Source organism: Anser anser (genome assembly GCF_964211835.1).
Source record: "Anser anser genome assembly, chromosome: 3".
NCBI classification, from domain to species: Eukaryota; Metazoa; Chordata; class Aves; order Anseriformes; family Anatidae; genus Anser; species Anser anser.
This window is the reverse complement of record NC_139722.1, coordinates 60219782-60359983: the sequence shown is the minus strand read 5'-3', so window position 1 is coordinate 60359983 and position 140202 is coordinate 60219782. Positions and strand designations below refer to the sequence as shown.

At 38.6% G+C, this 140202-nt stretch overlaps 2 protein-coding genes across 5 annotated transcripts; one reads left to right on the top strand and one right to left on the bottom strand.

Moving 5' to 3' along the window:
* Positions 1–23212: 23212 nt before the first annotated feature.
* On the bottom strand, positions 23213–70090 carry ENPP3 (ectonucleotide pyrophosphatase/phosphodiesterase 3). Of its 3 annotated transcripts, XM_083830696.1 has the most exons (27): positions 70046–70090; positions 67379–67578; positions 66190–66509; positions 63018–63096; positions 60519–60641; positions 59225–59350; positions 57722–57782; positions 55244–55341; positions 52304–52383; positions 51591–51710; positions 50244–50353; positions 49309–49374; positions 48116–48188; positions 46013–46121; positions 45742–45870; positions 44806–44837; positions 41801–41928; positions 39847–39913; positions 38203–38290; positions 36851–37020; positions 36689–36740; positions 35792–35946; positions 31118–31253; positions 30089–30166; positions 28115–28247; positions 26652–26808; positions 23213–25107 (listed from the first exon to the last, which is right to left on the bottom strand). In XM_083830696.1, exons 3-27 carry the CDS (start codon positions 66304–66306, stop codon positions 24934–24936), a joined length of 2661 nt encoding a protein of 886 aa, XP_083686822.1. In that variant the 5' UTR covers positions 66307–66509; positions 67379–67578; positions 70046–70090; the 3' UTR covers positions 23213–24933. The 3 variants fall into 3 exon arrangements, with proteins under 3 accessions (XP_083686822.1, XP_083686821.1, XP_083686820.1); XM_083830695.1 differs by lacking the exon at positions 70046–70090 and having other exon boundaries at positions 67379–68133; XM_083830694.1 differs by lacking the exons at positions 66190–66509; positions 67379–67578; positions 70046–70090 and adding an exon at positions 64073–66154.
* Positions 70091–70523: 433 nt separating this feature from the next.
* MED23 (mediator complex subunit 23) lies at positions 70524–106982 on the top strand. Of its 2 annotated transcripts, XM_083830668.1 has the most exons (30): positions 70524–70713; positions 71620–71651; positions 71762–71849; positions 72568–72692; positions 72838–72949; positions 73741–73839; positions 74375–74476; positions 75476–75545; positions 77202–77314; positions 78542–78637; positions 79232–79249; positions 85689–85889; positions 87361–87504; positions 88661–88806; positions 89423–89668; positions 89834–89976; positions 90541–90715; positions 92431–92594; positions 93740–93864; positions 94331–94536; positions 95450–95630; positions 96461–96631; positions 97577–97793; positions 98607–98843; positions 100377–100542; positions 101515–101587; positions 101736–101950; positions 102814–102934; positions 105019–105150; positions 105860–106982. In XM_083830668.1, the coding sequence occupies exons 1-30, from the start codon at positions 70663–70665 to the stop codon at positions 106031–106033; spliced, it is 4143 nt and encodes a 1380-aa protein (XP_083686794.1). In that variant the 5' UTR covers positions 70524–70662; the 3' UTR covers positions 106034–106982. The 2 variants fall into 2 exon arrangements, with proteins under 2 accessions (XP_083686794.1, XP_083686795.1); XM_083830669.1 differs by lacking the exon at positions 79232–79249.
* Positions 106983–140202: the final 33220 nt, after the last annotated feature.

The following is a 140202-nucleotide window of genomic DNA, read 5'->3' as shown; positions in this document are numbered from 1 at the left end:
GCATCTCATCATGTATATTAGTACCTGAAGGGAGAGTGCAGTGAAGATGGAACCAAGCTCTTTTCTGTAGGGCACAAACCGGAACACAGGAGGTTCCCTCTGAACACCAGGCAGCACTTTACTGTGCAGGTGACAGAGCACTGGCACAGGTAGCCCAGAGAGGCTGTGGAGCCTCCCTCCTTGGAGATCTTCCAAAGCCACCTGGACGTTGTCCTGGGCACCCTGCTCCGGGTGTCCCTGCTTGAGCTGGGGGTTGAAGCAGAGGGCCTCCACAGGGTCCTTCCAGCCTCAAACATCCTATGAAATAACTCACTTTCCATTAAATTTTATGTATAGCTATGTATATTGAAATTAGATTTAGTCTTTCAGTTGTAATGTGATGATGGGTTTGAAATCTTAGGACTTGAGGATTATATGGCAGATTTATTTTAACAATCAATATACTCAGAAAAGAGTGGCACTTGCATGGTTTCTGATAAAATCCACACTTTCTGAAAAATAGGTACAGCGAAATGAAAATTTCCTTTGAAAGTGATTTTAATCCCTTTCAAAATGTTACTGCTCTGTTTTCTGTTTCAGCTGAGTCTCATAGTCAAACAGCCACTACAATTATCCATTAAAAAAAAAAAAAGTAAAGATTGAGCATTTATTTAACATTTATAGAATTAATGGTCTGAAGTACTACTTCAGCTCCCAGCATATCAAGGGTTACTGCGGGGCTGACTGCACGTGCCTGTCATCATCTTCTGAGGCAGGACTCTGATCTGTTGTGGCTCTGTAGGTGTAGTCTTGAACATTTCTATTCTGATGGTTCACTTGACAGAGAAAAGAAGAAAGCAACGGGAGCTGTGGGCATCAAACTCTTGAGTCTACAGTAAGATTCATCTTTATTCCATTAATGCAGCATTTCAAACAACAGTGCAACTAAGCAACTGACATACGTTTATGGATTTTGCCATGAGTGATAAAAAAAATATATACATTCAACAGATTGTCTGATAATCTTAAAAGACTCATGAAAACTGACAGAGCAGAAAGGTTTCATTCATTGAATGTGTTTTTAATAACTAGTGCAGCAAAAGGCAATGATAACCTCCTCTTTCTAAAAGTGAAACGATATTGCAATCATATGTTTTTAGTTAAAAAAAGCCATAGCTTGGTTTCTTTCAGTACCAAATACTCTGTCAGGAAATAACTTTTTTTTTCCCTCCCCAAAAAAAAAGATCAAGGAAAATTAAAAGCTTTCAGCTGATTTTTTAAAGAATTAAAGCTTCATTTTTTTTCTTTTTTTCTTTTTGTATATAGAAATGTATTTTCTGATTAAGAATAAGTCAAATAGAAATCTCCCTTCTTGTACTGTGTAAGTCATCTACTCAGAATTGCAAACAACACATTCTGGGTACTGATGATTCAATGGAAATGATATATAATTAGATCACAGACGAAAATGTGTCTTTTTTTCCATTTAAAGAAAGGCTATACTGCAGCTGGAGCTAATTTCCAAGTCATTCATTCAGTAACAATCCATAAACAGCTACTTTTCTATGTACAAATATTTTTGAAACACCCTCAATTTTACAATTTCTTTCTATGTCAATACAAACAGCTAAGGTGCTTCAGGCTAAGCATGGAAAATAATTAACCCATGTGGAAAATAATTAACCCACAAGTAAGGAGAACATTCATTTCAGCTGACTGAGAGGGTGTCAAGGGTACTCTAGCCAAGAGTAAGGGAAAGCCAAGTAGGGCTAAGTTTTGACGTCAATGAAATTATGTGAAATTACCTTTCTGTTGAATACCGGGAGAGGGGACTAAACATTTCAAGTGTTAAAACTTCAGAAATCTACAGTTGCTTCACCTCTTTGGGAGGAGATTGTGAAATACCAGTTAATACCACTTCAATAAATCTGTGACAGAAGACATAACTGTGCAATGGATTAATGGTAATGATTATGAAGTTTGCCAATCCAAATCTAAGTCTTGGCTGTGGCCACTTCAGCAGAGACTCAGAAAGCTTCAGAAGGAGCCAGGTCTTCTGTCAGTGCAGCAGTCGGCCCAAGCGCTGACTGATTCCAGCTTCCTCGCCAAACGCAAAGGATGAACGGCATTAAAAACTGCTTTGTGTTTCCAGGCCTCTTCTGCAAAGGGAGTCATCATAGCTTATCGATTTTAATTGTTGTCCGGCCATGAGCTGCAGCAGGGAAGACAAACAAATGCGAAAGATACAGTGAGAAAGAATGGCAGACAAGAGTTCTCCACACTGTTGCACCTCAATGCTCCTGTCACTTGCCGTTTACATTTTTTTTTTGTCCGGATGAGGTCCTCAGTGGATGCCCGTTTCTTCAAAAGACTGGAGCAAATACCAAGTGTCTGCCAAACCCTCGCCTGTCCCCAGTTCGTGAGTGGGCCTTAGAGCAGACAGGAACAGCAACTGAGTGGCAGGGTGAGCACATCGCGCCTCACTGCGTGAGTGGGCTGTCCCTGGCCTCCAGCCAAGGCACGGAGACCCTCGCTGCTCTCTCAGCAGGAGGCAGGTTTAGCTTGCGGGCAGAGGAGTACCGTGACGTGAGGTTGCCTGTGATAACCAGCTCTGGGCTGGCAGGGGCTTGACTCTTAAACTGCAGCATGAAGCCCCTGCCAGTGGGTGGTGGAGCTGCTGGCAGCTGTTTCTCATGGCATTATCTCTAATCCTCAGCAGAATGTCTGTAGCCGTAAAAAAGACCAAAAACTCCAGACTGATAGCCTGGATCAGCTTGTTAAAGAGCATTACATCTCAGTGCAATGCTGGACTCTGCCCCTTATGAGAGCTAACAAAGCTGTTTCTCAGCTCTCACTATAGGGACTTCTCTGGCATGCTTGTATGAGAGTTGCATTGTAAACTATTCTGAAAATCTACAAAGAAATTAGTAATTTCCATAGTTACCTGAGTTATCATTGTTGGAAGTTTTATTCAACATTCAAACGTATGTATAAAACTTTTTTTTTTTTAATTAAGGAAATCCCTTATAAAGACAAATGAAGCCAGAGGTTTATCTGAGACTGTTTCACTGTGTCCGGCAGTAATGCCTCAGATGAAGTCAGAAATTCCACGATGTTTATGGACACATCAAACCATGTGGACTGAGCTGTGTTTTTCGGATTTATATCTGTAAAGCCAGCATCAAGGGATGGTACGTAGCTGAACAAGGATCCAAGGATCCAAATGTAAGATAAAGTTTCAGGACACACATTGCAAGACTCAGAATCTGAACTTTCTATCACACTGTTTGGCAGGAAAAAACTTAGAACAATTCAGCCTTTTATAAATGCTTATTTCAGAATCTGTTAATTTTGCTCTCCAAAATGCCCCCTTCTTGATAAGTACAAAAAAAAAAAAAAAAAAAAAAACATTTTTGCAAATAACTGCCCACTTATTTGGCAGTTTTACTGGTCTTCAGGAAAAATATGGTTTAAAAATAACAAACAGATCATGTAGTATTTCCTGTAGTATTGAAAAAATAGCATAATCCTGCCTGCATTCAGTGTTAGTTTGGCATAGATTATTGTAAATTAAATAAGTGTTATTCCAACTGCTGTTAGATTACTGGCAACAATTCAAACAAACAAGCCTTTAATTTTAGCGGTTTACTTGCTTTGCAGCGATAGTCTGCCTCTCTAAGCTACATAGAAATGTCATTATTTGATTTCAAAAACAAATGTCTAAAAACCTTTACACTGTAAAATCCTGACACAGCGACAATGTGTTGGCAGTGTTTGGTGTGAAGCACCAGTTATCACCTAAGAAAATACTGGTCAGATGTTTGAATAATTTAATGGTACCCAAGCAAACATTCATTGCAAGACAATTATGCTGTTATTATCAGAGCAATCTCCCTAGAAAGTATGGTTTCAATGTCTAATCTGCCAACCATATCTAAGAGGTCTGCATAAGGAAGCCTACTACCAGGAGGAATACCTTTGTACCTACAGTGGAAAAATTGCAGAAAGTTCACAAACCGGAAGAAAAAAATAACGATACTGCATTGGAGTAAGTAGTCCAGGGAGTTCTTGAAGACGTGATGAGTTAATTCAGTGCTTGTTCTACCGAAACTGAAAGTAGTCCTTACAAATCTGAGAGGAGTGCAGAGCTTCTATCACTTGGCAATGGCTCAGAGCAATAGTAACGGTACTGTAACAGCCACTGCAGCTAGCTGGAGATTTAAAGAAGATAAAATATTCCTTCACAAGTTAAATTTTGTGTTACTATTTAAAATAGTCAAATAAACAGAAGTACTTGCGTTCTCTTCCATGTTGGTCTATGCATGATAGAGACAAGCTCCAGTGTACTCCTCTTTCAGTTCCTGCCTTAAAAACCATGTCTTCCAAGACACCTCTTGCAACCTGGTGTTTCAGGAGGTAACATAGGCCACTGTGAAACTGCATGCATTAATTCTTCTTTGAATAAGATAAATGTATTCTTAGGGCCCAGACACACCACTTGAAATTGCATTGAGAAATCCCGTCACATCTCATTGATTTTTCACAACACAGTGACCAGCAAGCCTCAACGCAAACTGAGATTGGAAAAATAAATAAATAAATAGGCTTTCAAAACAGATAAACAACTGGAGGCATAGATTTGAAAAAAAAAAATTTAAGGAACTTAGGAATGCACATGCTGCATCTCCAGACAGACTTATATTCCTAAATCATGTGGGCACTTTAAATCTGCCTTCATTTCATGCCTAAGAGTACAACAACTGCTGTATTAAGTCAGATTAAACAGCAGTCAGAGATCTGCAGCTGAGAACATTTTTGAGCCAAAAGGATTTGAAACAAATCTGATTTGTTTCAGATGATTTTTCATTACATCTAACCATTTTCTGAAAACATGCACACATTTAGTGTCTACCCCATTCTGTAGTAGGAAGTTTTACTGTTTAGTTCTTGGTATCTGAAGAAAAACCTCTTTTTATTTTACTATTTATCATCATCATGCAAAAATATGTCGGTGAATGTAATTTCATAAAGTTGTGCCCTGTAGACTAGCTTTACCATTCACATGCTGCACATTTCAGCAGCTACAGGCATTGGCGTTCATATAACCTTTTTACTGGAAGCAAGTGCATGGAATGCCAAGTTAGTATTTCACTGCTGGAACAACATCTATTTCATATGGACTTTCTAAATGTCATCTCAACTAAAACAAGGCTCTGGAAAATATATTTCAAAAATTACCCAGAACAATTGTCATGAAAAAAAAAAAAAAAGTGATTTTCACAATACAATTTGTTCCTTCCAGGGTTTATCAGTCCATAAATGATTCAGGAACTCAGTGCACATTTAAGGAAACATCTGGTATTGTAAAATATGATACTATGCAATAAAAGCCTCATAAACAATTAAAATAGTACGTGCAAGAATAACAGAAATACCATTTGTTACTCAATTTCAGAAGAAAAAAAAACTGATGAAAGCATAAGGAAGAATTTTAATGGTTTGACACGGATAATGTTAAGATCAAATGGAAAACTCAAGAGAGAAAACTCAAAGTTCTCCAGAAGGGAGGGGAGGAGCACCTGGGAGGAAAGAGAGGGGAAGTTGTATCTCTGGTTTTTAGTGCTGCAGATATTGTTTCTTATTCATCTGAATATTGGTGCTGTACATGCAAGTTTAGGAGATGATCAAATTTGACAGAACAAAACACCTAATGAAAACATTTTGCTGTTGGGATCAAATTTCCCTTCTGTAAAAGGACATCCGTAAATCTTCCAAGTAATTTGGTTAGCTGTGGGATTTCTGCGCTTCAATGTCTTGACCATCCCAGCCTCCACTAGACATCTAGTTTTGCAATCCTGACAAATCTGTGGACAAAGACTTCTGAAAGCTTAAACACTGTTTGAAAACAACATCCTTGCATAAATTTTAGTCAACCATGAATTTTAGAGCTCTCTAGTAATCTCTAAGTAGGCTGATTACTATCGTGGTTTGGTTTTGTTTGGTTGGTTGGCTGGTTTGATTTGTTTTGTTTTTCAGGAAGACAATGACTCTTCTGATGCAAATAGCTATCTAAGATTAGGGTTTTATGTGTTGTAACTGTCAGGAACAAATTTGTTTCATCGTGCTACCATATTAGCCTGAGTTTCCCTCTGGTTCACGTCTCTTGCTCACCCATTCTACTTCTGTGCTTCTTCTGGCTTGATGTACGAACAGAAAAATTCAGCCCAAAGCGAAATCTTTCTACTTGTAAGAAACACTCACACTCTTGTCTCCAAAATGAGTCTGGATGTGAGTGGATGTGATCAGCACCTGAGCTCACCCCAGTCCTCCTAAGTATTCAACTCAAACTTGTCCCCCAGCTAACCCGTACCACTTCCTCTTGGACTCCCCCAACAAAAAAAACTACCCAGGGAAATTTCTGGAGAATATCTTAGGATTATTTTTCACTCCATAGTTTGCCTCCTCTGCACAGTGATAACATGAAACTGTTTTCTGGGACATGGCCCAGGCCAGAAGTCCACCAGGAAATGGAATCTATGCATGTTTAAATGATTCTATTATTTTTTAAAAATCCTTCTGGATGGTTTATCTCAAGGATGCGCTAGGTGTTCTGGGGCAGTGCACTGCACCTACCCCTCTTTTTGAGAACAAGCATGAAGTCTAGCAGAGTGCCAGCTGCTGAACCCCTGCTACTTTATGATGTGATCTAGACCCAGACATCTTCAAAAGATTGCCCAGAGATTCACCAGAATTAGGTGTCAGGAACAATAGCTAATTCAGACTGCAGGGAATGCCAGGAAGCCCATTCTTCCAAGTTTGAATCAAGGTCTATGCAAGATGCCTCAGACATGATCTTCAGGAGATGAGAAGATCACAAGAAGATCAAATCCAAACTCAACACATTGCCCTACTTTCAGAGTAGAATTTAATTATATTTATGTAGGTCATGATTTTATTGGTGAATGAAGTTTACTGGAGACTGCAAGTGAGGCTGACAGACTCCATCAAGCAAATGTGTTAAACCAGTCCGAAATGGACACATGGCAAATTAGTCATTGCTGGCTCCACAATCAGGATAAAGGAGGAGTAAAACCACAAGTCTTTCATTCTCTACTATTCTCCTATTATACTTCCCATAGCGCTTGAGAGATGGAAGGCAATACTCCTGAATGTATTCAACAGGTAGAATAACAAAAAGCATCTCTTTTACACAGCAGCGACTCTTCTGATGATTTCATGTGCACAGTGGGTATTTCATGCAGCAGCCTCTCAGCCCATTCACTACTCGATCCACTCTGTTCCAGCTTAATTTGCAAACGAATCTTCTGAGAAATAGGGCTTACTTTATAAAACACACAAAGCATGTATGTCAGTTGTTAATAAACATTTTTTTCTGCATATGTCTACATTAAACTAGTCCTGCAATTCCGTCATATGGGCATGCCATAATCAGATTATCTTCAGATGTCAGAGACAGATTTGCTCCTTTCATACTTGGTTCCCTTGCCTACTCTTGTTTGCCTCCAGTTTCTCAGTAGTCCGTCACTTACAGGAAAGTTTGTTTCAATTCAGCGAATCTTGTCGAAGCATCACTTACTGTAGTACATGTAATGCAGACTGTGCAAGTGACAGATGCAAGCATTGCCTTCTCATATGAGCTCTTCGTGCTAGGACAAAAAAGCTGGAAAAGAGGAAAAGGCAGCATATGAAATTTATGTGGCAAAGAACTCCTTCAGAGAAAAGATCAAAAGCTCACTATTTTTCTGTTCATGTGTCTTTTTCTAAGAAGATATGAAGGGAAAAATAAACACACTGAGTGTCAGCTCTTGTGTGGATGTTTCTTTGGACTATTTAAAAACTAATATGTCCAAAAAAAAAAACAAACTATGTATTTTAAGGGAGGTTGAGTTGACTCAACCAGGATGTTAGCGGTGTCTGAAAGTCATTTTACCTTCACCCAGAAAGAAACACGCTGTAATTTCAGTCAATATTTATTTTTGTCTGGGGTTGCTCTTTCACGGAAAGTTCCAAAATTTCTGTGTACAAGATACCTGGGACACATCGTTTACAAGTTATTGGTAAATCAGTTCGTCTCAGACTAACCATTTCAGCTTCTGAAGAATAGCTTGTCTTTAGAAGGTATCTTCCTATAACACTTTTGTGGTGTAACTCAACACTTAGTCACCCTACTACTTACTCTTATCTTCTAAATTGCAACATAATTCATACTAGTGAGAGTTGAGATTTTTAAGATGAAGTGTTTGTGCTAAGGCATTTCTTTGTTAGTTACCAGTTCAAACTTGTTTAGTGTCAATAACGCTGATAGCATTCAGCAGCAACAAGTTTACTCCTGGTGATGACCTGTGGCACACAGTTAACCATTAATCTAACAGCTACAAAAAATGTTCTTATATTTTGAATCTGAAGTCATGTTTCTAATCTATCCTGTTTAGAAAAAGGTCGAGTTTACTTTTGAATTAGTCTACATGTAGAAGGGGGATAGGGCAAGCAATTCCTTAAGATGAAGTAATGTCACTTTAACTGACGGTCAGAACTCATTGCCCATAGTCTTCTGGTTTAGCAATCAACTATGCCCCATGGGCTTTTGGAAAATGTATGAACAATTATGAAACAAAAAAAGAAAAAGAAACTTTGGGCATAGCTCCATGTTCTTCTTGGCATTCTTAGAGAATAATAGTAGTGTCTAACATGATTCTGTTGAAAATCTAGTTTGCATTTACAGAACCCCGTTAATCAGCACAGACTATTTCTTCGTTTAGACGAGTCATAGTTTCTTCTCCTGATGCCTCACAGAGACCTTTCCTCCAGCTTTTGACACAGCCAAGTTTTCAACTAAGTTTTCAGCTAAGTTTCCCCAGTGAGGATCTAAGCCACTGACTAGCACAATGTATAGAACAAGAGCCCCAAACCTGAACTTGTCTCTTATGAGACTTGCATCTCTCTAACATGAGGAAATCCAACTCAAAGACTGTGACACCAATCAGGAAGACCCATCTCATAAGAAGGCCTTCTTATAAAGGATTAACACCCAGGGCTCCCACCTTGATCTGATCTCTCACCACAACCATCAGTCCCAGAAATGAACAAGCCAGCTGGCACTGGATAATAAGGTATAATATGAGACTAATCCCCAAGCACTGGTGGCCAGTCCCATCAATGCCAATTGTGCTCTGTTAGTCTGTACTTTGTCAAAGTCCACTTGTACTTTGTTCAGTCTGTACTTTGTTTACAAAAAAAAGAAACCCTGCATGTTAACAAGTATTAATATTGTTTAGCTTCTCCACTAATTACTGGAAGATAAATATTAATGGAATGGGGTTAGAGAATGTGAGGAAAACATTACTATGCTCATTTCTGCATATTAGCTTAAAGTACGTCAGACATCCATCTGCCTTTTTAGAAGTTTTATGTGAAGAGCAGAGAGAGATAAGTAGGCATTAATTGTACCCTGTGAACTATATAAATACTGAATCTTTGCAAGACTTAAATGAAAAATATTTGGAATAGCTTCTTCACAAAAGCTACAAGGCAGTAAATCTGCTCATTCTTCCCCTTTACAGTACAAAAATTCAAAGCTCCAGCATATAAATTTTAGCTCATGCACCAGCTCGAGCATGTAAACCAATTTACTTCTGATCTTCTTTCCAAGGTTACTTCTCAGTCACTAGTATTTATCCTATACATTGCGTATCACCTAGATAACTGAGAGGTGGACAGAAAGGCAGAATCTGTTATTTTTTTCAACCACTGTGGAAGTCTGCAAGCTCTCCAGCAGATAGGTCTTGCCACTGCCCAGCACCCTAGCACAATAGCTGATTACTCTTCTGTCACTAATGAAACAATGCTGCTGATAAATAGCGATCAACAGCCACATCCTGCATCTGAAACTATAAGGAGGCAGGGACCCAGCTGTTATGATAGTCACATAATAGTCTCTTAGTCAATCAGCTCTTACACCTAGATAATTTGATATGTTTAATTTCCTTTGGCCTCCTGCACTTCATCTTCATCTTCCAACTGACTGCTCTCAGTGGATATAAATGTGTGTGACCTGCAAGACAGCTTCTCTGCAATAAAAGCTTCTGAACACATTCAGTAACTACCACCTCCTTCATCATGTGTCTGAGCTCGTTTTAGCCAGGCTGCCTTGCCCCACCCTCTGTATATGTTCCAACTAAATTTCACATCTTTTTCTTATGAGGAGTTAGGATAGGATTTTGGCAAGGAAAGTGAGGACAACAGCATGGGTTCTGGATGAGCTGAAGAGGAGAGTCATGGCAGAAATGCTGTGCTTGAATGAAATTTCCTGTCCTTGGGGAATTTGTAGGACCTCAGCCATTCTCACATTCTGAACCAGGTCATAGCCATCTCCCAATGTGGACAGAAAGATAACAAAGCAGGTAGCACGTTGGCTGTTAAGACACTCACTCAAGTCCATACAAAATCCAGCATCAAGCTTGTGCTTCAGGATGCTCCAAACTACAGATTTTGTCAGCTCAGCCAGCTGTGCAGCAATGTGGCTGTCAGCCAGGACTCAATGAGTTCAGGTTGTTTGCCAAGGGGAGTCTGAAACAGAAAAGTCACGGGGTTGATATGTTGGCACCTAACATATCTTACTCTCAAAGTTCTTTGGCTGACAAGGTTGTTGGGATGCCACTGAAAGCAGTGCAAAAATGCTCTGCAAAATTATTTAATTTCAGTGAACTGACTAATTCAGAACGACAAAAACCAAAAGAGCTAACTTTTATTAAGCTTCTTCTGGCCGACTCTATTTGTGCTCTTTTTCCCTGACTAGTCAAAGGCAGTTTGTACACACATTTTCTCTGGCTCTGCACGACGTCTCCTGTCGTCACATTTCAGAGAGGTTCTCTTCACACATTCTTGCAGATGCTGTGCAAAATAGTCACTAAAGTCAATAGAGGAAAGAGATATTGATGAACTGTGTTACAGCTCCACCCTTGGAGTAATGGACATCCTCTGCCCCTATCTCCACGCCTTTTCCATCAGTCATCCACACACATACTTCCCAACCTCACAAACACAGCTGGAAGTAAAGCAAAGAGGGAACAGTTTTCCTATCCAAGCTTTCAGGAGGATGATTCACAAGAAATGAAAGCAGAGTGGGAGCTAGGACTGCTGAAATAGCAGCACAAGCAGTACTCACAGAAATCCTGGCAATAAAGATACATATTTTTTTCAATTGCAATAAACCCAAAAAAGTTTCTCAAGTTCCTGTCCATAAGGACTTTCTGTTTTATCTCCATTAAGTATTCTTGAGCACTGTTTGGTAATCAAACATCTTACATTAACTTTCTATGGTAAAAATGCCTTTTTACTCATTCAATCATTATTCATTGAGGCAAAGAACACAGATCCAATCTGAGTCACTGAGGCAGTTTTCATGGGACATTTCATGTCATTCAAGCTGACTCATAAACTGACCAAGCTCCTTCTTGTTTTTCCCACTCAACTTCCACTGAGTAGCTGTTCCTGATGCTTACTGGTGAAAATCCATCTGCTGATTTCCAGCTGGAATCGACTGCTAGTAAATTTATATATTATTCTAACTGCCAACATTGCTCTGTAGCATAGACAGCTCTTTTTCTCTTTCTGCCCTTCACCACTACAATCACTCCTAGCAATACAGCCAGAAAAAGTGGTTTATAACCTTGCAGGTACTGGGTCTCATCTGCTATAAAAGACAAGATTTAAAATATTTTATTGTTTGATAAATCATAAAAGTAGGTAAGAATATAGGGAATTCTCTTTCCATGTCATAGTAGGAGACTTCCTTTGCTCCTGCTCCAAACTGAAATCACTTGTTCAGTAACTGGAATTACAATGTTCCTTTACAGTTTGAAGTCCTCTTCACCCACTAAACTGCAACAAAAATTATTATCTCTGTGCACTAGCCAGTTTTGCATTGGCTCTGCTCTGGTTTTGTCTATAACACCTACTTCTCGAGATGATGTGGACAAGCCTTTAACAAGCTGCTTAGCTACTGACAACTAACAATCAAAGATGGGGAGGTGCCACCAGTGACAGTCACACCATTTTTCACATGTGAATGTGAAAATACATGTGAAGCCACTCAGAATCAATACCTAAAAAACAACAAAAAAAAAAAAAACAAAAAAAAAACAAAAAAAAACCACACAATTACACAATTCTATCTTTTCTCTCCTCTACTTGGCCATTAGGGCATCACTATAGTAGCCTCTCTGTTCAGCTAAGCCCATGCGGCTATATAATCATAGACTCATAGAATGGTTTGGGTTGTAAGGGACCTTAAGACCATCCAGTTCCAACCCCCTGGGATGGGGATTCCAGGGATGGACTTCCAGGGATGGGGCATCCACAGCTTCTCTGGGCAATCTGTGCCAGGGCCTCACCACCCTCTAAGTGATTAATTTCTTCCTTATATCTAATCTAAATCTACACTCTTAGCTTAAAACCATTACTCCTTTTCGTGTCACCACACTCCCTGACAAGAGTCCCTTCCCAGCTTTCTCGTAGGCCCCCTTTAGGTATTAGAAGGCCACAATGAGGTCTCCCTGAAGCCTTCTCTTCTCCAGGCTGAACAGCCCCAACTCCCTCAGCTTGTCTTCATAGGAGAGGTGCTCCAGCCCCCTGATCATCCTCATGGCCCTCCTCTGGACTCATTTTAGTACATACATGTCCTTGCTGGGGGCCCCAGGCCTGCACACAGTATTCCAGGTGGGGTATCATGAGAACAGAGCAGAGGGGGAGAATCTCCTCCCTCAGCCTGCTGGCCACGCTGCTTTTCATAGAATCATAGAATATCCCGAGTTGGAAGGGCCCCATAAGGATCATCGAGTCCAACTCCTGGCACCGCACAGGTCTGCCCAAAAATTTAGACCATGTGACTAAGTGCACAGTCCAATCGCTTCTTAAATTCAGACAGGCTTGGTGCAGTGACTACTTCACTGGGGAGCCTGTTCCAGTGTGCAACCACCCTCTCGGTGAAGAACCTCTTCCTGATGTCCAGCCTAAACCTCCCCTGCCTCAGCTTAACACTGTTCCCATGGGTCTTATCACTGGTGATTACAGAGAATAGGTCCCCTGCCCCTCCACTCCCCCTCGCGAGGAAGTTGTAGACTGCAATGAGGTCTCCCCACAGCCTCCTCTTCTCCAGGCTGAACAGGCCAAGTGACCTCAGCCGCTCCTCATACGTCTTCCCCTCTAGGCCCTTCACCATCTTCGTTGCCCTCCTCTGGACACTCTCCAACAGTTTATTGTCCTTTTTGTACTGTGGTGTCCAGAACTGCACACAGTACCTGAGGTGAGGCCGCACCAGTGCAGAGCAGTGCAGGACAATCACTTCCCTCGACCGCCCAGCAATGCCGTGCTTGATGCACCCCAGGATACAGTTGGCCCTCCTGGCTGCCAGGGCACACTGCTGGCTCATATTCAACTTGCTGTCAACCACAACCCCCAGATCCCTCTCTGCGGGGCTGCTCTCCAGCGTCTCATCGCCCAGTCTGTACGTATAGCCAGGGTTGCCCCGTCCCAGGTGCAGGACCCGGCACTTGCTTTTGTTAAACTCCATGTGGTTGGTGATCGCCCAGCTCTCCAATCTGTCCAGGTCTCTCTGCAAGGCCTTTCCACTCTCAGCCGAGTCCACGACTCTTCCAAGTTTCGTGTCATTGGCAAATTTGCTCAAAACACCTTCTAGTCCTACACCCAAATCATTTATAAAAACATTGAAGAGGACTGGCCCTAAAATGGAGCCTTGAGGTACCCCACTAGTGACCATCTGCCAGCCTGATGTGGCCCCATTTACCACAACCCTTTGAGCCCTGCCCATCAGCCAATTGCTCACCCATCGTATGATGTTTTTGTTTAGTTGTATGCTGGACATTTTGTCCAGTAGGATCCTATGGGAAACTGTGTCAAAAGCTTTGCTGAAGTCCAAAAAGATCACATCAGCTGGTTTCCCTTGATCGACTAGATGGGTGATCTTATCATAAAAGGAAATCAAATTTGTTAGGCAGGACCTACCCCTCATGAACCCATGTTGGCTGGGACCAATGACTGCATTGTCCCCCAGGTGCACTTCAATAACTTCAAGGATCATCTTCTCCGTAATTTTACCAGGCACTGACATGAGACTGACAGGCCTGTAATTGCTAGGGTCTTCTTTCTTGCCCTTCTTGAAAATTGGCACAACATTTGCCAGCTTCCAGTCTACTGGGACATCTCCAGATTCCCAAGATCATTGAAAAATAATTGAGAGAGGTCCCTTGATGACGTCAGCCAGCTCTTTAAGCACCCTGGGATGGATCCCATCCGGGCCATTGGACTTGTATGGATCCAGGTGGAGCAGCAAATCCTGCACAAATTCGGGGTCTGTTGGGAGTTTTTCATTCCCACTGTCATGGTCCTCCAGCTCAGGGCACCCTGGGTCCCGAAGCCCATCATCAGTGTTGAAGACACAGGTGAAGAAGGCATTAAATGTCTCTGCTTTGCCTATGTCATTGTCTGTGAGGAAACCTTCCCCATCAAGTAGCAGACCTATGTTTTCTTTGGTTCTCCTTTTTCTGTTCACATATCCAAAAAAACCTTTTTTATTGTCTCCCACAGACATGGCCAGCTTCAACTCTAGTTGGGCTTTGGCCTCACAAATTTTCTCCCTACAAACATGAACAGCATCCCTGTATTCCTTCATCTTTGCCTGACCCTCCTTCCAGCAGCCGTACACTTTCTTTTTTTGCCTAAGCTCCAGTAGAAGATCCCTGGTCATCCAGGCCGGCCTTCTGCCCCGCCTGCTTGACTTCCGATATTTTGGAATTGCCTGATCTTGTGCTTTTAGGAGGCAGTGCTTAAAGACTGACCAGCACTGATACAGTGCAGGGTATGGTTGGCTTTCTGGGCTGCAAGCACACGTTGCCGTCTTGCGTTGAGCTTGTTATCAAACAACACCTCCAGGTCCTTCTCCACAGGACTGCTCTCAGTCGTTCTCCATCCAGTCTGCATTTGTGCTTGGGATAAACACCAATGCACATGGAATGCCTCGTTTGTTTGAAAAGTGGTATGTAAAAGTTAAAAGCAATGCACAAATGACACTTTACAGTCAAAAAGCAGATGGATTATCAGAGACCAAGAGAAAATCATTGTTTTCTTCAGCTTAACCTCAAACCTCAATAAACAATCCAAAATGTCACACAGGAAAGTCCCTGAGCATAAACAATATACTGGTGTATCATGTCCCATGTATCATTTCTCATGTATCATTATCCCATGCTGTAGCTGTACAAAATGCTGTACAGCTTTGTCAGACAACAAGTAGACTGTGGATTCAGTGATTCATAAAACAGAAACCTTAGAACATCCAAAGTTTGTCAGTGTTATTTTTCTCTGCAGTGATGTTGCATTAATTACAGTATATAAACATATCATAGAAAACATAAGATCAATTCTTATGAAGAAATATAATCTTTCTCACAGCAGGTTTTATAAAGTTCCTGATGCATTCCAGAAATCAAACAGTTCAACAACTTCCCTTTGACCTTTATATCACTCATCAGTTGTGTTTCACTGGATGAGATTTTTCAAGCAATCCATCAGCAAATTTGTCAAACAATATTACAGCAATCTATTCATGCTCGTATTGGGTTGTTCATGACTAGAAAAGGGAACTTCCATAACTGCACTAACAGCATGTAACCAATTCTGCTTGCTACTTTGAAGTATACACAGATTGTCTTTTTACAAGACACAAAGATCTTTTATTCTATTTTTATTTCTATTTCTAGAAAGTTTTCACATTGCCTTTGTAGCACTTGGTAGCTTTTAATAATTAGAACATCTGTGAGTACCACTAACAACATTTCCATTGGATTATTCCTCTTCAACATTTTGCATGTGAGGAACATTTTAAAGAAAGTCTATATATACTTCTGTAACCCATATAGCTTTATAATATATCTCATACGATGGTGTTTACTTGTAAGTAATCACCAACAAGTCATTCAGATCAACAGAAACTTTTTCTCTAATGGTCTTTACATCAGTATACTATATTGAAATCAGTACCTCAGAGAACGGTTGTAATGACAGACACATTATCATAAAATGTCAAAGCTTTCTGTTGTTGAAAATGCTTATTCCTGGACTTCTTATAGCTCATCTTATTCCTTTGGCAGAAGCCATCCATTCTAATGACTGGATTTATCACTTTTACACTAAGCTCTCTTAAAGTCCTGAGTTACGAAAGCAGCATGTTTTCTGGTCTGAGAAAACATGGGGGGGCAGCAGTCAGAGTCCCAAAGACAGAACAGGGAGGTGGTTTACATGCTGGATTCATTCCAAATTAATTATTTAAGGAATATGGCTGGCACACGAACAGTTGGCCCAAATGCTGAGAGACAAATTGGAGAAAGGAATGGGAGCTTCTTTAACTGTAAGAGGTAACAACTGGAGAACACAAAGACCACATTGAGCCAAAGCTGCAGAACAGAAACATGATTGGGGCTAGGAAGAGAAGAAGATACACCTTGGAGTAATAAAGATGATGAGCAGAAACCATGGGAAAAAAAGTACAGATGATGCTGGACAGCAGATACAGCCAGTGAAACAGTATACAAAAGAAACTGCTGTGGTTGCATCTTATATCTAATGTGGATGGACTACAGAAAGGGGTCACTGTCCAGTCCTTCTGCCCTCCACAACCCACAGCCTCCTAGGAAAACATTACCACTTCTTTCTGAAAGATTCCCGCTCATCTCCCACCAGGCAGTGGCCTGTTTGCTGTCAGTCCATGTGACAGTGCCTTTAGGAATCGGGGTTACAGGCAATCAACTGCTGCCAAGCTGCCAGAAGCCTGTCTGATAATCCAGGCAGAGCCTGAAAGTTGTTGGCAACGTTTTATTTCATTTTAATTTATTTTATTTACTAAAATAAGTACTAGAACATATCATCTGCTTTTCCTAAGCATATGCAACTAAAATTATACGCTGCTCGTAAGATTAACTCACCACATAAACTGTGATCTAAATCATAACTGTGGAAAGGAAATGAGACAGGATTTCTCAGTCTGTGGAAAAAATTTGAGTAAGCAACAGCTTGAACTTACCTTTCCCATGAGACTGCAGTTAAGCTTTCAAAAATGCTAAGGAACAAAAGCTTGAATAATCCTAATAATCCATTTTTTCTTTTTTTCTTTTTTACATTCAGATGGCTTTTTTTTTTCTGCCCTTCTTCCTCCTTGTAACTGAAGACTGATTTGAAATGTTTAATGATGCTAGGGAAATATACAGCATCCATAATCTGAAATATATATATATATATGAACTGCTCAGATGCAAAGATGTGGACAATGTGCCTTAAGGAATTTTGGAAAAGAGGGTTGCAAACTAACCTCTTTGCAACCCGCTGCTGCATAAAAATGTGCTCCCAGATATAGAAAAGGCATCCGTTTGCCTAAAAGAGAGGAGAAATTTATAAGGAGAAATTAAGACCAACTGTGATTTCTGAAGCACTTTTGGAATACTTGGCTAATGGGAATATCCTTCAAATGTTCTTGAGAGGATAGAAATGGTATTCACAGATGTAGTTTTGGTAGTTAGACACAGATCTGTCAGCTTTTCTTTTGAAAACAAAAAGCAATGGAAAAAAAAAAACACAAAACAAAATATAACAGCTGAATAGATGGAAATTACATTCATTGGCTTGCCTGCAAAGCAAAAGGAACACTGCTTCACAAAATGTTTTTTCTCTGCCATTCCCCATCCACGCTCTTTCATTCCCTTGAGAGCTGAATACCATTCTCGAGATCTGAGAGGGATTTCTGTGTCATGCCCTGCATATATGAGAAGGAGAAGGACAGAAAGGCTGATAGTTCCTGTAGTTATTAGAAAAAGGTTTTGGTTGAACAAATTGAGGGCTTTTTATTTATAGCTGACTGACACAACTTCCATCTGTGCTAAGGGTTATACTTCTCATACAATAAAGTCTGGCATATCTGAAATGCAGGACCTCGAGAAAACTTTTATCCTGTACACAGTAAGTGAACAGGCCTATATTTGGCCACTAAGAAAATTTCATAAAAATAAATAAAATCCCTGGCTTTGGAAGGCGTCCTAAAAAGTACAATGATCAGTCTTGCAATTTTTGAGGCATTCCCATTGCTGGGTAGTCATGAGTGGTGTACTCTAAGGACTGATACTGGGCCTAATGCTGTTTGACATCTTTAATTACCTGAATATTGGAGGCAGAACATACCCTCAGCAAGTCTACAGATGACACAAAACTGGGATAGTCATGCTGCCATCCAGAGGGACCTTGACAGGCTGGAGAAATGGGCTGACACAAACCTCATGAAGTTCTACACAGAGAAGTACAAAGCTCTGCTCCAAGGGAGGAGCAACCCCAGGTACCAGCTCATGCTGGGGCAGACGATCTGGAATGCAGCTTCTCACTGGTGGTGGACGCTAAGTTTAATATGAGACAGCAGTGTGACCTTGGGACCAAAAAGGTCAACGGGCAACCTGGGCTGCATTAGGCGAAGTATTGCCAGCAGGTGGAGAGAGGAAATCCTTCCCCTCTCTCCAGCACTGGTGAGGCTGCCCCTGGAGTGCTGGGCTCCCCAGTATAAGAGAGATATGGGCATATAGGAGAGAATACAGTCATGAAGATAATCAAGGGCCTGGAGCCTCTCTCCTGTGAAAAAAAGCTGAGAGAGCTGGGACGGTTCAGCCTTGGAGAAGAGGAGGCTCAGGGAAGATCTCATCAATGTCTTACTGAAGGGAAGGTGTACAGAGAACAGAAACAGGCTCTCTTCTTTCATGCCCAGTGCCAGGACAAGAGACAAACTGAAATACAGGAAATTCAACTTAAACATGAGAAAAAGCTTTTGCTCTAAAGATGGAATTACTTGCCCAGAAAGGTTACAGAGTCTCCATCACTTGAGATATTCTGATACCTGATGGGACACAGACCTGAACAACCTGTTGTAGCTGACCTTGCTGTGGGCAGGGGGTTTGGACTGGATCCTCCACAGAGATGCCTTCCAGCCTCCACAGCTCTGGGAACCTCTGATTCCCCAGAGTGGCATATTTAGATCTGCTATGTTTGCAATGACCTAGAAAATGCATCAAATCTAACCTTCAAGTTACAAGTCTTTTCAGCTTTTTATTCCACCTTACCCTGTAAGTGGTCCTTACAGGCACTCAGACCCTCCTGAACCATTGTGCATGTCCTGCCTGGAACCTGCTGAGAAAAATTCAAGTTGTTAAGGGGTAGAATTAGGAAAAAAGCTGGGAAGTTTTGCTTTCAAGGGAACGAAAGAGCATTTGTTTAGAGTGCTCCCATCAAAGTGAGGACCTGAACCCATAGCTCATTTCTCTTTCAGCCACAAAGCCCTACAAGCAGTCATGAAAATGATTTAAAAGGCCTCGGTCATCTTTGTTGTACCTTGCATGCACAGCTGGAGTTGGTATTGTTGGTATGTGTCTGTTTGTGAACTGTTGATCCTGCTGAAGTCACAACGTAGCCAAAATTCACGTGTCCCACCATGAGGCTTATAAGAGTGATTTCTCAATTATCTCCCACTGTCATCATAACAGTAAACAACATCTGGTGTTGAGGCACGATCAGCCAGAGAAATGACTTCCTTACCACCAACTACCTACATGACTTCAGCCTCTTCTTTCTCCTGAAGGAAAGGCTGTGCCCGCCACGTGCTCAGAAGAGACCGGCCTGCCCCCCAGCTCATAGCAGGGCTCTCTGCAGTCCCTAGCGCTGTGCACACGCGTGTGCCAGGTGAGCTGTTCCCTGAGCTAACCAGCAATCTGACTCGGCAATCAGAGGCAAGCCAGAGACCAAACAAAGCTCAGCAAGTTTGCTTTTCCTTGGAGAGCCTCTGAAAATCAGGAGTCCTCTTCTTCCCACGCACATTTCTCTCGCATGGAGTAGGGCCTGGAGACCTGCCCTCCTTGCAGCTGGGCTCGGGAAGCATTTGCTCTCCTGCCAGCTTTAACCATCGCAGACAGAGCAGGCTGTGGCCAAGCTTCATTCCTTAATGGCTTCCTGGTCAGTGGGCAGTTTCTGATCTGGCACATCAGTTGCCATGTGTCCTTAATATACACCCAAAAGTAATTTGGATCCTTGGCAAAAGACACCCCCCAGCTTCATGTCTGGGTAATCCCAAACCTGAAGCTGCCCTAAATTGTAACCCTGACTGATCCCAACTCATGCTCCTCCCTTCACTTCTCATCCCTCTGAGGGCTGTCATGTTCTTTGATTTCTGCCCAAAGGGACTGAGAAGGATTCAGACTTTCTGCTATTTCCAGACTTTGGGAAGGAAAGTCATCCCAGCAATCTCCAGGGAAAAATATCTTTGGGAAAGGAAGCGTGGCTTGATCGAGAAGAGGCAGGCGCCTCCTCTTCTCCCAAGACATCAGCTCTGGATGCACAACATATTTACCTGACTCCTTATGGACAGCAATTCAACCACAGGCAGGGACTCTGCAATGCATAGAAACTGTACAGTTAGGATAGAAAACACAGCTGCACATTTTGAATATGAAAAATCCTGTTATCCTACGTGCAAACATTGCAGGATCACCATGGGAGGTGAAAATCAGCCCTATCTGTATCCATTGATCCTATTTTCCTAGAGGAAGAATGTCCAAGAAATGAGTCAAGAGTATTCTGTGCCAGTGTATTGGCACAGAATTCAATAGCAAGAGTGCTCTGTGCCATTTAAATGCCTGCACTCAACTTTGAAGGTAGCCTTCAGTGAGGTACTGACAAAAAGTTAGCAGCGTCTGTAATAAATATTAAAGGAGAAAAAAAAAATGTGTTTTTACATGGTGACAGTCTCTAAGGGTCAGGGCGTGGTGCAAGGGAAATGTGGTAGCACTTGTTAAACAAAAGTTCTTAGGCTTTTCCTTGCTCTGGCTGTAGGATTTTCTGGGGCAGGGTAAGCTGTGTTTCCCTCACCTGTTCTCTCCCATATAACCCTGCCTTGATGCAGGAACAAGACTAGCTATAGATAGTGCCAAATTTCTGTATTTACTTACAGATTTGGTTCTAATACTGAAAGAAGTCAACATAAGAAAGGGAAACAACCAAATCCACCTGAGCTCAGATTTTCAATGGCTTCAGGAGTGTTAAGTTTCTGTTTCAATAGTGGACAACGGAAAATCATGTTTTACAGAATTTATATTTTTAATTCTCACACATAAGGTGGCTATGAGAGCCAGGACTTATCTGTTTTTATAGTCAGCAGATTGATTTATATCTATTCCACTTCAGCTTGACACTTAGGTCTCCCAAAAATGGCAGAAAAACACAGAACCAAAGGTCTTGTCATTTTTGGAAAGTTATATGTACATCCCCTAGAAAAGAGGACAAGTTTTAACCTTTCAGAATCAACATTATTTCTTAGTTCTCACAACACTTTAGAGTGGTTATCAAAGGAGCAGAATGTTTGTAAGAGTAAAGTAAATATTTACTATATGCTGGTTTTATTATGTGTTATTGTCAATTTGTTGTACCTTGTACTGTTTCTGTGCTTGCATTGGTAAGCATTTCTGAGTTAAAAATATCAGTTGTATACATTCATTCTGTAGAACACTATTTTGTCCAGCTTCCCTATAGCGTGCCCTAAGAGCACGTCCTAAGTAGACTTCTGACAATGTTGCATTTAGTTTCACTGCCTGAAGTGCAATATGGAATATATCCCCCTTCTACTCTCTTTTATATATCAGAAATTTAATTATTTGATAATTTTAATGAAAGAAAAAAAAAGTATTCTTTGCATTTGTAACGCCTTCTAGAGTTGAGTAACACAACCAATGTTGAGAGTCTTGAAATGTAAGCAGCTGAAATGGTAAAAGTCAATTTTATTTGAATTAATACGTACATATTTATATTGTTCAAATGACTGTGTTAAAGTTTCTAGCTTTAGTGGCATATGAATACCGTTTGAGACATTTGAGGCAGCTCTTCATTCCCATCTCTATGCATATTGCAGAAGTTATTCTATTTCAAAAAGCAGAAGATCCATAAAAATATCTTAGGGAACTAATATAAAGTTCAGGCTATACCCTTACTGCTAATGCAACCCTATACATACAGTATTGAGTGTTTTCTTGTGAACTGGCAGAAGACTGTATTTAATAAATAAATAAATAACATTTCTACCTATGGATAAGGAATTACACTTTCAAATTTAAACAAAACGCCTGTGCAAACCTATGAACCTTTTAACAATTTAAGTTAAGGTCTCTAAAGCCTAAACACCAATGAATTTCCCTGGCACAAATCTCCAGGGTTGAAGATCTGCATTTTCTCCCATGTGCAGCTCTGATTATGTGATGCAAGGGGGTCAAACAGGGACAAATCCAACCCCTAATCATGATTCTATCAACATGATTTAAAGCTCTTTGAAGTCATTATGAGTCATAAAATCCAGATTTCTTATAATAATCAGTGTTGCACAGTACATCTATAAGTTTTCTAGAATCAAAGATTATTAATAGTAATCTAAAAACACTTGCTGATTTACTGGAAGAGTTTCAGACACGCTCACTGCTAGGTACCTATCTGAGGTTACAGGTTTGAGCACTTTTTGCGCTAGAGTTCATACTGAACGTATCAAGATGATATTTTGCCTACTTACTGTATTCTGAATTCCCCAGGCACAGAAATAAATGGGAGTATTCTAAAAATTATATGTTTACTGCAAGTGTCCTCTATAGTAATACGTATTATATATCATACATTATGTGCAAGAGAAGACTAAAAGTTCCCCCAACCTGTAATGCAGGCATTGGCTCACGTAACTGGGGAAGGGGAATTTTCCACCAAATCAGTCATAAATCCAGACATGTTGTAAATCAATTGATGACTGGGCTCCCTATTCCCTTCTACTTAGTGTGTGTGGAGGGGGGGAACAATTCCCATGTTTTTTCCTGTAAATCGCAAAGCATGCGACAGTTTCAAGGAGTTCTGTGAAACCACAAGATCAACTAACAGATGGATGTAACAGTCTTGGGGGAGAAGAAGAGGGAAAACAATACTGCCAGAAGCAATGTATAGCACCATTTATGTCACGGGGTGTGAGAGATGCTCTGTGTACTGCACACAGAAGCTGCACTGAGAAAGCTGGAGACCCTTGATCATGGAGAATACCAAGACGTCAGTGCCAGAGGAAGGATAAAGGGCTAAGAACCAAGTCCTTAAATAACTTTTTCAATTATTTATTCCTATGCAATCTCCCCCACCTTTATCTGTGAATGACCCATGACACTTGCAAACAGTAAGTAGTACGACAGTAGTACGACAGTAGAACAGTAGGGGAAATAAACCCAACCCTGGCAAAAACACTTTCAAATTTGCTTTTTTAGAATAACTGCAATTTCAGACTCCATTCACACAAAAGTTTGTTTAAAACCCATACATGTGATCCAGATCCTCTTGTGTTAGATGCTACACAATACTGAATGAGAAATACATTTTTGTCAGCCTGAGAGGCAGGGATGTTCATACAGAAGGGGCAACGTATATCAGCAGGGTGAGGTGGGCTGGGTTTGGGGAAGGAGGCGAGGGGTGGTAGACATTTGGATAAAGAGGAATTACAAATAAGTTTGTGAAGGAGGACGGTGAATTAATTTTGCAGCTATTTAAGTCTAGGACCTGCCATGTGTGGTACGTTGGTCCCACATCTTGATGTGTGATAAATATTGCTAAACTATGCTTGGAGTATACATGAATAAACAGCTCACCTAAGATGTGGAAAAGTATTTTTTTCTACAAGTTTTTAAGACTTCTTTTTAAAGAGATATCTTCTTCAGTCTACAATTAGTTAAAAATTGAAACACTCTAACATGTTTCTTCAAAATTCCCCACTGTGCCTACAAACAAGACAAATGGTCAATTATCTTCTGTTATTCATACCTGTATTTAATAGCACTTTTAGTGGAGAAAATCAGCTCAACACAATTAACACATAGCATTTCTGTAATAGCAGAATTGGGGAATTTCCACTGCCTTGTCCTACTGCCCTGCTCACAGCAGTAATTTGTGTACAGCACAGTTTGATAGATTTTTTGTGTATAAAGTCACTACGGAAGGTAACACTGACCATTTTTTGCATGTTACCACTAATTTCATCCTCTAATCTCAGGTTTAACTTTAAAAATAAACACAAATATTTTGGTGTTGCCAGACATTTGTGAAACATTGCAAATACAGGTAAATATCCTGACAAAATCCTTCTGGCCATAGTGCTACTTTCACCTCTTCTTGTTCAGAATGCTTTAAGGTTTCTGAAGGGTACAGAATACAGATTACTCATTGACTCTAATTTCACTTCAGTTGTTACTAGTATAATGAATTAACTCAAGTGGAAAAGACAATGGATGGTCATAGAAGACAAGTCCACTATATACAGACTCTATGTGAGTCTGAATGTCTTTTTAAGTACATAGCAGTTTCCATGTGAATTGGATGAGAAAGAGGAATTCAGAACATTCCAGGGTATTAGATAACCTTAACCTCACTGATAAACACAAGGGAAAAAGCACACGCACTCCTCTCAAACTGTTTCTCTTCCCAGCTCCATTGCAGAAAGTTTCTATACAGCTTACAGTTCTGGGTTTTCTACTATGAAACATGTTCCTGTTACAGGTTTTGTTTGTTTGTTTGTTTGTTTTTCCCCAAACCATTTGCATTAAAATATTCTCAATTTAGAAAATTGGCTTAGCAATGACAATTTAAGTAAATTAAGATAATTTTTATTCAGTTCATACAAAACACTTGACTGAAGAACAGGAATCTGAAAACAAAAGTAGCTGTGTAGTGTGTCTTTTCTTAATGAGGAGCTGCAGCCGTGTTTCCTGCATAATTTAGCAAGGAAATCACTTTGATTTTCTTTCTTCCAAATACCACTTTTTAAACGCAAAGTCAGTTAATTTCAGTCTCAAATGTTGGCAAATACGTCTTTAGCTGTAAGATCTCAGAGACAGATTCCTGTCTTTCCTGGTAAAAGTCAAGCCCAGTTAGCAGTTCCACATCACGAACACGTGCCGAATGAGCCTGAACTCTTTCTTCAACCCATTCAGAAGGCAACCTGTTTTCCTGCCAAAACAAACAAGAACAATGTTCCAGCACTGGTCATTGTCTAACACAACCACCACACAAGAGAGTGCCTTTTATGGCATTAAAGGCCTTCAGTTTGTAAAACGTTTTTCAGGTTTTCCTAGACATCTTTGCAGCCTTGCTTTTACAGATCTCGCTTACATAGAGGCAAAGGGATGTCCCCTCTCACCACTTCCAAAGTAACAAAGAAGCAAAATTATGCTGAAATGGCAAATTTGGCTTTTAACTACAAAGTACATGTGAGTATTATTTTAAACAACCAAGTCAGGATAGTTTTAGTTACTGTACAAATTAATTACAGTACTCAGGCTAGCCAAAAAACAGGTATATGAGAACCTGAACAAAGTCTTTACAGCAGCTTAGCCTTGATTGTTGGACAGCAATAATAATTGCTAGATAGACAGGGAAAAAATGGAAATATAAGCTCTAATCAACGCAATATAAGCACAATCAAATATGCTGAATTATTTACCTACAAAGTTTTTATGCAAACAGATGATAATTTGCTTTTCTGTTACCAATATCATCTTCTGACACAATTGTTCACAGTACACAATGAAAAATATGGAGTGCAATGATATTGAGTTTTTTTTGCTAAACTTTAGAAACAACAGATTAATTGCTAGAGTATAAAGGCTAATTCATAAAGATTATTTATTTTGTGCATTTGGTCAACTCTGAGATGACAACACAGAAGTGGAGATACCCAAGTTCTTTCTAAGCAATAAGCTTGTACCCATCTGGGTTTATGAGTTCAAAATCACTAACTAAATAAATACAATTAAATTGCTTTGAAGTCTAGTTCAAGTCTGTACAGCTATACTTTTGTGTGGGAAGACTAACACAGACACTGAGCTAAGGAACCTTCTGCATCCCAGGGCTTATGGAATAGATATATTCCAATAATTGGTTCAGCAATACAAGTTATACTCCACTAATTTATTTTCAGTTTGCTACAAAATGTGAGATTTGCACTCTTAGTGGAAAGCATATGTCTTCTTTAATTATAGTATGTATTTCTGATTGTTAACTGTGAATTTCAACTGCAGAATGATCCATCTAAATGCCTGCTGTCTAATTTCTAACAAACATGGAACAAAGGACTGAAGGAATTCCTCTGGCTACACTGAAGGGAGTAATATTCCAAGACCTCTGATACCTCCAGAGTAAGTTTATCCTGCAGCCTTCCATACAGATATTTCATCAAACTTGTTTGTTCTGCTGTTCTCAGCCCTTCTCACTCACCTGTCAGGTGACAGTATTTCCAAGTCCTCTTATCAAACCCTCATTTATTCTTCTCGCTTGCTTCCAATCAGCTGGTTTGTTTCCTGCTGCTTCTCCTGGAGCTTCTTGCTCTCCTAGTCTTCATTATCTCTCAACTCATGCTCAGCTAACTGGGAATGAATTTACCTAAATACTGGTCTAAATACCTTAGACATCTAATGATTCTCCAGATAACTGTATCACACAGGGAATCAGTTCACAAAGCTTATTTGCACATGGAAACATAAAACTATACTTACAGCACAGCTTTCAGTGTTGTCAGGTTGATGAGGAATGATAAAAGACAGAGCATCCAAAGAACCTGTACAGTTCAGGGGAGTATAGGATTTGTTCTTGCAGCTAGTCAGAACCACAAAGTAATGGGTTGGGATAGGGATTTGTGTGTTGTTTACATGCCTATAAAACAAACATTAGTTAAGGGACTTATCTAGATATCAACTGTAAAAACCATTGATACCACTAGTATTTTATAGAATTCATCTCAGTACAGATCTTTCACTGTTATGTGACTTCTACTTTTCTTATGATTAAAATAAACAGCTTGGGGGATTCATAGTCAGAATGATGAATTGTGGCTATATGCCACCAGTTTAGGATACCTAATTCAAAATGTCTTTTCCTCCATTTACTGGTTATTCTGTTAGCATGGCCACTTCCGTATATAAACTTATGAGGAGCTTCCCAAATTTGCTGTATTTCTTCAAAATTTAACCAAACACCACCAGTGAAATCATTGTTCTGCTTACTATGACTGAATAGCATGCTGAATGGAACATGCTTGTTCAAAACTGTAGACAAAATTATGTGGTCGACTGTGTATTACGGCATTCTGCTTGGAAGGAAGTTCCAGTCTCTCCTCCCTTCCACCCTCCTACTTCGCGGCAGGGTTGATTTTCCCATTCTCAAACCATTTTTGACAGATGTGGTATTAAGTCTAGCCTTGAATAAAACATCTCCAAAGACAGATTCAGCAGTACAGATTTCCAAGCATTTTTCTACTACGTAAGTGTCCTTACTGTCAAAAGGTATTTTCCCTATATTTGGAACAACCCAAGTTGTTTGCATATTCTGTTTTGGGTTATTTTGTGTGTTTGTTTGGTTTGGTTTTTGTTCTTTTCCCTTCTACTTTCACTACTCCCTAGTAAAACTTGGTCTTTATCTTTTACAGAATTCTGTTTTATGAAAGCCAAGAGTACCTCTCAGGAATGTTACACGTTACATACCCAGCTACATGAATGCATTGAACATGCAAAACTGGTCTTTGCTAAAACACAGTTTGAGAAAACAGGGAGAAACAACAAATAGCTGAGTGGGCACAAACATAGAAGCAAGAAAACTGCACTTAAGCACATCCTCCATATATTTAGATGTCATATATTCTTCCAGTATTTCCACTACAGAGGACAAAAAGTCTAAGCATAAACTTAGGAAGTAAATTACTGCTCTGTATCTGTGCATATGTACATAGTTACATATGTAACTGCAAAGCCTTTTTCTCTTTACTGGAACTTCAATTTCTACAGTATTGTACCTGCTTACAAGAGAATTTGCCACTGCATGAGCAACAGTGGATGTATCATTAGAAGGGGAAGACTCAGTTCTCCTTGACACTTGTTTTTTTCATTCTCTCTGAAAAAAAGGCTTGTTTGGAGACAGTGGGAAATAGTCCAGAGTTTGACCTTTGGCTTTTCTGTATACTTACTGTGTAATTTCATCAACAGTGTCAACATGGCCATCATAATTGTAATCAAACACTGGTCCACTGACAACATTTACTCCGTTCCTTTCTCTAGCATACTTCTGAAGAAGCACATTATGGAAATAGTCCCATATGTCTGCAATTAAAAAAAAAATTACAAGCAGATTTAACTTTAAATTGGGGTTATTTCTGCACTAAAGAAGAACACCTTGCCTTTTCTTTTTTTTTGTTATAGATAGATAAGAAAAAAAATCCAAACTAAACTGCCCATAAAATCAACTCTTGACACACAATTTGGATTTCATCAGAAAGTACAGGCTGTCACTCACTGTTCAGGGTAATAGTAAATGCTATTACGCCTCTTGCAAGCTCCATTGTACTACTGGAGACAATGCATTCATTATCAATTTGAAGACAAAGGTACAATTATAAAGCTGAAAGGCCATTTATTTCTGGCCTATCTGCTAGCACCCAAAACTGTGCCAATTAGTAGAATCCAAGACAATGGCTTTGAGAAAGGAATATTTACCACCTGAGAGTTAGCCTAACTCTGCAGAACTCATGTGAAATATCACTAGGCAATTTGTCTTATTTCACAAATGTTATTTGAGCAAATATAATTTGTAGATTACAATCTACTAAGACTATTTGAATATTTGCAGTTATCAAGGAAAAAAAAAAAGAAATCATGGGTTTGGAGGGCTGGGAGGTACCCCCTATAGATTTATTCTTGTTTATGGCCTATAGTAACTTCCTGTAAGTTTAAATCTCTTGTACAGTTTTCCTTGGAACACTGGATTTTCCATAATGTCTTTGATTTACTTGGAAGATTAAAGCCACTTAGGTTTTCTGGATCTCTATTTTTTATATGATTTGTGAATGAATAAATGATGTCTGAATGTATTAGAAAAGTAGTTACATCATAGAATCATAGAATGATTTGGATTGGAAGGGACCTCAAAGGCCATCTAGTTACAACCCCCTGCCATAGGCAGGGACACCTTCCACTAGACCAGGTTGCTCAAAGGCCCATCCAACCTGGCCCTGAACACTTCCAAGGATGGAAGACTCGTTCTAATACTTCCATGTTCTTCTTGTGCTGGGGGCCCCAGAGCTGAACGCAGTGCTCCAGGTGGGGTCTCACAAGAGCAGAGCAGAGAGGCAGAATCACCTCCCTCAACCTGCTGACCACACTGCTAATTGATGCAGCCCAGGACACGGTTGGCTTTCTGGGCTGCAAGCACACATTGCCGGCTCATGTCAAGCTTCTCATCCACCACCTCCTCCTTGTCCCTCTCCTCAGGGCTGCTCTCAATCCATTCTCTGCCCAGCCTGTATTTGTGCTTGGGATTGGCCTGGCCTCAGCCCAGATCATTACTTTTACTTCAGTAATTTCTCTTTCTATTCTTTGTCTATGAGAATGAGCATAAGCCTAAAAGTAAAACAGGACAACAGGCATTTGTATAAATTCTAATCAATGATTATAAACAAATGCAAGTCAAGTTGGTTGGAAAGGGTTAATGTAGCTTACTGTACTTGTATAACAGAAATATCTGCCTGAAAGAAATATTCTACAGTATCTGGTTTGAGGTTCTGTTTGATGAAACATCAGGTATCAGGGCATTGTTTACAAACTTTGTCCTGTCTTCCCTTGAGACCTTGCAAAAGAAAAGAAAATGTGCCATTTTCCTTCAACTCGAGCTTTTCCCCATGGGGATATTGTTCCACAAGTTCCATAGCTAGTACTTCATGTTATGTACACTTAAGCAGATGGCTATACACATTAAAAAATTAGTTCGTGTAAGTGTATTGTAATTTCATACATCTATTTTTAAAAAGATTTAAATATATTTGCATGAGATCTGGATATACTGAAGGCCATGACTTAATGCTTTTAAGTCCTTGTCATAGCTATATCAAATCCACAATGTTAATTACAGAAAATTAATCAAAAATAATCAAAATCTTGGATCCTACCTCTGAAGGCTCCATACATGGGAACAATATTGCTGGTGAGTAAGGCATCATACTGTTCAAGAACAGATGAACTGAAGTCTATATAAAAGAACAAAGTATATATTAATGAAATGGTATACAAAGACCTATTTGATACATGCGTCACTATAAATTTCAGGTACATGTAATTAAATCACTTTACATTTCTTAACATTTAAATTTTCTGCTACTCCACAGAAGTCAGAACACAACACATGAAGCCATATACAGACACAGTTATGTCTGAACTATATTGGGCTAGATAGAAAGTTTCTGTCATAATTACATCAAATACCAATGACAGTTTTGTGGTTTTTTTCCACATGTAATATCTCAGAGAATAATTTTAATTTATTTGTTCACGGAGTAGACTGGAAAGGAACTATTAGAGCATAAAGTCACTGTATTTATCACCTATTGTAATTTCCAGGCTATTCCGCTTTCATGAGATGTGTTTTCTTTTGATTTCATCTCTCTATGAAGCAAGTTCCCCAGAAAGAAAGTATCTTCCAAAGTATATTAAATTGTGTGGTACCTTTGTGATATGATTAAAAAGGCTCTGTGCCTATCTGATTCCTATCCATTTGTAACTGAAGCTGATATTTGAGCATCAGTGCATGATCCTCCTCCAAAACTAATATCTCCAAATTTGTTTCTACAACCTGTTCAATACAGTCATTACCAAATTTGTCAATAGAAAATGAATTTTCATACAGAGGAATAGGGGGAGCTCTTCACTCAAATCCTTTTACATCTTTCTGACCAGTTTTCATCACATTCAAGTTATTCCATTTTCTAAAGAAAAACGTAAATGTTCTAAGCTGAAAATATTTAGATACAAGTAGCAGTTGTCCGGTTTTTGGTCAGTCTACAAACACTGGAAACCTTTTTCTGCCCAACATGCAGATCCAAAGAAGTTTGTTTTGGTGTTTGGGTATATGTTTAAACATAAACCCACATCCAGCTGATTAAGACTTTCTATGCTCCAGCTATAAAAAGAATCATGCTCACTGGGAGGATAGAGGAAACCGTATGTCAAGTTCAGCCCTTCTGGGTAGTCGGAACAATTTTGGCTATGAGCAACAGGGATTCTAACATCAGCCCGCAGACAGTCTGAAACAGTGGGAGGAAGAGAAGATGTGCTTTCCTGTGAAAAGGGAAAAAAAAGTATTACACCCACGGCTGTGGCTAACATAATGCTCTGTATGTTTTTAACTTTCTAGAATGTTCTTCATTGAATTTTCTCCTGTTTTCATAGTGAATCAGGCCAATGCAAGTAATGGACACTGATGCTCTCTGCCAAGTGTTTTTCCTCTACTTCTGTTTGTAGGTAATTCAGTGAAATCCTTATGCAGCATAAGGATTAAAACTGTATTAGCAAAAATAAGGTTATACCTTAGGCAAAAACAGGTGACAACTTTGTCTCATTCATCCCTTTTACAAATTTCTGGAAACACAAACATGATTTCACATCCTCCTGCAAACCAGTTTATATATAAAGATGCCAATAACACCATACCTTAGCATCTGAGAATACTGTCTCAATAATAACAGTCTGTGCCTTTGAAGAGTGAAAGCTAAATAAATTCAGGGTAAATTCAGCACATTTTACTGGCTAGCTTCACTAACTTCAACTGACTAATGTTAGCATACACACTAGTTAATATCTGGCCAAAAGTGATTCTGATTAGTGTAATTGTTTCTGTAGCCTTATATTATACAATAGCATTAAATAAAACATGAGAATGTGTATTTCTGTATTTAACTACACTTTCTTTTTTCATACTTATTTACGCGTTATTTATTTTCATTTTGGTAAGAAGGGAACACATTTAATTTTTACACCTTTACATGAAGAAGTTAAACATCTAAATTGAATTTTAGCACACTGTAGATTTTGATTGGTTTAAACCAAGCAGAAAAAAAAAATAAAAATAAAGAAGTGGAAAGTTCCTCTCATGCCTCTTCACACTTCTTGATTTAATTTCTTTACTTACTTTCATGTGAATTTCTAAAGATGCTCATATCACAGTCAGGTAATATATTAATGGAAAATACATATACGGCATGCAATGAAATACAAAATACAAAAGGCTGTTTTTGCCATTGAGAAGATAAACTGTCCTTGTTAAGCAAATGTAAATCCCAATACAAAACTGACACCCAATTCACTTCTGTAATTTGTCCTTTCTAGTGTTGAAATCAATCAGGCAGGGTTAACAGATCAGGTTCACTCTGAAGAAACTAACTTAATAATTAAGCTGTGATATTCAACAACAACTTTGATTTCTCCATGGTCCCTGAAAGAAAATATGAATCAAAGTAACAAGGGACAGAGTAAACATGCCAAGGACCGTCCTGAACAGAACTTCATTTTAATTCTCATTAAATATAGGGGTTACACCTATGTTATCCAAATACAGCAATGAATCTATGTTCAGACCTATATCATGATGTTGGGTTTTCAAGACCATTCATGTTTTCTCCAGCCTGAAGCCATAAGAATATCCCCCAACTCTTCCCTTATTATCTTATGTTACTATCTATACAATATGAGCTGCAATACAGGTGCCATGGCAGGAAGACAGTGGTTTAGAGCTGTCTCATGTATGTACTACATCCTGTATTTTCTGAAACACTCTCGTACATTCAGGAGATGAAAGCTGCTCATGGCTGTTTACATTGGGCAACACAGGAGAAAATTTAACTGAAGAAATGAGAATTCATAATGAACATCATATGAACTCTCAAAATATTGAAAAAGCAACCACTCAAGAATATTTCAGCTTGCTTTTTCAAAGATCTACAAGTCAGGTGGTAAATAATATCTAAAGCTGCCAAGAGATGAGAATGGCTACATATGTCACCTTTTAGTTCAATGAGATCAACAGTTAGTGAAACCCAAGATTGCAAGCCTTATTTCTGATGCTCTATAAACTAATATACTCACTCTACCACCTCTCCATTCCTCTTCCTCAAAAGAGAGAAATTAGTTCTTTTTAAATAGGTAGTCTTTCAATAAGAATAGAAAGATTCTCAAAGAAGCTGTTGGAAGGGCTGATTTATTAAGAAATGAGGTCTTGACACTGACAACCATCTTCTCAAAACTTCAGAATCAGGCCAGGTTTAGCTGTTTGGCTCCTTGTCTTTAAGTTCAAAGAACCATAATGCCTCGTGAAGAATGCAGTTACAACTGTAAAAAATAGCTTTGCCTACCACACCATGCATTACCTTTTCTGATGCAGATTTTTGTCTTTTGACTAGTTCGTAATTAACATTGAGAAGCATGAGATATTTGCATTACATGACAGACTTGAGCATCTGCTGTGGTCTGACATGTCAACTTCAGCCACTTCCAGGAATCTTTTTTCGGTAATCAAGAAGAAAAAATGCCAAACCACACAAAACAAAACTTCCATTATCCCAGTGCACTGAGCTGTAGTTCCAAAAAACTCAGTGACTTAGACATGCATCATTGCAGTTTTCATCATAAAATAGATTAGATTATTATATATTTTAATACATTTTTATAGTAAACTTAAAAATTCTTACACATAATTTTCTTTGACCTCAAAAAATGCTCCAGATTCCTACGCAGAAAACCTCTTGAAAGCTCAGAATGGCAAATAAAACTGCAGTTCCACTGTAAAAAGTGAATTCACTTTTATATACAGCAAAGATATTATATACAAAGAGTTTATATACAGCAAAGACATTCTACATTCCGTAGGTGTCTGCGGCCAGATGGAGGGGCTATCTTTCTGCAGGTAAAATCTGCCTTCTTCCCAGGCAGATAAGTATAAAGCCTCAAAAAAAAATATATCCTTCAATCTTTTTTTTTTTTTTTTGACTAAGAATACTAGGCAACCTGAAGTCTGACATCATTTATTTAAGATCTGTAACTATATATTATCCATGACATCCCTGATTCTGTATCAAGTGCAAGTGTGCAAGTGTGCTGGCTTCATCAGCCAGCCCAGTTTCAAAACTTCTAAATCACACAAAACCAGCAGAACTTCAGCCTGTACCACTTGTTTTATGGTTTTAACCCTTCTTTATAGCTATCTACTGTCAAAAAATACCCCACCTTGCAAATTGTATAAATCTCTGCACAGGCTTTATTGAAAACATAAATAATGTAAGAGACATTAAAATTAGGTAGAAATTGCAGTCTTCTGCCATTCCCATGTATTGTAGCCAAAGCTTACAGTCAAAGGTAGTGGCTGTAGCCTTCTGTCCTTCCACTGCTGTCATAACTTGCAAAGCTTTTCCTCAAGTGTTACATGTTGTAATTAAACTAAAATTGTGATGTCAGCTTACTGTGGAAGGTATGTTAGTAATTGAGCTGACTTTTAAACTTACAACCTTTCACCATTGTGCTTCCGAGAGCATTAGAGAGAAAATTTCTTCTTTCCTATTCTTTCTATAGGAAACGTACGTCATTGTATTTGTCTGCTGTGAGCTATACACTTTAATACTTCTGTCTTAATCATTCACTGCTTCCCACAACGTTGCATAAATCACCACCAGAAACTCCCACACATATGTATTTGTGTTGACTTAGATGTTACATTGGGCAAAAACTTTTCCAACTGAGAATTTGGTTTTCAACAAAAGAAAATGGCTGAAAAGTAACTTGATTTTTCGAGCTTTTTGCTGCTGTTGTTGAAATATTAAAAAGACCTCAACTCTGGTGGGATTTTGTAATTAAGCAAATTCACAAAAAAAAATCTGCCCACAATTAACTGGTTTTCAGTATGGTAATGCACTTTCATACCAGGCTATAAGAGCAAATCATCAAAAACAATGAAGTAAAAATAATCTTTGTTGAAATTGACATTTTTTTCACTAGGTTTTAAACCTTGTTAGGGTTGGATTTATGATCTTCCACCCAGATTATGAACAATTAGTATAAAGCATAGAGTAAAACTTTCTGAAATGCAAACATTCTAGCAGCATATATTTGTTTAAAATTATTTCCCCATATGCGTACAGATAAAATAAGAAATCACGTAGATATCATTAACACAGTTCTCTTGAGAGAGAAAATAAAGGTTGAAGTGTAAAAGTTGTTTCCTCGTGGCAACTTAGAAAAAGGGTCAAATTATACAGTGGATTAAGCTCATGAATGTCCACTAGCTTACAGACCCTGGGAACTCAGATTTTTCTAGGGTTGCATACCCTTGAACTCTCAGAGTTTCATTCAGATGTAATGATATTTCATAAATTATAGAATGTAATAGAAAACAAATAGGCAAAACATATCATGCATTAGTACAAATTGTCTTGCAGAGTTGTATAAAGGTTTGTTAATAGGATAAAGACTATGATAATCATTGAAAAACTTAAAAGTTTCTGTTTTGGAAATCACAGACCACTTTTGCTCAGGAATTGACAGGCAAGTTGGAGTAACCTTCACACTTTCTCTCTTTTAAAGAACTGGCTTAATGGAACGAACTTCTTTTATATCTTGTGTCCCTAACATATGGCCATTCCCACTTATTTAAACATATTTTTAGATATTTAAAATTTGACAGATATCATTGATACTTTTTCCTTTTCAGAAATAAAGGCCTTGGTCACATAATATCCACCAGTCCTTAACCAGAATTCCTAATGAATGAACAACATTTTCAGTCCAGTGTATTAAACATTTAAGAATGATACAAATGTTTGATAACTTACAGGCTTATTCACGGTGTATGCAGTCCACAGTGGCATCCAGATATCATGGCTGTATCCACTCACATACTGATAATGGGGAAGGAGGCAATAAATGCTGTTTTTCTGAAGAACTTTGGGTCTCCCATATGGCAAATGGTATGAGGTTGCATTCTTTACTATAATTTAAGAAAAAATGATTGATTCATTCTCCTATAACATTTCTGATGACACAAAGGTTTAAGCCAGCAGAGAAAAAACACAAAGCAAAGTGTAAATTAAAGCATTAATAAATACAGACAGAACTGACAACAAACATAAGCATGTATTTCTTTAAGCTATTAGCTTCTAAGTGGAATAACGAAACGTAGAAAACAGTTTTAATTTTGTTTAACGTAGAGGGGTCAACATGATATGACATCAGACATGCAAATTCTCATTTCTTTGCAATTTCATATGAATATAAATCTTTTGAATTCATCTTACCAGTGGAAAGAGAGCTATTAGGCTAGCAAACATTGAAATGCTTCGTAAAATTTCCAGAAATCTCACAGAAAAACATGGTAGCATGAGAATTTTTATCAAAGATAAACATATGGTTGCAAGGTGGCAAAAAACAGATATGTCATATGGTTCAGAAGTACTCAGGCTTTCCACTGAAAACTGTGTGGTTTTTCTCAAGATTTTAATGGGATTCAGATCTAGTTCTTCTGCATAAATGTCACTACAAAAGTATCAATTAGTATCTTTTAAGGAAATGCAAAGAAACAAGAAAAAAAGTTATGCTTCTGACTTGGCTCTCCTACTTCACTTCAAATTGCAATTAACATTGCAAAAATTCCCACTGAAACCAAAAACTTAAAATATAAAACAGGCATAGATTTAAAAATATTGATGTCCCTTTCATTTCTGTCTACTTACTTTCATCTGTGGTGAGATTTAACCTCATGTTTATTACTGAAGAATTTGTGATCTGTAAAATATCAGAGAATCCTTCAGAATGAATCAAGCATTTAGAAAAATCAAAGAAATGAGAACACTCTTGAAAAAGATGATTGAAAGATTCCAAAAGTTCCTACTTACACTATTGCATGTGCATCCCAATTCATCTGCAGGAGTCAGACTGGAAACTGGACATGATAAAGGAGATGACTCCTCCTTTGCATGTGAAGGATTGTAAAAAGGATTTTTTAACAGGTGGTTTAAGCTGCCGTGTGTTCCGTTGTTTGGTGCTGGTGTAATACGTAGCAGATCTGTTGGAAATTTTGAAATTTTAAATCATTTGTAAAGCTATTTTAAGACTAGAATAGCATTTTAAATAGACTCTCTTTCCACTGCTATGCATTTTCTGTCAATTTTTTTCTAAATGTAGAACCAACAGGTTATTCAATTATTTAAACTTTATTGCAATTTTCCAGGTACAAAGGTTCATTGATATCTTCTTCAAGATTTGTTAATCTATGTACTTGAGTACTGTTCATGCAGTTTTATACATTGCCATAACATTCCTGAGATTAAATGATTTTATGCAGAGTACAAACTTGTTTGCAAGTCACAAAATCAAAGAACCGTTGAGGTTGGAAGGGCCCTCTGAAGATCACCTAGTCCAACCCCCCTGCTAACAGGATCACCTAGAGCAAATTGCGCAGGATGGCATCCAGGCGTGTTTTGAATATCTCCAGAGAAGGAGACTTCACAGCCTCTCTGGGCAACCTGCGCCAGTGCTCTCTCACCCTCACAGTAAAGAAGTGCCCTCTCATATTCAGATAGAACTTCCTGTGCTTCCCGCTGCCTCTCATCCCGTCTCTGGGCACAACTGAAAAGGGTCTGGTTCCATCCTCTTGAGACCCTCCCTTCAGATATTTATACACATTGATGAGATCTCCCCTCAGTCTTCTCTTTTCCAGGCTTAACAGGCCCAGCTCTCTCAGTCTGTCCTCATACAACAGCTGCTCCAGACCCCTAATCATCTTAGTAGCCCTCCTCTGGACTCACTTCAGTAAGCATACTAGTTGATTGCATTTTTGTGTGATCCTTTAATCCTTATTTTCTGAGGAACATACTTCCTAATTGCTTAATGTCGTGGCTGCAATGGTTCATCTGAAGCTATGAGCAAGAGTTGTAACTGTCTCTAAAAGGTTCTTATCCCCAAATGATTCCACAGACACCACTTCAACAGCAAGCCCACATGGCAAGAGCACTTCTCCATGGTTCTTTAGTGGACTTCTTTTGCAGTCAGAAACAACCTCCAAAGCAAAGTAATTTCTGGCAGTTAATCTTTCAGCACCATATAGGAAGCAAAACATCATGGCTTCCATATTGTATGTGAAAAAAAATAGCTTCTGAATGAATTCACCAAACTTTTTCTTTCACAACACTGGCATTTGAAAGCACTGCTGGTTTATCATCTTAAGTACTAGATTGTTTCTACTCACCACACATAAGGTTGTAAACCTCGATGTTTTCAAAAGCATCCACTTCTGTTTTTTCTTTAAAACTTGGGCCATATCCTAGGAATATAGCCTAGATTGGAAAACAAAAAAAATGCTATTTAAAGGAACCCAAATTAAAAAAACAATTCAGTTGTATTTTATGCAAATGGGGACACTGGACCAAAATAGCCTTTTCATAGCCATAAGTTATAATACAGGATTGCTCTGATAAAAAAGGCAAATTTTGCCCATTACCTATAATTTTAAGAAAAAATATTTTATCTTTTTTTAATATTTTGATGCATACTTATGAAAATTATTGCTTGCTGTGTTTCAAATTCACACATTTTTATATTTTCATTGCAAAAGTTGGTAACAACAATACCACTTCAATAAACGCAGAGTTTTGGCACTCACAGATCCTATTTAAATGCTAATATTGAGCCAGAAATATAAGGTTTGGATTTGTATTTTTTTTGCATTCTCAAAAATCTTTGGATAGCTTAGGAGCCTATTGCTGTGGCTACATCCAGCAGTAGGGAACTGGGGAGACCCATCTCAAGCTTTGCTGAGACCTAAGTCAGTAATGCCAACAGAACAGTTTAGTACTGGACAACCCTTGCTGGGATCTGTAAGCATTTTAACAGAACACTGATACTACCTACAGTCCCACATCAGATTCTACTACTTCATAAGCCTTAGCTCTCTGCCATGAGATACAGAAATCATGACTAAACAGGACAATGATCTGTTCTAAAATAATATTCTTATGTTCTCACAATAGAAAAGGAATTTTTAATATATTTTTAAAGACAATATTAAGACATATTACTACTTTATAAAGAAATATTTTTTTAATCAGTCGTTGTGCCACCAGCATAAGATTATCTATGATTAATGTCTCTACGTCACGCAGAACTTTATTTTTTTTTTTGTCCAACACAAACACTGAGTGCCATTCTGATCAGTATATTGACATGTGGTTTTAATACAGTTGTGAAGACCTAGAAGAATCTCATTATTAGGCACAGGACATGGGACTAATAGAGGTATGCTTGACCTTACTTAAAGGTTCACATCACAGAAAGTACATGAATAATATGTATCCTCTTGAGCTCAAAAGCTCAAGACCTCTAAATAGACCTGTTACAGGACGTGAAAGAGACAAAATTTCAATACAAGCTATATTAATGTACAGACTATATTAACGACCTTTTTGCCCTGATGACATGCCTAAGGCTTGTAAGACAAGCAGAGAAAATGAGATTTAGCTTATTGGAGCACACAGGCCTTCAGATGTTCAACTGGATTCCCAGAGCTTATGGAGATTTTTCAGTCATTGCTTTGGTAGAAAAGGAAATAACTTAGTGTTCCACATCTGAACACAGTATGCTTGATTTACTGGTTCCATGGAGTTAAGGTGAGCCATGACAAGTTTTACTACAGGATCCCAAAGAAGCTGGACTTGTACACACTGATGAAAAGCAATACCAATATGTGAACCCCATACATATTCACAGTTTACATGTCTGGATGACAGGTAAGAAAAAGCGCACTGCAAAAACTATTATATATTCTCCTGGTTCATCTAGCACATACTGATTTTCTTCATGAGAAGATGCAAGACTTTAATAGAAATCATCTTACCTCCATACTTTTAAATTCATTGTCATAGCCATGGTTACCTCCATCACAAAACGTGTAACTGTTGTCCCTAAGAAGAAACCATCATACACTGTGAATTAAAATGGCACAAATAGAGACAGCTAGTAAGAGTCATCCTGAATCACTGCACTCTGGACAACATCCTCAGAACTGACTCTGAAATAATATTGTGCTGCTTTTTGCTCATCCTGTGTCCATCTTTATGAAGAACTCTCCATCTTATAACATAGTTTGCTATGGACAGAAACAAAATGTATACTAGGCAACTATGGAGTGTACAGTGAATCAATGTTTTCAAAATAAATTGAATAAATGCCTGTTTTTGAACTGAGGCTTTTACTCAGCAAGAACTTTCACAACAGTGTAATCTGCTTAGGAAGAATTCTTCAGTTATATTCTGTGGTATCAGCAACATAATATAAAAGTAATAATGGGAAAACTTATCTGTTATCTTCTGTGGAACGACACGAATAAGACTGCAAGGGATTTTGCCTTACAAGAGAGTGCAATCTCATCATATATCTTAAAAGGGTGAAGGAGAGATGTGTATGTGTGAGGGGGTTATAGAATTATTAACATGCCAAAATAGTCTGACTTATGGTGACTAATGCTTGTATTAATTTAACTGTTGCTGAGATACTTGGAAAGATAAAGACATAGTCATATTTATTCAACACATACTTGTCAGACCTATGTATCCTGTTTTCAGAGGCACAAGAACACTCAAGCACAGCTAAAAAGAAAAGGTGAATGTGATATTTTTATCCATGGTCTAAACTTTGGGCAGACCTGTGCGGTGCCAAGAGTTGGACTAGATGATCCTTATGGGTCCCTTCCAACTCGGGATATTCTATGATTCTATGATTTTTCCCTGGGCATTTCTTTTTAGGTCCAGGACAATTATTTGGTTGCATTAAAATAAACAAGTCATGTACTGATCAGGTATTTTCTAGTATTTGAATAGCCTTGAAACTACAAGTCAGATCATAGTTTTGCTATTGTAGCCCTGTATCTAAGAAATACAGTATTGCTACTAATGCCACCAACTTTGTCCTGAGTTTTACATAGTTTTTTATACAGATAGCAGTAAAAATTGGTTATTCTGTGTAGAATGAGATATTTACAGCTCTGAGGTAATGATGTAGTGTGGAGAAAAACTGACCTGGTACAGTAGCAGAGGGCCTTGAGAAGGGGATACACAGAAGACTACAGACATGAGATGACAACAGACTTGCCCAAGCTGGCCTCTGGAGACCCCAAGGCTAGAAACAACTCACGAGTGTTTTGGTGAGTTATTAAAGAAATGTAGATCTGGAAACTAATATAGCCATATTTAGAAGTAAAAAAGAGAAGACAAGACAAGTATTTAACACATGTAAAGTACACCAGAAACAGTAGAATGAGATTGTGTTGACTTGCAGACCAGGGAAGAATGACAAAGTTATAGAAGTGTGTTAGCATACATATAAAAATGACCTCAGTAGGATCACAGAGTGAAAAAAAAGAAACATAAGCATCATATTCCTACTGATGAAGGATTTATAACGCTAATTACTGGCCATATCCACAAGCACAGCAGACTGAAGTCATAAGGGCCCAGAAGAACAGTGACAGGATGACCTTAACATCAGGAAAAGGTCTAGATACTAGGAAGGATTTGCGTAACACTTTTAACTGCACTATTTTTGATACTTTTTTTTTTTAATATAGTTTTTTTTTTCTTTTTTTTTCTTTTTTTCCTGTAAAAATTTGTTCTGGAGTACTAGAATTCTTTGACTAGACTGTTAAGATTTCAATCATACTAAAATACATTCTTGGCTTACATTATTTTTACACATGAAAAAAAATTAAATGTAACACTGCAAGTCTTACAAAACAAGAAAGGAGGCATCAATGAATGAAATGAAAAGGAAAACAGTCACAAACATGATGGTACCTTACAGCCAGCCACTGTCGATCCACCAAAAGATGAACTTTGTCAATACGAATGTTGTTAGCATAATGGAACCGTTTTGGCAGGTTAGGTGTCAGATAAGGCTTGAAGTGCTGAGGGGATCTTTTGCACTGCAACACAGGAAAAGGCCCAGTCATGAGTTTTGTGCAGTATCAAAAATAAATCCATCATTGAGTATTATCACAGTGACAGGTGTGTAAGCACAAATCATATTGTTCAGAGATAGCTTCTCCAATAACCCTGCATACCTCATTTTCAGCCCAAGAGGCAATGGAAAGAAAAGCGACTTATTTTGGAATTGTTTGAAAATATACTGCTCTAATACATATAGTAAGCATACCAATACTGTGGTAAAAGCACTGCTAAGGCTGAAAGACATTTAGTAGTAATGTTTACTCTATACATCCATACTAATGTCACTGGCATCTCGTATGTAAGTTCACAAACTACAAGAGAAAGTTCCTGGGTAGTTCATGATTTTCTGCCATCGTCTATTACTTTACCATTCAATAAACAACAAAGAAAACCAAGTATACATAACATAGTACAGTCTAGAGTTTTAGCTGCAAGATTGAACATCTAAATGTCTAGTGCTCACCTATTAGCTACAGACCTTAGCTTTAACATCCACATTTACTAGGTTAATATAACTGCTGTGTTAACAGGCATACCATGAAGGAGTTTGCCATCAAGAGCCTAATGACAACCATACAACATGCTGCAAAGATTTAACTGCATATCATCATCAGGAGCCACTCCACCAGCCAGCAACCATCATAGCAATGTTTCAGAGGTGTTGATCCCGTTCAGAAATCTGGGACAACACAGAACAGCTAAAATGCTGAGGGAATTGCTGCTAGAAAGCAGGTTAAGCCAGAGAAGAGGACCTGTTTTATCACACAGGCAGCACACAAACTATCGCGTGCTTAGGAGTCTGATTTGAGATCTTCACCTTTGAGCCATAGAATTCTATACTATGCACAGAATGACATTCATATATGAAATGAGAGTAAAATGTCCCTGGATAGTTATCTAAGAAGCACAGTGAAAAACAACAAATAAGGATTTAGTGGGTTTGCTAGCTCAGGAGAGGAGATCATTCTGCAAAAGATACTTAATAAAAGGGAAAAAATAGAGGAAATCGACCTAATTAATATACAATCCACAATTTCCTTCTCTGCCCCAAGGCCTCCTTCTAACAACCTGAAAGAGACAAAATACGGGATGTAACTATCTATGAATAGACAGGGGGAAAGGAAGTCTCCTCAATCCAGATTATTCCTACAAAACAGAGATGTTGCATCTCACCTTGTAACTATTACCAGTAGCAGTTTCAACTAGAGTAGAGAACATGCAGAATCTGCTATTGCCTTCACACTAACGCTCTTTGGTATGACAGGCTCCACGTCATTTAATGGGGTAGAAGATGTAACACTGAAAAAGCTCCTTCCTCTATTCCCAGCCCGTGATATTCTACTCCCGTGTCTGCTTTGGATGCTGGAACAAAGGACATGTTCTTAGGTATTCAGAATCAATAAGAATTTAAACAGGAATTTCACCGCTTTCTGGACTTCGGGTGGCTGGCAAAAGCTACGTGTTGTATGGCACAGATGTTATTCAAGAGGTTACAGGAAGACCTCCAGTGGTGGTTTACTGGAAATACACTCAGCTGAGACAGCCTAGTATTTTCCAAGCTGAGTAAATACTCAGCTCTAGGAGTATCAGAACATCTATCCACTGCTTGGACTAGGACTAGTCACAGAGTAGGAAACAAATTGCCATTGAAGGAAAGAAAGGAAAATTATGGCAATACAGAGAGAGTGAGCAGTTTATATCTTTAATTCACTGTGAATCATAAATTTAAAGGAATACAAAAAATCGAGCTTCCTACAAGGATGCTAGTTTTCATACCACATGTATAACAAGTTAATGTATAACTTGATTAAAAACAAACAAACAAACAAATAAATAAATATAAAACACCACCACCACCAAAAAAAAAAAAAAAGTGAATTATCTATCTAAAAGACTATAAAGAAAAATATGCAGTGTTCCACCTTATCACCTTTCAGTAAAAGAAACAGTCTTGGTCTTCCTGTGTTTTGCACTCCATCCTGCACTCATTTGTTTGCATCCTTCAGCACTCAACTGCCAGAGTACACCTAGAAGGAGCAATGGTCTACGCAGGAGACACAGGCAAGCTTGGACCTGCTCTCAAGTGCTACATCCACAAAGTATGGCAGAACTATCACCATGGAGACCAGTGGTAGTGCAGCATACCTAAAAGTCCTGCAAGTGCTTAAGTCATATGCCATAAAAGATCCTAAAAGAGCCATACCGCCTCATGCCAAAGGTCCACCTTGCCTAGTACTCTGTTCCAATAGTAGTCAGAATCAGATACCAAAGTATAAAGAAAGCATGTACAAACAAGTCAAGTATTAAATTAATATTCTTTCTTGTACCTGCTCAGCTTCCTCTAGGCTTACTTGTGCATCATGTTTAACAGCCCTTACAGGCCTGTCCTTAAAGTCATCTAAAATCTTCCCTTTGTATTTATATAGTAAGCCTCTACAGAACACTGTGGCAATGTACTCTACAACATCAAAATCTGTTGCATGGAAAAGTTGCTTTAACCTAGCCTGGGTGCAGCCCTTGTGATACAGAGCTAACAGGATGTCTATTATTTAAAGCACTACTGTGTTGTATTCTGTTCCATAATGAAGATATACCTTACTTTCTCCATCTGAAGTCAGCTATTTCTTCCATTTCAAAGTGAAGCTCAGAAAACTTCTTTGCTTTGAACAGAAATACAGCACAGCACTCATCTGTGTACTATTTTTGAACAACTTCTAGAACTACCTCCTGTGGTACATTACAATATGCTATTTAAACTGGCACTGTAATCTCAGTTTTTCACAAATTCTGTTTTTTGATCAGATTCCTATTAAGAGGAACTACGAGGAAAAAATATTAAAATATTTACTCACTGTGAGGTTTTTAACAATTCCTTCTGAGTCAACTGTTAAAAAGAAAAGATCAATCAGCATACATTAAAACAGTTGAAGGTCCAAAGCCTTGTGAGAAAAATTTCAACACACTTTTTCCCTGTAAAATTGAATTTCTTCGTTAACTTGTGAAGATCATGGTAACCATAACCTTCCATGGATAGGAATGTTATGTTTCCAAGAATAACTGCCTGTATACATGATAGCCTGCGACAATACCTGGTACTTTGGGTACATCAAGAAAGACTGCCTACACCTAAAGCTGATAAATCATGAAAACCAAATTTTCTTCTCCCTACGAACCTCTGTTTGAAATAGAACCTTCTTTACATTGAATTGGACCTGGACTGCTTGTCTAGTATTCCAATTCCAGCAGCAGTCACAAAGAATCCAGTCTGTCTTAGCACTTTCACCTTCCATGTTTTAGAAGAGTAACTTCAGTCTTTTGACATTAGCTTTCTAAAATACAAATCAGAGCATTTTACAGAAGGCAAGTTCTTTCAGAAAGAGTAAGATCATTAGAAGAAATAAGTCAACAATTATACAGAAAATAAAACACATAATAAACATCATTATTCGCTCCTCTGGACTCCTCAGTATACTTTGTTACTCTGTTCCTGTCTGATTTAGTCTGTTACTTAAGACAAGGAAAGTCTGCTTCAGGTTGTATAAATGCTGTGTCTATAAATACAAATACAATTAGAAAAGATAAAAGAAAGTGCAATAGGATTCCCGCTTTTCATTAAAATCTGCAATAATTAAGCCTTTTAGAATACTTTATGAATTCTCTAAACTCACTGAATAGAGCACTTCCATGGTTTACCTCTCTCCCTTCTTTTTCCTGATACAGAAAGTTTTGTTTGTTTATTTATTTCCTGATACAGTGCTTGTGCAATCCCAGGATTGGTCCACACTTACAAGTATAATAGTCCTGAGGAACATTGCTTGCTCGAATGCGAGCTGCAGGCCCAGCATATATGTAGAAATTAACCTGTTGGAAGTAATCAGTCATGTATTCTAATTGGCTGCAGTAGGTCATATCCATCCCTAGAGAACAATACAGAAACAGTTATATTTCAAGATACCATAAAGTGATTTATAAAATTGATTAAAACTAGTAAACACACGTATTACAAGAAAACAATGACTCAGTGAAGTTTACATTGAAAAACAAAACTATATACATTACCATGATCAGCTAAAACAATGAGGTTTACACAATTGTGCAGGTTTCTCTGTTTAAGTCCCTCCATTAGCATTCCTAGTGTTTGATCTGCTAGCTCTAAGGCTTTGATTACCTGTGAGAGAAACAAGGTTCATTAGAACTTTCCTTTGTTGCTGATTTCAAGTTATCACTTAATCAAGTTACCACTTAAATCAAAGTCTGAAAAAAAAACAAGTTTTTCTGTCAGCTTTCATGCTGTTCATATTGCTTCTTTATTTCTTCTGCTCCAGTGCAATTTACCATCACCATTAGAGTATAGATGTGCAAAATCCAAATACTCTACCACAGAATTTGCTACACTAAGTGCATTTTAAAGACTCACATTAGATTTTTTCTATTACTTTAGCTTTAAAATATGTTTATTAAAAGAAAAATGTAACACATTCAGATAAATTTTTCCTTACCCCCCAATTTATATAAAATATAAAATTTATAATATTAAATGCAACTGTCATTGTAGCATGAGAATGTCGTATTAACAATAAGCAGCGTTTCAAAAACATTTACATACACTTGTTACCTATAGCATCTAACGAAACATGGTGCCCTTCTCCAATACAGAGTCCCTTCAAGCTTCCTACAGAAAATCACTGACCATCTGTACTGAATTTACATGGCAAGGTTTTGGTAGTGGGGGTCTGCAGGGGTGGCCTCTGTGAGAAGAATTCAGCAGCTGCCTTGTCTTACGTAAGGGCCAGTTTCAGATGGCTCCAAAAGGGACCTGCTGCCGGCCAGAGCCGAGCCAATAAGCAATGTCTGCACCTCTGCGAGAGCAGATTTAAGAAAGGGAAAAAACTGCTGTGCAACAGCTGCTGGGAGAGAGGAGTGAGAACCAGCCCTGCAGACCCCTAGGTCGGTGCAGAAGGATGGCAGGAGGAGTTCCAGGCATGGAGAAGTTCGCCTGTGGAGAGGCCCCTGATGGAGCAGGCTGTCCCCCTGCAGCCCATGGGTCCCACACGGAGCAGATCTCCACGCTGCAGCCCGTGGAGGAGCCCCCGGTGGAGCAGGTGGATGTGGCCTGGAGGAGGCTGCGGCCCATGGAGAGCCCCCGCAGGAGCAGGCCCCGGGCCGGAGCTGCAGCCCGTGGAGAGGAGCCCACGCAGGAGCGGGGGGTCTGGGGGGAGTTGCCGCCCGTGGGGGACCCGTGCTGGAGCAGTTTGGAGCACCACACCACCTCTGAAGTAATATGGGAGAAATCCATCACAACCCACCCTGCAGATCTTCACAGAGAATGGCTCTTCCCTAAGTGGCATAGCTGACTTACTGTCTCCTTCTAAGAGCAAACAGAAAGGACAACACCTTACTCAGTCTGAGGAATTGCACCCTTCTTGTTCCCCTAGCTGCACTCTCTTGACAATCTTGCATGCAAGGACAATGCACACATATACAATTATGCATACAGTCAAGGGTTTTTAAACCCCTTGTGCACAAAGAGGAATTGAATTTGCTTTTCAATTAAGGAGCCTAAAACTGTCCTACAAAGATCAGTTTTTCTGTTCTTGTCCACTACAAGAAGGCCTTCTGTGGAAGATCATTTTCAAAGCTATTACGCAAGACCATTCTAGGAAGGAGCTGATATGATAAGCCCTAAACTCCTTAAAGATTGAACTTTTTTCATGCATGCAGATAAAAAGGAAATATTAAAAATTAACAAACACTGAACTAGAATGAATGGAATATATAAGAGAGAGTTCTGAGAACTTTCTAGGCCACATGCTTCCAAATATCACTTGCCAATAAAATTGCAGTTTAGTCTAAATGCACTCAACTTGAAACTTAATACTATGTATTAACAGTATGAACAGTATGAACAGTATGAACAACAGTATGAACAGAAATGATTTTCTGCCAGTCTGTTTGTATTACAGCTCTTTTGGCTCACACACACTGCTGAAATCATAACTATGGGCTCAGCCACAAGCAAGAGTCTAACTTAATGAAAACTCAGAAAACAGTCATGGTAATTTTTGATCTAGTATACTTTCCAAGTTTATAAATCAGATAAGTTTATAGTATGGCACCATTTTTAGTGATATTTAGTCTAGAAAAACCACAAAAACTACTTACGCCACCACTAACTGGTCCAAATGAATGTCCAGAAGAATCTGGTTCTTCAATATACAAAGTGTAGAAATCAGGCCTCAAGTTACAAATAAATAAAAAGGAGATATTATGAAAATTTGGAGACAGCATTGGAAAAAGAAAAAAAACTCACTTAAAACAAAATAAAAGGAAATACGAACATAATTATAAGTAATTTCCTCTAACCTTAAGAAAAAAGAAAAAACAAAAACGGTAACTATAATCATCTACCTTCCTCTGAGTTTTGTAATTAATCAACATGGACTATTTTATTTGGAATTACATTTTAAGAAACAGTATCCAGTATCTTTTATAGTATCCAGAAATCACTCTGTAAAACCTCAGGATTTTAGAGTAAAAAGCAAGCTGTTCCTTGAGATACAAATGAAACTACCACCAAAATGACCTTATCCTGCTCAAGCGGTGAGGCTCTAGAAAGTGTCTCCTAACTGCAAATATGAAGACTTTGGTAACAAATCATCATATAAAAGATTTCAGTTGTTTACATGTTACAAAGATCAGCACGGTAATCTGTCATTCTATTTAAACACACACACACACACACAAAAGATTCTTAATCTGTCATTATTTCATTTAAACTGCAGCAGATACAAATCTATTAGGCACTTAACTGCCAAGTTACAGTCCTAGATCACTACAGGGTTCAGAATCTCGTGTCATTTAGAAGATGTAAAAGTCTTCTACTTTGTCATTCTCTGATACATGCAAACATAGTAATATCCACACCACTACTACCAGTACTGACATCTGCTTTTCATCCTGAATTACTGCCTGCAATTACTTTCAGATATTTAACCTTTATTTTGTAAGACCTCTCATACAAAATCTTTCATCCTACACTCAGACTAGAAACTGAATGTTTCATGTTTCACCTAGGGCATATGCCAAGAAAAAAAAAAAAGACAAAACAATAAAGGAAAACTTAAGCAACAGTACATTCCATTCAGATACATATGCACCTCTTCACCTTTTGTATCTACAACCTTATGTTGAAAATCGTTAACTATACTTATACTACAAGTTCATGTTCAGCAAATTCTCATTTGAGATGGCGAGGGAGATTCCACGTTTCAGAAACACTAATAGAAAGTTCAACAGCAAAGTATTACAACCATTCTAAGCTGTATTCTTACAAACTACTAGGATATTACTGTTACCTTTCAGATTTGCTATAATCAAGCCATTTCAGTATTCCTGTAATTCTCTCTTCATATGTAACTGAACTGAAACAAACAAACAAAAAGGTATGTCAACAAGCCCTTTCTGATTTGCCCTCCTAATTCCAAGGAATCTAAGTACAGAGAAAGAGTCCACCTAGTTACTATATTACTATATTACTCTAGTAACATAATAAAGTCAATGACTTGTAGTTCAAGAATGACATATCTTAGTAAGATACCAGTAATAAGTAATTTGTTATCAATACAGCCTTACAATTATATACTAACTTTAGAATGTGCAGAACCATGAGAGATTTACTGAAATCACAAAAATAAAATAAAAAAAAAAAATTCGCTAATACCAATGCCTTCCAAAAGATGAAAAATTACTTGGTCTAAAGGTCATCTTCCTTCAGTAGCTTCCCTATGCAGTGTCTTTCTTCAATTAGTTTCTGCCTTCTATAACCTCTTGCCAGTGTGTCCAAGTTAGTTAGGGCATAGGTTATCTGAAAACTTATTATCAAGTCCAAGTACTTTTAAAGAGTTAGTTATTATGTGTAGATTTTATGTGTGAAAATATTGTAGTCTTTGGTATAGCTTGGAGGTGGCTACTAATTATTTACAGGATGCCTTCTCAGTGGGAAATTAGTGGTTTGCACTTGGTTGAAACTTTCAAAACCATCTAGGAGAGGAGAACATACAGTACATTTTGCCTTTCTTATTGTGAATCACCTAAATGGGTTTGGAAATTTTAACTATTAATGGCAGTTCCATGGCAAACACAGGACTATGTGACATGGCAGTTGCCACTCAGACTGTTGTTTAAAAATGTAATTATTAAATTTAATTATTTAGGTATTTAACTGTTATATGACAATTTGTATTTTTGGAGTAATTTAGGGGAATTTACCACAAGCCTTATAAAAACTTACTTGTTGTATATATTGTACAAGTCCGGGTATGTACCATTAATGGGAACATCAGAGCCTGGCCAAAAGAATGTGCCTGCTTTCAAACCTTGGTACATTGCTGTCAGCCACACCTATGGATAAAGATATAAACAAATTATTTTATTGCATTTACACCACTGGAGGACCTCAGATCACCAGAATCAAAATGCATGATTGGATCAGAAATATGGGCTGCAGGCATACATTTCTTTCTTCTTTCATACATCATGTACCTAACAAATCATCATGTTGCCTAACAAATGTATCAGATTTGAAGTTTGTTTTCTGTGTACACATTCTGAAGAAACATTGGTAGCATGGGAGTGAGTATGCTGCAGTTTCTTGGGAATTCTCAGGGAAAAAAAAAAAAAACATACAGGTATTTCCATAGCTGACAACAGGTAGTGTGGCCTTTTTCCCAATGACATATCCCACAGAATGGATATGTGGATCCAGTGGAATGAATCATGAAGATGGAAGATACGGTTTCTTGTTATATAATTTTATTATTATGGGGTATATTTCTCTTCAAGAGTGCAGCTGTGGTCCCTACTGAATCCTTCAGAAAATAACAGCACCAAGATTTTTGTACTTGAGTATACTATAAACACGACTACACATATATATATAAATATATAATCTGTATGTGTGTATATGATTAAATATATGTAGGTTAAATAGATACATTAAGCATATACTACATGTGTAAATATTTTTTTTCTATTTTTGTACTACTTGGTATTTCTAGTAAATTAATAATATTAGCCATAGCCACAGATACAATCAGGAGGTAGGTTTTTTTGATGAAATGAGTCACATTTTATACAGAAGTGTTCATTTAGCTGGAAATGAAGTTTCTTGCTATCCTATTCCTTGTTTTTATATGCCTGGACTTTATAAGTGTATTTTTAAATAGATATATTTTGGAAATAGATTTGCAAATTTCATTGTTTTAGCTAATTGTCAAAAGCTAACTAACCAACCAAACAAACAAATACAACCTACAAAACAAAACCCTATCAAAAATTTACTAAGGTTTCCTGTGGCAAGAATTCCATTACAATAACAGCCAAAATATTTAAGGATTTTTCAGAAATTGTCAAGTGAAGAGAAATTTTTAAGTCTCTGAGTCAACATTTTAAAAGTTCTTTTACCTTCAGAAAGAAAACTGTTTTGAAGGCAGCCTATAATATGAATCCTACAGGACATTTAGCACGTACTGCATGTATATCACACAATTTTGCATTTTATTCTCTTTTTGTTTTGTTTTATAACGTGACACACGATCCCTTAGACATAGAGGAACACCATGAATAGAGGTAAACCTACCGGCTGTCCCTTCCACCACGAAGGCTGGAATTTTTCGGTCCCTGAAAGTGAGAAATGCTTGTTCAAGTCTACATCATACATGCTGTTATCAATAATACCATGAGATTCTGGATACAATCCCTGCAAAATGAAAACAAACAAACATAAAACTATGAACCTTAAAACCAAATGAAACCTAAATTATGTTGCAATACACAGCATTGCAATTATTTTATGGCTGTTTTATCACAGAAACAGAATACATTTCCTATCTCACATAGTTCATCAGATTCCTTCCAGTGAATTCAGTGTGCCTTGCAAGTTCCCTTTCAGTTTTCCTGTTTTCTCCACAATCCAGTTAAAAGCTGATATGCTATAGATTAAGTATCAGATATGTCACATGGTTATGTATCAGCTGCCAAACTCATCCTAACACAGACACTCATCAAGTGGCAGCGCCCTCACCCCTATTCACCCATATCCAATTAGACTGACAAAGATCAGGAATAACAGGTTCATAGGCCAGAATCAGATAACATACCTACATAAGCACATAGGCATGCCTCCTTTCTTCTACATTGCTGCATGTACTATCTCAGCATGTCTCTTTATATATCACTTCTATAGCTTGAGTTCCCATGTTCCACAAAAAGATTAGTTAATTCCTTGGTACCACAAAATCTTTTCTGTGTCATATAGATAAAGAAAAGTACAAATAGCAAATTCTCACTTACTGTGACAATAGTATAGTGGTTTGGAAAAGTTTTTGTGGGGTAAGCAGCTCTCATGTATTTTGAATGTGTGCCACATGTTTCTGCAACAGATTACAGAATTAATATAAATTTCCTTTTTTTTTTTTTAAATTGAAAACTAACAGTCTTAAAAACAAACAACAAAAATCACCACAGCCAGCTGCTCAGTTGTCCAGTTGCTATGGTATTAGACAGGAAATTTGACCCAAAAATAAAACACATACATTCTGGTGTTTCCTTGTGAGCTAGGTCTACGCTCCATTGCCATCAATGAACACAGGACACTCAATTCATCTGCCTGAACCCTATATGCCTGAGGTCATTTGAGACATCTTTAATGATTCTGCCCAGTCTGCAGGTGCTGCTCCTGCATCTGGTCTGCCAACCTAAATAGACGTCTCTCGTACTTCAAATCACCCAAAGTGGCACTGGACATATATGTTTATGTAACCAGACTGAAGCCTCAGGTCAGACCAGGCAAGACAATCTGCAGAGCTGTCTGGCGATCAGAAGGACTCAGTTGCTACAGCACTGGAGTCCAATGCCATTTTAGATACCCTCAGATATCCAAGACGTGTACAGGAAGCCAGCAGTTTTGATGCAAAATCAATGGGAGACCTGTGCCCCGACGTAGATGCCGAAAGCCACCCAGTCCTGTGGCACCCTCTGTAGGCTGAGCTGACATGCTCTCTAGGCACTTGCACCATATTGCACAGACTGTACTAACCCTAAGTGCACTGACTACAATGGACATGTAGATATATGGAGATATCTCCAAGAACATATCTAAATATAGGTGTCCTGCTCTGGACTGAATCCCATACCAAGTGCCCAGGAAGGCTGGACATGCTTCAAGAATGAAAACTTGAAGGCACAGGAGTTTGTAGCAAGATGGGTGTCATTCTCTTTTCTCAGGTGACAAGTGATAGGACGCAAGGAAACAGACTCAAGTTGCGTCAGGGGAGGTTTAGATTAAATTTTAGGAAGAATTTCTTCACGGAAAGATTGGCATTGTACGAGGCTGCTCAGGGAAGTGGTGGAGCTGCCATCCATGGTGGTATTTAAGAGACGTGTGGATGTGGAGCTTAGGGAAATGGTTTAGTGGTGGACTTGGCAGTGATGGACATAAGGTCATCATTGGAATTGATGATCTTACGGGTCTTTTCCAACGCAGATGATTCCTTGATTCTTTCTCTCCAACCATTGTGCCACTTTTCAGCAATTAATTTTCAAAGGCACTTACCACACCTGAACATCTGTAATAGCTAAATGCACTGCAATTCAACTTATTTATCCACAAAAGGAAAGGTGTGAAGACTCTAAGATGCCTTAATGCCATTTTTAACATGTCGTGGAGAAACAACTCTGTATTAATCTGTAGTCAGCTGATTATTTGATTCACACAGAAGCACAATTTATTAGTTGATATAAAGCATTTCCATTAAAGAATAGAAATTGATTTTAACTGAACAAGTTCAACTAAACAATTGAAAGCCTGATATTCAACAAAACTGTTCCAGTGCTGTACAGAAAAAAAGGCTTATAAGAATGTTTAAAGAGGGACTGAATAATTGACAAATGAGAAAATCAGAAGAATTTTTTTACAGATTTGTCTTGAACAGTAAAGGAGTTATTTTCATAACATATATTCTGTAACAACTTGCTTGATTAGCTCTCTTGAAAATGCTAGGTTAATGGAGTCCTAGAGAGGAAATATTTTATGGTACAAATCAGCTTGAAAGTCTTCCTTTTGCAAAGAAAGGAAATTCCCTTTTCTACCCACAGTAGATTATTGAGAAATATAAGCATGAGTGTGCATAAGTAAATATTAAAGCTGACCACAAGTATTGAATTAGAACTGATCTTGTTTAAAGGGATTTCTTGGAAACATACACCTAGCATGGTTTTCATGCCTTATGTCAAATTGGCATTTCCTTTTCACCTCTTTCAAAAGACTGGAATTGAACACTGACTTCTTCATGCATGGTTCCTTCACTGATTCAAATTCCTTCCATTGTCAGAAAGACAGCAAAGAATAAAATATTTGCACAAGAAGTCATTTGCACATTGTTTTAAGTTCAGGCTCCTGGATATCTTTTGTAATCCACAAACAAGATTGTTTACTATTCAGTAAGCAGAACATGATATATTCAGAACAGACACAAACACTGTCAATTTAGACTATTACTGCTAAGAAGAAATGAATAAATTTGCAGAGATTTTGTCCAGGTACAAAGCATCTTGAGAGTTGAGCTCTAAAATATACAGGAAATTTGAATACAAAGTGTGCACTAATGGTTTTCAATTTTCAGAGCCCTCTACAGCACAAACTAAAGAAATACTGAGACACAGTTGCTTGAACCTTACTGCAGTTATACCAATACATTAATTTATACCAATATGTAAATTACATTATATTTAAGTCTAAGATAAGAATATTCACTGTCATTCTCTTAAATATGCAACTTCTTTTTAATCTGTTAAAATATCTGACTTGGAAAAGTGCACCTTTGAGGGATACTTCCCAATAACCTAATGCATTTTTTCTTAGTATTATACTTTAATGAAGATCTCTTTACCTAATAGAATTTTTACTGGAGTACAGAAAATGTATGAAATCCTTTGCTGGAACTATTTTTCAGCCTTAAACTGTATTTGAATGTATATTTCAAACTAGTTATTTAATAAAACACTGCAGACCAATATTAATGGCCTTCTTAAAAAAGAGTCGTTTGCTGTGCACTCGAATACAAGAATTACTGTAGAATGTGAAATATAAGCATACAACTGATAAGGGAGACCTGATTTAGGATCTTCTTATTGTTGAGCAACATGTGAGCAGCATGTTGAGCAGCAAAAGGGACTAGAGAGGCTGCATGCAGATTTTTAAAGAAAACAGTCAAAGCACTTGTGGTAACTTACTGAGTTTTTCAATATTTGGCAGCAAAGAACTCCAAGTTTGCAAGTATTCTGCTCTGAAACCATCCATTGAAAAAAGGATAAGTGGTGGCACATCAAACCTGTAAGAAAATACAACATCTTGATCATTAAGGAGTTTGAAGAGTTAGTGACTTGTTAAAGTCTTTAACAACAAAACAAATTCTATTTTTAAAAGCAGTATCCAGAACTCCCATGTGATTCCAAGAATTAAAGTCACAGTGAGAGATAAACAAATAGCTCAAGTACAAACACACAATCCTCCTGAAAAAGAAAGCACTGAAGGCATAAAATACAAGCTACTCATTATATATACAGCCCATGAAAATAAATTGTTTGGTTCTTTTTCATCTTTTAATTACAAATATAAATCTACTGACTAGCGTCCAAATTCAAGCCCAGAGTACAGAACAGCCAAAGCACCTCTGTACATAGCAGCATTGAATTCTGTCTCTTCTCTCTTTACACATCTTAAAAATCTTCCAGGGCACTTGCACAAGAACTGTAAAAGTACAGCAATCAGCCAGCAGGCAGTTAGGGTCTGCTGGCCTCTGGGCTGGGAAGAGTAATCTCTGCACTGCCAGGTTTGTGCTGTTTACCTTACCACATTTGCTTTGTGAAGACATTAGTGGGCAGTCCAGGTTCTCTGTGGATTGTATCTTTCAAGTTAGCTCTCTCATTGAGCTAAAGAAAGCTTTCTTACCTCAAGTCTGCTAACAGACTGCACGCAAAGCTAAGAAAAGAATGCCGCTGCTATCATGCCTTTGGTAAGGCTTAATGTAAAGGAACATGGATCAAAAGCCTTAGATCCGAGTTTGTATGGAAGGTATGATAAAGCATGTGCAAATTGAAATTGATCTCTAGAACAGTGTTTAGATTATTGTTGTAAATGTTCTAATTAGGAAGTGCTACCTGTGAAAAAAAACTTCCAAGTTATTAGACATGTTTTTTTAACCAATCTAAAAGGACTGATAAAGAAAAAAATGCATTAGGAGATATAAAATGCTAGTGCTACAGCATTTTACTTATAACACAAAGGGAAAAAAATCAGTAGGATCAAGTTATCTAGTTCTGCAATTCAGTCTTTTTGTTAACCATCAGTATGTATTCCACTGTTTCCTTAGAAAAAATAATGCTTACAATTGAATGAAAAATGTAGTTTGAAATAGGTTTCATTATATGTGATATCTAAAATAAATAAAAATAGAACCAATTATTCGTAATTTGTAGAAAAGGTTCACTACATAAACCTGGAAAATATCTGAAAATAATAACTATTGATTAAATGCAGTTACTAATATGTGACTTTGAAGAATTTTTTTGAGTAATACTTTGAGCGATGACTATAAAGTTATATATTCACATCATACAATATCACAAAAAAAACTATCCCAGTTTTCTTGTTCACCATAGTGTTTCCAAAACACTGAAGTACACTGTCATCAAAAGTTTTTATACAAACATTTTGCATAAAATAGCTTGCTGATTGGAGTTTGAAACAAAATGGAGCTTTATGTAGCCGTGTTGTTTACAGCACTTAAAGCAGCCTTCTTCCTCCACTAGTGTCTAAATTCTAACCTATGAAACTTTGTGAACTCTGTAAGTTATTTGTTAACCTAAGAAGTACGTATCTTTGTACCTATGCTTGGAGGTGTACACAGGAACCCATGAACTTTAGAAAGAGGCTGCACTACTAAAGGTATAATTGCTATAATTAAGTATAATTTGGCAGTAAAATAGATAACATAGTAATAACATGGCAGATACTGAGACTGAGCCAGAAAATAATCCTTTTTATCTTGAGAACAACATTTAAACTATATTTCTGCCTATCCTATACTTATAATGTCTGCCTGTAGATATAAAATATCTTTATAAAATAACTACAGGTGGGCATCAGAATTTCCATGTTCCAGATATTGCAGATATAGCACTACTTTCATATCTTCTTTTTTAATTAACCTTTCCTCCCAAATGTTCTTTGAGTAAAAATAAATAAATAAATAAATCTGTTACTTAGATAAAGAATTGCAGTCTTCTAAGTTATCTATCTAAGTTAATCTAAGTTATTGTAGCCTGCATAAGCTCGTAGAAGGTCAAGATTGAATTATCAGAGATACTGTACTAATAACCTAAAATGGACTATGAACAATTTGTGATACATGAATTAACTCTAACTATTTTTCCAGGTCTTTGCAAACTGACTTTCAATCTGGATTTGAACTCCTGTACTCTGCTCTAAGCTGTAAATGATAAATGAATTTGCAACAAAATTACATAGGCTCTAGAAAAACAAAATGTTGCTAGCCATAATCCATTTCTATAGGAAATACATTCTATAGGCAGCCATATTATTCTCAGTAATTATAAAAATCTCTTAAAGACCTACTGTGGCTGAGTGAAGCATTTCTGCCCACCATAATATTTCTTATTTGTTAAGAAGAAAAAAAAACTTTATCCTACCCAGCTGGACACTGAGGAGTTTCAAGTGGTGTACATGGTTCTTCTACCCAAGGTATTTCACCTAAAATGAAAAAAGAAAATACTGAGTTAGCATTACAAAATAATACAAACAACAAATAGTACTACAAAGAAGTTTCCTGGTTGACCTTTTTTTAGAGCTCTTTCTGACACTTTTTGTTTCAATACAGAATTATAGAAAAGTAGGGCTAAAAATACCTTTAGACGTCATTTAGCACAACCTATTAGGCCTTTAGACACTGAAAGGACTAATGCTTACAGCTGTAAGTTAAAAACAAAACACACATACTACACAAACAAGCAAACAAAATGGAGGAGAAATTACTATGAAAGCTTAGCCTAAGTTTTATCTGGCTCTAAAGGGGTAACATTTAACTGTATCCAGGATCAACACCGGAATACTACCTTATTTTTCTGCAGATTCTACTTATACATTTAGTGATGGCTGCCAGGACTTCCTTTAGCCTTTGTTTTTTCTTCCCTTCCCCCCCCCCCCCGTAAAGAGCCCAAACTCCTTCAGTTTTCCCTTGTTGGCTATGACTTCTGACTTCCAGGTCTTTCTTTCTGTTATCCCTTGAATGTTCTACACCTGCTTCACATATACACTTATTTATGATAATGATCTGCCCATCCCTTTGGAAGAAATAAGGGAAATAAAAGAAGAAGTAAGAAAAGCACGAAAGGAAGGGAAAAAAATAAAGAAAAGAGAAGAAGCAGTGGCTGTTAAAGTTCTTGGCTTACCACAGAAAGCTTCTATCCTAATAAGCAATCAGAGGTGTGGATGTACACTAATCTTAACTAGGTCAGTACTCTCTGCTCAAACAAATTAGCATCTAGCCAAACTCTTGACTGTTTTTAGCTTCCATTTGCATTTAGGTGACAGATATAATATTGCAGAAGTTGACTTCAATCTCTGCCACCTCACAATATACAGGAGTTCTAATAACAGATAACACGTTTTAAGTCACCAGTATACTCTTCAGATATCATTTCTGTAATCCAATTTTACCAATGACGTTATGTGTTTAGACAGAGTCTGTATGAAATAATCAAGTATGAACAATGACATTCAAAATAAGTAAAACATAAGAAACTCATTCTATAAATTAATTTTTAGTAAAATGAAAGGGAAAGTTTTAATTAGGGCTCATTACTACTACTAAAAGTACTTCAGATTCCATGGAGTTTGAAGCAGGAACCACGTCTCCAACTATTTTTGGGGGAAAAAAAATAATTGGCATAATGCTGCAGTATTCAGAACACTCTTTCTTATGAATGAAACTTCTCAAACTTCTCTCCAGAAATCTTCTTCTTCCTAGTCAAAAATACCAAAAGCTTAACCTCAAAACATCTTCATCTTCCAAAATGTAACTATAAGAATCCAGCCTTGAGAAACAAATGTATCGACCTTTATATTTCCAATGTTTGACCAAACATTTATTTCACAGGAACATTTACATAACATTTTTCTGACTTCTGATTTACCTTTGCAAATGCTGTTGTAGTTTACACAGCAGTCTTTATTCTGCAAACAGTCATCAGAACAAGAACAATAACTTCCAGGTAGCCTTTTCTCACCACAACGGAAATTAGTGCATCTCCAAGATCGGGCTGAAAATTACAAGAAAAAGATTACTATTCAGTGCACAGAATGTTATGTAAACTCCTTTGAGTTGAAATCTCCCAAACATAAAGAAAAAAAAAAAAGAAAAAAGTTTTTGTTAAACCACTATTCATATGTCCTACTTGATTTACTTTAAAAGTTTCATGTAAGAGGAAAATTCAAGATATCTCTTAACACATAAAAACACATAACATGTTGCTGCCATTGAATGGTAACACCAAATCATAGAATAATTAATTTCAGAAAGGTGTTACCAAAGCCATCTTGTTCAATGCCTTCCACCCTTCAAAAATAAATAAATAAATTAATTAATTAATTAAAATGAAAGAAGGCAAGAGATCTTTTTTTTCTTTCTCTTGTGCATAATTCCCAGCAGATAGGAAAAAAAAAAAAAAAAAGATCTAAGGGTCTAAGGGCAGAAGCAGGCAGAAAGTGATAAGGATGAAGAAAAACTGAGTTGCTGCCAAGACAGCATAGGGACTAGCTGGAAAAGAATCTGGACTCGAAGCAGAAGTAAACAAATTTCCTGGAAGAACACTGCAAAGCTCTGATTCCATTAATTCACAAGTAATCCCCGAGCCTACATAAGGTCAACAATATCCTTTACAGGAACTCTCATTAATTTTCAAAAGGACAAAAAGTTCTGGTGCACAGGCATTGTTTCAGACCCCTAGTCAAAGAAAACCTGTCATTTCATTCACACTGGTCCATAACTTCATCTGGGCCAGGAAACATGCACTGCAAATGCTCTGGTTATCTGTGAAGGAGTTGGCTGTACTGTACTGTTGTGCTGTGCACTGCTGCATTGCATTGTGCTATACACGAAGCCCATTAAAATTGCTTTAATTAATATTTTTGCCTAAAAAGCTTGTCTCTCCATAAGAAAAAAGATGAGGATATAATCTGAGAAAGAAGTGGAAAGATTTCATGCTAGGCAGTCTAACAACCTGAATGCAGCATCAACTCAACACCACTGGCTTCCTCCCTCCCCAAGTCAATATATGGCATAGCACGCCCCGAAACCTTTTTCCAGCATGGCCAGAGGGCCTTCTGTATATCATTGTAAATATAAGAACTGATCTTTTTCCATTTAGTACTATGCAATGAAACAGAATAGAATGGAAACCAATGAGCATGGACTGCTCAAGAACCTACTTGGCTCCACGCAGGCATCTTCATAATCCCAGCAGCAGTTCTGACGCTCTTTGCACCCACTGTCACACTGGCAGCCTGCCACTTCTTTTCGATAGGGCTCGTCACATTTGTGCCTGCAGCTGACTGCAACGAGAAGGCAAGGGATCTCAATGACCAGGCTGCAAAACAGTCCTGTCCCAGCCAGGTCAGCTGAATGGATCATGGACATGGAAAGAAAGGTGATTAATTTTCCAAACCAATTTCCCAAGTCATTTTCCACTGCAGCCGCTAGTGCACAGGTCAGACCAAGCAACATGAGATTTGTAGGAGGTCCTCTGGATGCTGTAAGTCCTGGGTTTTGTTTTGGTGTGCTCACCCAGGACCTCTGGCACAGCTGTTTCTGCTACACTTCTCCCCAAAGAGGCAATGCCCAGGTATCCCACCCTCCCACTGGTGTCTCCTCTGCTTGTTTCTGGATCCAGGATGCTGAGAGAAGAGCGACTCCCACCCTGGGTGTGGGCCAAGGGCTCCCTGAGGGCTCTGCAGCAGCCTCACGTGGGCAGGGGCTGACAGCCCCCAGGCTGAGGTGGTGCCCTGGGCCCTGGGTGGTGGGGGGAGGCCCAGAGGGCTGGGCAGGGTTTATTGGTGTGCATGAGAGATATGGCCTGACTATCTCTCTCCCACCTAATCATTAAAAAGTGCCTTAAAAACCTGCAGGTTTAATTGTTTTGACCCAAAGAAAGAAAAGGGTCCACATAAAGGGCCTTGCACAGGAAATGGAGACGTGCAGTTCCTCGCCACAGCTCTGATACCTTCAGGCAGGGAGCAAGAGCTCTGCCTCTGGGACATCCAAGGGCAGCTCCAACTCTCCAAACATCACCTGCAGCTCCACATGAAAGGTTCATGCTTGTGCAAGGTGTACTGCCTACAAAAATCAGGCTTTAATATCCACTATGTATGGATATGGAGCTATGAGCTAAGATTGCTTTTTTTTCATGCTAGTCAGCTTGTTTCACATGTAGAAAGTTCACAAGTTGTACTTTGCTCTTCATGTGCATACAATAGCAATAATCATTCATTCAAGAAAGCTAGGCAAATAATTAGAATAAAAATATGTAATGAGCATAAATGGATCTGTGAAAAGAAAAATACAAATGGAAACAAGTAATAAAAGGTTGTATTCCATGTTCTGCCAAGGAAAAGCTGTGATTTTTCACAAATGTTTATAAACATATGCAAACATTTTTCTTCATTTTTAGTCTCTAAAGTATTTCATTTAATTTTCCCTCTATCCATTGGCTTTAGAACAACTCAGAGTAGTTCAGATGGTCTACCTGAGTTAAAAGGATATAGAATATACATGGTGAGTCTAAGTCAGAAGAAACATAAAACTTTTCCTCTGTCTGAAGCAGAACTGTTCATACTTCTAACAATCTGCAATCTATACCTCTAATTTCTTCACAATATTTACAAAACTGTGTGAGTTCTCTTAAGTTAGTATGTTACTTCATACTTCAGAATGCTACTTCATCTTTCTTAAGTAGGTCTGGTTATAAAGGTAGCAAACAAAGTTTAGCAGTCCCTATTTAGGATTGCTCTGTAACATCTGCAGTCAGAGACACAAACACTCTTGTTCAGTGCCATCTTTCACCTTCCATTCACTTTCCACAACAATGATTAAGTTCCTCAGGTAAATGTCATTAAAGACTCATGTGGTAGGTATCTACATATTTTACACAGAAAGTTGTAATGCAACACATGTGCCATCAAACAGTAATTACAACTCCGTTTCATCCTGCTAGAATTGAGTGATTGAATGAGTAAAGAGTTGATGTAGGTAAATATGTTTGATACATGTTGATTAGGAGTGAGATAGATACTGTGCTTTCTTGAACGCCTCCAGTATGAGATTATTATTGTTTTGATTCTAAGTGAGGTGTTATAACTCTCCGTGTGATGTCTATTTGTTCTGATCCTGCTTGACCCTGACATCAATATGCTATTCCATTTTTTCAAATTAAAAAGATAACATTCCACAAAATCAAAGCATTATACCTTTTTTGCCACAGATTTGCATAAATTGATGATTTCACAGAAAATTCATGATCAGTTTTAGCCACCTGAACTATGCCAAATGCACCTGAATTATGAATCTTGAAGGTGGTCCAATGATATCTCTTTTACAGAACACGCTGCTGAAGTAATTGCAATGTATTATATATAATAAGAATGTCCTATCTCAAATTTTCTAAAAATATTATTAAGATAAAAATACCAAAGCTGTTGTGAACTAGATTTAACACTTCTAGTGCATTCAGTGGTTTAGGCATTCAGTGGTTTAGGATAGGTTTTCAAGTATAATTATGTGTACAGATTTTATACAATCCAACTTGAAAAATGCAAGAACTTTATTTTCATAGGTTGTCACAGAACATTTATACTTTATAAAAGAGGGTTTCCTGAAGGCCGTTAGCAGATCTAGCTTATGTTGTAATTATACTGGAAGTATTATAAACATACCTTGCTCCTGGGCTCCACGGTTTAGTCCAAGTCCCAAACCTAGTCCCAGCGACACAACCACCAAAGCAACTAGCAGAAACTGTCACACAAACACACAAAAATTAAAGTTCATAATTGTGATAAACTGTTATGTTTATTAGGAATTAACTATGTGACATGGGAAGCACAGAAATAATAATCTTGTGAACTGTTTGTAAGGCAACGCCTAAATACTGCACTTTTAACCTAGGGCAGATCCTATCTTGTAACTGAGGAATTCCTTGATAGGGAAAAGATAGTAGAAAGTAATGACTGTATTCACCTGTTTTGCAAATTCTTAATCTATGTAAAGAGAAGGAAATCCCCACCTTTCTCAACCCCAAAGCCTTTTTTATAGTTTCTGTACTTTCCTGAAATGCCCACAGGGGTTTCTTAAAAAACTCAGCTGGACAGAGGCTGCAAGTGTCAAGTTTTCATTCACTAGCCAGTTTCTTTTAATGAGTAAGACATTGTATTAGTGAGGTTAGAGAAAACTGGAAATGAACAAGCAGCCCAAGGAAAATGCGTAATAGAAAGTCGCATAATGGTTGGGAGACTGGGGAAGAGCTGAGGAAACCTTTATCAGCTTAACAGACACTCTAGATGTGCTAGCTAAAAGGCACGGTGAAAAACAACAACTCTCTATATTACAGCATATCCATTTTTTACTTAGGCAGTAACAGGAAGGAAAATGCCTGTCAGAGAAAAGAACCATGAAACAATCCAGCTTACTTCCTGCTTTTGTCTCAGAGCCTAATTCTGTCTCCTGCCGCTTCCAGCAACCACCAGGCACTAGCAAATACCGAGATTCAAAACAGAGTAGAAATGAGAGCAGCTTACCCTCATACATTTCATCACTGTAATAGAGCCTCTAGGGAAGCACCCTAGGCTTTTCATTACTGCCCATGCTGCCCCAATACTTCACCTAATGGCAGCAGCAGAGAGTGCTGCCCTGTTCTCAGGTGAGGGGTGGGTGTACGCTTTGGCCACAGAGCAGCTCCACTCCAGGACACAGCCTAAATGCACATCATTCCTACCTGCAGACTGGGAAGATCAACCTTACTTGCTCCCTGCTGCTCACTCCCTGGTTTTTGGACAGGAGAAATACCCCAGCAGTAGGAATGGAAATGGAACTGGTGAGAGAAATGGGTAAAAGAGACTGGTGGGAAAAGCATGAATTGGAAGGATTGCCCAAAGTGGCAGAAGAGTCTCTTGAAGAGAGACCCCAGGTGTGAAGGTAGCGGTTTAATGTCACATCCAGTCAAGCAGGACTGAGAATTAGCAGTCACATCCGGGCTAGAACACCTGCCTCTTTCTGGATGGGGAGCACAATTCTTCCAGTGTACTGTAATTGGTTTTGTTTCCTGAGCACAGACCACCAGACCAATCCCCAGGGCTTGCAACCTTCATCTAAAAGTTCACTCTGGTTTTACCCTCCATTTTCTTACAAACTTATATTTGTAATTGAAGTAAATAGGCAATACTAAATTCAAAGGATAGCTACTACAGCAACTAAACGTTCCCACTGCTGCAAGTCATTAGAGAGCTGAAGTAAAAACCAAAAACTCATGTTTAACAGGTATAGACACAAGGTATTGCATTTTATTACCAAATTTACACAAAGGCCCTTGATTTTGGGACATTGATCCTTAAGGTAAAATAACATGAGTAGCACCTATTCAAATCTTCAGACTTTCTACTGCTAACTTCTATGTCTAAATTCATGACTAGGGCTTATTATTCAAAAAAAAGTTGTCCCTAATGCATATTCTCTGACTCTCCTCTGGAGGACCTACTAGGTAGTATGACTACTCACTGAGTACACAATTCTCCATCTGAACTTTCAGGAAAAAGTTACCAAGGAAGTAGTTCATTCATGTAGTTTCTCAAAAACATAAATCAATTGTGTAGAATATTAACAGCTGACATCTCCAATATCGAGATTTTCTTTCTTATAAAGGCAAGCATTTGAAAACCACTGCATTTGGAAAAACGAATATTTTATGATACTTAAACTTCTCAGTTTACTCTCCTAAGTACCTTTTGAAAGTACTGTTTACTTTCCTTCCTGGTTAAGCATTCTTCTTACACTGTTTATTGATTAAATTATTTTTATTGAAGACTTAAGGAAAACAATGTCTGTTATTTTCACTTCTCTTTTTTTCTCCATTTCCAATATTTCTCGTATATTTTATGCAATACTTGCATAATGCAGCATTAAATAGGAACTTGCATTATGTGACATTGTTCTGATGACATAATGTTGAAGAATATCACAACCTGCCTCTCTTTTTCATGGGTCTGTTTTCAAAATTAAGTTTTTAGTCTTTTGAAAATCAGTACCTGTCATTTTCAGTAAATTCCAATTCTAGATGCAAGAGCTTGTGTAAACACACACACACATATGTATGTATAAATATATATATAAATTTAATATTTGTTTCATTTATGGTCAGAAACAGAAGCCTAAAATGTGTAACAGTTCTAACAAAAGATTTCAAAAATGTAGAAAATAAAAAAAAAAAAACAACACACATTCTTATCTACAAGGTAGCTGAATGACTCTTAAAGCCCTGGGGAAGAAGGAAAGAGTTGACACAGTATTTGAGACGTGAGAATGACAATACTGGATGAAATGGTTCATTCATCTTTTCCTATACCTTGCTTTGGGAGTGATTTTCATTAATGCTTTGCCTACATACTCTTTTTTATTAATGACAAATCCAAAGACACAAAAGAATAAGCAAAAAGGAACTGGGGATGCATTGGCCACAAACAAATGTATAAAATACTATACTGAAGCACTGTCTGCTGTGCAAAAGATCTGTCAGTTTATCATAGCAAAAGTCTAATTAATTGCCAGGAAATAAATAAATATATATATATAAACACACATATACATATATATATATGTATATTTGACAGTGTTAAACTGCTGGGTAAGTACCACCAGAACTTTAGAAATCTGCCAGAGAAATTAGTTCCTTTGTGCTGTAGAACTTTAGGCACCAATTACCAAGCTACCCTGAATCATTACATTAATACAACAAAACTAGTAAAAAGTCTACAGATTTGAAAATTGTAAAGTTTCTACAGTTCTGAAAGGAAAAAAAAAAAAAAAGAGTAGCAGCCCTGAAGAACAGCGGCTACTTACAGCACAGATTATCTTGTATTTCTGGAGTGTTTTTTTCTTCACATACTGTGATGGTTGTAACATCATGTCATCCAAATGTCTGCCTTGATGCATGTCTAGTTCATCGCGAGGATTCATTTTGCCGAGGTCTGCCTCTCAGCTGTGCGTATGCTGTGCTCCTTTGGCTCCCCAGCTGGGTTAGCTGCAGCCTAGAGGCTGCTTCTGCTTCAAGTGTGTGTGTACTTTGCTCAAAGGTTTTTAATGAGGTCTTAGCTTTTACATCGGTGATAGGTTTGCAGGAAGCCAAAGTAAGCAGGAAAACTACTCAGCAAGGTCAAAGGCTGAAAAGAAATATTCACGTAGAGAGAATTGTTTTGCCACATTTCAAGATAAAGATGGCATTAGATAAACTGTAGATTAGGAATAATATGTTGCTAAGCAATAACTTGCAAAAACTACACAAATTTGACTACCCAACTATTTGTTAAAAGCCTGTCACCCAGAGTATTTCTTGACTTCACAGAAAGCGTTTGGGATTCTGTTAAATACATTAAACAAAACCAATACCTAAGTAGATGGATAGCTTCTGCTCTATGTTACATCTATGTTTTGAGTTCCATTCCCTTATTTAGCACCATAGGATTCCTCCCATTGAGTTTCAATCCATTTTTGTCATAGACTTCTTTCAGTCTGCTACACTTTTTTTTTTTTTTTCCAGTAGTGGTAGATGCACTCATTAAAGAAAAATGGTATACAGCCAAATCAAATTCAATAAAAACAAAATTTAAATACAATTTGAAATGTATTCCTCATTCAATTTGGTGGTTAATGGGAGGTCTGTTTGTTATGGAAATGTATAGCCTTCATAGCCTCCCAGGATTGAGTATCAGGGTTCTTGAATCATAACCTATTGTAATTACTCAAATTTTTATCCAATTCTAAAGTTGAGTACCACATGAGTCATAATTTAAAATAAATTTATAACATTTATTATAAAAAACAAATGCAAAACATAGAACCATATGAGCTGCTATGAAGAAAATTAGCTCTATCCCAGCCAGCCCAAACCAACACGATTTCCACACCTTATTATATGCCATTTACGTTACGCTTATGTCTCACACTATTCAATACATCCTCATTTAACCACCGCGTCCCTGCCCATCCTTTGATATATACACAGATATCATTCTCTTAGTCTGTAGTTCACCTTTGTAAAATGTTCCTGAAATGTCCATGGACATATCTTCATGACTTGGGTTCCATCCGTTATGGTGGTCACAGGACAGGAGAGCTGCTGTGATGTTACTGGCTGCCAAAGCCAGCTCAAGTTGGGTCACTGCTGCACTTGCGTGGCTTTTTGCGAAGCTCATTCTTCATCGGTTTGAGTGGTTCCTGCTGCAGTACTTCCTACAACACGCAACTCAAATCATGGGTTACAACTTAAGGGTCTATCCATTCCAGTCTTCACCCTTTGTCCCTTCGGAGCAGACTATCTGACTTATCTTTGCAACGGACTCCTCACCCTTGCCCCTGCTCCTAACCAAGGGTTGCAATTCCTGTAGGGGCAGCGCTGCAGCGTGGACTTACTCAGAAGGCACAAGTCCCTCTGACTTGAGACGCTGCAGTTGCAGCCTGGCCAGTTAGCAGCACAGGAAAAAACAGCAATGCCCTGGCAATTTGCCAGCCCAGGGACATGGCCTTTGCTGTTATCAGAATGTTCCCAGGCACAGCAAAACATGATGCTAAGTGCAGCAAATAGCAGCCGCTAACAAGCACTAGACTCCGATACAGAGAAGCAAGCAAGACCTGTAGCAAGCACAGAAACCTGCCAATGAACAGCTGAACAGTGTAACAGCTATAAATTAGGTCTAGGACATTCCAATCAAATCTGTTATTATCTCTAGCGGCACTAGCCCCAGGTTGGGTGCCAAAAACCACTCCGGTGGTTTAACCCCTGTAGGCAGCCAAGCCCCACCCAGCCACTCGGTCCCTCCCTCCCAGAGGGTTGGAGGAGAGAACTGCAGGGGTAGAAAAACAATAAAACTCATGGGCTGAGCTAGAGTCAGTTTAATAGGTAAAGTAAAGCTGCATGCACAAGCAGAGCAAAGCAAGAAGATAGAACTTGCTTGCTGTCCTTGTATAATAATTGTGAGAATTAAATTGTGTTTTTTGCAATAGAAAATACCACTAACCTTGCATATGCAAAAGTGATTGCACAGGCATAACAGTGGGGGGTATGTTAGGCAGATAAGGGGACAGTGGAAGGTCCCACTGTCCCAAAATATGGAGGATGGCTAAGAAAAACAAGACAAGCAGTTGTGGAATCAGCAAAAACAAAACAAACAACCAAAAAAAGATCACGGTCCCTTCCAGTAATGAGAGAAGAAAAAAGGGGGAAAATGAGAAATTATAGGTTGGTCAAATAAAATTGTACATATATGGTATTGTAACAAGCATCGAGTAGGTTGTGAGCCTGTAGTACTCAGCCAGTGAGGAAACGGGAGGAGTCGAGTGTTGGATAATAGGGGATATAAGGTTATGATACACTTCTACTGTGGGCTCCTGCTTGCAAGATGCCTGCTATTGCAATGGTGAATAAAAATGCTGCTTCACTGAGATCCTCGCCTGAGCCTGTTATTGGCTGCAGATTGTTTCTCACATATAATGTTGCTTGTCAAAATGTTTGCTTGCTTTTTTATATAATTAAAGTCATTTTGTAAGGTGTATTTCCTTTTCTGTCACTGGAATTACAGGGTCATTTCTTCTTCATGCAAATATTTCTTTTCTTCCTTGTTTGGTCAGGCTTACAGCTCCATTTTACTTAACACACAGAATCTGCCACGGCCTCATTCCTTGGCAGAGGGAACTATGTGTAATCCCAGCCCTTAAGACTTGTACTGTTCTTCCTCTTTGACTCTTGGGTCCCTTACAGAAGGCACGACGACCTTTACATAGACTTGACTTGCTCAAGTAATGGCCCTGACTTGGGCCTCAGCTCTACCTCAGGGACCAGGTTCTCTGCCATAGGTAGGATCATATGTAGTTCAGTTTTATTAAAATGAGACGAATATGGTGGTTTCACACTGATGGACACCTAAACTCCACCACATTGTCCTTCTGCTCCCCTTCCTCAATATAACATGGGCAGAAAATATGATATTAAAAAAATGGGGCTGAGATAAGGACAGGGAAATCACTGACCAATTACTATCACTGGCAAAACAGACTCAGTGTGGGAGATGAATATAATTTGCTGCCTATTGCTAACAGACTAGAGCAGTAAGACACTAAAGCAAGCTACAAAGATCTTTCCCCCCATCCACTCTCTTCAACCTCCTCCCCAAGTAGCACAGGGAATGGGGGCTGCGGTCAGTCCCTGACGATTCGTCTCCGCCGCTCCCTCACGGTCCCTCCCTGCCCCTGCCCCACGCGGGGTCCCTCCCACAGGATGCCGTCCTGCCCGAACTGAGCCTGCGGGGGCTGCCCACAGGCAGCAGCTCTTCAAGAACTGCTCCCACACGGCTCCGTACCACGGGGTCCATCCATCCCCCAGGAGCAAACTGCTCCAGCACGGGTCCCCCACGGGCGGCAGCTCCCCCCAGACCCCCTGCTCCTGCGTGGGCTCCTCTCCACGGGCTGCAGCTCCGGCCCGGGGCCTGCTCCTGCGGGGGCTCTCCATGGGCCGCAGCCTCCTCCAGGCCACATCCACCTGCTCCACCGGGGGCTCCTCCACGGGCTGCAGCGTGGAGATCTGCTCCGTGTGGGACCCATGGGCTGCAGGGGGACAGCCTGCTCCACCAGGGGCCTCTCCACAGGCCGCAGGGGAACTGCTGCTGCCTGCCTGGAGCACCTCCTGCCCTCCTGCTGCACCGACCTGGGGGGCTGCAGGGCTGGTGCTCACTCCTTGCTCTCCCAGCTGCTGTTGCACAGCAGTTGTTTTTTGTTTTTTTTTTTTTTCCCCTTCCTTAAATCTGCTCTCACAGAGGTGAGACACCCAGCGTTGCCCCCTGGCTCAGCTCTGGCCAGTGGCAGGTCATGTTTGGAGCTGGCTGGAGCTGGCTGGGATCTGCCATGGGGCAGCTGCGGGGCTCTGCTCCCAGAGGCCACCCCCGGCAGCTGCCCTCTACCAGACCTCGCTGTGTGAATCCACAGCACCAAAGGCACCATTTATGAGATAAATCCCTGTTGGGACCTATTAGGGAGTTCAAGACTATCCTGTGATCCACTTTTAAAACGCAAAATAAGGTGTGGTATTTGGGCCAAGTTATGTGGCCCAGGACTCTAGTTACAAAGTTAGATTAGGTTTAAAATAAAGGCAACCCTTGCTTTCCCCTCCCTCCCCGCCCGGAACGCAGTAGCTGCGGAACGCCCGTGCCGCGCACCGCTTCCCGGGGGTGGGGGGGGCGGCGGAAGCAGCCGGGACCTTCCGGCGGGGGCGCGGAGCCGCCGCCTGCGGCTGCCGAGGGCCCGGCGGGGGCGGGCGGCGGGGCCATGGCGCTGCCCATGGAGACTCAGCTGCAGAGCATCTTCGAGGAGGTGGTGGTGAGTCCGGCCGGGCCCGCGGGCCCGGGGCGCCGTGCGGTGCGGTGCGGTGCGGTGCGGGCGGCGGAGCCCTGTCGGGAATGGCGGCCTGAGGTCGTTCGTGGCGTGGTATTTGGCCGTATCTGACTGGCCTCTTTGTTTGATAACTTTTATTTATTTATGTATTTTTTTTTCATGTTGTCATTCAGATTGTGATTTGACTGTGCTGTCGCTGCCTGTTTTTTCAGCGGTGTTCTTTCCCTAAAGTTGTAATGGGACAAAACAAAACGTTTTAACAAATTTTCACTGCATTTTTGAAGCTGTAACTGAGAAAATAGCGTGTAGTCACTTTCACTGCTGCTATTAGTCAGCTTACGGACAGCAGTGAAGCTTAGTTATGTTTCTGTGAGGAACAGATGAGTATCAGGTTTTCTTCAGTGCCCTGAAAAGGCTGAGAGTTACAGTCATGTCTAGGCTTTGCAATTGAGCATAATGGCGTTTAAGAAAAAAAAATGCTTTAGAAAAGATAAACTGGATATTCATAGATTATCTTCTACTGCAAAGCCATATGATTGCTTAATGGAATTTTAAAAGCAATGGACTTAAACTCGGTTGGAGAAGTAACTGCATATACAATTGATTTGTGTAACCGAATGTCATGAAACAGGAGTGGGACAAAAAACTTAGTGGGATTCAGAAATACTGGTTTCTTCAAGTGTGGGAGAAGAGCTGCAGTTACAGAATTGAATCATTTCTACAAGTTTGGGACATAAATTAAGAGAGAGTCTAGCATAACAGAAGAAATGCATCCACCTCTGATACAGTCCCATAGGAGTCCGGCTGTTATTCCTTAGTGTTGCATCCTGCTGGGTAGGCACCCTTGGAAAACCTTGTCACAACAGCTCACCTGGGGCTTTTCTCTTGCAGAAAACGGAGGTAATCGAAGAAGCTTTTCCTGGGTGAGTGCGATGTTAGATTTGTTGTTTGTGACTTTCTGTGTAAATGTATTTTTCTACTTGTGCTCTTTTGCTGGTGTAATGCTAACAACTAATTTTCTCATTTGCATTAGTATGTTTATGGACACTCCTGAAGACGAGAGAACCAAACTGATCAGCTGTCTGGGTGCTTTTAGACAGTTCTGGAGCAGTCTTTCCCAGGTTAACATTTAATTTGTTGCTTCGATATACTTTTTTTTTTCCCCCTATGTAGTAAAACCTTGTCTAGCAGACCAACACTTAAGCTATAAGGTCTGTTTCCAGTTATTCAGAATCTGATTTCAGGTATGGCATGGTAAAGAATATAGGAAGACTATGCAAGAAAAAGATCAGCTTTTACGTTAGAAAGACTATATAGTTGTTTAGCAAAAATTGTGCATTTCTAATAAAGATAACCAATTGGAAGTAGTAACTGTTAAAAAAAAAAGTTATTTTTGGTAGAAGTGAACAAGTAGAAAAAAAATGAAAATAATGTTTATGTTCAAAAATGACCTTTTAATAGTTAGATACCTCTAGGCATTCTTCCTGTAATGGGAGATCTACTCATCTTCATTTTCAGTGAATTTTATTATAACTGATACAGGAAGAATTGTTTAAAACAATTCTACTTTATTCTCTTCTGTGCTGAACCCATATGTGAACAACGAGGTTGACTATAGAAATCAGTTTCAGGTATGAGACTGCAGTGGGAAGTGTTTACAGTACTGTATCAAATGACTTGTAGGGAAAACTGAGTGTTGGACAACTGGACTAAAAACATTTTAAATCTCATTCTTATCTCCTGTTAGTTTCAGTTCTTCACAATAGGACTTTATATGAATTTTATGGTTTGTTTCATTACCCGTAGATACATTGTTTCTCCCCTATGCTGTTTTTTCAGGAATCCCATGAACAATGTGTCCAGTGGATTGTAAGATTCATTCATAGCCAACACAGTCCTAAAAGAATTTCTTTTCTTTATGACTGTTTAGCAATGGCAGTTGAAACTGGACTTTTGCCACCCAGGTAAGTTAAGCTACAGTGGGTCAATAAATAGGATACTTGGAAGCTGCAATATTGCAGGGTTTTATGTGAGGGTATTATTAAAGTATTGCTGAAGAGCACATGCTTATAATCTGTCATTCATTCTTGCGTTGTCTTCTTCTGCTAGGATGGTTTGTGAATCTCTGATAAACTCCGATACGCTTGAGTGGGAAAGGACGCAGCTGTGGGCCTTAACATTTAAATTGATCCGGAAAATTATCGGAGGTGTAGACTACAAGGTATTTTCCCCCCATTCCTTTCTTTGTGAGAAGATGTATTGCTTTATGGCTTTGTTTCTATGCTTTTGGGCTGGTGAATTCCAGTGTTTCAAAGTCTGCTTTGTTAATGAAAGAAAGACGTAACTGAGTGAGGCCAGTTTTAATGCTTTTTCGTAACTGTGCTTTATGTTAATAGATAAATCTGTACGGATATGCAACTTCTCCTACTCTCTTTTCTAGCACACAGTCATCTTCCATCCCTTTATTGGTTACTAAATATCCCTAATGCAGTTGCATAAGTGGTACATACAGCAAAGTAATGCTATCAAGCAGTAAGGGTGAAGTTCTTGCATTTGCTCTGCCCCCTGTTGCTACATGGGAAAAGCAAGTTTGAGTCCTTGGCATGGTCTGACTCCAACAAAAGGAGTAGAAAACCATGCATATCTCTCAGAAGAAGACCACTTCACAAATGTTGGTGGGCAAGATGTTACTAGAGCAAAACCCATAAAGCACAACATTGTACGTTGGGCAGTCTGCACAAGACTGCACAAGACAAGATACGCTGGATATCTCTGGATGCACATCAAAATTTCAACAGTTATTTTTCTTATCTGGGGTATGCCAAGATTGAGAAGTCCAATAAGAGGTTTAATGTCATTAGTGTTCGCATTCTCCCTAGCAGTCTGTCTGCTGGCACTTAGCAAAATCCATCTGATTTCACTGAAGATGCTGTCTGGTCATATTCACTGTGTAATTTATCTGCCAGAAATAAAAAATATCCCGGAACATTAATTCTGTGTGCTTTCTTTTAGGGTGTGCGCGATCTGTTGAAAGTGATCCTAGAGAAAATCTTAACAATTCCAAACACTGTGAGCTCTGCTGTTGTGCAGCAGCTTTTAGCAGCAAGAGAGGTAGTTATCTGAATTTTATATGATGTCATTATGATGTCACATCGTTCTTTTGCCATTCATCAGTCTTTCAAATAGAGCCACTCTAGCTATTAGAGTTGATACAGATCAACAGCAAAGACCTGTTCTTTTCTGTTATCGTGTTTCGTACCTCATATGAAGAACTTTTTGGGGATGTTGTTGTGCACTAAAATCCCTAGAGGAAAAATCAGACCCCATGTTTGACTTACTGAAGTAAGTTGTATGAGATAAAATGTTGAGATCAACTACTTTCTTTTTTCTTAGTGAGTGAAAATACTAGTTGTTTTCAGCCTTTTATAGGCAGATGTAAAGGCATAGTTTTACTTGGGTTTAAACAGCCTAACCTACAATTAAAAACAGATTTTAATCTAATGTACTATCAGGGTACAACTTAAGAAAAAGTATTTTAATCTTATTGGTTTTTATTTTTATGGGTTTCCCCAGACTAGTAGACAGGCTATACCTTTGTCTATCTTATCCAAACTTTTTTAATGCTGATACATTCTTCTACTTATAGGTGGTAGCCTACATTTTGGAAAGAAATGCATGTTTGTTACCAGCCTACTTTGCAGTTACAGAAATCAGAAAGCTGTATCCTGAAGGAAAACTTCCCCACTGGGTAATGACAAGATATGAAATTGTGTAATCTAGAGTTTTGTTTTACGCAAAACAAAATGGTGTCTTTTTTTTTTTTTTTTTGCTTAACAAATTTAAAAGCGAAGATTTAGAATCTTTTATTTAATGGCAAATTCTGTGTTTAGGTATGTCAATTAAAGGCATAGGCTTGTTATGATTGCATCAGCAGATCCCTGTGTTCTTGCATGAAATTGATGGCATAGTTTTGACCTCTAGCTTGGTGTTCAAAAGTCTTGATGCATTGAATTGGGTTTGTTTGAATACATTTGGAAACATAGGTCATGCTTACCAACTAGCTTGTGCTCTTTCTGTAGTAAGGAAGAAAAAAATCACTTTAAATTGCTGACTGGCATGGTTTTATTTGTTTGTTTAAATTCAGTTCTGCAGAAATATTTGGGACTGTCATGCAATAAAAATGGTCATTGTTTCTATAAAGAATGTAATATTGATCCAATTTTTAGTTTTGTTTTCTGTTAAAATAGCTAGATGTCTGGGAAAAGATAAAATCCTGACCCCTTTGAATTAATGGGAAAACTACTACTGACTTTTTCTGAGCCAAGAGTTAATCCAGAGCATACTAATGTAGGTGCTTTATTGTTGTGGTATTGTTATCCAGAGGCAAACAAATTCTGAAGTTTATTTTGTCTTAAAATCTTTGCTCCTAAATAGCATACACTGAAATAATAGGGTATATGTAAAAGAAACCATTATTATACAGTTATTATCTATTATTATTATTATTCTCATTCAAGTGCAAAGTGAGAAGAGTGCTTTCTTCCTCTTTACAAGGTTGCATTTTTCCTTTTGTGGTTCCTAGTTTCTGGAGTATTTTTCTGATTTCATGAAATGTGTAGGGAGATACTATTTTTAGCAGATTTCTGTGTATCTTACTAAAATGCATGAACTGTTTTTTTAGTCTTAAATATTCTGTATCAATATATGCAACTTAGTCTTATTTTTTTTTTCTCCTTTTCTCATCCAGTTACTAGGTAATTTAGTATCGGATTTTGTGGATACCTTCAGACCCACAGCAAGAATAAATTCCATTTGTGGTAAGAGAATGACTTGAATTCACTAAATATTTTGTTTCATATAACCTTTTGGGGCATATATTCATCTAAGCGAAATGAATCAGAGCTTATGTTTCATGTAGTATCTTTCCTTTTGTTAGTTTATTTTCAGACTTGCTTCTCTTCAGTTTTTGCTTTGAAGGGGAAAATTGATATTGGCGAGGTTAAAATCATTCAAGCTGATAGCAGAAGTGTACTTTTTGTTACGTGGCTGTGTAGTTTCTATCTACAGTAGACCTTAAGAAAATCATAGCTTTTCTACATTTAAGGATTTTGAGATAATACAGATCCACCGGTATGTCAGTCATAGAATGTTTCCTGTTTTCAGTTTCCATTGGAGCTTTTGTAGCTGCTCAGTTTCATCCCTATTGTGGCAAAGTTCTCTGTGCACTTCCTAGTTCAAATGAGTACTGGCTCTCTTCTTTCATGAAGGAAAAACTCTCACCTTCATTTATTGCTAGAAATCAGAAGAGTGAAAGTTCGCTGTTTTAATTGTGATGAATGTTGTGGTTTTCTTTAAAAAGATAAAGATTTCTTCTGTTTGCTTTGAGAATTAAGTAACTTTATGACAGTTGCATTATTTCTTAGCTCTAAGCAAGTTTTGTTGCAACTGAACTTAAAGAATGAAGAGATTAAGAATGTAAAATCATAATGTCCCCAAGCATTTTGCTTACAAAGCAGGTAGTTATTTTGCATGTATAAAATGGTTAAGGGGAAGAATCAAGTATTTTATACTTTTTGTTTCGTGTGATCGTGTTATGGTTGCTCTGGACAGTAGAAGTCATGGAATTTGAACTAAGAATTATATTTAGGTCACAGTTAGGGCACCTAAATTTAGATGCTTATACATAGGTGCACTAGGGGCTCAGACTAGATCCTTATGGTTAAACAATTGAAATACGTCCCAAGTCTCTAATCTATACTACCTAATGAGTCTAAATTTATCCTCCAAAAAACTGTTGGTGTGCAGTCAGCTGAATCACACTGGCCTACGCTGACATAGTTGACTAGATTTCCTGCGACTGCGGGAGGAGCACAGACACTTGTATTTGACTAACATCATCTTGAATGGAATCCTGCCCACGGTCTGTCTTAGGGGATGAAAGAAGGAAAAGGGAAAGAATAGGTTACATACTTAAACTAGTTAATACCACTTTTGTTGCAAGGGCCAGTGTACTAAAAGTTAATCCCTAGGCCAAGCAATGGCATTAGAACAGTCTTTGGGTAAACTGAAAAGTCTTTGGGCACAGAGGTTACTCCTCTAAAGATGAAATAAAACTGACAATTTGTGGAGCACTATTTTTTTGTGTGTGTGGTTTGGCATACAGTATGAAGTGCTATGATTTTTCCCCATGGGAAGTAGTGTTTCTTTTAGATTAATACTTGCAAATATTTTCATGTTCAGGGTACCCAATCTGAATAGAAGGGGATTTAACTCCTTAGATATTTTGTTAGTTGAAAAGTTGAACTTTCTGTTGGGAAAAATAAATCAGCTTGAAGCAATCCTGTGGTAAAAAGCTATAAACAATGGAAATTTAAGGAGAGCATAAAAGTGGCTGAGGCTACTTTTTGCATCAGAATGATTAATAATAGGCCAATTTCACTGTTTTAGAATTCATAATGTTTCATTGCATGTAGGTCGCTGTAGTCTTCTTCCTGTGGTAAATAACTCAGGTGCCATGTGTAACTCCTGGAAGCTGGATCCTACAACCCTTCGTTTTCCTTTGAAAGGTCTCTTACCATATGATAAGGTATGCCTTATTAAGCTTATTAAACCTCTTTATGTTCTGGAAATACAAAGGTTTTATATTCTATGGGCGGGGGGAAAAATTCAGCTGTGAATATCCTATTGTTCCAGCTAGCCTAACATTAGAGTTGTAGATGTTTTCCCTGTGTTATGTATTTCAATGACCTCCGACTGTATGTGGAGGACCTTTAAAGTAGCATGTGGTGTAACTGCTGCCCAGGAGGCTGAAGAAAAAGTTGTTTCATGTTCTTTGTTGGTGTGTGCTTCTGGGAGCAAGCGGGAGCAGAGAATTGATTGAAAAATAGTTTAGCAGTGAGGAGACGAAAGAGAATGGGAAGGTGATTTCTTCTTTTCTGTGCTCTTTGTTATTCCATGGCAAAGATACATTTGCAATTCAAATGTAAATATGTTAGCTTATTTGAAGTTAGAACTCTAGAGTGTGAAGCAGTGGTCTACTGAAAGAAGTTAGCAATGTAAATGATCAGGACAAAAATCCAAGGTATCCCATCCCCAGTATAGCCTAGGTGTCTAAGGAAGGATATAGAGGATACATATATACATATCTAATGTCGAATACTGTTCATAGTCCGCAGCTATTTTCAGTTTAGGGGGTTCCTGAGACAATCTTGGTTTCTATATTTAATAACCATTTCTTTTCCAAATACTTGTTCAGTCTTCTCTTGAGCCCACGTAAACTGTCAGTATCCTCAGTATCCTTTTGACAAGGAGTTCTACCCTTCAGCTTTGTTGCATGAGCTGTTGGCTTCTATTTGTTTTAAATCACGCTTCAGATAACTTTTTATTTAAAGTGATTCAGATATTGGAAGATACAGTGAGCAGTTCCATATCTGCTTTCTTCGTGCCACTTGTGATTTTTATGAATCTTGGTCATGTGCTTCCTCAGCAGTCTTACCTAGCTTCCTTTCAGTTCTTGATGGTCTTCCGGAGTCCTGCTCACAGTTTTCCAAGGCTGTTTTCAGAAAGCATGACACCCTGTTACTGGTTTTAAAGAATGTCTTTCTATCTACTCCCCATAACATCTCTAAAGAATTCTAAAGAGTTGCAATTATTTCCTTCTTTCTTTTGGGTATCAGAGAGCAAAAAGATTTGCATAGGTAGATCTGCATAGATAAAACACTTGTTACATTGCTAACTCAGTTAAATGATAGTATTAAACTTAATGTTGAGGCAATATATGTTTGTATATGTTTGCCTTTTTTTTTTTTTGAAGGATCTGTTTGAGCCGCAGACTGCTTTGTTGCGATACGTGCTGGAGCAACCGTATTCAAGAGATATGGTCTGCAATATGCTAGGTCTGAATAAGCAGGTACTGTACTGTGCTGTAACACGTGGTTTAAATCTGCATAGAATCTGCACTATTCTTTTTCTCTTTTCTTTGCTATAGCTAACTAAGCAAAACAGTTTAGGTCCAGAGAGTGATTTTTTTATTATTTTTACTATTTTATTTTTATTTTATTTTTTAATGAGATCATATTAGGTTAATTGGACACTGTTGTTCCTATCATTTGGATATTGCTTTACGAATGTTAAATTAAAAAGTAGAGATTTAAAATATGATTTTTTTTTGCATTGCTTTTTTTTCCTATAAGGCCAGCCTCAAGTACACCCTTGACAGACAGTAGGAGACTGCTAGCTCAAAAAATCAGCTTGACGGTTACTGTTCCTGTTTTTAATTCTCAAAATGTTGTATTTTGTTGTATTGGCATGTTACAGTACTACAATAGTGGAACGTTGGGCTTTGCTTTATTATGTTTTTTCTTTTATACGTTAGAATGGGGGGGCTTAGTCTGACTTGGGGATCCTTGAGGCTGGCCTCATAGTCACTGTTTTGTCTTTTCTTTTTTTCTTCCTTTATTTTTGTTCTGTCCTGTCTTGTCCTGCCCATCCTCCAATGCTCTAGACCTTGAACATTGCTCAGGTATGTTCACAACCTTACTGTTGTATTGTGACTAACGATACGCTGGCCGCTTTGTAGCCACTGATTCCAGTTAGAGAATACATGTACAGTCAGGGCTTGAAATTGGCAGGACCATTAGACAAGGGCAAATTGTCAATAAAATCTCTTCAGATATGAGAGATGTAGCATAAAACTGACAGTCAGTGGTCCTTTGGTCCTAAGATTTTGATTGGAATGGACTGCTACCATTACCTTTACCAGTCATAAGTACTTTTATTGCTGGAATTTTCAGACAAAGAGAAACTCTTAGTTCAAGACTTCTTTCCTTATGCAGGTGGAAAAACATCCACTGCACTCAATTGTAAAATTACAAAGCTGTAAATACAATCTTTGTTAATATATATATATATATAAAAACAAAACACATTTAAAAAAAAAAAAAGCATTAGGAAGTCTCTGTAACAAACTTCCCAACAGGCAATTATAATATATTCTTCAAGCTAGGTGAAACACAGTAGTGTGATAAGTAGTTCCTTAAAATTTGGACTCTACCTGTGGGGTTTTGTTTGTTTTTGTTTGTTTTTGATTTAAAAAAAAAAAAAAGGCAAGCCTGAGCAAATCAACCAAGTAGACTTTGTTCAAAATTTGAAATATAGTACTATATTTACAGTTGATCCTTTGTTACAATAATAATTCCTCTCCTATTTAAAAAAAAAAAAAATCATTTCAAGCTTTATAAAATGGCGTTGCTGTTTGCAATACTATAGTGAAGGTTGTGTCAGTGTTTCCATTTAAGAAACTTTTTTCAGATTTTTAACTTGACTATAAAATTCACATGATCCTGAAACCTTGTGTACATTTTCTATTGTAAGTGAAATACAGCAATGCTCCAGTGCTCTTTCTGGGTTGAGACAATATTTTGGAATGCACAGATTCCTACCTCTTGGGAAACAGTACTATACTGTTGTATTCAACGGTCTTCTGTATTTGAGACGCTTAAAGCAGCTGAAATGGTAAACCTCAGAAATGGGCTGCTAGGTTTAGCGTTCAGATGAGTAGTATTTGTATTTTGTGTCTTTTTCTGTGTCTACATTTAGATAATAAATCAAACTCTTCTTGTATGTATATTGTAGCTGGTAAATCATACAAGACTACAGAAAAATAAATATTGAGCCTATTTTATTCTTCTATTTGTGGTCTGTGCCTTACAGTCAAAAAATATCAATGTTAAAAATGCTGATTTTTTAGTCTTATTTTCCATCCTCTAAAAATAGTTGATGGAAATTCAGTTGAATTAATGAAATATATTGAAGTATACTTCTTAAAACTTGCTTAGTAGCATAAGAACTTCTACACAAAGTTTCAACCTGGCATGAAATTTTATGGCCAAGGAACAAACTTGAAGAATGTAGCTTATAAAGGAAATGCTGACAGAACATGAACTATAGCTGTGCTGCTACAACTACACCAGCGTAAGGATGTTTAGGCTGCTGTGATTCAAAAATGCAAATTTAGAGTAGGGTGGTGTAGTCGTATAGAACAGGAATACTATATGTTCTACTGAGACATTGATATACTCTGTTTAAAACTGTGAAAAACATTACAATTTTAATCACTTTTTAGGTACAAATTAATGTTAGAGCTGAATTTGTTAATGTAGCCAGCTGATAAAAAAAAAAAAGTAATAGCGTGCGCTTCACAAGTTGTGTTATTGCGTTGGTGTTTTCAGTAAAATGGCTGATAATTTTGTATTTTATACGTAGAACTGGACTAACCTCTATACGTTGATTGTCACTGTAATAAAAGATGCTTAGCAATGCAAATAGTTCCAAGTTTGTTTCAAAAATGAATATGGAAACACCTCAAAGTGATGATCAGGCATTCCTTTTTATTTATGTGAAGCTGCTTGTATGCCCTGTCAACTATTCACACAGATCCAGTTGCAGGATTGGAGCCTTCATTTGAATCTTTTGGCATCACAAACTAGGTATGGTTCAGCAAATCGGAAATTTGCCCTAGTTCTCGAATATTCTTGAAGACGAACAATGAAATTCTCTGGTTCAGTCTTAACTAAGCAGATGTGTGTTAGAAAAATGTTCACTCAAACCGTCTCTGAGTTGTGTAGAAAATACATATCCAGCTGTCCTGCTAACCTTGAGAAACAAGAAGGTAAAATCTGGTATGTTTATGGATTCATATGTTCCTTTCAGGAATTTAAGTTTTGTTGTGGGATTTTTATGAGCTTTTTATACTTTTACCAAGTCTATGTATGGCTGTAAGTCCAGAGGCAGTAATACAGACTTCAGAATACTCCTTCTGTTGGACTATGGGGTTGGATTTTTTTTTCCTGCTAGTGTATACTTCTATGTGTGGTAGTATTTTCTTTTCTACCTGTGTGAACTGGTTTATAGGAAGGAGAGTTTTAATTTGCATTTTATCATGTCACTTCATATATATGGGTAGTACTCCCAATACTTACTTACCTTTTGACTAATTTTGTTGAGGTATTTAACAGTCTGCGTGGGTTTGGGTTTTTGGGGAGTTTTTTGTTTGTTTTATTTGGAAAATGCTTAGAGTGTCTTACATTGCCAAATTAAGACTCGGTTTAGGGACCATATTTAAGGGAATACTTAAAACAGTTGATTCTTTAAATCAAACTGCAGTAATGTCTTAAAACAGTCATGAAATTACTTTTGAACATTTTGCTTTATATTATTACCTTCTCTGTACGTACAGATTTGCATGGAAAAAAAAAAAGTCCTTTTTGAATAATTGAATCCTTGAATAATTAATCTGGATGGCACTGCAATCTTCTAAAAAATGAAATTTACTTAAGTTTAGATTAAACTTTGATTGGTCTGAGTCGGGGAAACTTTGAAAAAAGGAGGTAATTTTTCAGGTGTCTTGTTTCTATAATGTTACACAAACTTTTAATTAGGACATACTGTAGTAGTGATTTTGCAAGTTGCCAGTGGTGATCTGCAGCTTTGACTATGAGATTATCTGTACTGTGCTGGGTTCAGGTGGGTGTGTAGTTGTAATCTCTGCTAGCTACAGACCAGAATAGTTTGCTTAGGGAAGTTGTTTATTTGATGTCTGTCCATGTATCGTGGAAGTGGAATTAAAATATCAAGTGAAAGGAATGACAATGCAAAAAATGACTTCTCCTTTTATTTTTGAAGTATTATATATTGATGTTGGGGACTTTCTGGTATCAGTGTTAGCATGGCAAAGTACTAAAACTAAGGGGTGTGATTACCTTTTTTGATACATTTCTGATTGTGTGTTGAGACCTCTTGAGTGCAATTTCCTTGTTCAATCTTACACCATTTTTAATGAGGAAAACTTCAAAATGCCCACTGAGCTTGGTAGAAATAGAATCAGGTGTAATATAAACAACAAACTGTAGGGGCTCGTTTTGAATCTTGGCAGCATACGGTTGTGGAAAATGGAAGTGAGAGGGGGCTGTAGTTCTGTTCTGTGTCAACTACTTTAGCCATTTAACTTATGCACTTTGAATTTGACTTCTGGAGATACCCGTTGCTCAACAGGACTCTTTGGCTCTGAGGTGTGATCTCCTGAATCCACTATTTATTAAATATTTTCAAGCTAAATGGTGTTTCTTTAAAATATTTGAAACAATAATAACCTGCAGGTAGCCTTACTGACTTCTTAAAATAATTCTCTTATAGGGAAGTCTTTTAACAAAAAAAAATGAAAGACAATTGAAGCTTTGATCTGCTACAGAAAGGTACCACTGGTCCGTTAGAGGGCTGGTCTTGAGAGAAATTTTAGCGTCAAATTGTCCTGGTAGTACTTTTTTTTCCTGTATCTCTTTATCATTTAATAACGTTTTCAATGACGTTGTGTATTTGTCAGATATTTAAAGGTTATTTTCAGGAGTGAAATGGAGAGTGTTTACTTTATTCACATTTTTGTAATTTGGTTATTTCATTTATTATTTTTAAAGACCGAAGCATAGTGGTTTTTACCGCTGTATTTTTCCATATGTAAAAATATTTCCAAAATCCCAAATCAGTTTTTATTTGTTTTTAATTTTGAAACACAAATTCCTGTTTGTTTGAGGAAAATCAGCCCTCACCTCTATTTTGTTCATGTCTCAATGCACAGAGAAGTTCTCTTTCAGTTATGAGTAGCTAATAAAATAAGACCCCAATCCTGCAAAGACATAGGCAAGTGTAGTATTTTATTTCTGAGCGCTCCAAAACTCACAGATAGAAAATTTCTGCTTAAATGCGTTCGCTGAAAATAGAGAAAAAAAATGCCAGAAAACTTATTAAAGAAGATAGAATAATAAATACTGCTATGTTTATCACAGAATATTGTAAAGCAATAAAAGGATGAATTTCAGAATAAAAGAATGAATTTATTTTACTAGTTTCCTGGCTCCTAAACCTTACCCAGTCTTAGAATTATTGAGAATACTGAAAATTCCTACTGGAAATTCTGGCTTTCTTTTTAACAGTAATATTTTCCTGTTGTATTCTTTCAATAACTTTATCCTAAATTAATATAGCCTAACATGATTAGGCTTTTGGACATTAACCCAGTGCTTAGCAAACTATTAAATTTCAAGCCCTGTACGTAGTAGTTTTGCATGCTGGATTATAAACTAGTCTGTAGTCTTGTCTGTTGCACCCTGCTCTGCTTCATAATTAGTTGCTTGGTGAGGGAGGGGGGACTGGGGGAGGAGGGGATAACAGAAACAAAAAGCACAACAAACCGAACGAAACCAAAGTATTCTCAACTGATGATGTTAACATTGCTCTCTGTAAACCTGTAGCGTGGTTGATCTGTGGCAATGGCATTGGCATTGTGTACTGGAAGAGAAGGTGAAACAGTAACCGGTGCTTTCTATTCTAGTTAGAGGTTTGTGTTAAGCATGCTTCAAGAAAGCACAGCTAGAATTGTAGCTTTCTGCAGTTTGGAGCCGGCAAAGAGCATGCAACAGGGGATGCTGTTCACTATATTTTGCCAACTTTTCTCATTCGTGCATTTTATGTTCAATTTAAGAGAATATTTTCTTTTTGTTTTCCTTGCAAAAGATTGCCATCAATGAAAGTTAGAACAAGCATCCCCTTTGAGCATCTCTCTTTCCTTTTATTATTTCTTACTCTATTAATTAAAAGGTGTTTTTAGGCTGCCTGGCTAGTAAGTCAAAGAACTCATCTAAGGCATCTAAACTCATCTAAACTATTTTATGAATATTTGGGTAACCTTTTAAAACTTTTTTTTACATATGCCTTTTTGCCTTTAGAAAGGGACCTTGCATTTTCATGATTAGTGTTTGAGCAGCTCAGTTCCTTTTCTTTTGTATCATTTAAAGTAATAATGTTTTCTTTAAGGCTGCATTATGTTACAGGCACCAGATGTAAAAATAAAAAAAAAAAAAAGAAATGTGACCATTCCTGAAGAGAGATTGTAATGAAACAAGCAGAGGTTAGATTAGTTCCATAGTTCTAGCATTGTCTGAAGGAAATTAAATTCCACACAGCTTTTTGTTCTTAGTAATAGCAGTTTGTACCACTAACTGTACAAATACAGAGCAATACAAGGTTGTTGCACTATGCTTAAATTTAATACTTGTGATCCGAGTTCCAAACTGCTAGTGGGCCTGGCTTATGTACATCAGTGCAAACATACAGATCTGAATGTATAATGCGTTCCTTACTTGATTGTTGTTGAAGGTCATTACAGGAGATGTGTTATTTTAAGTGATTTGTCTGATTGTGTACCTCGCTATGGAGATTGTGGCCGTCTAAATCCAACAAGTAAAGTGTTCAGCACTGTAATACATAATTACTGTTCTATGCATGGTATATAGAACACACTGATTACATCAGATTAACTTTCAAGTCTTCTTGATCTTGCCTTGTACCAGGTGGTGCTGTATCAGTAGGACTTCTAATTTTAGGGGTACTGACCGGTTCATTCTGCTGCTAATTGTAGGTGAGCCCAAACAGGGTGAGGAAGAGAAGGAATGGTCATGAAACATCTGTACTGTGTATTGGGATGCTTCTTCTGATTTTGTCAGTATAATTGGTATTTTTTCCTTTATGGTGCTTTCTGCTTTTGAAATGTACTTTACAAGGAAGAGGAAAAAGAACAAAAACCGTGTTAAAAGAATATTTTTTTCTGTAAGTGCAAGATCAGAAAAATAACATTGGGCGTGAATTTCTTTAAAATACAGACGAAAAAAAAGTCTTTTTTGGTGCACTGGTGATGTGTGTTATGGAACCGAGTAGGGAGTTACCTAAAAATCATCATGACCTGTAACATAGTGCAGCTTTAATACAGTGGCTTATCCTTAACTTAAGTTCAGACTTCATTTCATGCTTCCCAGCCTTCTGTCAAAGTACTGTACTATAACTGCAACTGTACAAGTCCTGAAGTTAATGGCAAGACTTTTGGAATACTGTATCTGATCTCTGCCTTACAGCACAAGCAGCGCTGCCCTGTGCTGGAGGACCAGTTGGTGGATCTTGTGGTGTATGCCATGGAACGGTCTGAGACTGAAGAGAAGTTTGACGATGGTGGAACCAGTCAGCTTCTGTGGCAGCATCTCTCCAGCCAGCTCATTTTCTTTGTGCTCTTTCAGTTTGCAAGTTTTCCTCATATGGTGCTGTCACTCCATCAAAAGGTAAATTGTTTGTATCACTCCCAGTTGGTAAGAGAAACTTAATAAAAATTAAAAAGTAATCCTCACCCCTCCCAAGAAGTACATTATGGGTAACAATGAGTTATTTTTATTATTGTGCCCTGTAGAAGCAAGTCAAATTCTCAAGTTACATTGTTGTTAGGTAGGTCTGTTTTCAGTTTGTTCAGTAACAGGGTATTGTATTATATTTCAACTCAAAAAGTGTTAGTAGCGAGATTCGGGAGATAAACTGGCATAATTTAGAAGGTCTGAGTACTGTACTGCTGCATCCAATATACAGTGAAGCTTCAAGCAGAGCAAACAACCTGTGCAGTGTGTGAGCTAAAGAAACATGCCTTGTAAATGAAAGCAAGAATTTATGGTTTGTTTAACCAGTCTAATCAGAGTGATTTAATCAAAGATCATTTGTCCAATTACAGTGACATTAGCAGTGACAGTCTACAGTTATTGTTACTTCCTAATAGTAATACTGTTAAAAGTGATACACTTCCTGGTATTTACCATCTCCTTTCTGAATCCTAAAGGTGGTGTTGCCAGTCTTCCATTAAAAAGGATAGGAAGGGTTACAGTAAGCCAGCAACATCCTGAGCTCTCAGCTGAGAGAAGTATGGTGTTCATGACAGGAAAAGGGTGTTCTCACTATATTATCAGCTTGTGGCTATTTAGATAAAATTTCTAGCATGCTACACCTTGCTCCATCTTTGTTTGTCCATGGTTCCATGTATATCCAAATTTACTATATGTAGTATGTTTTACATGTGGAGGGTACTTTTTTCCCTGCCCTTTTTGGTAGCCCTAAAATTCAGTTGTTTTCCTATAATGACTGTCAATGAACCTTTGGTAAAGCAAGTCAATGTTATTAAAACAATAGGTGCTATGCCACAAAACTACAGATCTAAGCTAAAAATCAAGCTAGGTAAGAGTAGAGGTTGAGTAGAGTATTTGTTATTAGAGAATTGCTGTATCAGATGAACTAAACAAATTAAAATAAAAAAGATACTCGGGCAGGCCCAGAGAGTCCAGATGAAGCAAGTCCAAGTTAGCTGGGTTCAGAAACTTTCTGAATAGTTAGTGTAAAACCTATGGCCTGCTGCAATATTCCTTTTGGCTACAAGGCCACAAAGTGACAGCTTAAGGCCAACATTTAAGAGTTGCTGATTTTTTCAAAAACAATGACCCTGGTGAGCTAAATACGTTTTAATTCCTACAGTTAACCTTTGTGGCCCTCACAGTCTGTTTCTCTGTTATGACTAATGCATCCATTTGCCATCTTTCTGAAAACACGACGTGTATTTCTATGATTCTATAATTTCTGTCTATGACCTGCTATAAAATGCCCAATAATCTCTGAAAATTGAAACTATTGCAGCCTGCTTTTCTACTTTCATGGGAATCATTACAGTGTTTTTTCTTCTGCATTCAGTATTTGTCTGTTACTGAGTGTTTTTGACAGTTGGCAGGCCGTGGTCTCATTAAAGGGAGAGACCATCTGATGTGGGTGCTACTGCAGTTCATCTCTGGCAGCATCCAGAAGAATGCTCTGGCTGACTTCCTCCCCGTTATGAAGCTTTTTGACCTCCTTTATCCTGAGAAAGAAGTAAGTCTTGTCTACCAAATTGTTTGAATTTCTAATTATTATTCAACATGACAGCTTCATACATAGGTATTACTATTGTTGTTGAGTTAGTGTTGCAGTAGTGTGCTGCATAGTTATAGAAGTTTTATAATTAAATGAAAAATTTCAGTATTTCCTAGCTATGTTTTTTTGATAGCCACACTTGGTCAGTGTTCTTGTAGACAAAAGAAAAAAGAAAAAAAAATGACCAAAAAACCTTTGCCTGAAGTAGATCTGACTGAGGTTTTGAGGAGGGGATTTTTAGCACACTCAGGATACTGTTAAGGAATAATGTTATGGAATTTCATTGCTATGTCTGTTCTATAACAGAATAATATATTATCAGACAATTCCAGGAGCAAGAAGATAAACACGACACTTTAAATTCATTTTGTATTAATGGTTCCTTCTGCAGTTGTAAATCAAATCCTAGTCACGGTTGGTGCATTCCTCTAGAATGAAGGTTCTTAAGACAGGGGAGTTAGAGGAAGTATTTAAACTTCACCACGACAGCATTTTTCTCAAAACATCCTCATTGTGATGAGGCCTCTTGCAGTGCCTTCTGTTTGAGGTCAGTAGATACATTAGCACAAATGTGTGGTGTACCAAACTGATAAGGGTTAAGTGTAGAATTTTTTCTCCTCCTAGGTTAGTTTTGACTGGCAGAAATTCTGTAGTACATTTTGTTGCATGACCTCACAGTGGTTTTTATCAGCATAAACTTTGGGAAGAGTGACAGGACTGGTTGCTTTTAATGTAGTTGGGCTTTGAGTTATGTTTGTTTCAAGTGCTTTTGGTCTTAAAGCATTTCTGAACATTTTCTAAATGTTGTCAAAGGCTGTTGCTCTTAGGAGGACCTGTCTTACTCTGCTCTTGATTATGCACTGCTGCCATCTCACTTGTGGTGCTGAGGCATTAGATAATTTGCTGTATTTCAGAACAATTACTGCGGTCTAGTTGTGTTCCAGAGCTCTCTAATTCAAGTGATTGACGAGGAATAGAATCTGTCCTTTAAATATGTTGCTTGTGGTGTTGCAAGTCAAGAAGAAAAACTTAACCTTGTGAATACCGGCTATCTAAGCTGGTTTTCTGTACGTTAATACATGCAACATGTTACATTCACATGTTCTTTCTTTAGTGTATTCCTGTACCTGACATTAACAAACCCCAGTCAACTCATGCTTTTGCAATGACCTGCATATGGATTCATCTGAATCGGAAGGCCCACAGTGACAACTCCAAGTTACAGATTCCCATTCCTCATTCTCTTAAACTTCACCATGAGTGAGTTTTGTTTGTTTGGAGTGTGTGAGTTTGTTTGTTTGTTTGTTTGTTTTACGTTTTGATTTGTTTCTAGAGATAATGAAATAGGACCCTTCAGGTCTGTATTCAAAATGTATTCTGTGATGGAATGCTGATGGGATAAGGGTTATCAAAGGATAAAAGCACTAAAATCTCAAAGTCAAAACACCTCATAAAAAGTGCAATGCTGTTATACCTTAAAGGAAATTGTTTTAAGTCTAAGAGTGATTAATCTGTTCTACTGATAGAGAATCGGAAAGCAAATTGACTACCTTGTTGTGTTATGCTGTGGCTTGGAAAGTGTGTGTAAGCGGTACACTGGGCTACGTTTTGTCTGGAAAAGTGTTTTTTAAAGTGTATTTTTCTCCTAAGGTGACAGAAGAAAATATATTTTGAACTGCTTTTACTAAACAATGAAACTAACTATAGCATAAGACCTAGTTATTTGATATGATGCAATTGATAAATATTTTCTTTTTTTCGCGCTATTTATAATCGATTTTTAATCTGTGGATATTGTGGTTCTAATGTTGGAATGCATGTGTATTTTTCTTCTTGCTTCTTCCTACTTAATATATAATCTGTCTTTGGCACGCAGGTTTTTGCAACAGAGTTTAAGAAATAAGAGTTTACAGATGAATGACTACAAGATTGCCTTGTTGTGTAATGCTTATTCAACCAATTCAGAGTGTTTCACTTTACCAATGGGTGTCCTGGTAGAGACTATTTATGGCAATGGCAACATGAGGATATCTCTTCCAGGGACTAATTGCATGGCATCGGGGTCTATTACCCCATTGCCAATGAACCTCTTGGACTCGCTCACAGTTCATGCAAAAATGAGGTACAGTATCCAATGAGCCTTTTTTTTAACCTATTAATACTTATGCATCAGGACAACTTTTCTCTGTCTGAAAACGTCATGTTTAGATTTGTTGACTTACATAATAAACTTCTTAACTTCCAAGTACTTGTTTTTGATCAACAAATATTTTCTTTCTTTCTTCAGCTTGATTCATAGCATAGCTACAAGGGTAATTAAGTTGGCTCATGCAAAATCTAGTGTGGCCTTGGCTCCTGCTCTCGTGGAAACCTATAGTCGCTTGTTGGTTTACATGGAAATCGAGTCCTTGGGCATCAAAGGCTTTATCAGTAAGAAAGCTTTTCTTCCCCCCTCCCACTTTCCTTTAGTTCAGTAGCATTTTCTTTCGGTAGGAACTGGAGGCCGTATCAGAATCTAATGATGCAACATCATGAATACATGTGTAAATTGCCTTAATATTAAAAAACAAACAAACAAAATGTAATAGTTACCCCAGTGCTGCAGTAAATTTCAGATGAGAGTGCTGCAGTCCCTTTATATCATCACTTGTACTGTCAGGACCTTCCTACTCAATCTGTCTTGTATAAAGAAAAATAAAAAGACAAAAAATGCTTAATAGAAAACCTTAAGTAAAGGTACTAAATTGGTCAGAAATTATATTTAATTTCACTTCATAAAATAATTCAGATGGCTGCTGTATATGTTCAGCCATGAGATTGAGCTCTACGCGTTTACAGCCTCTTAAAGCAGTGCTTGCACATCTGCTGTTTGGAGATTCAAAAAAAATCTGACTTGCAAATAAATATAATGATCTATCCATGGTATACTCTGTAGTTGTTTTTTTGAAGTGTAATCACTTGGAAAACTTAACTTTACAAACTCTTTTTCATAAGGTCAGCTCCTGCCAACAGTGTTCAAATCTCACGCATGGGGAATTTTGCACACTCTGCTAGAAATGTTTAGCTATCGCATGCATCACATCCAGCCTCATTACAGAGTCCAGCTGCTCAGCCATCTTCATTCCCTGGCTGCTGTGCCGCAGACTAATCAGAACCAGCTTCATCTGTGGTGAGTGATGGTTACCATATTTAATCGTTATCTCAGATTGCTTCTTCAACCTGTGTTGAAAGTTGGTTAAGAACTGTGTTTGAAATTGGATGCAAGTACTTTCTGGTCTCAGTTCTGTGAATGTGGTGTTTTGCGGAACCTCAGCAGGTTGTGTTTCGGAGATATAGTTAGATGTTAGCAGTACTGCTCTGCAGAGTTGCATGAGGCAGCCTCTCTTGCACAGACATGGCAGCAGTGTCACAGGTGTGACAGGTTCCTTTCACACAGTAACGTGCACCAGCACCATCATATCAGGAAGTGTCAGAAAACTGTTGAGTTTATTGCACTGGAGGAAAAGGGCAATGCCTGCTTCTTGCAGTCACAGTGATTAGTTTGTCTGCCCGAGGGGACTGTGCTTGCTTACTCCTGTAGAAGATGTGTAATTCCATTACAAGAATTAAATTTGTTCCACTTAATTCTTTAGTATAGTTTATTTTCAGTCAGATCAAAGAAATAATCTCATTCATTCTGAATATGTAAAGGAGTTAGCACAAATCTGTGGTGGTTTTATGTGAATCTGAATGGATCAAAAAATGGTACGTCTTACATCAGTGTAAGCCACACAGTAAAAGAAAGGCTAATCTGCATACAGGAAAGATAGAATTAGTAGCTGAAGTTGTAGAGCTGATACACAGTTGATTCTAGGGAAAAGCTTTGAGTTTAACGTACTGTTAAAGTGACATTTTTATTTTTGTATTTCTTAAAGGTTAAGCTGCAGACTGAGATACAGTTTGTATGCAGAATGTGGGGTTTATTTGTTTTTGTTTTTGTTTTTTTTTAAGTCCATTTATTGTTACAGAAGGATACTTCCTGGGGGGAGGCCTGCGAGGAAGAGAGAGCAACCTCATTGGTTCATATCAAGGAAGTCTAATTAAATTAATTTCTCAGTCCAAATTCAAATTGCTCAGTTGCTTATCCTTTACAAAGAATGAAGAGAACAAGTGAAGATAAATTTCTTCTTCAGTCAAGATCTTTCTTTTTATTCACCTGGGTACTGTTTTGTCTTGTTAGTTGGGAAATATAAAACCTGATCATTAATCAGACTACCTAAGTATGCATAACATGTAACTAGATTGGAGTAAACTAATATATGGCTTTGGCATTTCAAAGACACAATGTTGTAAAAGTCTCTTAAACTACTTCAAAATATCTGGTGTGAAAAGCACTCCCAATTAGAGTGCTGGAAGATAAAGTGCTTCTCATTAAAAGCAGTACTTCTTCATTTCTTTAATAAGGATGATTTACTGCTGTCTGCTTCAAGGTGATAGCTTTGCAATTTTCCATGCCTTATTCATGCTTTTTTGCTCTGTTCTTGCGTATATATGTATTTTTTTCCATATATTTCATGTTTAGATGAAGAAGTTCAAAAGGTAACAAAAGGGGGAACTCTAAATTGGAGAGACTCCTGAGTCTTTTTGATGGGCTCTGCATCTGGAATTTTCACTAAATCAAAGTTTGAGAGCTTTATTTGAAAAGAAAGTACTTAAATGGTTGATAGGTTTATTAAACAGTGTGGGAGTGTGGTGGAGAATTTTGTCAGAAAATTAAGAATGTTGCTTTCAAAACAAATGCTTCTGTATTATATGAAGCAGAAAGTGGTGGAAGACTTTATTTTTGGAATCTTAGAAGCAGTAGTATAAGCATTCTTTGTTAACTAGGCTGTTTTCTTCTTTCAGCGTTGAGAGTACTGCTCTAAGGTTGATCACAGCTTTGGGCAGCTCGGAAGTCCAACCACAGTTCACACGATTCCTCAGTGATCCCAAAACAGTTCTTTCGGCAGAATCAGAAGAACTCAATAGGGCTTTGATCTTAACTCTGGCAAGGGCAACACATGTGACAGGTAATAGTGGTACTTTGAGATATAATCTAACTGAATGGTAAAGTCAAGCTTCTTCTCTAAATACCATTTAACAGAATATCCCAGAAACGGCATGGTCAAATACATACCCCCCCCTTTTTTTTTAAAAAAAAAAAAAAAAAAAGAGCAAATTTTTTATTTCCAAATACTGAGATTGTTTTTAGGGAAGGGGCTGCTATTTATAACAGAAATCAGATGTTAAGAGCTGTTTTTTATGCATAGATATAGTGTGACCAGCTTCTTTTCTCTGTCTTGTTTTCAATTTCATCATTAAATGTTTGGATTGATTAAATATGTGCCATTTAAGGAAAAAAAAAAACAGTCATGGATTGTTGAGGACAAGTATGTTGCTCATGCAGAAGCCACCAACTATATAGCTTACCTTTAAGACAAAGTAATGCGTGTTTTGGATTCCCTTCCTTGGGGAAGGGAAGGGGCAGAAGCTTTTCACCTGTATTTTAATGTGTTAACAATTTGCAGTGACAGTGGTCAGGTTTTTGATAGCTTGGAGAGGGATATTTTCTCTAGCTCCTTTGTTTAAATGGGAAAAGTACAGTTTTAGTCTGGAGACTGGAGAACTAAAACAACTGATTTCACAAAAACTGGTGGAGGAAATTTGAAAGGGAAAGGGTTTTGTTTTTTTAACTTTTGTTCAATCTTTAATGTTGAGTCAACATTGGGGCTGGAGGAAGATGAGTTTTGTGTTTTGTTTCTACAGCTTAATTGAGAAAGGTACTGCTGAAGAGTCTTTAAAACAATACAAAAGTGCCGTCTACCAATTTTTCCATCGTTAACTTACTCAGGATTTTTAAAATTAAGTCTAATGAGTTAATTAGCAAAAGCATGTCTTGCTGTCATTACAGGAAATTAAATATAAAATCTTAAAATTATTTGCTTTATTTCTAGTTCAAAGCTAAAAATAATTTCATTACTTTTAATGGCATAAAATAGCTTGTTCTACAAAATATATAAGATTCAAAAGAAGGGGGTGGGAGAACTTTATCAAAAGGGGAACCCTGTTGAACGAGCAGAGGCTTAATGCCTTTTACTGCAGAAGAAATACATGTGAGAAATAATAGGTTTTTTGTGTGTGTGTGAAATGCTAATGTCATCAATCCATTTTCTAGACTTTTTCACAGGCTCTGATTCAATTCAGGGAACTTGGTGCAAGGATATATTGCAGACTATCATGAGTTTTACTCCGCATAACTGGGCATCACATACACTAAGCTGTTTTCCAGCTCCACTGCAGGTAATAGTTTCAAACTGATGATTTTATAACTAGAAATACAGAAAACTTATTCTCTTTGCCATTTGCTTGTTCATGAGATTCTTCTCCCATCCATACGATCTTTATCTCAGGTCACTAAAAACCAGTATGATTGTAACACTGATCTTCAGAAATGCATTAGCTTTTCCTGGAATGCTCTTAGGCCGAGTTTGGTGAGCTGGTAGTACCAGTGCAAGGTAAATCATACCTTTCAAAACAAAAAAAAAGTAATAATGGAGAAGCTTCTTCTCTTGTGGCAGTTTGTAATGTGACTTTGTTATAGACAAAACAGTCACTGTGGTGTCACAGTGAGGCAACAACCCTGTCTAGTAGGTTTGTATTGTACAAGGAAGTAGAAACTTAAAACCTGCTAAATCAGGCTAAAGTTGACCTGTTGCAATGTTTTGTTTTAGGCTCTCAGTCACACCAAAATCTACTTTTATTTCAGGTATTCTTCAAACAGAATAATGTACCTCAGGAAAGCCGTTTTAACTTGAAGAAGAATGTGGAAGAAGAATATCGAAAGTGGAAGTCCATGACCAATGAGAATGGTATAATCACTCACTTTTCCGTGCAAGGTTCACCCCCACTTTTCCTTTGTCTTCTGTGGAAGATGCTGTTAGAGACAGATCACATTAATCAAATTGGCTACAGGTGAGCTTAAAAGCTGTGCAATTTCAAAGTTACTACAACAATGCTTTCGGTTCTGAGGACATAGGCCCTGTGCATTAGAGCTTGATTTTTACTTTTCTATTAATGTGAAGCATGGGGAAAAAAGGAGTGGAGCCTAGGTGTTGGTATATAGTAATAATTTTGTATTGTTTAAGGTTGATTACACCTTCTAGCTGATGTTTTTTTCTTTTGGTGTTGCACACAGTGGTCTGTATATTCTTCCTGGTGAGAGAGGTGTAGGCAAGGATGTGAGGTGTTTGAATTCAGCAATTTACTTAGCCTTTATACACTAATAGAAGATATATGTATACATATATATATAATGTTGTATTAAAATGAAAATTATGTAAGTAGTCCTACAATTTTTTGACTTGTTCTCTGTAATAATAGCATCAGCTCTGGTCGTGAGAAGTAAGATTATTCTTTTTCAGTCCTCATTAGGTCTGTTGAAAAAATGAATATTTATAATCAGGAAAATAACTGTATTTTAATGCTAAGGTTATATTAAAAACACACAGTACAGGAAAATAAAACCGTGTTGCAGAAGATCATGCTAAGAGTTGTGTAACTTTATAGGTTATGCGTATAAAAATGCGTAACTAAAGCATGTATTCTGAGCAGAATGGTACAGGTAAGAATTGGTGAACTTGAGTAATTTCTTCTTATTAGTGTGCAGACTTTGGAATTCCCTTGCTCAGGGGATGGGGATTGTTTTGGTTTTGTTTTGTTTTCATTTAATAAGGTAAGGGTTTTTAAAGCAAACATTTGTATAAAATCCACTTGTTCTTATAAAATAGATTGCTTAAAAACGTATTAAGAATACTAACATCAATTGGTTGCTTTTACAATCTGTGCAAGTATCCTTGTAAGAGAGACTTTTCTTCTTCCACAACAGAGTATTAGAAAGAATTGGGGCAAGAGCTCTAGTGGCACATGTCAGGACATTTGCGGATTTCTTGGTGTATGAATTCTCTACCTCAGCAGGAGGCCAGCAGCTTAATAAATGCATTGAGATTCTGAACGATATGGTATGGAAATACAACATTGTAACACTGGATAGGCTGATATTGTGTTTGGTAAGTATTGCCTTAAAAGAAGGGATGTGAGAGGTTTCACAGAACTTGGTCCTTGCATTCTTTGTCACTTTTATGGGAGCAATCTTTTTAAAAAATGTATTGGTTTTATGTATTAACTATTTGCTAACCCCAAAATCGAGTAAAACAGTAGATTAGTTCTGTAAGCAACATAGAACTCAGTCGTACAGTTCTCTGAATCTTCCGGGGAAGCTTTTCTTGGTTATTTAAAGGCAACCATTGAGTTAGTATTACTGTATGTTATTGTTATTATGCTATGGTGTGAAAACAAACGTGAAGTCTTGTACCCATTAGAGTTTTCTATTTTTGCTTGGAACTCAGCCTTTTTCATGCAGAAAAATAGGGGAGAAATGGCGTTCTCTGATTTTCTAGGTTATTCTGCAAAATAAAGAAAAGCAGAATTTACCCAGAGGAAATTAAACTGGGTTTTAAAACTCTAGTCCAAACATGTCAGTGGCCAGAAGCTTGAAAAAATTTTAGATTCACTGTCATTAATTGGATATTTTCAAGAAGAGAAATGACAGCCAAAAGAGAACTAGAATTCTTGGTAACATACTTCCACTGGGAATTTTTTGAGACTTTTTGCCTGTTGGATAGAAAATGTGATGCTTAGTTTTCACAGGAGATGACAGAGCCTACCTCTGTAGTGTGTCTTCACTCCAAAATTACAGCTGAGAGATTACATGTTCAGTGTGAATTTGCATGCAGATCTATCTAATGTGCTAAACATAGGCTAGCCAATGTTTAAAGGTTCTAAAGCAGGCAGTAATATCAACTCTAATTCCATGTTTTCTGATCCTTTTTGTTTAAAGGCTATGCGTAGTCATGAAGGAAACGAAGCTCAAGTCTGTTACTTCATAATTCAGTTACTCTTACTCAAGCCTAATGATTTCAGAAACAGAGTGAGTGATTTTGTGAAGGAGAATTCTCCAGAGCACTGGCTGCAGAATGACTGGCATACTAAGCATATGAGTTATCACAAGGTATCAAAGCTAATAAAATCCTTTTATTGTAATACTACGCTATGGAGTTCAGATCAGCTAAAAAGTCTTTTGTCCTGTAAATTACGGGACAGTTCTGTAGATTCTTGGAGTTAGTTTATAAGTAGTAATTTATTTGGACTAGTATGAAAAAAACAACACTATGTTTATGTAATAATGTTAAAATTATAATGCAATCATATCTAAAGATGGAAGCATCTGAAGGGTTGGTTAGAAACTTGTTAAACTAAATCCAATAATTTTAAAAATTATTTAAAAAATTAAAAATAATTAAAATTTTAATTATTTTAAAAATAATTAAAAATTTACTCATTTAGAATAAAGGTCCTGTGCATCAGGGAAAAGGTATCTGTTCTCTGGTTCCTCATCATCAGGTTCCCCATCCCTGTAGTGATGGCACAGGGCCTGGTTGCGTTGTCTTCACTCCACTCCACCTTCCCTCCTATATCTCTTAGTCTGCGCACCAAGCTCCCCTGGTGTTACGAATGCCTAAGGTTGCAGTTTCCCAGGGAGTAATTACATGCATGTTATTTCTAGTGTTCTGACTCAGTACATAATGCAGAAACTTCTGGTAGTGCTGATTCCCCTAGATTTTCTCTTAAACCACTTAACAAGGAAAACACAGTCACTGCCTGCTTTCAGCTTTGCATTGGTTTCCTTAATGCTCCCTTATGCCCCTTCAAGTGGTGATGAAACTCTGTATATTTTTTTTTCCTGAAGAAGTTGTATGTAGGTGTCATAACCACTATTTAATTTCACTCAGAGATAAATTTTCCTCAGTAAGATTTACACTGGTAACCTCTCATTGCATTCATGTATGATAATAAGGGTTATGAAGTGTCCTTTGAAAGCAGTGTCGATTCTGAATATTTAATGCAGTGCTTTTAAAGAAAGAGCTTTTAATTTTGTTGGATTTCTTCCCTCCAGAAATACCCTGAAAAGCTGTATTTCGAAGGCTTGGCAGAGCAAGTCAATCCCCCAGTTCAAATCCAGCCACAGTACCTACCAATTTATTTTGGAAATGTATGCCTGCGCTTTCTGCCAGTGTTTGACATTGTAATCCATAGATTTCTGGAACTGCTTCCAGTGTCTAAATCACTAGAAACTTTATTGGATCATCTGGGAGGTTTATACAAATTTCATGGTAAGTTATCTGGGAATGCAGACTTTTTGTTCCTATTGTGACAATTCTGTTCTTTCTCCTTCATTGCCTTCATTCATAATTTTAATCTGCTAGCACAGTGATGTTTAATCCTTTCCTATTCTTTGAGCCCTATGCACATTTCCACAAAGAAGTGCATTCCCTGGTTAGTGTATTTCAGCCTACAAATAGCGAACTTACTTTTATTCTGGTAGCTTTTGCTAGTTCATGCTTGCTTTACGCCTTTCCCTTTCACTCCTTTCTAGTAGTGAGTACTTGGACTTGTGTCTTAACAATCTTTCTGTTACCAAGACTGAAACAGATAGAAAACAAACAAAAAATTCCTCCATCTACCTTTGTTAAAGGTGAAATAATTTAACCTGTTTTTTTAATACTTTTTTATTGCACTTTTACAGTAAGTTTTGTATAGATGACATAGATATGTTATGGCCAGACATTTTACAATATTCTTTTACAGGATTTCATACCTGGAGTCTTCCTATTTAATACCTTTTATATGAAGAGGTGATTAAGTGGATTAATGTCGGATAGGTTATTAAATGTTCATATGTTAATATTGACTTTCTTGCTTAACCTCTACCCATCTCCCCACACATTAATGTATAAATGGAAGACAAAAGAGAATCAGTGTTGTTTAGTGAAGTAAAGCACATGAATCCATTCCAAATACACTGTTTTGAAATACCTGCAATTTAGTCTCAGGGAGCTCTTGATTTTAATTTCATGTTTGCGACCAGAAATGTAACGGTGATGCTAAAAAACATCCTATTCACTTTGTTGTTTTCTTCTTGGCAGACCGTCCTGTGACTTACCTGTACAACACTCTTCACTATTACGAGAGGCATCTCAGAGAGCGCACAAACCTCAAGAGAAAGCTTGTTCATGCCATAATTGGCTCTCTCAAAGATAATCGCCCACTGGGCTGGTGTTTAAGTGATACTTATCTCAAATGTGCTATGAATGCCCGAGAAGATAATCCATGGATTCCTGATGACATTTACTATTGCAAACTCATTGGAAGACTAGTAGACAATATCCTTCTTAAATAGTGCATGAAATAAGCTGTGCCAATGTCTCGTAGCTTCATTTCATCAAAATGTGAAGTTCAGTTTCCATCTGTTCAGCCTAAATTCATGTTAGGTTACTTCAGTATATTTTAACTGTATGCATTTGTTTCTAGAGGTGTGAAGAATGTCAAAGCAGTAAACCAGTTAAGCAGATATAGAACTGACTGCAGATGATTTAATATTTACGTATATATACACGTATATACTAGGTCAGTGGTCTCTTTGGCCAGTACAGAGCAATACCTTCTAATTACAAGCATTGTTTAGAAGAAGAAAACAAAGTTGTAATGTGTTTCTTCAGTATTTCTTTATTATTTTATGCAGGGACTGTGCTCTCCTGGTAAAAACAGCTTGAAAAATATGGTGAAAATGATATACAGTACAACTTTATAAAAACTTCACTATTTATTCCATTATTTCTAAATGCTTAATGCATTCTAAATTGAATTCTAATTGCCTCATAAAATCAGCTTGACATAAAGCACGATTGTTTAAAGAACAATGTAGAACATAAGATTAATTTTTTTTCTAGTGCCATTACGAGTATTACTAAGAAAATATGTTGTAAGCAGTGCCACATTTAGGCATGTATATAGCTGAATATATATAGGTGAAAGTCAGTATACGTGCTGTTAGCTACTGCTGACAATCTGGTTTTTAGGCGGGAAGAACTAGAAATTACATCTTTAACACAAACCTAAATTTTCTTAATTATTCCTTTTTACTTTTTTATGGTTATGATCGCAGTTAATTTAAATTCCTGTGGAAATATCTGGTGAACCCATGCAGTTATGTTCTAGAGAACAGTGCTAGACACTTTCTCTTTCTGGGTTAGCTTTATGGAAGTTGGCCAGTTTTCTGGGTGTCGTGTCTCTTCCTTCACTTATCTTCCCAAACCTGCCTTTCCTTTATGTGTAACTTGGAAAAAGTTTACTCAATCTATCTAAAGAAAGCTAAAAATACATAAAACCCTGCTTTTATGCAAATGTCAACAGTGCGGTGGGAGATCTTTTCTGTATGTAGCTCAGATGAGCTAGTGTTCCTCGTGAAAGCAGAGTATTTTCAGACTAAGCAGGTGCTCACTTTGCATAAACTGTCACCCTGGAGTTCTGCTAGGAGATCATATACTGAAGCAAATTAATGGTTTCAGATTATGCAGAGTAGAAAATTCTTGTTATTTTCATCTTGTCATGGAAGCAGATGGTGGATGAGATGGTTGGTGTTGTTTTGTTCCACCTCTTAATCAGGGAAATTTATCCTCTGCATGACCATGTGTGTAGTGCATCTGTAACTATGTATTTGTGCAATCCTTCAATGACTTATATTGATGCTCTTGGCCAGATGTCTTATTTTTATGAACTATGGTTTTTTTATTAGTTCTCAGTAGCTTATCTTTCATTTCAACTCAACTATATGTGTATATGTGTTATATTTTTAAATACCATGCTGCTTACACTAGTCCTTGTTGGGGAAGCTTTTTTTCCTTAATCATTGTCACCTATGGCAGGGAAATCACCTGGTCCGTTTCCAAACTGTGACTGGAGATTCAATGAGTTTCCTAACCCAGCTGCCCACGCTCTTCATGTTACCTGTGTTGAGCTCATGGCCCTGGCAGTTCCAGGAAAGGATGTGGGCAATGCACTGCTGAATGTTGTGCTGAAGAGGTACGTTGCATCTCTGAAACTGTTTCCTGCAATTTTTTGAGATTGCTAAGGTAGTTTGTAATATTCATTTTCATTGAGTTTTATAATTTTTAAGTATAAATAATGACATTTTTAATTAGGTGGTTTTGGAGGACAAACAAAGCTATAGGGATCGAGCAGAAAAATGGTGTGTTGGATTCGTGCATTGTTGTGTATTGTGTGTACTTCAGGAACCATTGATTCAGCACAATGAAAAGATGGTGGGAAGACCTCACACTAGCTAAGGAATTACCCAGTGGGTTCAGTGGCACAGAGACTAGAAAAAGGCTGTTTTCCTTTCAGCTGGCATGGCAGGAAAAAAGTTGATATGCAGAGAAAGGGGCAGGAAGCCTTGGCAGGATTCCAGATCCTTGTGATGCTAGTGTAAAATCAGAGATGCTTTAAAACGGAGTAGTAGTGTACCAAGGCTGGCGTTCTGTAAGGATGCATTAAGCTTTACCCATAGTTCTCTTTCTTGATTCCTAGCTCAGTCACCGTGAAAAGAACTGAAGTGAAAGGAAGGACCTAGTATTCTTGCAGTGACTCAGATGTCATCTTTGATAAGCACTGATAAACTGAAATGATTTTTTTTCAGCCTTATTCAGCTTAGTAATGTATTACTGTTATCTTTGTTTGTGGCATGTGGAGGGAAGTAGTCAATAAAGGGACAAGTAGCCTTTAAGCACTCAAGTCTGTTTTGTAGCAATCACAGTGTGATTACAGTATTTGAAGAAAACATGATACAAAAGCAAAATCATGTCTGAATAAAATTTTGCTGGTAACTTCATAGTGGTATTTATATTGTCTGTTGGCTCTCCTACATAGCTGCATATGTTTGTATAGTTCTCTCAACTTGAGAAATGTTCTTTGTATAAGTACACCTTGTTCTAGGTACGTGAAAAGCACAAGCTGCAATTGTGAATTTCTGAGGCTGAGTTTTCTTTTTCTTTGTAGTCAGCCCCTGGTGCCAAGAGAGAATATCACAGCTTGGATGAATGCTATTGGACTAATTATCACAGCCTTACCAGTAAGTCGATACGTTGTACTTTGAAATAAAAAAAAATAAATAAATCTTTTTTCCACGAAAAAAATGATGATTTCCACGAGAAAAGATGATGAGCGTTATCTTAGATGGAGTTCTTTTCAGAAGGAATTCAGGCTTTTTGTTTTTCCAGGAGCCATACTGGATTGTTCTTCATGATCGCATTGTGAGTGTTATCAACAGTCCCAGCTTGACATCAGAGACAGAGTGGGTTGGTTACCCGTTCCAGCTGTTTGACTTCACAGCATGTCACCAATCTTATTCTGAGATGGGTTGTAGCTACACTTTGGCTTTGGCACATGCTGTCTGGCATCATTCTAGCATTGGACAGCTTTCTCTTATTCCTAAGTAAGTGCAGTGATACTTGATGATTTAATTTGTCTTTAGAACTCCATGCATATTGTAGATAAAGAAGCTGTACTGGTAGTATTTATACAAGCAAGTATCTAGGGGGTAGCACCAAAACCCACCTGATAAATCACAAGGTTTATTCCAGCTCCTTATTCCCCGACACGACTCTTGTGTCTGTAAGTTTCAGAGCTCTCATATAAAGTGTGATTGCCTTTCATCTGCCTTTTTAAATTTTGATTAGCTTTTATGCTTTTGTTTGTTCCTTTCATGTTCAGCTTTTCTTAAAGGCATTGACTGTAGAGTAGTCTTAAAGCATCAACTGTAATGGGTAAGTGTGTCCTTTATTCTGGCAAGTGCCCTGTGGCTGCCAGTTGAGATGCTTTACTGACTGAAAGATGCAGTAGTGATCCACTTAGTCATTAAGGCAAGTAAAAAGTACCAGAAGTTGATTAGACTTTCCCCAGTGCTGTGTTAATGACAGAATTAACAGATGTCATTTACAAATACCAAGTTGTAACATACTGGACAGAAGTGAAGGTAGTATGATGTATTCCTGTCAGTCAGTCGTGACTGTTGATTTAAAACTGGTGTTAAAACTTTAGAGCACAGCTTTTTCACTGTACATGTACCTGCTAAGCTCAGGTGGGATTGTTTGTCTCCTTGAGACAAGGTTCTAGTCTTGTGATAATGTCTGGGAATGTTCTAGAGTTTCACTGAAATAGGTAGTATTTTCTGAAGTATGTTGTAATTTCTAAAATGAAGACTCAAATCTGCGAGAGAGAATCCTTTGTTTTGGTTAAAGTTTGGGCTGGGGGGAGAAAAAGTGCAGTTCAAATAGGATGTATCTTAAAATATTGCAGGTTCCTCACAGAAGTATTGATACCCATAGTGAAAACTGAGTTCCAGTTACTCTACGTTTACCACCTTGTCGGTCCTTTTCTACAACGGTTCCAGCAGGAGAGGACACGATGCATGATAGAGGTAAAGTGTAGCTCTTGGATTACTTTATACAGTGTATGTTATTTTTGCTCGTCAGTTACATTAAAGAGTAGACTGTGACAGAGATCTCTTATAAACATTCAGAATTGAATTCTATACAAATAAAACAGGGTTTTCAAGGATCTATTCACTGAGTTGCTATTCAGCTACCTTGTTAACTGAAACCCTGTCCATTTGCTTCAGGATGAAACACCTAGCACTTTTTTTTTTTAAGTGACACGTTTGCTTTGGCTTTCAAATTGCATGTGAAATGTGCGTCAGACTTCATGTGTTTTTTAAAAGCTTCTATGCAGGTTAAAGAAGGTAAGTAAGAGCTACGTACTGTGAGAATGAGGGAGCACAAGCAGTTTCTTACACTGGTATCAGTGGGGGGTGGGGGAGGGAAGAAAGGGAGAAAAGAGATGGAGTTGGCCAGCAGCCAGATGAGCTAAAAAACTACAGGTAGCGGAGTCCTTTAGAGAAAGACGAGCTAAACATGGGAAATGTGTCTTTACGTATTTGTGCTGACAGCAAATATCTGCTAAGCCTGTATGGCAAGTATGCATCTCATCTCTTTCTAGAGTTTGATCAACATAACATAAAAGTTTACCACCACTACTATTTTTTTTAATCCCAAATTACGCATGTCCATGCTGGGGATTTCACTTTAATCTTCTTAGGTTCCCATTAGATCAGGTGCTGCAATATTTTCCCTCATTTCTTTATAAACTGTTTAGTTTACATACATCATTTTGTGAACAAGTCACAAAGTGTAGGAAGGCATAAACAGTGAGCTTTGTAACTGTTGTTCCCATGTTTTTTGGATGTATTGTGAATACAGGATACTGTAAGGAGCTGTATTAGTTAAATAATCATATTGTAGTGTTTCTGTATATTTCTTTACATATTTCCTTCAGTTTTCTTACTGAACTATGTCATTTTCTGATTCTTTTTAAGTATACTTTAGAAGCATGAAACAAAAATACATACATCATTTAAAGGTCGGACTAGATGATCTTTGAGGTCTCTTCCAACCTAAATGATTCTGTGATCATTTGTGAATCCACTGATCTGTCTCTCCTTTCTTTTTTAATTCTTCTTTTCTCTTTTTTCTCATTTTCTTATAGCTACAATAAAAGTCAATCCAAATTACTATTTTTTTCATGAAACAGTGCTTAAGTACTGGAAGGGCAATAGAAAATGCTGTTTAGGTGTGGAGCAGTATCTTTTTATAGGCTCCTGTATAATACTGTAAATAGCTAGTAAATACTGCTTTGACTGGTTTCTTCCTCCCTTAGGAAGGAACAGTTTTTGTCTTTTTTCTCTGCATTGAACCAAAATACAAAAAAAATGGAAAGATGATAGATTTTCAAGTTTCTTAGCATTCTCATACCACTTCTTTTCCTTTGCAAGGAACTGATTTCAGTGTCAGAATATCATGATGAGTTACTCCCTTCAGAGTAGGCAGCAGCTGTCGTGTGACTAAAATGACAAGTCACAAAGTTCAAATTTCACAGTCGTTTTTAAATGGTCATAGTCTTACATAGGTTTGCACACAAAGCCTCCTTTATTAAGTATGTTGAATCATTCTGGTTGTAGAGAATTCATCTCTCTGTGGAGAATGCTTGAACCGTTAAAATGCACTGTATGCATTTGCCGAAGACCTAGCTGTAGTCTAGGTCCAAGCTAAAACAGTAATCTGTAGTCTCTTCTCTGCAAAAGACTCAAATCTTGTGTTAAACTTCTTATAGGTATTTATTAATGTCTACTTTCCCGAACATTTGCAAATTTTGTAGGCACTTATTCAAAGCATATTGCAGTCAGTGATGTTCAAGCATTAATTATGTAACGTGTACCAAAATACCATCACTACACTCGCTGAAATTTAGCTTCGGAAAAAAGAATCATTTAGTCAAGCATGATGGGATTGGTTAGACTTGCCCATTTGCCTCTGCAAGAAATAAACGGGAATTACAGGTACTTAAAAAGCAGTATATATATTTATTACACTGTTGAACTGTGTTTCTGCTCTAAAGCTCTTCAAAACCTGTTCTGATTTTGGGTGTTTTTTGTGTCTGTGGAGACAGATTGGAGTGGCGTTTTATGAAATGCTCCTGAATGCTGATCAGTACAGCTCGCACCTGAACTACATGGATCCTATCTGTGATTTCTTGTATCATATGAAGTATATGTTTACAGGTGACAGTGTGAAAGACCAAGTAAGTAAACAGTAGATACTGATACTTAATTATCCTTTTTTCCCTATGGCAAATTAATATTTTTAGGAGTGATTTTTGTATGTAGCATTAAAAAAATGCTTAATTGTTGACTGGTCTCTCTGTATGCAAACTGGGGAGTTGGTATCCTTTTATACAGTTGAAACCTTTAGACACAGTAGGCTGAGTATCTCAGATTTCTAGATTTTATGTAGTGTGAAAGAAGATTACAGCTTGAAATTTTTAAAGTACCATTATTAAGTAACCAGTAGAAAGAAAGCTGTATAAACTTTTGGTTGTTTGACAGCTTTTTCCTCATTTCAGTCCATAACTTTTAAGTTTTTCCTTAGTTTCTGATTCAGTTAATGTAACTTGACTTGTGACAAAAACAAGAATGTATCCATAGTTGGTGGAAAAGTAATTCAGCTAGTTTATTTTACAACAGTGTGAACTTCTTTAAAGCATAATTAGTGTGAATCATTTTGCAAAGCTTTGGTGTACAGCTATTACAAGAGGTCCGTAAGTTAGCATGGTGAATAGAATGTTAACATAAATACCATGATTTACTGTATCTTTTTCCTTTTTTAGTTGTGCGTATGTAATGGTCAGGTACAGTGGTCAAAATACTTCTGTTTTACCAAATGCATTTCTGTCTTTATTATTATTATTTTATTATTATTATTATTATTATTATTATTATTTTATTTTACAGGTTGAGAAAATCATTTGTAATTTAAGACCAGCTTTGAAGCTTCGGTTACGTTTCATAACGCACATCAGCAAAATGGAGCCAGCAGCTGTTCCACAGCAACCTCTCAGTAATGGCTCACCAGCACCACAGCCTAGCCAAGTGCCTGTTAATGTTGCTTTGCCGGTTACACAGTGAAATGAAGTGTTAGGTCGGCTTTGGTGTGATGGTTTCCTTCTACTAGTCAAGGTGAAACGTTATCTGATCTGAAATCTAGTATGCTGTGTAAAAGGAAAAAGAACCACGTGCAAATTTCTGCTTCATTTTCTTTTGCATAATGAAGCTGTCTAATTGTATGCACGCCAGTTTTCCTGCCTATTTATATCAGACACTAAATAAGGTATATGTTACCTTTCCTTGAAAGCACTGAGTAAACTTTCTCTGCATGCAAGTACATGGATTTCTGAAGAGTTTACAGTATTCCTGCTCCCTATCCAGATCTGAGTCACCTGGACTTATCCTTCCTTCTGTCTATGAAATGAAAGGACATTCAAACAACGTAGCGTGGTAGAAGAATGGCCTTTATAAATTTGGCTTCTGCATTATTAGAAATTTGTATTCTTTTTGTCCAACAAAACTTATATTCTTCTCATCTTTTGGGCAGACAAATTAAGTTATTATACAGAAAATCTCCTAGAAAAAAAGACTGCATCAGTTACATTGGGTCAATTATTCTCAGTCTTTGGGAAGATGTTATGAGCTTTTGAAAATATCTGTAAATTTTATATGTACAGTTTACATTCAACAAATGACCAGTGGGTTTGATCTAGCATCAGTTACTAGACTAGATTACTACCCAGAGGCTGTCTCTAATGAATTTATTATGAAAGTCTGCATATTCAGTTAAAGCTATGCTGGTTGTTATTTTATCTTTCCTATTTGGGAAATGGTGTAATTTTTATCAGGTCAATTGTATGAATTTTATTAATATCGATATCTTATATTTTAGATTTGTATAATATTCGACTAAGTTTTTTCTGTGTACTGTGTTCTGAGGGTTTTGATAATAGAATTGAAAGACTAAATGTTTTGTAAATACTCATTTGACAAACTTTTTTTTAATTAAAAACAAAACAACCAAAAAAAAGGCAACCTTTTATGACTGTAGTAGTAGTGTTTATTTGTTTTCCATACATTTTGTTAAAAATAAGGATACCATAGCAAGTATATTTCCATGGCCCAAGTTCTTTATCAGCTTCACAATAGCACCAATTTCAGCCCATTTCAGAGTCAGATTTCTATCTTTGATCTATGCCTTTCTAAAAATGTGATACTTATGAAAAGGAGTTGTTGTTTCTACGGGTGGAAGTGTTTTGGTTGGTTGGTTATGAAGAGTGTCAAAAAGGGACAGCAAACCTGCATTGCTGGAAACTGCCATCATCTAGATTGTACCCTTGGATCCCAAATTCTGCCAAGGGTAATTTAAGTAAGAAAAAACTGTGAGTGCTTTTCAATTAATTTGTCTGATACAAAAACATGTTTGCTTATCGAATGCTACGTTTGGTCTAAAACATGTTGTGTTCCATTCCAGAGTCAAGTTATTTTAGTGATTTTTGGCTTAGTTTTGATAAGGAGGTGAACACAACTGGTCTCCAAAACTCCAGTGGGGACAGGCCTATCCATAGAGCCATTCCCACAGGCTTTCAGGGCAGATCTGAGAGGCAAGATTCTGATGGTGGCTTTGAAAGCTTCTGTTGTCAGTGAAACTGTATTAATAGTGGTTCTCTTCCTAAACAATTTTTTTTTGTCTGTTGCCTGCAGAACAGCACGTTACCTGGCTATTCAGCATGATAGTTATGACTGAATTATATTTAACACTGCAGGCGTTTTCCTGAATTGTCTCACTTCATATTGAAATACGTTTTTAGCTTGATGTGGACCGTGAGTGTCCTTTTAAATATTTAAACTTCATCTGACTTTTATAGAGAATATTTATTTAGGAGACTTGAAAGTTTTATTTAGGAGACTTATTATGAAATACGTTTTTAACTTGATGTGGACCCTGAGTGTCCTTTTAAATGTTTAAACATCATCTGACTTCTATAGAGAATATTTATTTAGGAGACTTATATTATTATATAGCTGGTTGAGTCAGTGCAGATTGTTAGAAAAAGTTTGCATTCCCTCTTTAAACACCAGAGGGAGACTTCTTCAGAAAATCTCATCATTGTTTGATTGTGTGTGTGTAATGCATCATGAATACTCAAATCTTTGGAGTTACCAACATTTTTAACCAAGATTTAACAACTTAGAAGCCATATTGTGCTCTTGTCCTAGGCGTTTAAAATATGGTGTTTTTTTTTTCTTTCTTATAACCAAGTTTGCTTAAGGACTTGCTAGAGCTGCGGGATTTGCAAAATCTTCCAAACACATCTAGGAGGCTTTAAGCTACATGCTTTTCCCTCTTAATCAATGTGATAGTACAGAGAGAACCTGGAAGAGGATTAATGAAATTGAAACAATAATACATCTTCTTATGGTAAGAATAAAGGATTTTTTTTTAAAGTCAATCACTTGATGCGTGCAACTGTTACCAGAGTTGATAAGAGATTTTTGTATCTTAAGCACATCAAAATGTAGGCAATAAAGGAGATCAGTATATTTGACTTGGATTTTGGCACTAAGACCATTCAGATTATATTAGTATTTGCGGACTGTACCTGAAATCGTACAATGTTTTCTTGAAGATGCACCAAAACAGGGTAAGATCATTGCAAATTTTTGCTGTTAGTTTACTTACCCCTCTGATTCTCCACAAGATGGGTTTACCTCCATCCTGCCTACTGCTGAGAGTAATCTTACAGTAGTGAGTCAATGTTTGAATAAAATGATCATGCAGTATGTAACCTGCAGTACCCTCTCCTGCTCCAAAAGGTGGTGAATGTTCTTGGTTTTCACTGTGCCTTTGTTCCAGCCTTCCTGTTCCTTCTGTATCAGCTGTTAGCTGTGGACAGAGAGACACTGTTTTGTTTATGCATTCTTCTAACCATTTTAATCAAAAGCAAGGTTTTACCTTCCCTTCCCACGTGTGTTTGTTGTGCATAAGCAAGCTTATGTAGTGCTCTTCAGATCTGGTCCTTCCCCTCATTAGTGTTTCCCTCAGGGATTGATGTGGGACTTGGAGATATGCATCTGTTGTGAGACTTGATGGGAGTGAGTTGTTCTTAGGATGAATGGGCTCCTCCTAATATTTTTTTTTCTCCTGAAATGTGTGGGAATCTTGTCTATGGCCTGGTGAGAAGAACTCAGTGGGTTCATTTCAGCTGTCCCTCTGAAGTGCCTCACCGTCAAAAGCACAGGTTCTAGTGCCCTAAGCCTGTTGCAGTACTGAGTGATTACAGGTGCCTTCAATTAAAAAGCACAGATGAGATACACCTAAATGCCCCCATGTCAGTGCTGGATGGGGAAAAATCTAAAGCAATGAAAGTACCTTTGAAACACAAAGCTGAACTGTACGAAGGAGAGACTGAGGGAGGCCATGCAGGCACTGAAGGAAAAAAATATATATATTAAATAGTTCTCTGTGCCGAGGTGTCTTATTTCATCCTTACTAGGCAGGGTGCTGATACTTTCATATCTTTTAACTTAAAATTTATTTTTAGAACAGTGTTCCAGATTCAAGGGGTGAGTCCATTAATGATTTTTGCTCATGAGAAGAGTTATGTTGACTAATGTAAAGGTTTCTTTGGGTTGAAACTGTGATGAAAACTTGCAGATTTTTGTTTGGAAGATGGAAGCAGAAACTGTTGGTGAGATAGCAAATGGCATTTGGGTGACAGTACAATTCAAGAACTAAATTAGGAAAAAATGAATGCGTTTCACTAATAAAGCTGCTACTTTTTATTGGAATGGCTGCTATAAATGCTCCCTGGGGACTTACAGACACCTAGGGTGCTCTAAGCCTGCAGATATGAGGGGATCCTATTTGATTGCAGGCCCAGCTAAGTCAAAGTTTCCTGTCCATCAAGGAGAGCCATCCGTACTGTTACTGCCTCCCAGACATGAAGGAAGGTCACAGACAGCAGCAACTTCGTGATTCACAGCCTTGGGTGCTCTGGGCAGAAGCGTTTTTATGTCAGTCTGACAAAAGCCAGAGATGCTGTTTATCTGTCCCCCTGAAAATGGAGCTCTAACTACTGCAAGCGATGGCTTCAGCTTGATGCTTGTTTAGTCATGCTTCTGGCCCTTGGGGAGCGGCACCAAATAGGGCAGGTCTTTGCCTTTGGACGGCAGCTTCTCACCTGTCTTGTCAGCAGAAAGCAGGCTTCCCTCGCTTACAGCAGAGGTGAAGCAAGAAGCTTTGGCTTTCTTTCCAACCACGGGGAAAAAGCAAATGCACAAAACAGCAGCAGCAGTCCCTGCTTTCTTGTCCTTGAGTCTATTGCAAAGTAATTGTTTTACGTGGGTTTTTTAGACTGTTGATTTGCAGACCTTTGTATGACTAAAAGTCCACTTCTGCAGTTTTTCAGAAACTCATCCCCATGACATACAATACTAGTCAGCACCTCTTGGGCATCTTTAAAGGACAAGGCTTTTACAAAATACATCCTATCTTGTGTTGATATTTATAATTTGTCCTTTTTTTTTTTTTTCCTTACAACAGTTGCATTTTAATGTAATGCATTTGCTTTAAAAGCACGTACAGGCAGGGCTGTGCAGAGCTTCCCAGAGCAGCTCAGGGCTCCTGCGCTCCCCAGCTTTCTCCTCCCACAGCCAGTGAACCACCTGCTAAGGTGGCCCCAGTGTGAACCACTGAGCCATAAGTTCTTGGTTTTCTGCAGTTCCCATACTGACATCGCCCCATTTCTTTGACTTCTCCGTCCTCCAGCTCTTGTTGCTGTTGGTGAACATGGGACTTCATCTTCAAAGAGAATAAAAGAAATCATGTTAATCAAGAAAGTAAGATGTCCATTCACTATTATTTCTTAGTATTATTTTCAGAGGAAATCTGAAAAAGCCCTTGGGAATTCTGGAAGAATGCACTGAAACATATTTGGCATACGGATTTGATAGATTTGTTTTTTCCCCAGTCGCTCGAACACAAGGGCATGCATAGGATTTTTGCCACTGGCAAAGGGATGCCACTGTGTCATTTTATTTTCCACAGCTGTCTGAGAGCTGGGCTATCTCAGCGGTGGCAACAGTCCCACCTCCCAGCCTGCAAAGAGTTTGATTGAGCTTGCTGATGGTGCTTTTGCCTGTTCCAGTGGCAGCTTGGGCCACTGCTTTCTTCCCTTGAAAATAAGCACTGCAGCCAACATGAAAATAACAGGATGCTATAATTATATTCTATTTTTCTCTTGGTACATGAAGTCAACATTCAAGATGTTGGCTTGATAACATTTCTAGCCAGTATGCAAGCAGAGCCTGCAGTACTGCAAGCTGTGAAACAGATTTTTACACACAAGTTCCTCATCTAGGCCTTATTTACATTAGAAACATACGTAAGTGTATGTAGTACATTCAAGCTGTTCTCACACGGAAGGCTTTTCCAGTGCTGTATCCCAAACCACTGGTACAGCCCTCACCATTATTGTATGAATGAAAAATAGAGACCGCGCTCTGGAGCATGTGCAGTGGTGCTGGAGTGGCACGCGGTGTCAACCTGTCAGAGAAAAGAAAGCCCTTTGAAATGGTTGGGACTCCATAAAAATCCAATTTATATGATCCGTCAGCAAACTATTTCTTTTGCTCTGTTAGATGACAAGCTGACAAAGCTTGTTTTAAAGAACATTTTCAATTTGCTTAATAAATTATAAAAGGAAACTTGCAAATAGCTTATTTCATTTGCAGTGACATAAATCCAGAACTGATTTTTCAGTAGTGTTATGAATTATATAAAGTGATTTATAGGTTTCCTTGGCATCAGTTGTCTGTCTTTCTCCCTGAAATTAGACAAGCTAGAAGACAGAAAAGTAGGACAGCATTAAAAAAGGATTAGAATAAAACATTGTGGAGGGGGAGTGTGTGGAACATTAAAATATAAAATGCTGGCAAACTACAAAGGAACGAGGGGCTAGTGGTTGAGGTCCAAGAAGGGACTGCAGGAATCCACATTTATTCTTCTCTGTCACGGTCTGCCCACGTAACCTTAAACAAAACTCTGAGACTCACTCTGCTGTTAGTGTCCATCAGTAAAACATGGCCAATAAGGCTTCTCTGCCTCCCTGTTGGACTGGAGAGCACCCTTATGTACAGAGTGGCAATCAGGGCCGAGGGATTGCCATGGGGGGATCACAGGAAAGATGATAAAAGAGCATCCTTTCCCACACGCCTGCTCCTGTCTGCTTCATCTTCTGCAGGGTTCCCAAGCTTGTCTGGCTATTGTGCTGTTGCCTTTGTCACTGTCATCAGCAGCTGACCCAGTTTCTGTGCTTTACAGAAAAATTTCAATTGTTCGGTCAGCATCTGTAGGATCTGAATTAATAGTTTAATAATAATGCTCTGTGCTAAATCTATCCACAACTTGGGTATCTCAGGTAAAAATACAGAATGATTAAAGGCACAGGTGGATTTTGTTTCCACCGGAGAAAGAAGAGTAGATAATGACGTTTCAGGCACACTCATAAGCATTCAAGGAGCAAAACCATCTTGATACTATAGATAATTTTTACAAGCTATTCTACACACATTTTGTTTATTCGGGTAGGTGATGTTTCCTGACAGAATCTCCTTCGGTCAGAGGAGCACACGATGCCTCTTTTACTCTGGAGTTGTTTGTCTTGGAAGAAAGGACATCTACAGAGGGAGGACAAAAAGAAATTAGAAAAGGTATGGGAAGCCTGCTGACAACCCCCCTACCGCCAAATGTTTAAATTCCTCCCTGCAGTAACTCAGTCAGGCCTCTCGGTTTGACACTGTGAGAAAGTGTTAGTCCAGCAGAGAACCAGGAGCTTGTTTGTAAGCAGAGCTGTGTCCTTTAACCAGGCCAGCGTGTCAGTGCGTGCAGCTCCATAGCACATCCAGTGGCAGACACCTGGTGCCCCTCGTTCAGCTTTTCCACCTCGCAGTGTGTTTTCTGTGCTTGTCTTTCCACGGGATGGGCTAAGGTGTTTTCAAGCTTCTTCACCTTAAGAAGTGGTGAAGTCACATCACAGCTGTGAATGAGGAAAACACTGGACCCTGTCACCGTTTGCCCGGTTGTATATCCAGGTGTTTTTGCCACAAACAGCACCCCTGTGGCTGAGAAGAGTCTGGCGGGCAGGGCAGACAAGAAAGCAGCACTTTGCTGTGAGCGCGGGGGCTGTGGCTCAGCACCGCTCTGTGCGAGAACAGGGTGATGGCGGCTGCTGCCACTGGCCCACACTCATGCGGACTGCTAGCTTCCTTTCCTACCAGCACACTTCTGTGGGTAATAATAATACTTCTTGTTTTCTCATCTTAAATACATGGTATGGGAGAAACACTACAGGGAAGGATTTTTCCCCCCGGACCTAAGAGGTACCAGGGATCAGTCTTCACCGTGCACTGTTTTTTTGTTTGTTTGTTTTGTTTTGTTTTGTTTTTCTGAGCAAGTATTTCTGAGCTAAGCCCTGGAAAAAGAAGGCAAACTTAGGCACTTACTATTTCAAGTGATAACACCGGGGTATCCACCTTTTCTATCTCCTTCCCCTTCCTGTTTGCTTTCCCCTTCACCTTCCTTCTCCCCATCCCCTTCCCTTTTTTCTTCCCAAGCATGCCAAAAGCAGCACTCTACTGAGAAATGGAGAACCTGGGCTTTTACTGAGAAGTGTGTGTAAATCCAATTACTGCAGTTTTACCAATGCAGATCCTAAGCTTTCAGCAGTGTGCTTAACTTTACGCACAGCAGCTAATCTCATTGCCTTCGCCAGGCCAGATTAATATATCTCATTTGCGCACCTGTAAGTGTGAAAGAGAAGTGGTAGTCGTATCAATGACGGTAAAACATTTAGGCAGCTAGAGCTCATATTTTTCTCACATGCAAATATGCAAGACCACAGTGACCTGAAAAACCTCTCTTCTGATGGCACGAAGTGCTACTTGACTTCCTCAGTGCTCACAAATCGCCGTCTCATCTTGCTGTTCCCAGAACACTTGTTCCGGAACAGATATTGATGGGAATTTGTTGTTTCAGAAACTCTGCTGCAGAGAAACTCTCTCTTATATCATGTTAGTTTTCTTTTTCCTTCTCCCTCTTTTGTTACAAACACATTCCTACCATTTGTCTGAGTATTCAGAAGGAAAAGATCATTTGTTGAATGCAGCAGAGCCTGGGCAAGGTTACTGCTTCCAGGTCTTATAACTTCAACTCCTATAACTTTTCGGGGTGTAGGGGGTTGTCAGAAAACAGGGATTTATGCTAGTGTCACATTCTTTATCATTACAGTGCTGCTACTTCAATAAAAATTGCTGACTTCCAAGGGAGCTGGCTTTTACGTCACTAAGAATAGTTAAAAAGACTGGAACTGGATGCATGCTCTGCTTCAGAATAGATCGTCTTTCGCAGTGCTGTGCCCTTGTCACATAAATGCTCAGCAGATGATAGATGATAGCATTTTAGTGCTGTTTTGTTTCTATATGTTCTAAAGATCACTCATCCAGGCACGGTGTCCACATTTACAGGGACTAGAGCTGTAGACATAAGAAACCTGTGCATTAAACACAGCACAGCCAGCTGGTTAAAAGAAGTGATTCTTCCACTGTATTTAGTTAAGGTGTGGCCTCACTCTGAATATTGGGAGTGGTTCTGGGCTCCATGATACAGAAAGGATGCTGAGATACTTGAAGATGTCCAGGGGAGGGCAACAAAGCTGGTTACAGGGCTGGAAGGCATGTCCTGTGAGGAGAGCCTGAGGGCACTGGGTTTGCCTGCTCTGGAGAAGAGGAGGCCAAGAGGTGACTTCGCAGCTCTCTGCAGCTTCCCGAGGAGGGGAGGCACAGGGAGAGGTGCTGGTCTCTGCTCCCTGGTCACCGATGTCAGGATATGTGGGGATGGCACAGTACTGCACTGGGGGTCAGACTGGGCATTAGGGAAAATGTCTTTACCGTGAGGCGGTCACACACTGGAACAGGCTTCCTGGGGAGGTGGTTGATGCCCCGTGCCTGTCAGTGTTCAAGAGGCATTTGGAATTACGGCCTTGATAATATGCTTTAGCTTCTGGTTAGCCCAGAAGTGGTCAGGCAGTTGGACTGGATGATCTTTGCAGGTCCCTTCCAACTGAGCTATTCTCAGCTTCTAGACCTTGATGTGGTAGTGCACCAAAACCATTTGGAATTGATTTTAGCAAAGCAGAAGTGTTGCAAGGTATTCAGTAATATGCAGAACTGTAATTTTGCACATTAGAGTAAATACGAGAATCAAACATAAAACAAAGCCATGAAAGTAAAAAATGCAAGCCTGGAGTTAATTCAAACAACTTATTTACAAAGGAGGAAAGTCAGAAAGCAGAGTAATCAAATTATGACACAAATGTACACCCTACACTAAAGATAAGAAAGTGTATCACATGCAAGATTTTATATTCATCAGTTGTTTTCTTGGTTTAATTATAGCAATAAAGAGGAGTGATGTTCCTTCATTATTTGTCAGCTAGGGAAAGGCTATTATCATTTTTCCAACTCCTAAAACTCTGTGCCATAGCACAGTGGGGGATTCACAAGCTCTTTGATTAGGGCATAAATCACATGCAAATTTAAAAAAAGAAAAGAGAAGAAAAGAAAAGAAAAAAGAAAAGAAAAGAAAAGAAAAGAAAAGAAAAGAAAAGAAAAGAAAAGAAAAGAAAAGAAAAGAAAAGAAAAGAAAAGAAAAGAAAAGAAAAGAAAAGAAAAGAAAAGAGAAAAGAATAAGAGAAAAGAGATAAAAGAAAGAAAAAGAAAGAAAAAGAAAGAAAGAAAGAAAGAAAGAAAGAAAGAAAGAAAGAAAGAAAAGAAAGAAAGAAAAAAAGAAAGAAAGAAAGAAAGAAAGAAAGAAAGAAAGAAAGAAAGAAAGAAAGAAAAAGAAAGAAAGAAAGAAAGAAAGAAAGAAAGAAAGAAAGAAAGAAAGAAAGAAAGAAAGAAAGAAAGAAAGAAAAAGAAAGAAAGAAAGAAAGAAAAAGAAAAGAAAGGAAGGAAGAAAGAAAAGCAGAATTCTCCTTGTAAGTGTGGTTCCAAATGAGACAGAAAGGAAGGCAAGATGCACTCCCCTGTTTTCTTGCTGTGCAGAGAAATTCCTGGATTTTGAGGATCTTGTGGTAACATAACAGGATAGAAGAAGGCACCAGAACAGAAAAGGTTGGAAATGTGCTTTTTTCCCCACTAACAGATGAACCAAAATCAGGTTTCCTAATGTGAGATTCTATCAGGGGAAAAAAAAAAAAGCTATAATCTTAGAAGCACTGACATAATATTTAAATATGTAATACTTGAATTTAAATAATTTAATTATTGCATATTTAATATGTAATATTAAATAATTCAAGATGAGTCAATAATTTAATAATTACAGTTAAATATGAAATACTTTTAAAATATACATTCCACAGTGTTGCTATGCAGAATGGCAGTACGCACAGATAACCATGTTTAGGTTTTATTTATACTTTATTTATATCCTGTATAGTAGTAATTAATGAATCTTGTCCAGTTCCTCTCTAAATCTATACATCATGTGTGCACATTTACATAACCCTCAGTGCCATAGCGTATTAGCACCTCAGAAACATCCCCAGCTCCACCTTAGGTACATCCTCAGCTGCACCTCAGAGGACTCTTGTATATGTAGGTCAGTTTTGCTAGTACTCTCTGCAGGCCAGCATAAGAAGAGGAGAGAAGGAAGCCAAGGGACTTGTTTAGAAAATGTCAAAACGCTTCATGTTAATGCTGTTGGACTAGAATGGTTTGATGCTTCATTCAAAACAACAGCTTTTGGTATAGAGAGGAAGCAAAATTAAGGGAAAAAATTTGAAAGGAGTTTAATTACACACAACATATTTTGTTTTAGTTGAATGACTCATCAAATTGTTTAGGTTGTTTTCATCTGTGAGGAGAATGTTTGTTTTGGCTTGATTAAAGCTGTTTGTTTCCAAGATTAGGGGAGGCCTCTTACTGTAGTCCTTGCTGTCTACCTGTGGACCTAAACCCCTGCCTTTAAACCCCTGGTTCAGTCCGACTCTGTGCCCTTTCTGAAACCCTTCAAAAAAGCCCAGATTTGGTCTCTGTCCCGTTGGATCTCAATACCTCCCTGCACTCCCTTCACCTTGACTCTTTCCATTAGTCTTGCGCCTTATCAGCATGTTCCCTCCTGGGCCATGAACAGTTGCAAATGTGGCAAGTGTCCTTGGGCCAACCAACTGCTGATATCTATGCAAGCGGAGAGCACACTGAAAACTTTATTTTACTAAATGTGTTTGCACAAAACTTTTTTTTTTCCTATTGTTTCTGTGCATTTTCCTCATCAGAGCAAGGTCAACAACTTTTAAGCCTGCGTAGTTTTTGTCATACTGCATTCTCTGTGATAGTGTTTTTTCAAAGGGGTCCTTTGTTTGGATTTTGGCAAAGAGAAACAAGACAGCAACAGCACTAAAAAAAAAAAAAAAAGTGTAAGAAACTGCCTTATTTTAATCCTTGAATAATTTAGATCACAAACAGAACAAATTATGTCAACAAGCAGCTACCTAGTGAGTTAAATAGCTGTGAATTTTTTAGTTTGAATTGCTCAGCAGTCATGCTATCATAATCCAAAGACAGGAACGAACCTTTTATGTTATTGTCCTAATGATCACATCTTTTGTCTTAAATGAGAGAGAGAGAGAGGTTGATTGACTGCACCACAGTCAGGTGGTGAAGAAAAGCTACAGTGATTTTACTGATGGATGGGAGCTGACACAAAATGCCTGGATAGTGTCATTCCCATTTGAACTGGAAAAGCCAAACATTTAATGCACACCCATGTTTAGAGAGGCAGAATTTCACCTATTTGTTCATAAGATCCAGCAAAGGCAGATCAGGTAGAGCTGTGAGTGTGAAAAGGTGTAACATGCTTGGGAAATAAAGCCTTAGTGACCCAAATGCTCCTGTAAATAATATGTCTGAGTAAAAAGAAAGGAATTGACAGGACATGTGTCTCATACAACCCACATAATTGCTGTTCTTTCTAAAGAGTATTTTTTCTTTGAAGTTATTCTAAAGCGACCCAATAACATGTAAGACTTACCTTGTTGCAGAAACCATATATAAGTATTTTTAAAGACCAGTCACAAGGTTCTGCTTGTTACAGCATCTCCACTGTGAACAAGACTTCTTGTTATTTTTTGTTTGTTTGCTGGGTTTTGGTTTTGTTTTGGGCAAGCTTTCGTAAGTCTCCTTCTTTCCTGAAGACCTTTAATTCTCCAGTGCCTTCTGTTGAAAATACCACAAAAGTTGGGAACTTTTATTGCATTAACTTTGTTTGGATCGCCTTCAGTGCCTGGGTGGTGAGACTATTCTATGCTTTGTAAGTGGTGCACATCTAAATGGCATCAAGTCTCACAGGATGACAATCACTTCACTGTGCAAGGTGTTGTGCTACAGATTGGAGGAAGTGGATGGTCTTGCACTAAGGCACTGGATCAGAAGTCAGAGGACATGGCTTGCATTGTTTACTCTGTGAACATGAGATCTTGTCTCATACACCTGCGCTCTACAAGGGTGTTTTCATGAACGATGTTTTTCATGTTTAATAAGATACTGTATAAGGGCCATAAATTAACCTGAATAAAAAATGTGACTTCCTCTAATTGTCTTAGCAAATTGAAGGGAGTCTTCATATAATCTTTCCTAGTACCTTCTACTCCAATCCAACTGAAAATAATGGAAACAGAGGAATTCAAGTTGACGAGCTGATGTTCTTCCTAAGCTGAGAGGTTAGACTACCATTTTCTTTTCTTGCAAGAGAAACATTCAACAGTGTTGAACTTGGTTTATTTTCACTACAGTTCTTTATCATTTTATTAACCAAATAGAGAGCATCTGTCTTCGTCATTGTCAGGGCAGGTGTTCAGTAAAGTCCCAGACTGAAGACTACTGAAGTTCATGAGAGTCTTTTCACAGACTCTGAGAGGAGATACTGACTGAAATGAAAAATAACCTCAGAAATTTCTCTATCCTCCAGCCCAGTATCCTCACTCACAGACAATCTGTTTATTTCTTCAGTTTGAGGTCAACAAGAGGAAGATTTCAATGGGAGAAGGCTCATTTGAAAAATCCAATATAAAGTGTCCAAAATACAGCAGCAGAGGATAAAAACAAAAATAAAATCTGAAACAACCAGTAATGAGCAGTATTCAGAATGGCAAATCTGCAGAGGCAAAGTGACCAGAATCTGAAATTAATGACACAGCCTGTTATAAAAAGCAGGATTCTTTTATGCTGGATTTACTTTTCTTATTTTAGGGATCGATTTTAAATGGCTCAGAAAATGCAAGAAAAGGAAAATACCGTGACAGGCAGTATTTATACCTGGTGGGCTTTGTGAGTACACTGGAAGCACACTTCTCTGAAATTCCTGAGCACACATTACAAAAAGAAAATTATGATGGGTGTTTTCTCAAATTGTTTTGTTTATGGCCTCTTTTCAAAGGAACAAAGTCCTTCCTCCCAGGCACTTCCCAGATCTGGGGTTGCAAATGGAATGACTCCTTCCCCAGACCTACCAGATGTCCCTCTTCCTTCTCCTTCAGCTATTCTTTTCCGTCAAAGGGCGTAGCACACCATTTGGGGAACACCAGACTAATGTTTTGGCTGCTATTTATTTGCACTTTCTCCTTCATGCTGGATGTCCCTGTACTTTCAGTGTTGAATCTGAGTCCCCTTTTGTCCTCTGCTCTCAACGATTTCTTGCCATTCTACCTATAGAAATAATAACAAGCAAACCAAATGGTAGAAGCTGACTTTTTGTTTCAAATTCTCTGTCTACCCTGACAGTAAGACTAGGCAATACCTGCAGGTAGTTCCCACCACATTCCGCTAGAGGAAGGAAATTTTAAAATTGGCAGGTGGGTTATCCTGGCCTCTTACTATCTGAAACCAATGTTCTTCTCATCTGGATTCTTACATGAATAAAAAGAACTGAAGCTCTTTGCAAAAGGTAAATTATTGTAAAAATAAATATCTAAAACGTTGTCAAAAACTGACGGTATCAAGATCAGGATCCCCAGTTCCAGCCATCATTTTGACAATAACAATGTTTAAATGCACAATTCCTCAGTATTTTCTACTGTAACCTATTTCTTTGCATGCCCTATATAATCTTTAGATAAATTATTGAACTAAGTACTTTTCCTTTCCATTTTATAGGGGCTTAATTCATTTAGACTCCTTTCCAACTGTGTAACTGTTCCCCTTTGCACATGAGAAGAAAATGCCGATTAATTTATTATTTATGGAGAACAAATATTAATGGTTCATGATGAATTTGGTATGGTGGTTGCAACAGGAAAGTTTCTAGGTAAAAACAGAAAACCTACCTTGCGACACACCTTTCGCTGCAAATGCTTTTACTGCTTAACATTCACTGTGTGAATTATACTTGAGGGATGATGACATTGGTTTCATTCTGCTTTGACACCAGCAGTGACTGCTAACACAGTGATTAACTAAAAGCAATGGCATCGTTACTGAGTGAGTCATTAGCATCCACAGAGAAAAGCATTAATGAGGAGGGGGAAAAAAAACAATTGCTTAGAAAAAAGCACAAAGCACAAGATGGAGTATTTTAATTTGTTCAAAAATAGTTGCTGTTTCCCTACCCCTATAATTAAGGTTTTATTAATTTAGGATGGGAATGGATAAGAGACACACATGAAGCTTTGTGTGTCTGCATCAGATCAGTGAGGCTCATAACCCTGAAGAGAGAGCCCCGTGAATCACAAGCACCACAACCACTTCCAGAAGGAGAGGTTCCTTCATGGCACAGGCCGTGGGGGAAATGAGTATCAGCTTCCTCTGTATTGATGCTTACTTCTGTATCAGCTTTTTCCAGCATGCACATATGGACAATGTCAAAAACTGGCAGTTAAATCAAGTTTGGTATGATTTATTTTCAGTAGACTCCTAACAACAATAAATAACAGGGAAACGATACAAAATCCTACATCTCTTCAGGTCAATGGGGGAAGTTTGCTATTAATTTAAGTATTAATGGGCATTCAACCATAACATAATGATGGCCCAGCACCATTCTGAGTATATCTGTGTTGAAACTATGTCCAGAAAGTTCTCAGGCAAACAGACACTGAAATTAAGGATGAACAAAATGTATTGTAGTTAATGAGGTCTGTATCAGGCTCCAAGTCTGGGCCTGACAAGGGGAATTTTTTCTCAGAAAAATCTGAATTGACATCCTGAGATTCTCTGCAGGAACATTGTACAAAAGGGCAGAAATACAAAATTTCCTGATTAATTCCACTGAGCATATTTAAAGGAAACAAAGCGTTGACCTTGTCTAGTTCATTCAATTGGATGGGTGGACAGTAAAAATGACTTGCATTTCCAACACATCCAGAGAGATATCAAAACAATGAGGGAGCAAAGATTAAAGGCCATCCCTGACAGGTTCTGTGTGCCTTGAATCACAGTCAGAAAATCACAGAATAATTTGGGTGGGAAGGGATGTCCAGAGGTCCCATCTGCTCTGCCCTCCTGCTCAGAGCAGGTACTTGGGGCTATGTCCAGTCAGGTCTCCCGTGCCCACTGGGTTAACCTCTGTGGAAAGACTCCTGTGAACCTCAGCAGGATTTCACTCCAGCACTTCAGGTTCAGATTTAAGAAACCTAAAATTCATGTAAATCCCCGGGACAAGAGTTTGCTGTTGGGTCACTCTTCACTGCCAGGAAAACCCGATAGGAAATACTGGGCATGGGGATTTGGCTGAAAATAAGGTGCGGTTTAGGATTTTGGTCTTCTTGAGTCTAGGGCTTGTCATGGCCTGGCCTGTTCTGCTCAGTGTTGGTCCATGTATTTCAGCAGCCAGAAATGGGAATGATTTGGCTAAAATCTCAAGATTCCTGCATTATTAACTGGCATGCTACGTAAGTTCACATGTAAAAATCTCAGCACTGGGGATGTATTGCAACATTTTTGAAGGTGAAACACAAAACAAAACCAAAAATAAAATAAAATAGGATGAACAACAGAATAGCTGGAGGCTTGCATCTGTCAAACCCACTAGGTGTTTTGCATTCTGTTTACTAAACAACAGCTGTAGCCAAACAGTTGGATGGCCCAACTATTTCCGCACTGATCTTGAATATAAATCCATTTTTGCTCAGAATTATATTCTGATTTAACACTTTAATACCAATTTCAAGATGATTTGGAGATAAGACTAAGCAGAGCTCTTTTTAAGGAACCTGTGGGCTTGGATATCAAAGGTGGTAGAATAACATTTGAAGCAGGACTCATGCAGACTAGCCAGGTGGGGCTTTAAAGCTTTAATTGCTAATGCCAGAACGATGCAGAATCCAAGTGTCACTCCAGTGGTTCAGGTCTGGGCCAACACAGCTGAAATTGGGTGGCTACTCCATTTGACTACAGCACCAACTGGGAGACCTCCATACCTCACTGTACAGGATAGGTGTGCCTTAGGATCTTCTTGGTGCTAGTGTTACCATACATTACAAATAGTTAAGCACTCAGCAGGAGATTGGACCAGATGATACCCGGAAGGCCCTACTAACCTAAATTTTTCTGCAATTCTGTGAATTGACAGGCTACATTTTGAGACTATTTTCCCTGCTCCCCAGCTGAGGTTTTATGTAACTTGTCATTGCAAGGGCTGGTGATTCAAGGTTATTAAAGGAATAGTTTAGGTCAAACCTGTTCTGAAGTTCTCCTGGTCTTTCATGTCTGATCCAGACACGTGGCTCCCACAATCCTTTTGAAAAGCAGAAACATCATACTTTTAAGAACAGCTCTGAACCTAGTTCAGTGGAAGCACGTACCTACAAGTATTCCAGGTCAACAGGACATTCCAATGTTTAATTTTCAGTCATGCTTCTCTCTAGGCCATCTATTTCCTTATTAAATTCATAGGGATAATTTAATAACTAGTTTAATAAAACGCAGCAAGTAAGAAAGGTGACATCTAGACAAGCTAATGAGTTTTATCGTTCCTTACCCATGCAAAATGGTGCAGTTTGAACCACAAGGCTTGAGGACCCTTACCCCAGAGTATCTCACAGCTATATTGTCCATCCTCTGGAGATGGAGTCTAATACCATGCAAACAGCAAAGAGAATAACACAAATCTTCCTGTCTCAGGTAAGACCCCTAGTAAGTGGTTAAGGCAGTGAAGAAGACAGGATACTAACCATGGCACCAATTTCATCCTTCAGATATGACAGGATGATGGACACTCTCTATCAGCCCCAGCACAGCCCATACCAGAGTCAAGGGAGGGATTGACCTCCCTCAGAAGAAGGCTTTGTGGGGCTTCAGTGCTGCAAGCAGGAACCTGAGGAGCTTATCGGAGGGAGCACCAATGCCCAGAAATGTGAGGTAGTTTGAAGGTCAAAATAATGCTTTTTAAGAACACATATATTTTGGGGACGAGAGGGTAGCTAAATCGATTTGTGAAGTCAGTTTTCTTTTTTGGAATGGGCCCTCTTTTTAATATAAATCAACAGATTAGTAAACAGAATATGAGCATTAAATTATACTGTATAACACATAGCGCTTCAGGGTGGAAAAAGAATAATCTGTATCATAGTCTTTAAAACTTGTGTAATTCTAGTTGAATCATATTTAAAATCTATTAATCATTTAATTGCATGTTTGTCTTTTAAACTGATGCATATTTTCCAACACTGTCATGTAGTACTTTTTTATGTTTTTGATATAAGTAAAAAAAGTTAAATACTAAAAGCAATGATTTTACAGAATGAAAGGGAAGGAAAATGAAAGCAAAAACATCTCGTCACTTCTCTGCCTGGAAAGGAAAGTAGTTCAAACTGATTATCATTTTATCTGTAAGTGTTGCAGGCTTCTGGTTACAGTGAACCCTGGAAGCCCTGTGCATTTGCACTTCAGTTTGGCAAACAGAAGCCTTGCTGTTCTCTTTGTTCGGAAAGGTTTAGTTCAGAATTAACAAGCTGATAAAATACATTGCTATAAATTTTTATAAGAATCTGTGACAGGTCACATCACTACGTTGTCATGGTGATGAGGAGTACAGATGTCAAATGCAAAATAGAAAGTGGTATATATGATGGTCTGATTTTGAACAAGACTTTATTAAAGCAGCTTTCAGGGGGCTCAGATGTTCTTTTTTTCCAACAGATTGCTTAGACTTCAGTAGCCAGAGGCCCAATGCAGAGATGCACTGCAGCCCTTGTTCTGCTGGTTTCAGTGGCCTGTGGACATGGCCATTGGGAAAGTACTGATGTGAGACAAATGCATTAGTTTTCTCTTTGCACAGTGACAAATACCTCCTGGGGACTGAGGCCCTACAGCTGCTTGAAGTACATGTAAACTTAATAAGGATTATTTTTAGATAACTGCATTTGGTGTATAGTAAATGGGATGGTACTCTTAGTAAAATTTGCTTCTATCTGAAGTGTATTTTCTATCACTGCCATTGACCAGGTTTGTCTCTGCTATCTCCACTGCAGCCTGGCTATTTCTTTCCACTGTCCTCAACAAGGTGAAGCCAAACCCAATGCTGAGGAAGTGGAAAGAAATGGGAAAGAATGTGTCACATCGTGCTGCATTGTAGGTTTGGGGGAAAAGCTGTGGTGTTCCAGCCTCTGGAACCAAGGAATCAGTCAAGATATTTCAGGCCAGTCCCGAAAACAAATGCTTCCTTTTCAAAGTGAAAACCATATATGTAAAGTGCATACCATACCACAATGTCTAACAGCATTATATTTAATTTTATATGTTTTCCTTATTAATTACCTACCAGGTAATAACCAGGAGAAAGAAGGTTGCCTTCTAGTATTGAAACCAGCCTTCCCTCAGCCCAGTCAAGTCCCTCACACCTGAGATTACTCTGACTGTGCTCCAGTAGCCATTACCCTGGCACGTGAAAGCTTGTGGCAGAAAACACACAAACATGTATGCATGTATGTATACACATACTGCTGCAACCTATCAATAAGAATTAAAATTCTAATTTACTCAGCACAAACATAGAGTAAAAATAATACTTCGCATACAAGTTGCTGACCATGTAGTACAAAATATGTTGAGTGGCAATTTAAAAAGCATCATTGTCTCTACTGAAGGTGAGGGAGACCGACTGCAGGTCAATAGTGGCATTGATCAGGAATGGAGTCCATGACAAGGATGACAATATCACAGTATCACAGATTTCTAGGTTGGAAGAGACCTCAAGATCATCGAGTCCAACCTCCGACCTAACACTAAGTACTCCACTAAACCATATCGCTAAGCTCTACATCTAAACGTCTTTTAAAGACCTCCAGGGATGGTGACTCCACCACCTCCCTGGGCAGCCCGTTCCAATGCTTAATAACCCTTTCGGTAAAGAAGTACTTCCTAACATCCAACCTAAAACTCCCCTGTCGCAACTTTCGCCCATTCCCCCTCGTCCTGTCACCAGGCACGTGGGAGAACAGACCAACCCCCACCTCTCTACAGCCTCCTTTAAGGTAACTGTAGAGAGCGATAAGGTCGCCCCTGAGCCTCCTCTTCTCCAGGCTGAACAAGCCCAGCTCCCTCAGCCGCTCCTCGTAAGACTTGTTCTCCAGACCCCTCACCAGCTTGGTCGCCCTTCTCTGGACTCGCTCGAGCACGTCCATGTCCTTCCTGTAGCGAGGGGCCCAAAACTGAACACAGTACTCGAGGTGCGGCCTCACCAGAGCCGAGTACAGGGGCACAATCACTTCCCTAGACCTGCTGGCCACACTGCTTCTTATGCAGGCCAGGATGCTGTTGGCCTTCTTGGCCACCTGGGCACACTGCTGGCTCATATTCAGCCGACTATCCACCAATACTCCCAGGTCCTTCTCGGCCAGGCAGCTTTCCAGCCACTCATCTCCCAGCCTGTAGCTCTGCTTGGGGTTGTTGCGCCCCAGGTGCAGGACCCGGCACTTGGCCTTGTTGAACTTCATACAGTTGGCCTCAGCCCATCTCTCCAGCCTATCCAGATCCTCCTGCAGAGCCTTCCTGCCCTCGAGCAGATCGACACACGCACTTAGCTTGGTGTCATCTCAAACTTACTGAGGGTGCACTGGACGCCCTCATCCAGATCATCGATAAAGATATTAAAGAGGACCGGCCCCAGTACCGAGCCCTGGGGGACACCACTAGTGACCGGCCTCCAACCAGATTTGACTCCATTCACCACAACTCTCTGGGCCCGGCTATCCAGCCAGTTTCTAACCCAGCGAAGCGTACGCCAGTTTGACTGAGGTCAAACTGACAGGCCTATAGTTCCCTGGGTCTGCCCTGCGGCCCTTCTTATAGATGGGCATCACATTGGCTAGCCGCCAGTCAACTGGGACCTCCCCCGATAGCCAGGACTGCTGATAAATGATGGAAAGCGGCTCGGCCAGCTCCTCCGCCAGTTCTTTCAGTACCCTTGGGTGCATCCCATCCGGCCCCATCGACTTGCGCACATCCAAGCTCCGTAGCAGGTCGCCAACCATTTCCTCATGGATAGCGAAGGCCACATCCTGCTCCCCATCCCCTTCCACCAGCTCAAGGCACTGGGTATCCAGAGAACAACCGGTATTGCCACTAAAGACTGAGGCAAAGGCGGCATTAAGCACCTCAGCCTTTTCCTCATCCTTAGTAACTAGGTTTCCCCTCGCATCCAGTAAAGGATGGAGATTCTCCTTAGTCCTCCGTTTCGTGTTGATATATTTGTAAAAGGATTTTTTGTTGTCTTTAACGGCAGTAGCCAGGTTGAGCTCCAGATGAGCTTTGGCCTTTCTAATTTTCTCCCTGCACAGCCTCGCTACATCCTTGTAGTCCTCAAAACTGTTCCTCCCTTTCTGTTCTTTTTTTCCTGGTTTTTAGTATCTTCTGTTATCTACTTTGTGCTTGCACCACAGAGGGATGTTTTTCATACATGTGTTTGACGTAAGTTCTTTGTTCCCTTTGTCATGCTCTAAAACCAGTTCTGCTCAGCTAGGTCTGCATCCCTTCCATGACTTGTACTTGTCTGCTAGTGAATTTTATTTATACCCCTGGGACCTCTGCTGTGATGCCTCTCAGGCCTCTCAAGGCCTCCATCATCACTATTTGCTTATTCCCTTGGCAGCCGAGGCCTACAGGTCTCTTGGTGACATTACGAGTTTACAAAGCAGTCCCTCCAGGGCCTTCTGAGCTGAGCACCCCCGCTGCAATCCCTCCCAGCTCTGCCGGGCCTGAGGAGGAGCTTGGTCTGTATCAGTGTCATTAACAGAGCATCTTACCTGCAGATTGTCTTGCCTTACCTTCTCATGAACCACACCAGCTGACTGGATGTGGAGGAGATCCAACCGTGCCTACCACCAAAATCCAGGTAGGGCAGGACATCCTTCAGTTATGTTTAAGGACTGACTTTGTATCTTTTATCTCATGCTCAACTTCGGAGCAGAAGCTTCAAAGTGCAGACAGTAGATGACTACATGATTTATCCAGGTTTCCATCAGGAGGTTACATGTGTCTTCTGCCTGTAATAATGGAGGGATAACTGCAAAGCTGGATTATTTCTTTACTTAGAATGTTTTTCTTATGCAAATTCAATAAGCAGATTACTGAGAGGATACCTTTGATGTTTTCCCATCAAGCATTCAATTAGTTGAACTTGTACAGCTGCCTCACCCTTCTCCTGTGTGCAAACAGATAAAAAATACTAGTACTACAGAGAACAGTCCTATGGAAATTTTATGCAGGACTTCATTCTCCCACCACCTTTTTTTTTTTTCCCAGAACGTTGAAGCTTGGTCCGTGTCAGGCTTCCAGCTCTTGCAGAGAGAAGCAGGTTTGGTGACTGCTGGCTCTGGGGCCTAAGATGAAGGGGAGATACCCGGTTACTGCTCACCTTGGTCTGCTGGTAGAGGGGAAAAGTTTGGTAAGGAGCAGACATATCGTATGGGTTAGTACCTAGCTGAACACTTGGTGTCACAGGAGGGCTTTGGTGTCTGTGCCCATCCACAGGAAACAGGAAGCTGAAACCAAACAAGCACCTGCTCTGCCCTCATGAAATATTTCCTTCTGAAACTTAGATTAAGATACTATTAACCACAGCCATGTCGATGGAAGTAATTAATCTGATTGGCCTTTGTGAGACTACATCTGGAGCACCGTGTCCAGTTTTGGACCCCCCTATTACAGGAGAGATGTCGATACACTGGTCTCTAGAGAAAGGCCACTGGGAAAGGTTTGGACAGGAAGACATGAACATGTGGCATCAGAGAGGCTGAGAGAAATGGGTTTGTACAGCCAGGAGGAGAGATGGCTTTGGAGGGGAAATAATGACAGTCTTCAACAGCCTTATGCATTAGAAAAGGTCTTCTTAGAGGTGCACAGTGAAAGGACAAGAGGCAACAAACACAAGATGCAACAAGAAAAATTTTGTTTGGACATACAGAGAAAAAAGTTTCACAGATCAGGCCCTGAGACCGGTGACAAAGATACCATGCACGCTTGGTGGTATTGATGCTCAGCTGGATGCAGCCCTCAGAAATCTCCTGCATTTCTGTGATTAGTGATTTAAATTGGAGGTATAAAGCAGTGTTGCAACAAGAGACCCCTGGCTTCCCCTGTGCAACATAGTTGTCCAACAGTTTTCCTACTTTGGTTTTCTGTTTAGATTTAGTGGCATTTTTTAGCCTCTTTTCATGTTGACTGGTCAATAACTATAACATCACACTTTACAGAAATGTCAGTGCATTTGGCTTTAAATATTTCAGCCTATCTCTTCATTAGGTCTGTGAAATATTTGTCGCTCAGCCAGAGACCACTTCAATCAGCAGCATAGGCATTTCTGATACAGATAAAACTCACAGGTCTCTGCAGGAGCACGAGCCTAAGCAAATTTCATTTGCACAACTTACAGCCAGTAGTGTGTTAATGCTGGAAAAGTTTGGGACCAGTTACCATAAAATTTCCCCCTACTTTATTTTCCCAGTAGGATCTACCCTGCCAAAAGGCCAAAACCTGAGGACTGCTCAAAGACCAGCATCAGGTTCCTCTGCACAATACTTTGCAGAGTATTTCAGTTGAGGATGTCAGACTTCCCCACTTTCCCACTCCCTGTCCAGACACACCACATCCTCTTCCCTTGATATTAGCTGAAACATCTCCTATATCTAATGTCAACCACAGCCACCATGAACCTCCCCAGACTCAAGTACAGTTGGTATTTTGGGCTGCTCTCAGTGCAGTATGGACACCACTCTAAGACTGCAATCTTGGAGGCAATGGGAGGGAAGCGTGGAGTCTAAGAATCATTAGCTTGGCTTTTGAGTTTTGACCTGTTAGCATGAGCTGGCCTTTTGAGCTCCATCCTGTCGAGATTTCATCAGGGACTTTTTGCCCTGCCCAGGAGATGAACCCCCAAGTGCAACATAAGCAGTTCTGCTCAGTTGGGTGTGTAAACGGAGTGTATTTCTGACATCACCAGATCTTGATGGGCATGTGTGTGGTGGGAAGAGAAAGAACAGAGTCAAAACTAGAGGGATTTATTTGAAGTGCGGTGATAATTTATTTATACTTTGAAGATCAGCTAGTGGCAAACGTCTAAATAAATTTAAGAGAGCTACAGTCCTCAAAGTTTTCCACAGTTTCTAAACCCAGTGCTCTTTGGCTGAGAATACATCTAATCAGACAGTGATTCAAACTGGTGCGTTCTCACTGCAGACTTTTCTTTCCCCCAACAATTATACTATTTTATGTGGGCCACAGATGTTCTGCCACAGCAAATAACATGGAGATCTGTGAGTTTCTTTTTCAGAGATGCGTTACCAAAAAAATGTGATTAACATTGATGGCTCGAGAAAGGGACGGAATATGTATTTCTCAACAGAAGTGTCAGAGATAAAAAGAGAGTGGTTGAAAAGCACTTACAACAGACCATATGAATGAGGTACATGTTTGCATTAATCTGTGCTGCTGTGAAAAAACAAAACAAACAACAACAAAAAAAAACAATAACAACAACAAAAAACATGGCCTGAGCCTTCCCAGAAACCCATGGAGATACCTGCAGGGGCAGCCCAGATGCAGCCAGCTTGATGTTTGGACAGAAACTCGGTGACTGAAAATAATGTTATTGAGCAGGTGCACCAAAAGAAACTGAAAAGGGTTCTAGAGGTCAGAGTCAGTAAGAGGAAATTTCATACATTAACTCAAGTATGTTAGCCTCCTTCACATTATTTCCAGATAAATAGAAATATGACTCATTTCCAGATATAAAATAAATAAATAAATAATGGCTTGATAGAACGGCAAAGGGAGTTTTCAAAAAGCAACTTGACTCTAAGTGCTCTGAGGACATTATTAAAAACATGGTTAGCTGACAATCTGAATTAATTTATCTGTATACAGACTGACATATTGCTTCATCCAAATGCTACCTTTGGTAACCTGGCTCTTTGCCTAGCCATTTCAGATGACATTTGGTCAGAAGCCTTAAATGAAACAGTGATCACAGGGATTTCAGTTTAAATCATTTTACCAAGTAGAGGAGAGTAGCGTAGGCTGTAATTATTCATCAACTATTGGATGATACTCAGCTTCTGAAATCAAGGGAAACCTTCAACTGACAGTAACAGGCACTACTGTGGAATTAGGAGTGATGGGATGTGGCCTTCATTTTCTGTAATTGTCCCAGCTGCTACCACAATTATTATCATTATTCCATCCAGAGCTAATGCTCCTGATATGGAAGAAAAGGGAGGATGTTTGGCTAATCTGTTGCTGATGGCTTAAATGTCGAGACTTCTTCAGATGTCACAGGTTCAGTTGCAGCTCTGGTACTTCTACTGCTAGGTGAAAATTAATACTGAATCTCTCATGTCTGCTAATGATCTGTGTGAAAGAGACAGTGTTCAAAGTTCATTCTGCAATGCATGTTACATCCTTCTTTTAGGATTCAGTGCCACTATTTGAGGGATTAGCAGAAAGGAAAATGAAGATCTGCCAATGGCCAGGCTCTGGAAAGTGCAAGTGACTTTCACTGATTTTAGTGGAAATTTAAAATAGCAAATCTTTTAATTTCTTATGACCTTTTGTTCTTAAGAAACAGCTTGAGTTTTGTACTCCATGCAAACACAAGCACAGGAAATCAATACTTAAATCAAGTATTCTACAATGAATAGTAACACCCATCTCACCCATAATGGAGTGCTTCATGAATTATCAAAGACTTGTCTGTAATACATTGTATTCACTGTAGCAAGAAGCAGATCAGAGTCAAGCTCTTGGGTAACTGTACAACCATCTTCATCTGTACACATTCTCATTTTGAAACACATGATTTAATAAGTTATTTCAGTTTTACGTGAAAATACTTTTAAAAAGGGTTATTAATGAGAACCAACCCAGGTTACAGCTCTGCCACAACCCTGTGTAGCACAAAAGGCTTTTGGTCTGTAAGAAACAGCTCAAAAATATTCATAGGGACTTACACAGAGGACAGGAGTAGAACTGCATGCTTGTTTGTATTGTTTTTAATTTGCCCTTCTTTTTTTTTTTATATATATATATCCTCAGGGTTCAACTATGCTCCCCACTATATTATCACAACATAACTATTCCCTACCTAATACAAGTTAGAGAATCACAGTATCACAGAATATTTGAAGTTAGAATGTCATCTGGTCTAAAGCCCCTACTCAAGCAGGGCAAGTTAGAGCCCCATGCCCAGGACCATATACAGATGGCATTTAAATAGTCATATAGTAGACTCTGCACTTCAAGTGTGTCCTCACCAGTGCTGGGTAGAGGAGAAGGATCACCTTCCTCTTCCTGCTGGCAACATTCTGCTTAATACAGCCCAGGATACCCCTGGCCTTCTTTGCCGCAAGGTCACATTGCTGGCTCATGTTCAGTTTGGTGACTACCAGAATTCCCAGGTCCTTTTCTGACAGACTGCTTTACATCTGTGTGGCTCCCAGCATGTGCTATGATTGGGGTAATTCCTCCCCATTTGTAGGACTCCACACTTTTCCTTGTTGAATTTCATGAGGTTCCTGTCAGCCTGTTCCTCCAGTTTGATGAGGTCCCTTCAGATGGCCACATGACCCTTTGGCATATCAACTACTCCTTCCAGTTTTATGTCATCTGCAACTTGCTGAAGGTACATCATCCATATCCTTAATGAAGATGTTTAACAAGACTGGACCTAAAGGCTGGTCTTTGAAGACAGGTGTGACTTTAGCTTTCCTCCAGTCCTCAAGCACTGCTCCCACTTGCCATAATCTTTCAATTATTATCAAGAATGACCTTGCAATGACATCAGCCAGCTCTCTTAATACCCTTGGGTGCATCTCATCAGGACTCATGGACTTAGAGTCATAGCATCATAGAATATCCTGAGCTGGAAGGGACCCAAATGACAGAACCATAGAATCATTCAGGTTGGAAAAGACTTTCAAGATCATAACAACCAACCATCAGCTTCACCTACTGGGTCCCATCAACTAAGCCATGTGCCCTAGTACCACACCCATACAGCTCTTAAATATCTCTGGGGACAGGGACCTGACCACTTCCCCGAGCAGCCTGTTCCAGTGCTTGACCACGCTCTCTGTGAAGAAACTCTTCCTAATGGCCAATTGAAAACTCCCCTGGTGCCATTGCCTAGATCATCAAGTCCAACTCCTGGCTCCACACGAGACCACCCAAAAATCAGACCATGTGTCTGAGAGCATTGTCCAAATGCTTCTTGAGCTCTGGCAGGCCTGGGACCATGACCGCTGCCCTGGGGAGCCTGTCCCAGTGCCCGACCACCCTCTGGATGCAAAACCTTTCCCTAACACCCAGCCTGACCCTCCCCTGTCCCAGCTCCATGCCGTTCCCTCGGGTCCTGTCGCTGTCCCCAGAGAGCAGAGCTCAGCGCCTGCCCCTCCGCTCCCCTCGTGAGGGAGCTGCAGGCCGCCATGAGGCCTCCCCTCAGCCTGCTCTGCTCTGGGCTGAACAAACCAAGGGACTTCAGCCACTCCTCATAGGAGCACCATCTTCACCATCTTTGTTGCCCCTTGTTGGCTTATGTATGTCAAATTTGCCTAAGTATTCCTTGACCTAATGCTCTTCCACCAAGGCATGTCTTCCTTGCTCCAGACTTTCCCCCTGTTCTCTGGGTCCTTAGATTTCTGAAGGACAGTCTTACTAGCAAAGGCTGAGGTGGATAAAGTATTTAGTACCTCAGCCTTTTCCATGTCCTGTGTTACCAGGACTCCAGATCCATTCAGCAATGGCTCCACATTTTCCTTCAATTCCTTTTGCCATTTATGAAATTACAGAAGCTCTTCTTATCACCTTTGACATCCCTTACCAGTCTCAGCTTCAGGTGGGCCTTAGCTTCCTTAACCATGTCTCTGCTTGGAGAGTGTCTCTGTATTCCTCCCAGGTCATCTCTACCTGAGTCCATCTTCTACCTGCTTCCTCTTCTACCAGAAGGGGAGGCTTCCTCTCAGTTTCTGAGTTAACATCCCTCAAATTAGTCTGTACAGCAATTCAGAGACATGTCCCAGGCCCTCTGAGTATCTAGGAATAGGTGCAGTAGTGCTGGTTACTGTGACAGTGTCCAGCACACAGGTTTTTAGTTTATCCACCCAAATGGATGGACATGCTCTGGAACTAGACACAGTCCAGCTGCATCACTAGGGAGAAATTAAAGGTCAAAAAATCTCTTTACATAAAGACAAAATTTTACCTAAAAATAAAAATAAAAAAAAATATTGAGGTTTATCATTATATTTCACAAAAGTTGTTTTCATCTGATCTGCAGGTGTCTCAGGTTATGAGCAGAATAACTAGCTTCTGCAGCTTTCCTCAGTGCTAACCTGTCTGGACTGTTTAGAGCTTTGTAGAGCAGCTTTCCTGCTCCTGTTATTAAAAGGAACAACGGTAGCACTTGTCCCAAGTAGAGAGTCTTCCTGATCTTCAAAGCTGAAAGACTTTTCCCCTCTCATCCAGTATGGCTGGAGATTAGATATCATATGGTACTGCAGAGCGTTATTATTTCATTCTTCACTCCTTTGTAAGGTTAGAAATTAACATTTAAATCTTATTTGATATACTGTATATCTTAGCTATCATGTTCCAAAACTGAGATTTCATGCTGATTTCTCTTTGCTGATATCCATTAAAACACAGCAGTATATCTGCAAATTGGATGTCATAAGAAAGTCCAAACTTCTTTTATTATTCATAATGCACAGTCTTGTGCAAGCTTTGTGCAAGGCTTACACATAGTGTATGAAGAGAACAAAAGCTTGCTCTAAGGATTGGCTTGGTGGCTGAATGCAACTACCTCCTCCTACTTTGCAATACTGTTGGGATGTGTTCATGGCGAAACCACATTTCTTTACCAGATGGTGCTATCCCCTTTGCACATAAGACATTTCTGAAGAGCTACATCTTTCAGAGTACTCAAAACACAATACGGCATTTAAAGATCCTTTCCTCACAAAGGGTATTTTTACTTCCCTAGAAGGAAAACAAATTATTTCTGGGATCACTTGTGCTGTTACCACCTTAGATTCAGCTCCCTACTGTCTCATTAAGTCATGACTTCACTTCACTTGCAAGTTCTGCAGAATGTGAAACCCATGAGGGTCCTGGCTAACAGTGCTGCCAGCAGCAAGGCCCTGCTGGTGCCTCCGAGGCCAGCAAACTGCTCCAACAGTGTTGCCTTAGCTTGCCTTGTTTCCTCTGTGCCTGAGCACAGCAGGGCTTTTGAAATCAGAATATAGGCTGCAAGTCAGTATGGGAAGAATCTGTGGGTTATTTCCTACCCAGACCAGCCAAGTTTCTAATTGTGGGGAACGGGTAGGAAAGCAGGGTTTCCCACAATAAAAGATATCACTTTATAAGGTATGATTGGTGCATAAGCAGCCAGACTCCAATAGAGGCCAGGCTAGCTGGGTATCCTCCCTCATCAATTTCTGCTGCTCACATGCCTGTGTTTTGTGCATGCAGATTCCTATACCTGCTGGTTCTTCCTCCAGAGAGGAACGGCTTTGGTTGAGGTAAGTCAGTCTCAGACAGACCTCCTGTTTCCAGCTCAAATGACAGCTGTGTGTTCAGCACAGGACCTAGGATGAGGCTTTGCATCCCCTGCAATCCTCAGAGCCACAAGTCAATTGAGTGAGGTGCCTCTCCAACCTGGATGATCTTGGGGCATATCATCCTGCAACATCCGTGATGGTTCTAGCATAGTTGTGATTTTCAGGTCACTGGCAACCAAGGACAGACTGGTAAATTCCTTCATTATAACAGAGGGATACTGAGTTTTTTAAGCCACTGTTAATCAGAAAAAGCAGCTGCAGCTAAATCAAGGTTTAAAAACAAAGCAGTCCACAACAGAGTGGGAGAATGCTAAAGCAAATGTGGCTATTGCACCTATCAATTTCCATCTTCTGTCTATTCTGACCTCGCATACACTTCTGCCCACAAAGATTAATCACTGCCTTTTTCACAAAGAGATATAACAGTGAAGGCATTTCCCTCCTTTTCAAAGTGTTTATTTATTTATTTATTTATTTTTCCTCATAGTAAGCAAATTACTCACTTCACTGAATTGTTCCTGGCAATCACCTTTAAGAACAGTAGCAACATTAGCAGTAACATGCCATATGTGTCTGTCTGCCTAGTCTGTGGATACACATTTAACAACTTAAAAACAGTACCCATGAACAGGAAAGAGATCTTCTCACTGTAAGAATTTAATTGCTGTGATGTAACTTCACCTAGTCATATTGCGAAGGACAGCACTAACTGCTCAGAAACAGATGATCATTTCCTTTGGCTGTATGATCAGTCTTTCAATGCACTTGTCAGTGGAAGAGATGGGAAGTAATCCTGCAGAAGAAATTTCAAGACAGACCTACTGTACCTGTAAAAGAAGAACATATAATAGAGATATGAATGAGAAATATGCATATAATACTACCATATCAACTTCAGAGGTTCACAATCCTCATATTTTGTTTAATGCTGATTTCGTGTCTCCTTGACACAATTTACTATTTGCTTTCTCTAAATCGAATGTTGTGAGCAAATTATTGCCTTTGTTCTAGCTGCTGTTTTTTGAAATACATGAAGACCTGTGTCATACCCTCTCTATTTTTTTTTTAATTTTATTTTATATTTCACACTGCTCTTTGGTGGATTTTCTCCCATTGATCAATAGCTTTTCTGAAGTACCAAAACTGGACTTGGTTCTGCAGCTGTGTCTCACCAGTGTTGAGTAAAGCAAAGGAATTATATTAGGATAGTTTACTCAACACTCCATTTTTTAACATTCCAGAATGATGTTCCTTTATAGGATGATGTGCTTTCTGTTGGTCAGTTGCTAACCCAACGTTCCCTACCCAGTACTCAGGCAATTTCTTCCTTGTGTAGAATTTTTCACTTGTTAAAATGCATTTGTTTCTTTTTATTCCAAAAGTATCTCCAATTTGTTTAGTTCATTTCAGTTTTCTTCTTGTACCTCAGTGTGTTTCAGCTTTCCCAGTGTTGGAGTTGTTACCTCGATCCCATCATCTAGTCAGGAGTTTTACTCAGCCCGAAGCATGGAGAGCATAGGGGCACCTCACAGGTGTCCAGAAGACTATAAGAAGACTGAATTTTTAGGGGGAAAAAATCTGCTTAACTTCCCACAAGTGAAGAAAGTTGGTGCAGATGCCAAAACAGAGAGTTTGGTTTCAGTGAATCAAAGGTAACCACCCTTGTTTCCCATTCTGTGGAAACCAAAATATCACAAGTGTCCCTCCCTAGTTTTTGAGTGAATCAACCAAGTGTCAGGTCTTTGGCCTACACCTTCTCTGAGGTGCAGTTGGGCTACTTGGCAAGTCCTAGGTTAGGAGCTGGTGGTCACTTCTAGCTATGAGTTTCAGCAGTGGTAACCACAAGCGTCCATCTCAGCTAAAGTTTCTCCTACTTGTGTCAGCAAATGATTAAATGTGATACAGGGGCTTTCCAAAAGAGTACAATGGTCTTCCAGGAGTGCAAAGCATACAGAGACTTGATATAAAGTTAAATATACTTTCTTAAGTGTAAACTCTCCACAACAGCTCAGGCATGCTCATTCCATCTTCAAAGAGCAGGCTGCATTGCCAAGGGATGCTCCTCTTCCCCTGTGCTGATCTGTTTTCTCCTAGCCTGGCCAGAGCCAACTATTGTTTGATTAACTGCTTTACTTGAGACCATATTTCTTTTTTCTTCTTTTTCGTGCTTGTTCTCCTCCACCTTTTCACAGCCCCTGTGGAACTCAGTTCTAGGCATTCAGCCAGACAATGTTGTAAAATTAGAGAAGAAAACAGAACCTCAAGTATATTCAGAGAAAAATACTACATAGCTGCCAATCTGATACTCAACATTTTCCACCTATGTGACTACCAATGGTTTATAAACCATCAAGAGTTTAAATGTTTGGGGATTTGGTAAACAAAAGGCTGTAGATGAGCCTGAGAAAATAAAGGCCACTGAAGAACTACCAAAGGAATGGGAAGTTGAGACAACAAACTTTGTCTTCTTCTACCCTTGGCCACTGAAAATATTTCCTTGTACTTCTCTGAAGCTCCAGTAAGAATTGCTGGTTCTACACCTGCACCTGCTGGAGAAGTTCCTTGTAATCCCACAGACCTAACCTATTCCAGAGTGTTATCTCATGAGCAGGAAATCCCCAACTTTCAGTTCAGTGGCATGTATTTATCACTATTCCCCAGAGATTAATGCGCAAGATGTAGCAGCCTGATATTCACTGTTTTTACCAAAGGATGCATATATACTGCAATGAAACAGTTTCATGTATCAACCATCATAGGTTAAAAAGCACAGGTTATACATTCTTCTGCCTCCATATTTGTTATTGAAAAACAAAAACAAAACCAAAGCAAAACAAAAATCTCTTTTCACTGTCGCATGAAATATTTCTGTGTAGAACTGCTGCTTGTAATGTAGTTCATTGATTTTACAGAGGGCCAAAGCAGGAGGGGTGTCTACATCTGCATCGTGACCTTCTGCAAATCACAACCCATAAAGATCACCCTATTTCCCTCCAAGAAGCTCAGAGGCATGACCTGATACTTCAGTCTTTCAAAAATAAACTGGTTTGTGCCAAGCTGAGAGCTGGGGAGACCAGATGGTACCAGTGCCTAAAGGCACCTGCAATCACAGGGATTTAATATGTCCAGAGATCCTACAAACAAGCAATGTGCCACAGTATACAGAGTAATTTTGTCAATCTGATCTAGAGAAAAATCTGACACTAGAACCATTGTGCAATAGTTTATAAGTAAAGACAGGTGTTGTGCATCAGCTCAGAGAGCTGGTCCACTCAAAGGCTTTTCCTAACAGTCAGTGCACATTTGCTGTCACCTTGCCAGTTGAGTTGCTGTGTGGAAGATGGACTATAGAAATGTGGGGTACCCAACAGGACATGACCAGGGAAATCACAGACAATTGCAGACAGCTCCGGAGAAGGTTGTTTCTCTGTCAAAAGTTGATAATTTCTTAATAGTATTTTGTACTACATTGATTTTAACAAAAAGAATAGAAATGATTCACCACCAATTCACCATCAATTCATTTTTCCCTTTCAAAATGTGTTTGTGTTACGGTTGGTAGAATATTATGGACTTCATAGACAATATATATATATGTGTATATATATATATTCTTTTAAAAATATACAAATAAACAATAAAATTACTGATAACTTTAGGTTTCAGAAAATACATTTATTGGGAAATTTTGTTTGCTTGAAGTTTATTCTACCTTGGGTAAGAAGTGTGTTCTGATTTTATGGCAATCTTTGTGAAATGGAAAGTCCATTTATTATCCATCCTTGAATTGTCCAGCTGGCTAGGCTTTATTCTTGGCTTGTCTATATAACTTAATCTGATGTGTTTCTGTACCTGTAAAAGAAATTACATAAATTTTATTTCTGAAAGGTAGGATTTTGGTGTGGTTCTGCTGTTTGTTGCTGATAAGTTTTATATTTCCAAAGTTAATACAATTTATATCTGGGAATTCTTAAATTTCATTTAAAAATTACTTCCAGAAAAAGAAAGAAAAAAAGTTTTATTATATCACACATTGACTCCTTTAGGATAATAATTTGAATGAATCAGAAGTCACAATGCAATGTTGGTGAAATGCTAAGTGTACCAGAAGCTAAGGAAGCGTGGAGGTGGGCTTTCTATGTGAATATACTGTCTTTGGCAATGGTTGTGTTGTGGAGATTGACACTTTCCACCATGGAAATAATACATGCAAGCTAGATTTTTTAAATAAAATGACTGCATGTCTGGCTCAAGACCCGTTAGTCCTTTTCCCAGAGCTCATAAAGCTGTGCTTTGTAAGCTAGCTAAAGTTTAGAAGGGGATCAGTGATAAGGTTAGATCTTTCAGAAACCCAATAAAAACAGAGAGATGACTTAGAGTTTCCTTGCAAAGCTAAAGGGCAATTTTGCTAAGAGACATGGTGGTTTGAATATGCAGTGTACCTTGAGAGTAGAACTGAGCTTTCAAATTGTATTCCTATTTTTCCTTTGTAGCTCTTCTTTTCCCTTTGTATCTATTTTAGGAGCCTTGGAGTACAGTTCCCACCCTGTGACAGCAAAAGATTCTTTATACGGTGTAAGCTAGAACAGACTGCAGTGTAGGAGGATGGCGGATTGCTGTAGCCTCATATTACAAGCAAATTTAGCAAGTGCTTTAAAAAGCCAACACAAGAAATAACATCAAAAAGACCATGAACAAAAAAAGAAAAAAAAAAGTCTAGAAATATAAACCTTTTCTAGGAAAAAGGGACTGGAGATGGGAGAAAGAGCACACTACAGTAAGACACAGTAAGAGGAAAGAAAGTCAACCTGAATGATTGGTTTCTTGGTTGACTCACTATTGACAGGACCTTTGGATAATTTTTGACTAAATACTTTGTTTATATTTTAATAAAGGATCTTTGATTTATTTTTTACTACATCCTTTGTTTTTATTTTAAACAACTTTTTAAAGTTTAATAAGATAGATTAATGAGATAAATATATAGTTAATAACAGGAGCAAGAAAGGCTTCAGATGTTATTTATGACTACTGGGACTTAAAGGTTTGAGAGGCATGTAATCGTTTCTTCTCCAAAGTGTGAACCAGCCTATTGTTAATGTAGGTTAAATAACTTACCCAGTGACCAGTAGCTCTCTAGTAACT

Coding starts and splice junctions, on each gene's coding strand:
- ENPP3 (XM_083830694.1), bottom strand. CDS start 64,210: ATGCTTTTCCCACCAGTCTCTTTTACCCATTTCTCTCACCAGTTCCAT. Junction 55,342..57,721: donor ACTCCTCAGTGTCCAGCTGG/GTAGGATAAAGT, acceptor ATTTTCTTACAG/GTTTGATGTGCCACCACTTA. Junction 52,384..55,243: donor GCCAAATATTGAAAAACTCA/GTAAGTTACCAC, acceptor AATCTGTTGCAG/AAACATGTGGCACACATTCA.
- MED23 (XM_083830668.1), top strand. CDS start 70,663: ATGGCGCTGCCCATGGAGACTCAGCTGCAGAGCATCTTCGAGGAGGTG. Junction 96,632..97,576: donor AGCATATGAGTTATCACAAG/GTATCAAAGCTA, acceptor TCTTCCCTCCAG/AAATACCCTGAAAAGCTGTA. Junction 101,951..102,813: donor CAGCTTTCTCTTATTCCTAA/GTAAGTGCAGTG, acceptor AAAATATTGCAG/GTTCCTCACAGAAGTATTGA.